Raw genomic sequence first — 144,179 nt, forward strand, 5'->3', positions numbered from 1 at the left:
CAAACTCCAATTTCAACCAACCAAATTTTATTTAATGAATTCTAACTATTGTTTTTTGGTGTGTAGGGCACTCACCATGGTAGATTGGAGAGAAAGGGAACACGAAGACGTTGATTTGGCCGCAATTGGTCATCAACCTTCTATTGATGCATTAAAAGCATGCGGTCTGTACAAATACTGGGCCATACCTGGCATGAGGGGCCAGGTGCCATTCCTTGAGTGGCTGGTTGAAAGGTGGAACATTCAGGATCAATGCTTCTACATCGGAGAGAACCACCTCGAGATAGAGCCCTCCGACATATATTTTCTCTCTGGCTTGCCTAATAGGGGCGAGAAATTGACTCTGTCCGGGACTAGGCCGGGTGGCCAATCCCTTGCTAGCCTCCGGCTAGAGTGGTGCAACAATCAAAACCAGGAGAAAGGGATAGAAATCAAGTACATATCCCTGCCCGAACTTATGGTGATAGCCTTTACTGTTACCAGACTCTGCGGCGCAGCCGCCTTGCACATTGCCACCGGGTCCCAAATGCGGATGGCGATAGATTGCTACCGAGGCACCATTTTCAACTGGTGCGATGCTGTGTTGGCCAATATGAAGGGCCAACTAACCAGGGCAAAGAACGGACAACTGAAGACCTTTGGATATGGGCCTTTAGTTGTGAGCTTTGCCTTAGAGAGAGTTCCAATGCTGATCCCCCAGCATCTTACTGTTCCAGTTGGGGCTCCTCGGGAGCCTAAGTTGACGAGATGGGTTGCGGTAATGGCCCGGCATCCTGATGAGGGCGCGACAGTTGTTCGATTTCCTGATGGTTACTTTCACTGGCTAGAGGGCCAGGTCTTTGCTATTCAGGATTTTCCCTATGCCGGAATGGATTTTCGGAATGATCCGGACATGGTTCTTCCACAGGGAGAACAGTGGGATGACAGAGGTATTCCATTTTTCACAAGTTTTTAAATTATGTATTTTTTTTTGTTTTTATATATCGCCTCAAAACTGACAGCACAAATTTTCAAAATGCAGATGTAGGTCCACGGCGTCCGGCCAACCTCCGGGCTTTTGAGAGGAAAGTACCAGCTGTACCAGCACCAGCCCCACAAGATGCGGCCGCAGAGACCTTAGCCGAGCTGGAACAGGATCTAGAGCGTCTGACGGCGGGTATACCAGAGACCACCATAGATGACATTCCTATTCGACTTCAGCGCTATGTGGTCGCAGTCCCAGGACCTTTTAGGAGGTTCCTGTGTAGGGTAGCACGGGCAGTGGTCTCATATAGAGAGCAACACCAGTGATTGGCTGGTCACTTTTGTAGACACATATGACATTTTTGGTTTTTTGTACTTATCATTTTTGCCGATCATAAGGTGTTTTTCAACCTATGATCGAAGACGATGTATATTTTTGACACACTCCTATCTATATATATATATCATTATTACCGGCTTATCTTGTTTTAACATATGTGATGAAATGTTTTTAAATTTACTTGCATGATTATCGCAAATGTCTGTCCAACATTCGAGAAGCAATTGCATCTGCTAATGTATTTAAAGACCTTGGAATATGCTGATATTCAATGTAATCAAATTCATGTTCCAAGAGGCGCACTCTCAAAAACAACCTTAATAACACAGGATTTCTAATGGCATATACTCTATTAAGCTGTAATACAACGAGTTTCAGAATCTAACCTCACTATCAAACGTCGAATTCCAAATGAAATAGATTCAGACAATAATTCAACCACTGCACTGTATTCTGCAATGTTGTTCGTTGTTTGACCGAGGCTCACCCCATGCATAGAAACTAACTCGTCAGAGGGCGAATAGATAACCCAAGCTGCGGAAGAGATATTCCGTGTACTACGACAAGCACCATCGGCAAATCCAATGTACGTTTGGAGAGGCGTCGACATCTGCAATATCAAGAGTAAAACCAAGATAAGCCAGAATAACGACGAAAAAGACACTGTCTAAGCTAAGCACACTATCTAAACTAACAAACATACTAGCTAGAAAGAAAACCTAACCTAACTAAAAATTCTCCATACCCATCATTTAAGCATAATACCTCTTTAGGTAAAGTCCATTTCTGGGTTTACCCAAAGAGTCCCCATCAAAATCTACCAGCTCATAGGCCCCTTTTGCTAGCTTTCGCTTTACAATGTAGGGTCCATGCCACATAGGAACGAATTTTCCAGCACCTAGCTTATCGTTAGCTTGATCATATAATAGCACTAGGTCTCCCTCCGAAAAACTTCGAGGGGTCACATTTCTATCATACTGAGCTTTCATTCGCTTCGCGTGAGTCTCGATTGCCAATGCAGCATCACGTCGAGTCTCATCTAATTGAGCTAAGTATAATAAACATTTCTCCTCTTCAGAAGTAGCTGGGAGTAATTCGACAGCCATTTGAAGTGATGGGATTTCGCATTCAATGGGTAACACAGCTTCCAAGCCATAAACTAGCTGGAAAGGAGTGAACCCTGTTGAAGTTTTCACTGAAGTTAGGTATGCCCATAGCGCTGAAAATAACATGTTGTGCCAATTCGACCGATGAATACCAATGATTCGGCAGATCATGATAACCAGAACTTTGTTGATAGACTCAACCAAACCGTTGGCTTGTGCATAATAAGGAGTAGAGCTATCGTGGCGTAAACCAAGCTGGCTTGTAAGCTCAGTCATCATGATGTTTCGAAAATGGCTCCCATGGTCAGTGATGATTGCTTGCGGAACACCAAACCTAGTTATAATGTGATTGAATACGAAAACTGCAGCTGTTTTTCCGCTTGCGTCGAATGTAGGCATCGCCTCGGCCCATTTAGTAAAATAATCAACCGCGAGGATGATATACGCATGCCGCCCGGCCGACTGAGGGTTACAAGTAATAAAATCGATATCCCATTTGGCGAAAGGACCAACGGCAATTATAGGATGGAGAGGAGCAGGTGGTGCGCGCATCTTGCGATCAAACACTTGACAGTTGTGGCATTTTCGGACCGCAATGATACAATCTTTAAACATGGACGGCCAGAAATAGCCAGCACGCAACACCTTCTGAGCTGTGGCATACCCAGACATATGACCGCCACACGCTCCAAAGTGACAATCATTCAAAACCCTCTCAGCCTCTTCGTGAGTTAAACAACGTCGAAAAACTAAGTCTGCCCCCGGCGATAAAGTGTATCTCCAATAATTCTGTATTGTTGGGATTGAAACCGAATTTTTCGACGTTCCGACTTTGAAGCTTCATGCCGAAAGGTTTGGGTTTGGAGATAGATGATTATATCCCCATACTACGGATCTAAAGTACTGATAAGAAACAAAGATTCGTCCGCAATGGACTCCTCTGCCACAGTTTTTGTGTCAGAATGCGGGAAATCACACATCAATTCCGCAAAAACTAAGGATTTCTTAGACTTGGACTTCTCGAACTCCAAGTCAAACTCTTGCAGGATAACAATCCATTTAGAGTACTTGCCCCCTAGCAGTTGTTTAGTCAAAATGTAAATCATAGGGTTGCAATCCGAAATAACTGTAGTTTTACGGAGAAGAATGTAGTGACGAAAACGCTGGACAGCTTGAACGGCTGCCAGGGCCAATTTCTCCACATGTGAATATTTTAGCTCAGTGGGGTTTAACGTCCTACTAAGATAATATATCACATGTTCCGTTCCGAATTCATCTTCTTGGACTAACACCATTCCAATAGTGGAATGCGAAGCTGCGAGGTATAAGAAGTAGTCCTGGTTGTAGTTGGAAGGATGCAACAACGGTGCATGGGTCAACGCGTGCTTAAGTGCATCAAAAGATTGTTGGGCAATCTCGTCCCAAAAGAATTGAGCGTTCTGTTTCAACAACCGTGTAAAACCCTTAGTGACCTCGGCGTAGTTTGGAATGAATCGGCGTAAAAAGTTTGCTTTCCCTTGCAAACTTTGGAGTTGGCGCAAACTCGAAGGAGGAGGCAATTTGATGATAGCTTCGAATTTCGAGGGATCGACGCGAATTCTGGCTTTTGAAACAACAAATCCCAGCAATCGACCCGCTTCTATACAGAATACACACTTGTGGGGATTCAACCGAATACGATAATGCCTACACCTCATAAAGATTGCTCGTAAGTGGACAAGGTGATCAGCTCGATGTAAAGAATGAGCAGGCAAATCATCGAGGTACGGTTGCACAATGTGCTTGATGTCATGAAATGCATAAGACATCGCCCGTTGAAAAGTGGCTCCGCATTCTTAAGCCCAAAAGGTAATTTGCAGTAAGCAAATGTCCCCCATGGACAAATGAATGTCGTTTTTGGTTGATCGGCAGGTAGAATATTGATTTGATTATAGCTCGAAAAACCATCCATAAAGGAAAACATTTCACTTCCGGCACAATCATCAATGATTTGATCGATATAAGGCGTAGGATAGTTGTCTTTTGGACAAGCTTGATTTATATCCCTATAGTCGATACATATTCTTATTGTTCCTTGTTTCTTGTTAACCGGAACAATATTCGATACCCAATCCGTTAACGGGATTGGATAAATGAAACCTGCTTTCAACAGCTTCTTGACTTCTGCTTTAATCGCAGCCGCTTTTCGAGGGTGAATCTGACGCAACCGTTGCCGGACGGGTTTAGCATCCGGGTAGGTCTTTATTTCATGAACAACAATGGCAGGATCGATTCCTGGCATTTCCTCGTAAGACCAGGCGAACACATCGCGGAATTCTTGGAATAGGGCCTTGTAAGTTTGAATTTCATCTTCTGTACATGAGGCACCTATATGAATGTTTTCTTCTGAAATGTCAATGGGAACAGTGCGAGAAGTATTCCCTAAATTCAACTCTGAATCAGAATGTTTCGTTGGATTCTGAGCGTCTTTGACATATTCAGTGGTAAAAATAGATGAAAAATCGTTTTCAAAAGCATCATCCTCAGGTAAAAACGAAGATCTATGATGGAGATCTTCCCATGGTAGATCGTCTACACTTAGGATTTCGCAAAGTCGCTCGTCAGATGACACGACTTCGGGAAACGCTATCCGTTCTGAGGTTGATGTGAAAAGTGATTCCTCACTGACCACATTCATTTGGTCGATTTGGGTTGAATGCGAGTCGGTAAAAGACACGCCGGCTTCATAAGAAATTTCATATGGACTCAAAGGCATAGCATCACCGAATGAGTCTATCTCAGATTCAGATGGGACAATCCAAGGATCGTCGTAAATAATGGTGTCTAATGTAATCATATGAATTGATGCAAATGAAGGGTCTGCGTTGATTGGAGGGAAAGGAAAAGTTCCCAGTAAACCGGAATCTTTAACTAAACCTACGCCAACGTCCCTATAAGGGATTGTCGTCTTACTGACATGCTGGATACTCTTTGAAGAGGCTGGGTTGGATGAAAAGTATGTCAGCTGATCAATTGTCACGATCTTGCCGTTATGTGGAAACTTTATTACTCTGAAGACCGATGAAACAACCGCTGTCATAGCATATGACCAACTTCGACCCAAAAGAAGGTTGTAGTCTAGAGGGGCATCAACCACCTCCACATCCAGACTAACGGTTTTACCTTCTACCCCTATAGGCAATTCCTGTAGAATACCAAACGGACGGAACCCACAGCCATCAAAGGCCTTAAGGATGGTCGGGGATTGGTTCAGCGAAGGAGAACCAAGCGATCTCCAACACTAAATCGACATAATACACGTGGAAGCTCCCTCATCAATTATAGTCCGATGAATAGGCATGTTTTTTACTATCACTGGAATCTGGAAAGCCATTTGATGGGGTAGGCGTGGTGTACTATTTTCTAGATCGAAGATTATCAGATTCGGGTCCTGAACATCAACAGCTCCGATAGCCGACAAAAGTAATTTTCGTTGTGCTGGGCATGATTGCAGCACTTCTAAAGCCGACATTGCTGAGGGTGAAACAGCTAAGTCCTCAACAATGTTGTAATTCTGGGTCGCTCTCGCATGTGGATTGAAAGCAGACCTTCGAAGAACACCCTTGGCGGGCGGTTTGATTACTAAGTCCGGGTTAGGTTTTTCAATCTGTAGTGGATCGGAACCAGGAGCTGAGGTTGATGGATTAGAATGAGAAGATTCTGCTTCCTTACCATCAACAGGATTCTTACTACCATAATCTTGCGACCGAGTCACAATCCTCACATGAGACATCATCAAAATGGGTTCTTCACTGGCAGTCGAGGAAGAACCTATCATCTTACTCTCTTGCTTTGGAAATGGATCTTTCAACACAGCGGGAGTGGGAGAACCTTTGACTATTTTCACAACCTCGGCCCGATGAGGGCAATCTCTTGTAAAATGATCCTCTTCACAAATAAGACAAGGATATCAGGGTTTGCGCTTTTCGTCGTTGGTTTCCGACTTTTCTGTTTTCTCCTTCGGAGCCTTGTCTGCTTTAGCCTTCTTCTTTCCTTTCTTCTTTCCACCGTTTTTTGATTTGGCCGTAGATGACTCTACAGCGTGAATATCGGCGGAAAGTTCAGGAGAAGACTCTCCTGTCGGGGAATCAGGCAAGGTGATTATAGGAGTAGTAGAATTCTTGGAAGACTTCTTCTTACTCTTTGTGTTCACCGTACCAATCATACCATCAGCGCCATGAGATCCCGAAGGAGCAGCAACGATTTGATTCGATTTTGGAAGATCTGGGATCTTCTCGTGTAACGTACCCGACTGAGTATAAACTAAGTCAAGATACTGCGCCTGAGCAATGACTTGCTCCTCAGTAACTACTCCGGCCTTAGCTACATCTTCAGTAATCTTCGGTAATAATGATTTAACAAACCATTCAGCTAAGATTTGGTCCAGAATAAAAACTTTCACTAACCTTCTTCGACGTCTCCACTCATGAATGTGGTCAGAAATATACGTGGACGTCGATTGTTTTAGTGAAGTTAATAACTCCGTGCCGTTATTGTATCTGAATGGCAACTGAAAGTGAGTTAAGAACGAGGTAGCTAACTGGCTAAAATTGTAAAAAGAGGCCCGTGGTAACTCAATGTACCACTTGGCCGCGAGACCAATGAGTGTACGCTGGAAAAGACGTAAGCGGATCGAATCATCCGAGATAGAATTTGAAGCACACCAGAGGTGGTAAGTCATCACGTGATTGGACGGATCCTCTCCAGACTTACCTTCGAACTTGGGTATATCACTGGGCAACTTATTTGGCATTGGTGGCCAGAACGGAAGATATTGAATTGGATCGTTCGTTAGGCGCGTCAAGTCTGGTAAATCCAAAGTTGCGATAAACGGTAATTGTCGGTTAGGATCTCTAAAACTCTGGGTCACAAGACCAGTCCCAGGAGGAGGATATCCAGGATAACTAGGAACAGGAATCGCATTAGGGATATTATATCCTCCTGGAAAACCAGGATTAACCGGACCGTACTGGGGTTGTTGAGGTTGTTGATAAGTGTACCCAGGATACGGTTGATACTGGTAAACCGGCTGCTGGACAGCTTGCCCATATTGGTACTGTCCCTGGTACAGTTGATGAACAAATTGAGGTTGAGTAGTGACAACCGTACTTATACCAGGCTGACCTACAGGCATCTGAACCGTAGTTTGAATCGTAGATCCAGATAAGGGTAAAGATGTCTGAGGAGTAGTTACAGAGACAGTAGAAACAGGAGTTGTCGATACTCCAGAAGTAAGTGCGGCAGATGTTGCGGTAGTTGCAGCAGCCATTTGAGATGGAGTACTAGGTGCAATTGGCGGCTGAGTAACTACTGAAGTTACAGAAGTTTGAACATTTGACTGGACAGGTTGCGGTTGCTGGGGTGAACCAGAAACTACGGGTTGTCCGGTTTGAGGTAACAACTGTATACTTGGCTGCAACACCTGTTGACCTTGTGATGGATCCCACACTATCATTCCAGGGTATTGACCCGTAACAGGTTGAGGATACTGGGATCCATAACCGGATTGAGGATAGGATTGATAACTGAAAGGTACAGTTCCCGTACCTTGAACATATGACTGACCTTGAGGTGGTTGATAACCTTGACTCGAGTATTGACCTTGAGGTTGATAACCTTGGGGTAAATACTGATACTGGGGTTGACCTTGACCTTGAGGTTGATACCCTTGAGGTTGTTACCCTTGAGGTAAATATTGATACTGAGGTTGACCCTGGGGTACATATTGAGGCTGGGGTTGACCTTGAGGCATGTATTGTACCATAGGTACATACTGACCTTGAGGCTGCCCCCCAGACACAATTTGTGTACCTTGAGGTTGCCCCCCAGGCGTTAATTGAGGCTACCCCCCAGGCGGTAATTGACCACCTTGAGGTTGAGAAATGGGAACTGAACCTGACATCATGTAAATGTCCCCTACACCCAATGGTTTATTACCATTGTTTCTAGCTAATAACCCATGATCAACGAGTTGAGGAGATGCCCCCGAAAAGATACCAGAAAGTGACTGATACCCGGTGGGAACAGAAGGTCCGCCGTGTAAGAAAGATTCAGAAGATTGAGTGAACATGGACGACTGACTAGACATATTTACAGGAGTATAAATACCTCCAGGTGGAAAAGGAGTACGAGGTGGAGAAAAACTTAATCCTGAGTTGTCTAAATAGTTAGTTAACGAAAGGTACCAAGTAGTACTTCTAGGAGGACTGTAAAAGATAGATTCACGCTCCCTTAGATCAATAGTAGGTCGATCTTCAAGGTTAGAGACGCTTATTTCTTCCTCTGGAGCAATTTCTTCAATAGCAATCAAACCAGTAGGAAGATTTTCGGTGATAACTCGTTCTAGTCTTGGTGAATCTGGAACACTAGAAGTTGGAGTAACAGGCTTAGATATTTCAGGTTCCTCACCTAAATCACTAGTAGATGAAAAGCTACCAGCAAGCTCGGAAACTGTAACAGCTTCGGGATTATAACCTGTCTCTAGACTTTGGTAATCTGGATGGACTACCAAGGAAGACTCTCCTTCTTCAGGTGAACCTACTCTACTGCCACTAGGAGGAGTTACAAGGACCTTCAATCCTTCGTACTGACCCGGGACGTCTTCAGGAGGTCCACCCCGCGATCTACGGAGTTTCCTCAACAAATCAGTTCTGGTAACAATCTCAGGTGACTTGCCCCGAAGTCTACGGGACTGTCTCGGTAATTCCGCCACAGCTAAAAACTTTTAACTACTACACACGAAAACAAAGTAAAATCTCAAATCAAACCACCTAAAGTCTCTAAAGAACCAAACAAATTTGAATCATACGCCTAAAGAATCTAGGGCGTCAAACCAAACACAAACAGTAGCCTTCCAGACCGAAAACGCTAGTTGGAGATGAAACCCAACATCGCTGGATTCAGTACAGAAGTGGCGGGTAGAACAGTTACCCCAGCAACCTGCTTAATGAATAGACCGGCACAAGTTCCTCCACTTTAACCGTCTCGAGTGAAGTGAACCCCCCGGAAAATCCAAGTGAGTCTAGCCGACGTCTGCTCCAGGTACAGTGGGATCTTCCCTCCACCGTCACCTCGGTAGAATCCTAAAGATAATGGTCACTAAGGTTACCAACCGCAACAAATGCACCTGGGGGAACAGTCTACACTCCGACAGCACGCAAGGGCAGAGTATCAAGCTCAATCCCCTTACCGGTTCCTTGACAATAATCCAAGGTTTACCGATAAGTGACCCCTGGCTCCTCGACAATGGTTAATCCGAGGTTTACCGTTTGTAATACGTGCGTGTCTGGCGTCGTTCCCAACGAGGGAGGATTGATCCCCTCACTGGTTCGGACACGAGCTCGTGCTTCTCCTTTAAGAGGAGCTTTCCCAGAGTACAAATGAGACAATTGGATTTATTCTATCACAAGATAAGCTACTTGTTTGGTTTTGTTGTCTTGGAGAGTTAATTACTCTCCTACTCCAAGACACTAGCCTGATCTAAATTGGTGTTTCAGGGCCCTAGTAAATAAAAGTTACTAAGTTGATTTTACTTTAAGCGTTAATTTTATGGTTTTTCTTAAAGACAAAAGGTAGCGAAAATGAAACCAATGGTGTGTAGACTCGACTTGCAACCACTACAAAGATGCACCTAAGATGATTTACGCTACTTTTCTTTTTCAATGAAATTCTTAGCTAAGAAAGTTTAGAGAATGCAAATTTATATAAAAACAACTCTCTTGGCAACGAAAATCAAAGAAATAAAACTCTTTATCTTTCCAAGCATACAAACATGACCACTCATTACGTGCACGAAAAATTCTTTTTCTTTCAAAATATTCCAAAAGCTACTTGAAACAAAACTTTTCAAAGGAGATGTTTTTTGTATTTTTTTTTTATTTAATAAAGCATATAAATCTATTTTAACGAAAATCAATCTCAAAATCTATAAAATCTATGAAAAAATGACTCACAAGCAAATCAAAAGGAAATTTACTCTAAAGCAAACCTAACGAGACAAAAGCCTACAAGGATGATTCTAGGTTGTTTTACTTGACCACAATCAAGCCAAGGACCAGCTAATGCAGAATCAAAAAACCAGTCAAAACAAAACTCAAATCTTTTTGTTCTTTTTGTAAAATGGAATTCAATACTAAATCAACAAGCACTTCGAAATTCGCCAAAGAGACAACTCAAAGGTAAGTTGCTCTCACAGGTAGACTTTATGACAGGTCTGACTCCTAAGAAGGCTGACAAAACCAGAGAGATCTAAGGCTTGACAACTTCTACCACCAAAGTCACTACAGGACCTACTCAAAAATCAAACCCTAGGGCTTAAACTTATATGAAATCCACTAAAACACTCAATGCTATCGAAACAAGTTCAGGTGAAGATCTTTGACAGGAGACTAATGGATCTGGGCAGTAAAAACTAAGAAAGAGAAAAATCTAAGAGGAAAAATGTAAAAAATGGAAATTTCTTAATTTTTAGCAGGGTACGCAGGCAACCTGTTAAGACAGGTGCGGGCCCGCTCTGTGCACACAGCAACAGTGCGTACAGGTACGCACTGTGCAATACTCAGAGGGTGCGTACTACTGGAAAAACCAAGAAAAACTAAATCTAATTTAACCCTAAGCTAGCCCACCCAAATACAAAGTCACACAGCCAAAAACCAGAAAATAAATGACTTTTCTCAGATCAAAGTTGCTTACAAAGGAAAAAACTTTCACATCAATGGAATCCCCATTGGAGTCGCCATTTTGTCAGGCGAAAAGAGTCGATAGTGCGGACACAACCAACCTCCCTAGGAGCCTAAGACTCTCTAGTGACAAACAAGACAAACAAGAGCAATCCTTCTCTAAACATGCATTTACCATACGAGAAATCAAGTGTTTAGATCCTACCTGTAGTCCAACGCTGTTGTAGTAGTCCATCCTCGCCGATCCGGATGAGCTCCTCCTTCACTTCGAAACCTGCATTCACTAACAATCAAACGATTAAATAGCACTTGATAATCTCATAAAATAAAACATATTTAACATATAGACCAAGGAGTACATGAAACAACTCATAAATAACAAGTTATTGAGAAGAATGGACTCATTTGCATTAATAGGAAACAAAAGGAACAATTACAACCTGAGCCTTGGTGTTGTGCAAGTCCCTCCCAGGGTCCATCAAGAGTTCTCCTTTACTTTGACAAAGCTCACCCACTTCCAAATGAAACAAGAAAGGATGGGAATCTCTCCTCACAAGCTTCTAAATGGGAGTCCTAATTCCAGCAGCATCTACCCTTAGAAATGTTTAGCTTTCAACCTCCCCTCCTTCTGGCCCAATTCCTGTATTTATAGTGCTCAAGAGGAAGTTAATCAGGTCCACCATCAATGGGATAATCCCCTCTTTGGATGGGATAGCTCCTCTCTTGATGGGATAAATTCCTCTTTCATAGGGGTACATGAACCATCTGGAGGTGATCAATACACGTCGAACAACCTTCTAGAATGCTCTAGAAATGACCACAAGTAACTTTTTAAAGATGAAACTCGCGCCTTTTGACCTTTACAGGGGTACGCACCTGCCCCTTTACATACAGAGCGTACAAGTACGCAGTTTTTGTGAACATTAGGTGCGTACACGCAGGTAAGGCCGAGAGAATCTGCGTACCTAGAGATAAACACATTTACTAAGACTTTCTCTCTTTTTGGAGTTTGACATGGAGAGCAGAGGCATAAGACTTGCCCAGGAGGATAGCATGACTGTTGATAGAGCCATACTAACTGTAAATAGCCATGGTGACATTTTTTAGTGTAACACCTGATGGCTTTTAATAAAAGAGCTTTCAAGGTTTCTTCATCTAAATCATTCATCTTTGCTCTTTACAAATTATAGTTGAACCTTTCAATCAAATCTTCTAAGTTTTCATCCTCTCTTTGCATCATTTTGAACACTTCATCTTTGTGATCGGTAGGCATGCAATAATCCAAGTACCTATCCAAAAATGTTTTTTTCATGTCATTCCATGTTCTAATGGATTGAGTAACTAACCCCATGAACCATTTCAAAGAAGCTCATTTTAGTGTTGAAGGAAACAATTTGAGTTTTTGAGAGTCTTCTAGATATTCATAGGCTCTGCATAAGACTTCAAATTCAAATAACAATGTTTCAGGATCCTCACTTTTCAACCCATGGAAGTTTGGGAGGGCAAAGGGTGAGATATTTTTCATTGTGGCATTTGTTTCCTCATCCACTATAGGGAATCCAAAAGAATTATCTATTTCCCTATTTCATCTGCCTCCTCCATTATTTCCTCTACCTTCTCCATTATTTCCTCTACCTCCTCCATTATTTCCTCTACCTCTCCCTCTACCCCCTTCTCCAAACAGTGAGAATTCTCCATCTTTTTCTTCTCCTGCCATTATAATTTCTTCAGAGTCAGTGTAGGGCTCAACCTACTGTTGTGCTGTACAACAACCCCCCATTTCATAAAATTTTTATTTAAAAATCATAAAATGAAATGGGTCCCTTTTAAACATAGATGTGTGAATAAATTGGTATTAACTTATTATTAGAAAAAACCCTCATCAAAAGGTCCGACTAAAATATGATATCCCTTTTAAAAAATGATAAAATAGGTCTTTTAAACAAATCATAAAGCTTTTTATTATTATGATAAAGCGATCGCAAGATCGCATATCGCAATAATAAGAGAAACATAAATAAAGGCCCATTGAATTACTCCGATCCGAAAAGGGAAATCGCCATCGGATATTAGGAAAAGGCAAAGCGCATCATATATAAGGCACCCCCCATTCCTCCGATGTGAGAAAAGGTATCGCTATCGGCAATTGGCTGTGGTAATCAATTCATTAACTGTGACACCTTCAAATCCCCTGATGCGATAAGGCGTATCACCATTGGCGATCGGCGATTTCGCAATAGTGTAAGTAAAGTGACCCGAGCCCTGTCCCGATTGCGATACATTAAATCAAGGCGCGTGTTTCTAAGCATATTAAAGATTGGCATGCATTATATCACCTTTGGTGATTGAACGATATTTTGGACTATTATTAAAACCCTCCCTTTCACGTCGCCAATCATCAAATGCGATTAGCCGCCAAAAATATAAGCCACGCTTGAATCAATTATTCACCATATAGACGTTATGATGGATATTTAAAAGCTTCCTTATCATGATTGACAGGTGAAGCGGCCAATTAATGAAGCAGTTATGCCGAGATTTTCCACTTAGATTCTATCTGCGGCAATTTCACTATGATCTTTGTTTACTCGCTAAAAGATATAACTCTTTCATATTGGCTCATGTTATCTATTTCTCTGTATCACGCTGGTTTCCTTCCTTGTGCAGAATTTCGTCGAAGTATCAAGTTTTAAACAAATGGGAAAGAAATCCAAGAGATCCGCTGCAGCAATGGCCCCTGCAGTAACAGTCCAGCCCACTAGTGACCTAGGACCAAGCAAAAAGGGCCTAATTTCAGAAACTACATGTCTCGGCCTTGGAAATACAAGCTGGCAAAGCATCTATAATTTAATTGAGGTAGAAGAACCAGAGGAAGTGTCGGAAGAAGCTACTGCAGGCTCAACTAATAAATCAGACGCCTCCCTGAAAGATTTGGTCGACTCATTTTTACACATGATAGCAGCTCGGGAGAAAATTCTTCCTTACACTAATGTGCTTAGATGGGTGGTCGAACAAATTCCTGTTTCTAATAGGACATTTTGCACAGTTGATGGAAGAGTTTTCGGTTCATTTCAACTTGATGACTTGAGGAAAATGTATCATTTTCCCGAACCTGAAAAGAAATACAACAAAGCCTTTCTGTAGAAATTCGCAGAGGAGAATGAGACAGAATCAACCCCGATTAGACAATGGAGACAGAATCCTGCAAAGCACAAACATGAATCATGGGGTAAGTACTCCGTGGATTCCTTGGCATCTCCTTACTGTTACGCTGGGGCAATGATGTGTAGGATATGGGGAATGCATGATTCAGCAAAATTTACTATCGAAATGGTTCCTTTAATGGAAGCGGCTGTTAGTAGTTATGTCATGGATTAGGCGAATATATTGTCTGATAAATTAGCCTCTGCAATTCTTGATTTTAGATTTAATTCACGCAAAACCACCAGGATTATTCCCCCCTTCTATTACAGTGCTTATGTCATGGATATGCTTTGCTTTAATTCCGAATACTCAATACTTGGGTGGAGGTGGATGCCACAGGACCCTAATTCAATCCACATCTATCATCAGATGTTATGGAAGGCACATTATAAAGACCACTTGTATCATATCTGTAATGGTTTCATGTTGCCTATCTATTATGCCATTTTTGATAAGCCTGCCCCAAGGATTTCTGAGGAGGCAGAAGTTGACTTGACTGCTGTGGGAAATTGGTTCGGGGAAGATAAGTTCACATATATAAGGGTGTTTGCTAGCGCCATAAGACCCCATGTCCTCCCATTATATGTGTTATCACTTAGAACTTTTAAAAAAAATTATGCATATAGTTGTTTGTCCTAGTCCAATTACAAAGGTCTGTGTCAAGTTGATTTCGTTTTATATGTCTTACTTAGGATTCGGAGTTTTAAAGTTTTTGATTTAAACTATACTCAAATTCTATTGGTTCTCCTCTACCATCATTGTTCCATAGTCATGTCTTGTCTCATCCGAGTCACCGAGTCTTTTAGGGATTTCGCAGCGTAATCCTATTGGCCAGTTTCGCAGCGCAATCATGGTTTAGTAATTTCGCAGCGCGTTATGATTAGGCCGTTTCGTAGCACATCATTAGAATTTAAAACTAACAGCGCCGCGAAATCATGGATTTAGGCATTTCGCAGCAAACCCTTCCCGAAATGTCAAGTCCGTAGCTGAGTCATCAGTTGTGTCCACTCATGTCAGTTTATGTGCCTCTCCTATCACGTTTGAGCGCTCATTTGCCACTACCCCACTAATAGATCTGTTGATATGCACAGAAATATCATTCCCAATAGATTCTACCGTGCATAGACCTTTATGATAGTCGTAAATGCTGCATGAGTGACCTGTCTGTTTGATTATGTATGGAAGTGTTTCAATAAAAAATTTGAATTTCAAGCGAGCCTGATTACAAGCGAGGCTGAATTAAAAAGAACTGAATTACCATTGAAACTGAAGTTGTTAGACTCTGTGTGTGTGAAGATTTTGAAAGGAAAATGGAGAGAAAAGAACACAGATCCGGTAAATGCCAGAGGACTGAACCTGAGGGCTTGGATATAGCGTTGAGGGATGAAGGTGTGAAGAAAGCGTTCAAAGATGCCGGCTGCTGGAACTTTTGCAAGAAGCTACAAGGAGGACATGCGCAGGTAACCAAAGAATTTGCACTAAACTTCACTGGTTTAAATTCAAAGATTGCTATGCTAGAAGTCCAAGTTTCTCCAGAAGCCATAGCTGTTGTGACAGAGATCCCAAGAGGACGGGAAGAATGGTTTAAAAATTTTAAATTTGATATGAACCCTTGTAAAGAGTTTTTAAAGGAGGCATATGTAAATGAAGACTTAACAAAAGCAGTGCCCAGAAATTATGTCAAGGAACATTATGCTCATCTTCTCACCTGCATTCAAAAATACTTGACCTATGAAGGAAGGTACAATAAGGTCTATTCTTACCATTTCAAATTTCTTTTACATTTCACTGGGAAAGTTTCCATAGACATTCCTTTTTACCTATTTCGCAGTTTGAGTAAGATGTGTGACAAGGTGCAGTTAAGGAAAGAGGACTGTGAAACCTCTTTATTTCATCATGGTTTGATTAAGTTGTTAGTTTTAGATGGCCTCCAAAAGATAGGTAGAGACTGGAATTCGTTTATTTTCATGGCTGGATTCCAAAGCAAGACTGGCCTTACTCCACAACCAGTCAGAGAACTCACAATAGCTGAACTTCAAAAAGAAGCAAGAGCCAAAAAGCAAAACAAGTCACAGCCAAGAAAACCAGTGAAGCCACTAATCATTCAAGAACAACCTCAGAAATCAACAAAGGAAAAAACTCAGGATAAGAAGACTGCACCTGAAACAAGCAGATCTGAAGCAGTCTCAAGGGTAAGGACAAGAGGTCAAATAAAAAAGGAAAAGGGTAAAGCCATAGCTGTTGAAGAGAGCCCAACATCCAAGGCAAGCTTGAATGATTTATTACAGGCCATTGAATTCGAGCAGTTTGAACCAGTTCATATTGATTTGACACAGTCATCACCAGAAACTGCCAAGAAGTCTAAAGCCTCAAAAAAGCTCAAGTTCGATGAGCTAGGTGAAGAATTCATTTTAAAACCCAGAAGACCTATTACAAGGAAGCAAGTAAAAGAAGCACTGTCAAAAATAGAGGCAATCGAGAAAGTTAGGCAAAATAATGCAAGCAGAACAATCATCACATCTCAAGAAGATAATATAGCAGTCATGAAGAGCCAATTAGAAGCAACCCAATATGAGATTGCCAAACTGAAGCAGGCAGTTAGAAAGCATGCAGATGTGTATACAAAATATCGTAAAGCTCTGTGCGGTGGAACTGAAACCTTTCAAAACCAGTTGAATTCAGTAGTTGATGGCCATGCACAATTTCACACATGGACAGTACCAGCCATCAAAGAGGCCCAGTTCATTAGAAAAATAAATATGCAATTAAGAGCTGAGAATAAAGCTCTGAAGAAGAAGATTGAAGACCTGAAGGTACAGCTAAGCCAGTTAGCTGCCAAATGAATTTTCTTTTTCAAAGGGAGGTTTTGTTCCAAGTTTTTGTCAAATTTGCTTAGTCTCACTGTTTTTGAAGACATGTAAATCCCTGCTACTATATGAAAAGTCAAAGGGAGTTTTTGGCAATCAAATGTTTCGGTGATAAAGGTCTCAGTTAAAGGCAAGATGTTTCAAATAATTCAGCAGTTTCGTAGCGCGCTACGAAACTGCTGTAGGTGATGATTTTAACGCAGACATGCAGTTTGGTATTATGAGCGGAAATTTTGAAAGGGAGACACCTAAAGGATATGCAAGGTATCAGATGAAGCTACAACAGCCGTTCAGATCAAGACAGGTGTACATAAAGAAAAGTGGAATATTTTAACCTAAGTTAAGATTCTGTTATAAAGCCACTTTATCACCGTTCAAAGGGTAAAGAACTTTTCCCTGCACCCATATCTATCGATGCAGCCTCCAACACATCAGGAACGTGGCAATGTTCCATATTTTGGGTTATTAAAAGCTAGAAGACATGCTGCTGTACAGTTGAGAAATTTGAGGAAAACTGGTACCGAGAAGCAAGGCACATCTCCCAGCACTACTAAACAATTAAAGGATTTAGAGTTCAAGCTCGATATGGAGTATTAAACATCCAGCTCAGCCACATCAAAGAGGAGACCAGGTGTCAAAGAACAAGGAGAATCCGTATGCATGGAAAATGGAGTTAGAGTCATAGTTAATTTAGAATTCTTTAAAAAACTCCAGTCAGCACTTTAGTTGTATTTATTAGTTAGTTCAATAGCTGATAGGTGTCAGTAGAGGTAGTTATCGACTCCCCTCATGCTGGAGGAGGAAGTTCGAATTAGTTAGAATAAGGATTCTATATATAGCTGAGACAGCGATGTAATGAGGGTTGGATATTTTATAAAACAGAGTACTGTTTTGGCTTATGTAAAGACAGAATTCAGTAATATCAGTTGGCTGTTTTTCTTCTCAGGATTCATGAGGGATTTTCAAGTTTAGAATGTGTGTTTTATTCTTTCCTTAATGTCTTTTACAGTTGCATATATGTGTAATCACTCAGAATTCATTGATCATGCTCTGACTTCCTGTATGCATGTATGAACTGTGGTCTTATATAATTTGTGTTCTGAACATCTAAATGCTAAATGCCCTACCTTCTATGTAAAGGCAGTCTCATTATTTACTGAAGTATGATTGACTCCATAGGCCCAATGGAAATTAGTTTAATGTTTGTCCAGCCTTCATATTTGTTAATGTTATTCCACAAGAGTTAGCCATCTTATTAATAGTCAAAATCAATAACCCTTTGAGAGAGCCCTCTCAGGCTAAGGAGGCTAAGCCTTAGTCAAAATATTGGTTTGAAACAGTTACTTGAAGTCTTCCTGGTTTGCAGCCTTCCAGGGCTTGATTTTGAGATAACAATATGTACCTGATAAACTATTGGCACGAGAATTAGCTTACCAAATAACAACCGCTGGAACATCCAAAACTCTTAGGACTTCCAAAAAACAGTTATGGCCCATATTCCCTTTGAGATGCAGTGTTTATAACATACTTGATTACAAACATGCTGAGAAGGAGACATGAAAAATAAATATGCTCAATATTGCGACCATCCCTAACAGGCAATTCGATCCCCTGGAAGGTTGCCTATAATGTGCTTGAACATGCCAAACTTACTAAGTTTGACCATGAAAAAGATGAATTTGATTATCTATTTTCTTCAGCAGAATCATTGTCTCAGGTTAAAACATTGGCCAAGATGAAATATAATGATGAAGGACTGGTAGAATTCAATAGGCTCAGAGAACAGAGGTTTCAAACTCTGCCTCTGGACTTGTTGGCTACTACACCAACAACTAAGTCAAGCGAGCCTGAACAGAAGAGTATTGACGAGCCTCCTGCTACAGAGAAAATTCTCGAAAAGGGAAAAGAGCTAGAGAAAGGAAAAGAGAAGGAAACAGAGCAGGATAAAGAAAAGAAGCAGGAGAGTGAAGTTATTGATTTAGAGACTCAAATTGATCCCAAACTCCTCAAAGAGTGGCAACAATTTGACTCTATTATAAACAATCCTAAGACTTCACAAGGATTCAGCACACCCCAAGTGACAGTCAGTGAAGAAACAACCACGACTACAATTCCAAGTGAAGGGACCAGCGGCCTACCCAGTAGCAAAGATGCGGAAATAATACCCAAAGATCCATCCGATCAGATTGTTTTACATATAGAAGACATACCACCATTAGATGTCTTTTACAGTCCTAAACACAGGGCTGTGGTGAAAAGACAGAGGAAAAGGAGGAGACTTGATCAATCTTCCCTTTTGCCAGATCAAACAGAGATGGCTAATGTGGTGTGGAAGGAGGAATTGAACCCTTCCGATGACCTTACGAAACTCTCCCAGTACGCCGAATCATATTCGGTAGCCACCATGGATAAAGCCTCGGAAGTAAGAAGTCTCCTTAAGGAAAAAGATCAAATGATTGGTTCATTGCAGTCGCAGGTGTCTGAAGCACAGCAAAAAATAGAACAATTATAACAACAACTATCAATACAGCGGCAGACAAACAGCCAATTAAATGAGCAATTGCTCAAAGAGAAACAGAGGATAGATTTGAGCGTGGTACAGAAACAGAAGGAATTGTCCGAAGCATTGGCCAAATTAAAGGTGACGAATGAACAAATGAGCAAGACTAAGGATGAGCGAATTGCTCAACTGTCACAAGAAGTAGAAAAGTTCAGGAGCCTTCCTCAAGTAGCAGAGTTCAGAACAAAAGCTCTACAAATCAATAAGGCATTGATTACACAGCTAAAACTGCTATGTCATAACATTTCTCTGGCTGAACCTCTTTGTGAGATTACTACATCAATAGTTGATAAATCAGTTGAAGCTAGGCAAGATTTAGAATAGGCCGATGAGACCTTAACCAGCTTTCTTGCTTGGCAAGACTCCAGTGAAGGACAGGCTTCGGATCTGCCCAAAATTCTAGAGTCACACAAAGACATCCTATTCCTAGAATGGCAGTCGCAACTAATGAAGGCAGAAAGAGAAACCTCAAGATGTCGGTTATCTACTAGCAATTTAATTTAATTTGTCAATGACACTCTTTATCTGTCTAATATGATTTCATAGTGTAATCCAGGTAAATTGACATCGGCCAAAGCCTTGGAACAAACATGCAAGCAGGAATTGGAAAAGAATGGAAGACTAATCGCTGGCATCCAAAGTTTAACTTGGGATACCTTTTGGTTTTTCTTAATCAAGCCATACAGTCAAAGGGCCGCACTCAAATGTTTAACTGATACCATCAGTTGTATGATCCCCAAGATCCAAGATGCCACATATTCAGCTCAACTGAATTCTCGCCTAAGTCGCCCTCCAGAGTTGCAACCGATGCTAGATATCTGCCAGCTCAAGCTGAAGGGAGATCATCCGAAACAATGAATCATGCTGTCGATTGAGGACAAGCCGATTTTGAGGAGATATTCATAATATAGGTGTTCCAATTAAATAGCACTTTTATTTTGTAATTAGTTAGCTTAATTAGTATTTATAGGCCCTTTCTTGCATTTGGAAAGGGTCCTCAGTTTTTGTATAAACTCAAATCAGTAAGTCACACTATTGTGCTTCTGATCTATTTTTTATGAAGATTGGGCCAGTATTCTGAATTTTGACAAAGAAAGCTTTGATGACATGTGCACTATTGCCTTTTTTGGAAGTGTTTCTAAGTTAAAAGAAGGAATTTGAATGCGGTTGATATCAGGAGTGATTCAAATAACATATGGTACTATTATCTATGCTCTTGTGTCATTTTTTATGTGAATCGGCATTCGTTTAAATTTTGCTATCATTGAATATATGTATGTGTTTTAATAGCAATCCTTGTACTTTCACTATTGAATGTCTAAGGACTGTTCTTCTTTCAATCATATCCATGTCTATGATATATATGAGGAATAGTGTAATCATGTTTGCTTGATTGCTTTGTTCAACTATTTGGGCTTAGTAATTATCATATGAATAAATATCTTCGTTTACCAACAAGAGTCATCTATATGCCTGTTTGTGGATGAAGACCATCAAAAGTTACGCTAAAAGCAGCAATTACCCGGGATAGGATAGTTGTTTATAATTTTACTTTTAGATTAAATCATTCATTCATTATCATTAGATATTAGAGAATCAATCATTTATCCATCCTATTTACCAATCATTGGGAAACTGGTCTCGTTATATCCAGTCGAAGCCACCACACCAAACAGAAAAGGAGCTGCCTTTAAGGTCCGGACCAGGTGGTTATCCCCGATGTTGATGCAGTGATTTTCAAAGCATCAACATTTTTGGCACTAGAAGGAGGGCATGAACTGTGAATGGCAAGAAAACCTAAACCTATAATCCATTCTGAGAGTAAATCTCCCTCCACCTCACCTCGTACCTCCAGTTTGCATGTTGGAACTCCAGTATTCAAGCGAGAAGAAGAGGAATCAACTACCACTGATCAAACCCACCATACTTCAGAATGATTAAGTCTAGAGTCCCCTGAAGTTCAGTCTCTCATCCATAAACTTCAAGGCTTTTCAATATCACCATAGAAATCTGAGGTATCTCAAGGCAGTGAGACTTTGCAATTCAATCTACCTCACCGTCTCACCAAACTTCAAAGCGGAAAGCTTGGCATCAAACCTACTGAGTTGCCTTTACCTAAAAGGAACTTCAACATCCCAACCCATTCAATCCTCAATATCAACTCCTTCCCAAACATCTGGAATTTCATCAGCAATATCATCCACTACTGGTTTTTCAATGGCTCAGAATCCATGGAATAGTCCTGGTGCGGTCACCATGCCTGCACCATTACACCCATTGCCTGATTTTCCTGAAAAATGGTTACCCAAGTTTAATCCAGATGCTGAAACACAATCCGAAGAAGATATTAATAATTTCATGTTATCAGTTAATTTGAAAGGAGTGACCAAGGAAGATGTTGTTGTTAGGCTTTTCCCTTATACTTTGCAAGGATCAGCTGGGTCTTGGTATTTCTCCCTGCCCTCTGGATCCATTACTAGTTGGAACATTTTCCAAGAATAGTTTCTTACTAAGTACGACAATGATAGATCTTTAGCCACATTAATCAATGATCTCTCCAATCTTAGGATAGAACCCAAAGAACCTATTAAGGAATTCAACTCACGATTTAATAAACTCTTTAATAAGATTCCAACCGCCTCTAAACCAAGTGAGCAAATCAGAAGCAAATGGTATATAAATTCCCTACCCTCAAATATAGTTATTTTTGTAGACAAGGCTGCAAAACCAACTTTAGCTGAAAACATGAAAGAGGCGCTTGCTGTAGAGAAACGTATTATTGCTTTAGAAAAGAAAGCTGCTCTTGAAGATAGAAAATCTAAAAAAGTTTCTTTCAAGGATGATTCAAAGAAGAAAACCCCTAAAAATCCATATGATATGGAAGGTTTACAAAAAGTCCTCAAGACTATGTCAAATGAAATGGTCGAAATCAAGAAACAAGTAGCTGAAACCTCAACAAAAAGGCCATTTAGAAATTTTAAGAAACCTGAATCAAAACCACCAAATGTTATATCCAACGCAAATTCAGATCTTAAAGAAGAAGAAGATGATGAAACAGTCTTGCCATCCGAGGAACCCGAAGAAGAGGAGACTGTCGAATGTCATGGGATGTGAGATTTTATTTTACCCACCTCCGATACATAAAATGAACAAGAAGCTTTCCCTGTGACTACCAAGAGTAAAGGTACTCCTGAACCTGTCCAGACAACTTCAAAGAAAAGGAATGCAGGTTCCAATACTACCAAAGAAAAGATTCCTACAAAGAAAGCTTCAGCGATACCATCCAAAAATCAACCATCATCTTCAAATCTACCTTCAACATCTAAGACATTGGTATTATCAGATTCTATGGACTACAATATTATTGAAGTTATGAAGAAGACTAAGGCGAATATTACGATGTTTGAACTTAGCAAACTCAAACATCAGCAGAAATTACTTCTTGAGTTAAATGTCGTTCCTTCTTCACCTCTTCCTAATGTTGTATTGTCCAAAGCTGCTAATGATTCAGGCCAACCACCTTCTGGTAGAGTGGAAGCTACTGATGCAGTCTTAATTGGGGATAGATCAAATTCTCATACTCCTCCTTTGCTCTTAACCTATGATATCTATAATAGAAATCTACACAACCGTTTGATTGACTTAGGGGCTTCCTCTAATATAATGCCAGCTTTAGTTTTTTCGAAACTGAACATCGAACCCCAAAAGTCTGCAATTCATATTGTACAGTTGGATAGAACTAAGGTCAAAGTTTTAGGGGAAATCAACTCAATAACTATCAGGTTATCAGCTGATTCTAGAGTGGTTCAAAGAATTGATATTTTGATCGCGGATATACCTGAGTTCTATGGATTGATTTTAAGTAGAGATTGGTCTGAAAAACACCATGGTTATATTTCCACCGATTGGTCTCATATGTGGTTACCTTATAAAGGAAAACCAAATCAGATCAAGATTGATCGGGAGAAACGCATGACCCATACAGTTACCGAGTTTGAACAAGAAAACCAACCAATAGCATTCAATAAAAATATTTTGGGGAATTATTCATCTGAATCATTCTTTCGCAATTTCACTACCCAACCATCTCCTTTCCCAGTTAATAATTTCACATCTTAGATCGAAATTTTTCACAAACAGATAGCTCAAGATGTGTTAATGTTGCTGAGGAAACTGTAAATAAAATTGTTAATAATTGTTTATTTTGGTCACTATATTTTGACGAGTCTAAATCTAGTGAAGGTTCAGGAGCAAGATCTATTTTAGTTAGTCCTCAGGGAGAAAAAACTATGTTATCATGCAGATTGGAATTTGAATGCACAAACAACACAGCTGAATATGAGGCCCTAGTTCAAGGACTCTACAAAGCAATTGGCCTCAAGGTTCAATATTTGAAAGTGTTTGGTGATTCAGAGATTGTTATTAAACAAGTTAGAAATTCAACTCATTGCCTTTCTGGTCATCTCAAACACTATCAATCTCTGGTACAGGAACTCATCTCTCAATTTTTAGCATTCAATATTTCTCCCATCCCTAGGTCCCAGAATGCAGCAGCAGACCTGCTAGTTAATGTTGCTTCCAGACTCCTACCATCCGAAGATTACAACCCGGATAGATTTTCAGGAGAGTTAATTTTTAGACCATCAATTCCCGATAATGTCACCAATTGGAGAGTGTTCAATCATGATGAAGTCATTTTAAACTTCTTGACTTCTGACAAGTCCTACGATGACCAAATCATTGATGAAAATGATCACGACCTTCAGATGAAAGAAAAGAAAGAGGAAAACTCAATACCAAAACCAATGGTCAAGCTTGAAGATCTTTATGATATTAAAGACAGGTTTAAACGGGTGACCAATTCAAAACTCCAAAGTTCCACTTTAAGATTTGAATTGATAAACCTAGGTACTGAGGAAAACCCTCAAAACATCAATTTGGGACTAGGACTTTCTTTAGAAGAAAGAACAACATTCATTAGGATGTTAACAAAAAACAAATATGTCTTCGCTTGGAAATATGATGATTTGAAAACATACAATGCATCAATCATTCAAAATACTATTCCAATGTTTTCTCAACAAAAACCAGTGCAACAGAAGTTAAGAAAGATTCATCCTAACCTAGAGAGTCAAATAAAGGCTGAATTAAATAAACTCTTGAAGGCTAAGATAATTTTTCCTGTGAGACATTCAAACTGGGTTTCCAACATGGTGCCTGTTAGAAAGAAAAATGGCGATATTAGGATTTGCATTGATTTCAGAAATCTTAATAAGTCAAGCCAAAAGGATAACTTCCCTTTACCTATTATGGAGCGAACATTACATTCAGTAGCTGGTTCAGAACTAATGTCCTTTTTAGACGATTTTTCAGGATATAACCAAATTTGGGTTCATCCTGATGACAGGCTTAAAACTACCTTTAGAACTAAGTGGGGAACTTATGCCTACCAAAAAATGCCTTTTGGACTCATCAATGCAGGAGCTACATTTCAGAGAGCCATGGACATAGCATTCAAAGGATTGCTCAATAAATCAGTAGTTGTCTATTTAGATGATATTACTGTATTTTCTAAGAAAAGGTCTAATCATTTACATGATTTAAAACAAATCTTTGAACGTTGTAGAAGGTATGGTATCTCTCTTAATCCAAAGAAGTCCTTTTTTTCCCTTAATCAAGGAAAACTTTTAGGCTTCATTGTTTCAAAAGATGGTATCTTTATTGATCCAGACAGAATTAAAGAGATTTCTGAAATTCCATTCCCTCATAATACAAAATCAATGCAGTCATTTTTGGGTCAAATTAACTTTGTTAAACGTTTTGTTCCAGATTTTTCCCAGATTATTTTACCATTGCAAAGGATGATTAAGAAAAATTCGGTGTTTAAATGGGGATCTGTAGAAAAAGAGGCATTTGATTCCATTAAACAATCAATAATTAATGCCCCTGCTTTAAGCACTCCAAATTTTTCTAATCATTTCATACTATATGCCCTTGCATCCGCTTCATCATATGCAGCAGTGTTGACTCAAATTAATGATCAAAACTTGGAAGCACCAATTTCGTTTTACAGCTCAAATCTTCAAGGTGCTAAACTAAATTATTCAGAAGTTGAAAAACAAGCCTTTGTTGTGTACAAAGCCATAAAACACTACAGGCCCTTCCTCTTAAAAGCTCAAACAAAAGTTATAGTTCCTTTTTCAGCAGTAAGACAATTACTAGTTCAAAGGGAATTAGGAGAAAAGAGAGCGAATTGGGTCACAACATTACAAGAATATGACTTGGAATTCAAGCCAGCATAGATTGTCAAAGGCCAAGGTTTTTGCATGTTGTTAGCAGGAGCATCTAACATTCAAGAACCCGAAAGTACAAAGGATACTGAAGAAATCAATCATATAAGTACCCCAGGTCCTGAATCACAATATACAGATCTGATTTTCTATTTAAAAAATGGGTACACTCCTTCCAATCTCTCCTATAAAAACAAACGTGCCATTAGATTGAAAGCAAAAAACTTCAAAATTATAGATGATGTATTGTTTAGGCAAAATTATGATTCAATTTTATTAAGATGCTTAGAAAAACTTGAAGCACAAAAAGTTTTGCAGGAACTTCATGAGGAACTTCATGATGGACCAGCAGGAGGACATTTTGGAGCTGGCACCACAGCTCACAAAATCATTCATGCTGGGTATTATTGGCCCACCTTATTCAGAGATACTCATGAATATGTAAGGAAATTCCAAAGTTGTCAAACATCCAGTGGAAGACAAAGAAAGCCAGCTTTCCCTTTGCAACCAGTCAACATTGAGCAACCTCTTGAGCAATGGGGATTGGACATCATTGGAGAAATCACTCCACATTCATCCAAACAGCATAAGTATATCCTTACTACCACTGATTACTTTACTAAGTGGGTTGAAGCAAATCCTTTAAAGACAACAAACTCTGAGGCAAATGGAATCCATAGACCAATTCATTATTACCAGGTTTTGTGTCCCAAACGCTCTTGTTTTTGATAATGCATCTTATTTCTCTGGAAATTCTATGTTTGAGTTCACTATCAAAAGAGGATTTAAATTGAGGTATTCTGCAAATTACTACCCTCAGGGCAATGGTTTGGCAGAATCCACCAATAAAAACCTTATTAGAATTATTAAGCGAACTATTGAACAGAATCATAAAAACTGGCATAAATCTTTGATATTTGCACTATGGGCTGATAGAATAACTCAAAAAGCCTCTATAAGAACTTCTCCATTCAATCTAGTGTATGGAAAGGAAGCTGTCATACCATCTAACTTAGTGCTTCCATCCTTAGCTTTAGTGCAATTTATTGAAGAAAGTCCCTCATCTTCTATTCAATTAAGACACGATCAAATTTTGAAACTAGAAGAAGAAAGGGAAAAAGCCAAAATTATACATGCAAAACATCAGCAAATTATCAAGTCATCTTTTGATACAACTTCAACTAGTTCAAAACAATTACAAGTTGGTGATCTAGTTTTGAAATGGGACAAAGCCCATGAGGATAAAGGAAAACACACAAAGTTCTAGAAAATGTGGCTTGGACCATTTCAAATCAATGAGAAGATAGGCCCTTCTACTTTCATACTACAAGATCTATCAAGTAAGAGAGATTATCTTCCTGTTAACGGCTTTATCTTGGAAAAATTATTCAATTGAGAAGGTAACCCCTTCTCCCTTTGTAAATATTCAATTTTCAGCTAAATTTTTGTACATAGCTTAGATTTTTGGGATTGTAGAAAAATAAAGTTAGCCTTCCATTAGTCTTTACTATATTGAAAAAGTTTCTCAAAAGAAACAGTTATGATATTTGCTTTTAAAATGGAAGCCTTAAATGAAAGGAAGATTTCTAGGAAATTAGGTATATTTAGATTCTGAAACCCCATTTTATTTTTGTAAACTCTTCTCAAAGATTAGAAGTACTGTAAACCATTTTAATGTTTTTAAGCAGCCTGAAAACGGTTATCAATACAAAACAAATACTGATTCAATCTTAGCATCTTCAACTCTTATCCTGTCATCCATCTTCTCTTAAGGAGAAAATTGTTCATCCCATTCATCAAGGGTTATAATTATTCAAAGTGTAATTTTAAAATATATTTGAGGTAAAAGATAAGGGGTCTTATTACAAGCCTACTTACCATGATCATAGGGAAATAATTCAACTGACATTACCAATACTGCATATCAAAATAGGGTAATGGCTTATAATTATAAGACAAGGGGTCTCATCACGAGCCAGCTTGTTCAGTTAAATTACAACCAGTGAATGGCATTGTCAAATAGCTGGCTACCAAACCAGGACAATGGCTTTTTATCTTACAAAATGAAGAAAAAGAAAAAATGATACAAAAATATGAAAACATATTTATGGATTCATTCTTTTTAATTATACTCTGAAACGGATGGGATAATGAACGATCAAATGGTTAAAAGGTATCCCTATTGAGACTATAGACGTTTGTTGGCAGCAGAGGCTCTACCTATGACAAAGGAGTCATTATAAAGCTAAGTTGGAAAAGTTTTTGTTTTATCATTAGCAACCAATTAAGGCTAATTTAAAACATAGAATGTATTTAATTCTAACATGAGAAGAGAATAGCAGAAATAGTTATCATTACATTCAGAATTTATGTTTGCCTAGTTATATTAGAATTTTTCGCTCGGATAAGATTTTCAGATTTAAAAAGTTTAAGTATTTTAACTTTTCCCAGAGATAACTGTTTCTCCCAGTGAATCGCCAATTGTTGTGCTGTACAACAACCCCCCATTTCATAAAAAATTTCTTTAAAAATCATAATATGAAATGGGTCCCTTTTAAACATAGATGTGTGAATAAATTGGTATTAACTTATTATTAGAAAAAACCCTCATCAAAAGGTCCGACTGAAATATGATATCCCTTTTAAACAATGATAAAATAGGTCTTTTAAACAAATCATAAAGCTTTTTATTATTACGATAAAGCGATCGCAAGATCGCATATCGCAATAATAAGAGAAACATAAATAAAGGCCCATTGAATTACTCCGATCCAAAAAGGGAAATCGCTATCGGATATCGGGAAAAGGCAAAGCGCATCATATATAAGGCACCCCCCATTCCTCCGATGCGATAAAAGGTATCGCTATCGGCAATCGGCTGTGGTAATCAATTCATTAACTGTGACACCTTCAAATCCCCTGATGCAATAAGGCGTACCGCCATCGACGATCGGCGATTTCGCAATAGTGTAAGTAAAGTGACCTGAGCCCTGTCCCGATTGCGATACATTAAATCAAGGCATGTGTTTCTAAGCATATTAAAGATTGACATGCATTATATCACCTTTGGTGATTGAACGATATTTTGGACTATTATTAAAACCCTCCCTTTCACGTCGCCAATCATCAAATGCGATTAGCCGCCAAAAATCGAAGCCACGCTTGAATCAATTATTCACCATATAGACGTTATGATGGATATTTAAAAGCTCCCTTATCATGATTGACAGGTGAAGCGGCCAATTAATGAAGCAGTTATGCTGAGATTTTCCACTTAGATTCTATCTACGGCAATTTCACTATGATCTTTGTTTACTCGCTAAAATATATAACTCTTTCATATTGGCTCATGTTATCTATTTCTCTGTATCACGCTGGTTTCCTTCCTTGTGCAGAATTTCGTCAAAGTATCAAGTTTTAAACAAATCGGAAAGAAATCCAAAAGATCCGCTGCAGCAGCGGCCCCTGCAGTAACAGTCCAGCCCACAAGTGACCCAGGACCAAGCAAAAAGGGCCTAATTTCAAACACTACATGTCTCGGCCTTGGAAATAAAAGTTGGCAAAGCATCTATAATTTAATTGAGGCAGAAGAACTGAAGGAAGTGTCGGAAGAAGCTACTACAGGCTCAACTAATAAATCAGACGCCTCCCTAAAAGATTTGGCCGACTCATTTTTACACAGGATAGCAGCTCGGGAGAAAATTCTTCCTTACACTGATGTGGTCAGATGGGTGGTCGAACAAATTCCTGTTTCTAATAGGACGTTTTCAACAGTTGATGGAAGATTTTTCGGTTCATTTCAGCCCAATGACTTGAGGAAAATGTATCATTTGCCTAACTTGAAAAGAAATACAACAAAGCCTTTCTAGAGAAATTCGCAGAGGAAAATGAGACGGAATCAACCCCGATTAGACAATGGAGACAGAATCCCACAAAGCACAAACATGAATCATCGGGTAAGTACTCCATGGATTCCTTCGCATCTCCTTACTGTTACGCTGGGGCAATGGTGTGTAGGATATGGGGAATGCATGATTCAACAAAATTTAATATCGAAATGGTTCCTTTAATGGAAGCGGCTATTAGTAGTTATGTCATGGATTGGGCGAATATATTATCTGATAAATTAGCCTCTGCAATTCTTGATTTTAGATTTAATTCATGCAAAACCACCAAGACTATTCCCCCCTTCTATTACAGTGCTTATGTTATGGATATGCTTTGCTTTAATTCCAAATATCCAATACTTGGGTGGAGGTGGACACCACAGGACCCTAAGCCAATCCACATCTATCATCAGATGTTATGAAAGGCACATTATAAAGACCACTTGTATCAAATCTGTAATGGTTTCATGTTGACTATCTATTATGCCATTTTGATAAGCCTGCCCCAAGGATTTCCGTGGAGGCAGAAGTTGACTTGACTGCTGTGGGAAATTGGTTTGGGGAAGATAAGTTCACATATCTAAGGGTGTTTGGTAGCACCACAAGACCCCATGTCCTCCCATTATATGTACCTGATAAACTGTTGGCACGAGAATTAGCTTACCAAATAACAACCACTGGAACATCCAAAACTCTTAGGACTTCCAAAAAGCAGTTATGGCCCATATTCCCTTTGAGATGCGGTGTTTATACCATACTTGATTACAAACATGCTGAGAAGGAGACAGGAAAAATAAATATGCTCAATCTTGCGACCATCCCTAACAGGCAATTCGATCCCCGGAAGGTTGCCTATAATGTGCTTGAACAGGCCAAACTTACTAAGTTTGACCATGAAAAAGATGAATTTGATGATCTATTTTCTTCAGCAGAATCATTGTCTCAGGTTAAAACATTGGCCAAGATGAAATATAATGATGAAGGACTGGTAGAATTCAATAGGCTCAGAGAACAGAGGTTGCAAACTCTGCCTCTGGACTTGTTGGCTACTACACCAACAACTAAGTCAAGCGAGCCTGAACAGAAGAGTATTGACGAGCCTCCTGCTACAGAGAAAATTCCCGAAAAGGGAAAAGAGCTAGAGAAAGGAAAAGAGAAGGAAACAGAGCAGGAGAAAGAAAAGAAGCAGGATAGTGAAGTTATTGATTTAGAGACTCAAATTGATCCCAAACTCCTCAAAGAGTGGCAACAATTTGACTCTATTATAAACAATCCCGAGACTTCACAAGGATTCGGCACACCCCAAGTGACAGTCAGTCAAGAAACAACCACGACTACGGTTCCAAGTGAAGGGACCAGCGGCCTACCCAGTAGCAAAGATGCAGAAATAATTCCCAAAGATCCATCCGATCAGATTGTTTTACAGATAGAAGACATACCACCATTAGATGTCTTTTACAGTCCTAAACACAGGGCTGTGGTGAAAAGACAGAGGAAAAGGAGGAGACTTGATAAATATTCCCTTTTGCCAGATCAAACAGAGATGGCTAATGTGGTGTGGAAGGAGGAATTGAACCCTTCCGATGACCTTACGAAACTCTCCCAGTATGTCGGAGCATATTCGGCAGCCACCATGGATAAAGCCTCGGAAGTAAGCAGTCTCCTTAAGGAAAAAGATCAAATGATTGGTTCATTGCAGTTGCAGGTGTCTGAAGCACAACAAAAAATAGAACAATTAGAACAACAACTATCAATACAGCGGCAGACAAACAGCCAATTAAATGAGCAATTGCTCAAAGAGAAACAGAGGATAGATTTGAGCGCGGTACAGAAACAGAAGGAATTGTCTGAAGCATTGGCCAGATTAAAGGCGATGAATGAACAAATGAGCAAGACTAAGGATGAGCGAATTGCTCAACTGTCACAAGAAGTAGAAAAGTTCAGGAGCCTTCCTCAAGTAGCAGAGTTCAGAACAGAAGCTCTACAAATCAATAAGGCATTGATTACACAGCTAAAACTGCTATGTCATAACATTTCTCTGGCTGAACCTCTTTGTGAGATTACTACATCAATAGTTGATAAATCAGTTGAAGCTAGGCAGGATTTAGAACAGGCCGATGAGACCTTAACCAGCTTTCTTGCTTGGCAAGACTCCAGTGAAGGACAGGCTTCGGATCTGCCCAAAATTCTAGAGTCACACAAAGACATCCTGTTCCTAGAATGGCAATCACAACTAATGAAGGCAGAAAGAGAAACCTCAAGATGTCGGTTATCTACTAGCAATTTAATTGAATTTGTCAATGACACTCTTTATCTGTCTAATATGATTTCACAGTGTAATCCAGGTAAATTGACATCGACCAAAGCCTTGGAACAAACATGCAAGTAGGAATTGGAAAACAATGGAAGACTAATCGCTGGCATCCAAAGTTTAACTTGGGATGCCTTTTAGTTTTTCTTAATCAAGCCATACAGTCAGAGGGCCGCACTCAAATGTTTAACTGATGCCATCAGTTGCATGATCCCCAAGATCCAAGATGCCACATATTTAGCTCAACTGAATTCTCGCCTAAGTCGCCCTCCAGAGTTGCAACCGATGCTATATATCTGCCAGCTCAAGCTGAAGGGAGATCATCTGAAACACTGAATCATGCTGCCGACTGAGGACAAGCCGATTTTGAGGAGATATTCATAATATAGTTGTACCAATTAAATAGCACTTTTATTTTGTAATTAGTTAGCTTAATTAGTATTTATAGGCCCTTTCATGCATTTGGAAAGGGTCCTTAGTTTTTGTATAAACTCAAATCAGTAAGTCACACTATTGTGCTTCTGATTTATATTTTATGAAGAATGGGCCAGTATTCTGAATTTTGACGAAGAAAGCTTTGATGACATGTGCACTATTGCCTTTTGTGGAAGTGTTTCTAAGTTAAAAGAAGGAATTTGAATGCGGTTGATATCAGGAGTGATTCAAATAACATATGGTACTATTATCTATGCTCTTGTGTCATTTTTTATGTGAATCAGCATTCGTTTAAATTTTGCTATCATTGAATATATGTATGTGTTTTAACAGCAATCCTTGCACTTTTCACTATTGAATGTCTAAGGACTGTTATTCTTTCAATCATATCTATGTCTATGATATATATGAGGAATAGTGTAATAATGTTTGCTTGATTTCTTTGTTCAACTATTTGGGCTTAGTAATTATCATATGAATAAATATCTTCGTTTACCAACAAGAGTCATCTATATGCCTGTTTGTGGATGAAGACCATCAAAAGTTACGCTAAAAGCTGCAATTACCCAAGATAGGATAGTTGTTTATAATTTTACTTTTAGATTAAATCATTCATTCATTATCATTAGATTTTAGAGAATCAATCATTTATCCATCCTATTTACCAATCATTGGGAAACTGGTCCCGTTATATCTAGTCGAAGCCACCACACCAAACGGAAAAGGAGCTGCCTTTAAGGTCCGGACCGGGTGGTTATCCCCGATGCTGATGCAGTGATTTTCGAAGCATCAACACCTACAAGGTTACTTCCTCCTCCTCTGGTTCCTCTATTAATGGAATATGGGAGAGAGGTTCTACTTCTTCTTCCTCACCAGGTATTCCTAATTCCTCAATTACAATGTGTTCCCTTGTGGAGGTGAAGAAGGCTATTCCTGTTGTTGGAGATTCAAAAATTTTCTCCCTTAGGACTGACTTGGTAGATGAAGTAGGAGATTCTTTTGATTGGATTTCTACCCCTGGAATTCTAGGAGTCCTATGGTTGGGAGTATGAGTTTGGGATGGAGATGTGTCTTTTCTTGTCCGTGGTGGAGTAGGTGGTGTTATAGGAATTGAACTTCTACCCCTAGCTATAAATCTACCCCTAGAGTCTCTTTCTCTATGCATGTCATTTTCTTTTTTGAATGTAAGAGATAAGGTTACCTAGTTACACTTCCCTAGCAACGGCGCCAAAATGTTTGGACAATTTAGTGTCCTAAATTACTCTACATAAATTATCAATCCAGGTATCGTAAACTGATGAAGTGTAGTGCACTGTTTGTGCTAGATAACCCTTCTTACTTCGTTGTTTTTGTGTTTTATGTTGTTTTGGGGGGCTTTTTGGTCTTTTAACACCTAATGATTTACAATGTAATTATCAAAAACTTGAGTCTAACTTTTGCAAGGACTACTCAAAATCTAAAAATGAAAACAAAACTTTTAAGGAAGAAATGAAAATAGAGCTAAGATAGACTTGGAAGCAAAGCTTAAGAAAGAAATGAAAACAAAGTTTCTATTCCTACTTTACCATTATTTCCAAATCATGATTTAAGAACTGAAAGTGAAATTTGTAACTGGTGCCTAACTAATTACAGAAATAAAACTAAATGAAATACTTAGTTACTCTACCCCTCAATTTTGGGAGAAAGTCTTCTTGGGATGACATTTGAGGAATTATGTACTTCATTAATCTAATAGAAAGTAAATACAGAGATGCAGCAAAGAATCATTGCATAAATGAAATGCTCAGCCACTTAGTTTAGGATGAATTATCAACTTGAAAAGTTTTTAGAGACATTCATTAAAACCATGAGTTAGCATACTTAAAAATGGCAAAGACAGTAAATGGCACTGATCAGTTTAATTAAGAATTTAAAGACTAGTAAAATAGTGAATGAAGAAAACTAGATTACATTACTGAACTTCATCTTCTAACTACTGATAAAAACTAGAAAGAGATTAAGCAAATGGAAGCTACTCTAAATTATGAACACTGTTAATAAGAAAATGGTGAAAATTGCATTATAAACATGGTTAGCAAGAAAATGGTTATAAACATTGTGAAAGGAAATGATCAATTTATAGTTAGCAGGAAGAAGAAAAATAAAATGAAATGAAACCTTTTTCAGTGGAGGGGCCTTCTGTAACTGATTAGGCTACGCTTGCTCAATCAACTTCAAGGAAAATATTTCAAATTCTCATAAAACATGTGGTCTTCATATTAAAAACAAGGACACAAAATGCCCAGAAATTACAGAGTTCAGAACTTGATTTCACAATTAAAACTATCACTATCACTACTCACTTCCTCGGTTCTTTACACGGGTATTTATAAGAAAACCATACAAGTGTTTGTGGAGAAAAATACGCTACAGTCAAAACACGTAGAAGACAGGTACGTGGAATTTCTTCCTCAGCTACTGGAGACATAAATCCAATATGGTGGTTGTTGGATTTGGTTGCACAGGTGGTTGTTGGAGTCCGTAGGTTCAGGTAGTTGTTTCAAATAACGTTTCCCATCACTGTGAAATGTGTTAGTTAACCATGAAACAGAGTCATGTAACCTTCGGTCTCTGATTTTGACTTCTCCATTAATCGTAGTCTTATACCAACTTCGTTGTCGACCTGGGCTAGGTGAATAGGATAGGGTCCATGTCACGATAATTTCCAAGCTGCCCATGTAGTTAGTTTCTCCTTTTGACACCTGGAACCTATTAAAGCATGAAGGTAGCTGCGGAATAGCCAATTAGCTGCAGAATAGTCTGTGTTCTGTAGCTAATATACAAAAAAAAAATCAAACAGAAAAACATAAAAGCATAATATGTAAATCACTAAATGTCCTCCTTAAGACGGTATATACTGATCATTGGTGATGAGAATGCATATTTCTCACAGAAAAACAAAGAAAAGGAATGAGAAGAATTGCTAGGGAGAAATTAATTTTGAGACTCAACAATAATCCCTTTATTGTTGAGAGGGAGTGTTGAAAAATGCTACAATAAATTCTCAATTTGATTTTTCCTTCATTAAATTAAGAAAATTTGAATTTCCACATCAGCAGACAACTTGGATGATGTTAAATTATGTGACATGGCTTGTGTCACCATTTTATTCAGTAAATTCCAATTGGAGGAGTTAGAGTTCAGTTCTGCATATGTGATTGCTAATTTGTAGAAATCAAGGTCAGTTATCTCAAGTTGTTTTTAGTTAAACTAGTTCCAACTTTTGGAGGAACTAGTGGAAGTTCAATTAAGCAGTGGGACTTCAGTCAAACTCAGTGATAATTTATTTAAATGATCAATCAACCCAAAATAGCTTGTGCATGTAGAGAATTCAAGTTAACCCATTTGAGGTGGATATTCCAAGGCAATATAACATTTATTGTATACTAGTCTTGAGTCTACAAGTGTTTCATGCAGTCAGATTATCAGCCTAAAGGAATTGCGCAATTCAATTGAGAAAATTTCCTAAATAATAGGGGCTAATTACTTAAGTAAATAGGAGCTCAAGACAAGGAAAATTTTGACTAAGTCTAGGTTAGAGGCCTTCAATGAGCAGAGAGATAGGTTGTGCACTTGCAGGGTGAGCTCAGTTGAGCAAATCAATTGTAATGCATCTCTATTTAATTTTATTAATGAAAGAATCATTGAGGTTTTTATCATATTTCTTTCTCCAGATAAAAATACATGTTGCATGTGTGTTATTCCTTCTTGCATGTTTGAAATTTTTGTTCTAGATTGTGAATTAATGTCTGCAAAGAAGTAGTGTAGATCTATGTCTTATGATTTTGATTAAAACTTCATGAGTAGCTGCAAATATACAACCTAATTTATATAGATAGCATGAAGCAACTATTCTTTGTCAACCAGAAGAGGCCACAAAATCTTAGGTAGTACTAGCAAGGTATGAAATTCCCCTCTCCTTTCAATGATAATTACAATTCTCATTATCAACCTTAGTGTCATATTAACCCTTCGCCTTGGCCTATTCCCACTCCTTGTCCATATCCTCCTCAAAATGTTACTCCTCTCTTTTATGCATACCCTACTCAACCTCCTCAATGAGGTAATCCATCATTAGGATGGAGGCCTTAGGTGTCCCAACCACCTTCCCTAATGCATCCTCCTTAAGAATCTCAAGCACCCTAAAACATTCTTCCAAATAAACCTTAAATACCTACCCACCCAAATTTGACTCCCAACAATAAGCAAGCTCAACCAATATACAGTGGAGAAACTACTGACCACACTTGTGTTGTAGAAATCTAGGGAATCAACCTTAGGTATGGGAAGGTACTTCTAGATGTTCATCCACCTCCTCCAATAGAGAATCTCAAAGAAGAGAAGGAATAACTTGTTCCTCAAGTCACCTAACTAAAAACTTCCTATCCTTAAAGGTTGAAAACTCACAAGGTGCACACCCCAGAAGAAGCTAAACTTCTAAGAGAACTGAAAAATCTATGTCAAGATACCTCTCCTTCAAGCCATTAAAGATGTTCATATATACAACAAGTTCATTGAGGAGGAACGTTTTATAAACCCTAGGAGAAAGAAGAAGGATTCCCCTACTATTAATGGCATATGGAAGAAATATGATCTTATGCTTGGGAAATTAATCATCCCCAATTACTTAGATCTTGGCAGCCTAGTAGTATATGTGCACATCAATGACATTAGAGTACCAACCACTCTCATTGATATGGGAGATGAAATTAATGTCATGTCCAAGGAAAACATGCTCAAAATTAACCTCCAAGGATATCTAAGCTAGACAACTATTATGCTACAACTTGGTTATAGATCCATGGTATCACCTCAAGGTATCATAGAAGATGTAATGGCCTCTATTGATTCTTATAATTATCCCTCTAATTTCCTTGTCCTTTATCTAAAGACCAAGTTTAATGGCTACCCACTCATCTTGGGAAGACCCTAGTTAGCCAATACTGATGTATACATCAACTGTAGGGCTAGGAACATGACCATCACCAATGGGAAATCAAGAAAATGGCTTGTATTATACCCACCAACTTAGCCTTTTGTTGAGGATTAATTTTTGACATGGGTAGGGGAAGAAGAAGAAGAAGAATAGGACTCTTGCCTCTCATCATCCTAACATGTCTATACATTAGAAGCCAGCATTAGCTGCAAGAAAATTGATGAAGATAATCTAATCGATAAATTTCTACAAAACCAATACCCTGATTCTGTGAATATTCATAGCTTGAAAGAAGATTCATTGATAGGAAACCTAGTTGTTCTCAAGAAAATTCATGGGGATATTTTTTAACTATTGGTTCTTATCAAAATAATCTAAAAACCGTAGAAATCATCCCCTCTAAAACCTTGAAAATAATCCCCTTTCTTTCAACTGATGAAGAAAACAAACTACTCACAATGACCCTCAATAACACTGAAGAGGTTCATTTTTATTTCCAAAAGACATAATTCTAAGATTTTGCCATCATTTTAGTCACACTTGGCATTGATTCAATTACTTAATTGTTGAAATTTACCAATCATTATATTTTTGTGTCATGGGAATACATTAAAAAAGGAATAATCAGTAAAAACATTCTCTCAGTTTTCTTTCTTATGGACACGTTAAATAGTATGCTTATGGAGAGACATGTTGTTTATTTCAAATGTAATTGAATAAATGTGCATTTTTACAGAAAACAGAGCCCCCAATTGCCACTACAAACTTTAATTCATGTAGCAACATAGGTATAGTATTTTCCCCTACCTAGAAACCTATCCCAACATATATTAGCCTCGTACATATCTTGGAATACACCATGGGGAGTGGATTCAACAGAAAGAACCAACTAATACCACTAGGATTCATTGGAATCCTAGAGTTATGGCCATCCTAAAAAACTGCCACTGGTTGGACTTCTTTGAGAAGCTCACAGGGTATCATGATGAAGTTGCTTTAGAATTCGCCAAGAACTTACAACTCCTTGAAGGCCAAGAAGTAATCACTGTAATAAAATCATTGGCCATATATGTTGATGAAAATTCAATCAGTAGGGTAACCACTCTCCCAAAGGGGCTACATTGAAGTAAGAAGAAAGACTAGAATCTATTAATTCCAAGAGAGGATTATTCCTCCCTAATGAATAGTCATATTTGGAAAAGAATGGGATCACAAATGAAATCATGCCTGACCCCTAGCATGATATAGCCTACCATGTTCTCAAATACATTTCTTGTGAGGGAAGGATAAGCATAGTGTATGCTTACCAATTCAAAATCCTCTACTAGTTCATATTTCATGTTGACCTACCAACTCATGAGTGATTAAGAATCCCATACTTCCCCCTCCAATTCCACAAGGATATGAGCACCAAGGTCAAGGAGGGTAAGAAGACATTACAAAAATTTTGAGGTCAAAAATGCGCCTAAAAAAAAAATGTACAAAAAAAATCAACTTTAGAAGAACCAATAGGTTTTAATATTATGATTTCAACCATGGGGGATGATTCACATTTTTTGGAGTAAAAAGATAAAAGGAAAAAAAATTTAAAAATTTAAAAAAACTACCTTTTTGAACTCATATTTTCAACTTATGTCCCTATGATTTTACTCAAATTTCGAGTGGGAGCACTTGTTAGATTGGGAATTTAATTTTACATCCAAGGAGTACTCATGTTGCATACTTTCGATGGCACCTACGACATGAAAAATGTGAATACATGAAGAAATATGTTACGTGAAAAAATGTGATTGCAATCATGTTTATTCATGTGTTTCACATTTTTTGTGTAGTAGGGTCCATCGAAAGTATGCAACATGGGTTCTACTTGGATGGAAAATTAATTATGCATCCAATGAGTTCTCCCACTTGAAATTTGAGTAAAATCGTGGGGAGATAAGTTGAAAAAGTAGTTTATTCCTTTTTCCCTCCAAAAATTGATGAGGTAATTTAATCTTATTTTATTATTTCGACTATTATTTTATAATATTTCTTAAGAGGCCCATTTTAAACCTCAAAATTTCTCTAATGATTACTTGGCCCATCACGGCCTGATTCAATTAGTAGTCACAAATACATTAGGAAATCTTCAACATCCTATTCCCTGGATGGACTTTGTGGATATGGACAGATAGACCTTCTTAGAGGCCTAAGAAGAGTTTGAAAAACCCTAGGAAAAGTTTGAAAACACAAAAAAGAGTACATTTTAGAAGAGGAAAGAGAAGTAAGAGGCCATTCTTGTAGAACTAAGAGAAGGAGAAGAACTCATAGAGGAAGAAGAGAAGTAAATTATAGTCATATTAGCAACACTTAACACTCCCAAAAAGCTAAACACAACTAGACCTATTGAACATGTTGTTTACACCAAGAGTAAAAGCACTAGGATAAGTTATAGTGACAAGTAAAATCCTCCTTCTCCTACCCCTATCACTATTGAGGAGACCCCCAATCCAGAAAAACAAGGGCTATAGGATGTAAGGGAATAGAAACTACATGCACCAAAAGTACAAATGAAATAAATGAAACCACCTCTTAAGGAAATAAGGCAATAAATACAATCACAAGGGTAGGCTACCCATATACAAGAACAAGTTTCCCACCTACATAACAAGCTTCCTTTCTATAGGAATAGCCTACAGAATTTCAAAGCTAAAAAATTAGCCAAGCAACGAAGAAAGCTCCATTCCTATTTCTTGACCATTAATAATTGATCCTCCCCCTATAGGAACATCAAGAAGAATGCCTCCTTATAACCTAGTGCCCCAAATACTACTTAGGGAGGATAGAGAAACATTTGAATCTCACTAGTGGATATGAATATCCCATTATAAAGGAGTGGTGAATGCTTCTAGAATGGGGATAAGATGAATGAAATGAGAAAACAAATGGCCTTCCTAAGGTTGGATGAAGCAAACAGGATGAAACAACTTGAGAAATAAAACAAGAAGCTAAAAATATAATTACAATAGACACAAGGATTGTTACAAGAAAGGGACACTAAGGTTGCATGCTTGGAAACAACTCTAGGCACCATGGCTTGCCTCTCATTAGAGAAATTAATCATAGACAACCTTCAAAATCTTCATCATTATTCGTGAAAGAGAAATGGCGTAGATTTCAGATAAACATGATTGCATAGAATATAACCGCCTCTTTATAGGAGAACAAGGACTTCATTGGCTTCTTCCTATAATGTGGTATAAAAGACAAAGACAAGGCTACTTAATTTTACCTTCACAACCTTACGCTCACATATTTGGCCATATGGGATGTAAACACATACCTAGGAGATGCAAAAATAATGGCCCTAGTATCTTGCTAAGTCATGAGGAGATCAGGGCTGAAAAAGTAAAAAGGAACATGGATGGAGAGCTCAAAGAGCCACTGTGGATTAGACCTAAAAACCCAAATCCATGTATTCTTACCTCCACTCAAGTAATCTTGGCAGAAGATACTAACGTAGAGGAGTTCAAAAGAAGAGGCAAGTGGATGCCATCCTCCACTTTGATGACACTTTCATATTGTTGGTAGAACAAATCTCACAAGCTTACCAAAGGAGATGCAAGCACTACTCCACAATATGTAATTTATATAACACCATTCTCGAGATAGATTACAAGTTTCATTTTCCAATACTCATTTGTATAATAGGATTATTCAAAGGCTTCGAGTACAACGGATTATGGTTAAATTGAATCCACCCCTACTGCTAGGGATCCAAGAACATCAGAGTTAGGAAGAGGAGTCTAGGGAATGGTAGTACATTGAAGAGAATGTAGGCTTCCAACCAACAAATATAACCACCTCTAGTTTAGCATAGAATTCCAAGTAGTTTGTCAAACAAATGAATAAGGAAGAATTTGGGGGGGGGGGGGGGGGGTTAAGTTTCTTTAAGGGTGACCAATAGTTTTTGTAGGGGGGGTATGATAGGCCTCTGAAATAGGTAAAACATAAGGCCCACCTAACCACTCCTATGCACATAAATTCTATCTTGAACCTTCCTTTTTTCACTTAATAGAATTTTCATAGCTTAATGAGTTCGTAGAAGGGTCAAGGATATTTTTCATGCTTTATGTTCCTAACATGACTATTGCACGAGACATTAAGGGGATTTGGCATATATTTCAAGGATATTCTTCCATATATATTGGTGGGGACTACTCCTTACTATATAAGAGTTCCATCTTGGTTGGTTGAGGATCATAAATACTCCTTACTGCTACTGTGTGGTGACCTAGGAAACATGATCCATCCCTTGAGGGATTTGGGAGAGAAAGAAGTCCTCTAATAAAGGAGGCTAACCCTACCCATTTTTTATAAATTGAGGGCTTGAGTATCCTAGTAAAATAAGTAGAATTAGGATAATAACAACATAGAGCATTAGGAGAAGTTTAGACTTCAAGTTTTGCAAATTTTTCCATGTACAAGAGATTCTTTAGTTAATGGAAGTAGTCTTTGATTTTAGTTCTTAGTATAGGATTTTCTTAAGGGTTATGAGCTTCCTTTAGTTAGGGCCCACCCCAAGTTCTCAAGGTCCCTCTTGAACCATTATTTTTCATGTATTTTATTATCTCCAAAACTTGTTTCTAAACATTGCTTTTATGCATGGTTATTTAGATCGTTTACGAGTAATCTTTCCTTACAAAGTATCTAAGCATTAGATGATAATATTGGTAGTGGTTAAATTGTTAAAAATAGAATTATTCTTTATGAATTTAGTTCACTTTATTTTTTTTTTGTTTATTTGTTGTCCATCATTCGCTATTTATTGTCTCTATAGAGTCCCCTATTTTGCAACAACAAGAAACCCTACAACCTTGTACGTTGTTGGATCAACCCTTCCATAGCTATTGTGATGATCTGGACATGTGTTCCTTATCATTTTACTACCCCTCCTTAGCTTATTTTCCTTCTAACCTTACATTTATCATGTTTTCATATTTATAAGATTGTCTCTTGTAGCAAAACAAAAAATCTTATACGTGTTTGCAATTCACTCTAATACTCGCTCATATTTGCACCCAACTCATGATTTACCTTTTTTGATGTATTTTCACACTCTTGGTGTTGGAAATGATACTGAGAGGAAGGGGTGAATCAGTGTTAGCAAGTCAATAATATTTCATTTCCATATTCTGATTCATATACGCTACTTCAGTTAATGAAACTTGTGTGTATACGTAATTGTATATAAGGCAATTAGAGTATACCCTATAAACTTATAATTTAGTTAATTCTTCATATGTTGATCTTTAATCTATGCATCAGAACCATATAAACAGTAACCAGGAGCAGTAAAAACAAAATAGACAGTCACACACATGAACACAAGATATAAGGTGGAAACCCAATGTGGGTGAAAACCACCTGCTACAATCGTCTCTATCTTTATTTTAATAAGAAACTTCTTTTTACAATATTTTTTACTGGTGTAGTATTATACCAGTACGTAGGCTTCTACTTGCAGAAGGCTACAACCTTCTCTCATTATCCAGCTTCTCCTTGAAGGGAGCTACAACCCCCTAGCTCTTGTACTAGCTAATGTACTAGTACGTAGGTGCTGACCTGTAGAAGGCTACAACCTTCTCTTTTCTTCCAGGGACCACGTTTCATAAATTTTCAGACTGGATCCATCAATAACATCAATCAAACGTCAAATATATCTGCATCAACCAATCTCCTTTGCACCAAACAAAACTGAATCAAACAATCACTTCTTTGAATGTTATAACCAGAATACAGTAACAATAACCAGAACCCAAGCTAGAACCCAGAACACTGCAACAACAATCAAAAGTAGCTAAAGCATACTTTATGAGGTGTACATTACTTCAATGTGATGAACCTGCGTGCATACACACTTGTATCAAGGCAAACCTATGTATACACACTTTTGAAATGCCGAACCAGCATGTATACGCACCTTTGCTATAATGAACCTGCGTACAAATCTGTAAATGATGATTTTAACCTTTACAATTATTCAAACATCAGTTATACCCTGATCATCATATTTACAGATTACGACATGTGCCAATTATTCAGATAAAATATCAAAACCACAAAAAGATACTTCTCTTCAAGCCTTAAGATCTTGACCCATCAATAGAACTTATCCTTCATCAAGTGCTTAGGTTCATCCTTGATTCAGATCCAGCTGTGCACCATAACCCAATCACCTATATTCTAGATCTTTCTCTTCATTAGATATTCAATTCATAAGTGCCTTTGCCTAATGATCTTCTCCTCCTTTTATAGTATTAGGCCTTACTCAATACCATGGTCCAAAACCACTTAGAATCAATACCTTGGACCAAATACCTGGGGTCAACACGTCAGACAAGATACCTTGGACCAATACCATGGATCACAATACCATGGACCAAATACCACAGACCAAAACCAAGTTTTCCAACATGTACGCGCCTTTCCTTTTGTAAAAGTGCGTGTGTGCGCCATACACGCCTTTTGGTCTACGAACCCACGTGTACACGCAGCTTGGTCAATGGGAACCTGTGTATACCTCTCTTTCTTCATTCTATGAGCCTAAACTATGATCTGTCATCTGTGAGAGTTGCCATCAAGGACAACATCTATGTCATAGTGCCAAATTTGTGTCACAATGCCAACAATCTCCCCCTTTGGACTTGATGGCAACCCCAAGTCAAGTCACTCTCCCCCTTTGTAATTAAGGGCAAAGGGTTATTCTCTCCCTGAGTACATGCTGAATTCTCTGATATGCTGGAGTGTGTTGTCCATGCTCCCCCTAACTGCAAGCAAGGTCTGCAAAAAGATGTTCTACAAGAAGAACATGACTTTATACATCATAAATGACCTTCCTATCACCAAAGACTCATACATACATCCATCTCCCAACCAAGTGGGGATATACCAATATTAATTCATCCACCCAACCAAGTGGGGATATACCAAATGTTTATACATGACAAAACAAGAACATTACATCATCCATCCAATGCATAGTGGGGAAACAAAATAGGTCATTTCATGACCTTGATAATAAAAGATATACATGACATAGAGACAAAATATCTAAAACAAGACTATGATAGTTATCAGCAACTGTCATCAGCAGCATCTGTCAATCACCATCTAGATCAGTAACCATGATCTCCCTATGCACCAGTTCCACCTGAATCTGTGACTTTGTACCAAGATATTCTAAGATAATGCCAACAATACATTATTAGAAGTATATGCTCCCATGAACATGTGCCAGATGATCACTGTCAGACCCATATCAGACCCTTTTCATCCTAAGTCTGGCCCACTATTTTTCTTCAAACCAACATATACGCGACTATATCCACAGCAACCGGCGTATGTACACAGATACGCTTCATGAAACTCACGTACAACCACTTTTCTCTAAAATAGATAAGTTTCAACAGCAAGATGATGCATCAACTACTCCCAGCTTCTGTCTGAGATATTCAAATGTCTCTCTGGGCAGTGGTTTGGTGAGTATCTCAGTAACCTATTCTTTGGAGGGAATGTACTCCAATTTGACCTTTTGTTCCAGCACTTGTTCATGGAGAAAATGATATTTGATAGGTATGTGCTTGGTCTTGGAATGCATGACTGGATTCTTTGGAATACTGATTGCACTTGTATTATCACATATAACGGAGATGGGTGGAGTACATGTAATCTGAATGTCTTACAATGTTTACATCATCCAAAGGAGTTGTGTGCAGCAAGATGCAGCAGCCACATATTTTTCTTGAGCTGTAGATAATGCATTTGAACTTGTTTCTTGCTAAACCAAGATACTAATCTGGAACCCATATAAAATGCACCACCACTAGTGCTTTTTCTGTCATCCATGCTTCCTGCCCAATCTGCGTCTATATATGCATGAAGTGTAAAATCTGTATCCCTAGGATACCATAAAACAAAGTTTTGTGTTCCTTGAAGATATTTGAAAATCCTTTTGACTGCCTGAAGGTGTGATTCCTTTGGATTTTCTTAAAATCTTCCAACTATTCCCACTGCATGCATGATGTTTGGTCGGGTACCTATTAGATAAAGTAGACTACCAATCATGGATTTGTAGGTTGGTTGATGTACTACTGCTGATTCATCATTTGAACTGAGACTGCATCCTGTTACCATAGGGGTACATACTGGTTTAGAATCTTCCATGCCATATTTTTTCAAGATCTACTTGAGATACTTGGTTTGTGATAGAAAAATACCATCTTTATTTTGTTGAACTTGTAAACCAAGAAAATATGTGAGTTCACCAAGCAGGGACATTTCAAATTCTTTCTGCATTACCAAAGCAAAGTTTTGACTCATGGCTTCTTCATTGCTACCAAAAATGATATCATCAACATACACAACAAGTATTAGCAATTTATCATTGTCAATCTTTGTATATAGATTGCTATCAACTGATCCTTTTGAAAAACCTTGTTGATGGAGATATTTGTGAAGATGGTAATACCGGGCTCTTGGAGCATGTTTTAGACCATAGAGAGCTCTTCTGAGTCTGCATACAAGTTTTGGATCATTTCCAAGGATGAATCCATCTACTTTCTCAATATATACTTCTTCTTCTAAGTCTCCATTAAGAAAGGTAGATTTTACATCCATTTGGTATACTTTGAAGTTCTGAAAGCTAGAAAGAACAAGGAACATTCTTATGGCTTCCAATATAGCAACAGGTGCAAAAGTTTCTTTAAAATCTATACCTTCTTGTTGAGCATATCCTTTACAAACAAGTCTAGCCTTGTTTCTAATAACTTCTCCATTTTCATTCAGCTTGTTTTTCAATATCCATTTGGTTCCAATGATATTCTTATCATTAGGTCTAGGAACTAATTCCCAAGTATTATTATTTTCAATTTGCTCAAGCTCTTCATTCATGGCCTTGACCCAACATTCATCTTTGCTTGCTTCATGTACATTTTGAGGTTCAATGGTGGAAAGCAATTGTAGATAGCTTGAAGCTTCTGTAATAGTTCTTCTTGTCTGCACCCCTACCTCTTTCTATCCCAAAATTTGAGTCTGAACATACCTGGATGGAGTCTTTTCTTCTACCATTATCTATTCTTCTGGTGCTTCATTGGTTTCTTCTTCAGAATTAGTCTGATTTGATGTGGAAGGATAAACCTCATCTTCTTCATGACCTTCGGTTTTTACCTGCTTTGGATTTTGGCCTGCTTCATCAACCACAACATCAATACTTTCAACGATTTTCCCTAGTCTTTTATTATAACACTTATATCCTTTACTTCGGGAAGAGTAACCAAGGAGAATGCCTTCATCTGCTCTAGGTTCAAACTTGCCAAGTTTTTCATCAATCCTTTTGATGTAACATTTGCTTCCAAAAACTTTGAAGTATTTTACAGTAGGAGTCTTACCATACCAAAGTTCGTGTGGAGTTTGAGTGTTGTTTACCCAAACGTTTGTTTTGTTGAGAATAGTAATGGCAGCAAATGCAGCTTCACCCCAGAAGGTTGCAGGAGTTCCAGATTCATCTATCATGGCACGAGCCATTTGTTGAATAGTTCTTTTCATCCTTTCTACCACTCCATTTTGTTGAGGAGTCCTTGTGGTAGAGAATTCCCTTTTTATTCCATGTTCTTCACAAAAGTCGAAGAATTCATCTGAGGTAAATTCCCCTCCTCGATTAGACCTGAGGCATTTAATTTTGAGATCTGATTCATTTTCAACCAACACTTTGAAGGCTTTGAACTTTTCAAATGCTTCATCTTTATGCTTTAGAAGTCCTATCCAACACATTATGGAAAAGTCATCAATGAACAATATAAAGTTTTCTTCTCCACGAGGTGACTTTTTCCTTGATGGACCACATAAATCAGTATGAACAATTTCAAGAGGCTTACTAGCTGGTCCTTCCTTCTGAAGGAAATAAGCTCTGGTTTGCTTACCAAATTTACATGATTTTCATATTGTATTTCTGGAATGCTGATGTCAGGAAGATCACGAACAACCTGGAATCTGCATGCTTTTCTTATTTGAGAGAAGCTTAGATGCCCCAATCTTCTGTGCCATAACCAATGTTCATCATTTTTGCTTAGGTAGCACTGTTGTTGTCCTCCCTTGAGTATTTATAGGTTGTTTGGAGTTCTTATACATTTGATCATTGTTTCTCTTGTATCAAGCTCATGAACAACGCATCGATTTGATCGAAATACTACTTCATTTCCTTAATCGCACATTTGACTGACACTCAAGATTATGCTTTAGACCATCAACATACATAACATTCCCAGCTTTAACCTTTTCTTTTAAGAGAATAGAACCTTTACCTTTTATGATAGCAGGAGTGTCATTTCCAAATGAGACCTTCTTTTCCTTTTCTAAGGCATTATATGACTGAAGTTTTTCCTTATCACCTATCATGTGTTTCGAGCATCCACTGTCGATGTATCACTAATTTTCTTGTCCTTCTGCATACAAGGCTATACCACATCTTTGTGTTTGCGGTTATTTCTTTTTCCAAGTTTTGGGACCCAATGAAGTTTGCTCCTTCTGCGATGTTTGCCGAAATTTTCTCCTGCATTCAAAATCTTCATGACCGAAGTTGTTACAGATAGAGCATTCTATTTCATTTTCAAGAAGTGAAAAGTTATTGTAGGTCCTTTTCATGATCCCTGTCACATTCTTTTGATTTTGTGCTTCTCTAGTCATGATGGTCTTGTAAGCAACACATTGAGCAGCTTTGTGTCCAAAGTTATGACATGAAAAACATTGGCCATTAAAGAAATTCTTGCAATTATCGAACCTATTGACCTGGTGATTGTAGTTTCCATTGACATTCATTCTTGAAGCAAACTGAGTATGATTTACCTGAGGTTGGTTGTAGCTTCTGTTCATCCTTGAAGTAGATTGACCCTGATTTACTTGGTGATCTACTTTATGCCTTTGCTGACGATTGTCAAACTGTTCACTGCTCTTTACTGCATCAAGATAGCTTTTAGTGGAGGTGGATGGTTTCTATGCTTCTTCAGTATATCCAAGACCTGTCTTTATTAGAGGAGAATGTTGTACTTTGATAATTTCATTTAGGGTCTCTGATCCTTTAGAAAATCTAAGATTGAGAGCTTTTGTTTTCTCAATATCCTTTCTTAGACCCACAATTTCACATTCTAATTTTTCATTGTGTTTTTCCTTTTTAGCAAGTTGGAATGTCAGAGTGTCTATAATCATATTCTTTTCTTCTAAATAAATTTTAAGTTTAGAGATTTCTTCATAAAGACCATCTTCATCTAAAGCATCCAAGAAATCATCATCTTCAAAAGCCATCAGAAGTCTATAATCATTACTATTTTCATCTTCATCACTATTTGATAAACCATCGCTATCTTCATGCGTATAGTATCTCTTCTTACTTACACTTTGTTTTCTATTCCATTTTGTTGATTCCTTACCTTTATCAAGCTTATCCTTGTGAGGACATTTGGCAGCATAATGACCGACTCTTCCACAAGCAAAACATTTGAAAGGTAGTTTACCTTTGAATCTTCCAAAACCCCATTGAAGGTTCTTGACAAAGTTTTCTTCTTCCTCTCCTCCTAAAATGTGTCCTGATTCATTGAGCTCTTCTCTTCTTGAAGCCTTGAATGCAACTTCTCTCATATTTGATGGACCACATTTTCTCATTTCGATAGCAGTTAGGATTACGTGCAGTTGTGTCATAGTAATACTCTGAAGATCCTACTTTTCTTCTATGGCAGAAACTTTTGATTCAAACTTAGAAGATAATGATCTTAAAATCTTTTCAACTAAAGTAACTTCTTTTATCTCTTCACCCAAGTTTTTCATGCGATTAACAATCTCATCTATACGTAGGAAGTAATGAGCTATACTTTCATCATTTTACATTTTGAGAGTTTCATATTGAATTCTGAGAGATTGTAGTTTTGCACGTTTTACCTGATTGTCTCCTTCATAGCTTAGAACGATCTTGTCCCATATTTCTTTGGCAGTTTTGAGCTGCATAACCTTGACAAATTCTGATTGTGACAGACTCCCCAATAATGTATTGATGGCCTTGGCATTGGTTTCATATTGCTTTTTAGCTGCCGTATCTGTAGGAATTGCTAATGGAAATGTATATCCTCCTTCCACGATTTCCAAACATCTGTTCCAAGAGATTGAAGATATGTTATGGTTCTTACCTTCCAATAAACGAAGTTGCTCCCATCAAAGATTGGAGGTCTAATGGATCCCTCTCTTTCGTACTTACTTATGATGATAGATCTTCCTTCAAGCGATCAAGATTCTTCTAAAGGACCTGCTCGGATTCCAATTGTTGGAAATAATATTGAGAGGTGGGGTGAATCATTATTAGCAAGTCAATAATATTTCATTTCTATATTCTGATTCATATATGCTACTTCAATTAATGAAACTTGCGTGTATACGCAACTGTATATAAGGCAACTAGCATATACCCTGTAAACTTATAATTTAGTTAATTCTTCATATGCTGATCTTTAATCTATGCATCAAAACTATATAAACAGTAACCAAGAGTAGTAAAAACAAAACAGACAGTCACACACATGAACACAATATATAAGGTGGAAACCCAATGTGGGTGAAAACCACCTGCTATAATCGTCTCTATCTTTCTTTTAATAAGAAACTTCTTTTTACAATATTTTGTACTGATGCAGTCTTATACCAGTACGCGGGCTTCTACCTGCAGAAGGCTACAATATTCTCTCTTTCTCCAACTTCTCCTGGAAGGGAGGTACAACCCCCTAGCTCTTGTACTCGCTGATGTACTAGTAGGTAGGTGCTGACCTACAAAAGGCTACAACCTTCTCTTTTCTTCCAGGGACCACGTTTCATAAATTTTTAGACTGGATCCATCAATAACATCAATCAAACATCAAATATATATGCATCAACCAATCTCCTTTGCACCAACCAAAAATGAATCAAACAATCACTTCTCTGAATGTTGTAACCAGAATACAATGACAGTAACCAGAACCCAAGCCAGAACCTAGAACACTGCAACAACAATCAGAAGTAGCTAAAGCATATTTTATGAGGTGTGCGTTACTTCAATGTGACGAACTTTCATGCATACGCACTTGTATCAAGGCAAACCTGTGTATATGCACTTTTGAAATGTCGAACCAACTTGTATACATGCCTTTACTATAATGAACCTGCGTATAGATCTGTAAATGATGATTTTAACCTTTACAACTATTCAGACATTAGTTATACCCAAGTCAACATATTTATATTACGACATGCGCTAATTATTCAGATAAAAGATTTAAACCACACAAAGATACTTCTCTTCAAGCCTTAAGATCTTGACCCATCAATAGAACTTATCCTTCATCAAGCACTCAGGTTCATCCTTGATTCAGATCTAGCTATGCACCATAACCCAATCACCTATATTCTAGATCTTGCTCTTCATTAGATATTCAATTCATAAGTGCTTTTGCTTAATGATCTTCTCCTCCTTTTATAGTCTTAGGCCTTACTCAATACCATGGTCCAAAACCACTTAGAATCAATACCTTGAACCAAATACCTGGGGTCAACACATCGGACAAGATACCTTAGACCAACACCATGGACCACCATACCATGTACCAAAACCAAGTTTTCCAACATGTACATGCCTTTCCTTTCATGAAAGTGCGTGTGTATGCCATACGTGCCTTTTGGTCTGCGAACTCGCGTGTACACATGACTTGGTCAATGGGAACTTGTGTATACCTCTCTTTCTTCATTCTATGAGCCTGAACTGTGATCTGTCATCTGTGAGAGTTTCCATCAAGGACAACATCTATGTCATAGTGCCAAATCTGTGTCATAATGCCAACACTTGGAACCTTGAGAATGGAATTTATAGGTAGAGAGACTATGTAGATTCCTTTATTTGAATTTTTGTAGAAATTGCATCTTTCCTGCAGAATTAGGGTTTACTATTTGCAAGATTTTATTCTAGCAAAGTATTTTTTTCCTTGTAAGATAGAATAGGTATGTTTTTACTTCTTTTCATTTAGAATAGATTTCCTTCCTTTCTTGCAATTAGATTAATTTTACTTGTTTTCTTTCATTTCCTACAATCTCAGTATTTCTTGTTGGGTAGAACAATTAGATTGATAACTGTACAACCATATTTCATCTCAATACTTTTCCCTACATAAAATTCAGCAAAGGGGAAAATATGGTGCTTATTGCACATACAATGTCAACCCCTCTTATGTTTGTACAAAATCTAGGTTGAAAATTAAAGTTGAGACCCTTGGGAGTTGCAACATTTTTGTTGCAATACTGAGGGCCATCAACATGGACAATATTTTTCTCACGCACATGGATCACCTCATAATTGAAGCACCCCTTACATTACTAGCATCCATGCTATGCCATCCTCTTTTCCAAGGGTATTTTTTCTTTACTTGAAAACAAAATTCATGATTATTTCTCATCATACTACTAACCTACTTGTTGATGGTGTTGGATTCTGCCAACATACTAGGGGTCTCCTTGATGTGAAGTTCCAATTACACCTCACACCATTTGTAATAGGACCCCCATCCAGATATTATGTTTAGTCACCATTACAAGATATCTTAGAGATATGCCTTGGTTGACAAACACACATAAGAGATCATACACATAACTTTGAGGAAACAAGTATGTAAGATTTTTGAAACACCAATTGTAAAGTGTAAAAGGAGCTTCCATGAAAGGGAGATAAGAAATGAACCTCTAATAGAAAAGTATTAGTACTATTCTAAGAGAGACATGTGAGAGCCATAGAAAAGAGTCATTAATTAACCTACAAAATAGTTCACAAGATAACAACAATCATGAAACACATAACAACACACATTCAACAAGATTCATATCTAAAGTTAATGAAATAGTTCATTATCTTTAGTATGCATAACATAAACATACATCACAAACATATAAAGAATAGTCTTACAAAATTCACAATACATGCATGAAAGAGTTGGCTCAAACAACTTCTGATAGTTAAATGAAAGATCCAATACATTGTTACATTGATGAAACACTAGCCCAAATAGTGTAACATGAAGCTACCAATTTCTTCTCAAAATAATTATATTTTATCCTACGCACAACTAGAGAACCCAAGGCCAATTCTCCAAAAGTCCAAGCCTTTTGTTTGAGTTATGATGACTTATTTATAATAAAATGAAATTGACCCTTGAGCTTCCTCATGACTCTTTGACTTCTAAAACCTATGGACTTCTATGTGACTCTTCATATTCCGCCTGTGTCTCTTGGACTTATTTTATATTAAATTTTACTATTTTCATAAAAGAAAAATTACATTCAAAATGGTGGCTAGATAGGACAAAATTACATTAAGACAAAACTCTTCACATAGGAGGAAAATACAAATCAATGGATTGAGAGTGGAAATCATTAGTAATGTAGGAGTGTCATGATTTAAACTCTATTGCGATAACTTTGACTCTCGTTGGAAGATATGCATTATACTCCATCTTCACCTCCAATGCATCTACAACATGAATAACTTCATGTGAGCTTTGGCTGGCTCAATTGCATATTGTAGAATAGTACTCTTAGTCACCTCCAAGATCTCTTGATTCGTTGCTTGCCTGATTTGTTCAATAAATTCTTTCAACCCCTGCATGATGACATCATTTCCCCTTAGTTCTCCAAGTGTTCCCACATAAGGTATTTTATGCTTCCATGTCAAGGACTTTGAATTGTTGTGCATATGAACATAAGTAGTTATAGTGTTGGTCATTTGTTTGCTAAGATGGTTATAGTTTTGAATGTGTAATATAATATCTACTTTATCCACCTCAACCACTAATATGTACTTCTTGATTAACTTCTCAGGAATATTAAGATACTTGATGCCCCATTCCTGCATCAAATCCACAGTTGTGCCTGAAATATGCAGAACCTTCAAGATTTCATGAGATAATTTTTGAATTTTAACTAGGGGCGCCATCACCTCATGTAAAAGGATCATCTCACTGTAAAAAAAATTCATAATGTCTTCCATTGGCTTCAATTCTTCAAGTATGGTCGATTGTAGCTCCGTTGTCTTGATAGTTGTAGGAGACAACCTTTGATTTTAAGTAACAAAATGATCAAACTACTACTTTATGGTAGTCATCTCCTTTAGTATTTTCTCATTTTGACTCATTAGATACTTTGTATTATATTTTTTTGTTGTTGAAAAGGCCACATTTGATGCAATTAATAATCGATGATTCCTCCTAGTGTTAGGTGTTATAACCTTCTCTCTGACTATGGAGACAATATGAATAGGGTCATTGGGAAAATACCTTCACCTCTCATGTACAATTCTCTTCTTCAGTTGGTTCAATGTAAAGTTAGATATATCTATAACCCTATCATTAGGTGGAGGAGAAATTCCCATCTCACTGAATGGGAGATGGCCACTAGTTAGAGGAGGTCTTGATTGAATACTGGGTTCATCTACAATTGGTTCAGTGGCTTCCTCCTCTTCTAACTCTGCTTCTAAGTCACAAACCATTTGTTCTTCCTCCATTTCCTTTGCAGCTTCTTCTTTATGTTTACTCTTTATCTCCTCTTCCTGTGATCGCTTTTGTTGTTCCTCTTCCTCTACTCTTTTCCTCTCCTCCTCTGTTTTCTTCTTCTTTAAGATTTCCTCTTGTTATTTCTTTTGTATCTCCTCCACTTTTCTCTTCTTCAGTTCCTATTTCTTCTTTAGAAAATCATTTTTCTTCTTCTTCTCGCATTCCTCTTTTAGTTTGCACTCCTCCTCTCTTTGCGCTTTTCTTCTTACTGCTTTTCTTCTCTTCCTCCCTTTTCTTATTTTGTTCCTCCACCTCTATTGTAGCTTTGCAAAGAGGATTTGTCTTGAACTTTATACTACTAGATCATGCTTTGGCCTCTTCCTTATTGATACAATGTCAACTTGGGAAATCGATTCATGTTGAATCTATATTAGGGGAATTTTGAGGTATAAAATGGGCCTCCTAAGGAAATTATAAAATAATAGTGGAAATAATAAAATAAGATTAGATTACATCATCAAATTTTAGAGGGAAAAAAGAAAAAACTACTTTTTCAACTCGTATTTTCAACTTATCTACCTATGGGTTTACTCAAATTTCGAGTGGGAAAACTCATTGGATGCATAATTTGATTCCTCGTCTAAGGATTACCCATGTTTATTACTTTCAATGGACCTTACTACATGAAAAATGAGAAATACACGAAAAATGTGATTGCAATCACGTTTTTTCATGTATTTCTCATTTTTTGCGTAGCAAGGTCCATCAGAAGTATGCAACGTGGGTACTCCTTGGATGAGGAATTAAATTATGCATCTAACGAGTAACCCTACTCGAAATTTGAGTAAAACCTTAGCGAGATAAGTTGAAAATATAGGTTGAAAAATTAGTTTTAATATTTTATTATTTTTTAATATTTTTACTTTTTTACCACAAAAATGGTGAATCATTCCCCATGGTTGACATCATAATATTGAATTCTATTAGTTCTTATAAATTTTATTTTGGTTGTACATTTTTCTTAGGAGGCCCATTTTAGACCTCAAAAGTTCTCTAATGCTCCATCTGTGTAGTTGGAACCTATGGAAAATGGGAGGGTCTTACATCATCTCCTAGCCTATGCTTCCTCAAAGCATTGTACTAGTTCTTGATCTTCTCATCTTTGGGAATTGTCATAGGTACATACGGTCAGGTGTAATGTATCTTGTCACAATGTTGTCCACAAACATTCCTATAATTGTATCTATGAAAACTCATTACTCAAAAATGAAGGCACCTAGTTTCTTTGATCTCAGCTTCAGTCACCTTAAGGCTCTTAAGCTAATACAATCCAATCTGTAAATGATCCGAAAATGGAGTAGGTGTCTTTTTATTTTTCTCCATAATCAAACAAAATAAAAATAGGGCCATTTTGATGCTTTGCAAGGTAAAATGGGTCTTGTCACAAAACAGGTTTTTTCAATGTCTCTTCAAGTTATGATTTAGTCTTCACATGTAGACTTATCATAAGCAACATAATAGCACATAACTCATACAAGAATAATGAAGAGAATAACAAAAGATTTGTTAATGGAGTTCACCCCTCTTGGGCTACATCTCCGGGCCTACCAACATAGCTAGACCACTCATATATTTAGTAGAAAAATCAAGTACATAATGTTTTTCCAATTGAAACATGTGGCTATTACCCCTACAAGGTAATGTTCTCTTACAAATAGCTCTCACATACAGAAGAAACACAAAGCATATCCTACAAGTTTTCCATACTCCAACTGAAATGAGCTAAAATGAGCATGTGAGCACTTCAATTCCACATTGAAGCACATAAACAAAAATTCCCTCAACATAACATAATGAGAAAAGTAAAAATGAGCTTAACCCTACAAGTAAGATCTACTACATTAAACTTCTAAAGGTGATAGAAACTCTATAAGGCCTTCTCCATGCCCAAACACCTTCTAGAACTACTTCTAAACCCTGATTGATACATACACCCTTAGTCTCAAACCTGCAAAAACTACTACTTAGATGCACTGCTCAAATCAGAAATTAGAGGTCACCAATGGATTTAGAACCTCCAAAAACCCCTAATTTGACTCTTTTTGATCTCAATCTGGGCAAAAACTCCAAAGATATGGCTCTCCAAGCTCTGCTTGAGTTTTACTTTTAATTGTCCTACAAATCAGACCAACAATCTAACTGTCCTGCAAATCCTCCTTGTTTTTTGCTAACTAAACGACAAATTCTCCCTCCACTGATACAATTTGTTAGAAATTAAATTTCTCCAATAACCCTTAAGTCTAAAAAATGTGGTCACATAGGCCACATAAGGCCATGGGTTGGGCCTTAACGCCCACCCCCATCGGCCTAGTGCCTAAATCTCTGGCGTGTGATCACATATGGTGCCACAGGTCCAAGGGCTGGGCTAACTGCCCTCCCTTCGCGTCAAGCCCCTTAAACATTGGCGCATGGTCATGTTGGGATCCAAAGGACCTGGGCCTAGCCCCCACTTTGTAGCACCTTCACCTTCCAATCGGAGCTACGATCTTGTGGCAAAGCCATGACTAAGGGCTAGGGTTCTGCTAAGCCCCCAAACCTTTAGCACTTAAACCTAGAGCCTATGGTCTTATGGGTACGCATGGGACCAAGGCTTAGGGCTTATCCCTATACCCCCTTCCATAGTGCTTAAACCATTGGCCTGTGGTCCAGTGCCATAACCTGTGACCTTGGGCTGGGTTGAACTCTGAGCCCTCTCTATTATTGTGTGGTGGGAACATGGCTAGGAATATGACCAGGTTCCAAGGGCCAATCCCGAGCCTCTCTCCTTCCAAAGTGGTGAGGGTCTTATTGTTTAACGTGACCAAGTGTTAGGGCTAGTAGCCCGAACCTTTCCTCCATTGAGCGCTAATGTAAATTTCAAATACAGGTTCTATTCTATGCATATTAAGAACCACTGCTCGGGCTTGATGGTGAGTTGATCCACTATTAGATTGGAGGTCAGGGGCTTGAATCCCTTGGGCCTCACTTGAACCCATAAAAAAATTTTCCTCCAGTGTTGGGGTGCCATGTGGTAGCCCATGACTAGGCCATGTGGCACCATATTACTGGTCCACCTCAAATTACCACAAACCAATCAAATGCGCCCAAATTTGAACGAACTAGAGGATGACACTTGGGAGCCTCTCATTGGCTCGTACCCTGCACAGTCACCCTGCTGACTCAGCAGTACGGTCAACCCATTCAATAGACCTGCTCAAAATTTAGTTGTTGGGCCATATGGTTAGCACGTGATAACTTGAGCATACGGTGTCAGATTGAAGTGAAATTAACGTCATTGGATTCAAACTGACGAGAAATTTGACTTCACACTAGTTTCAAGACTTTTTGGGCACTTTCATTTTTTAGCTAAAAAATTGATCACTTGATCACACCTCCCCAGTAGGAACTTTTGGACTCCAAAATTTTACTTCCCTAGTCAATATAATGAGATTGAATCTCAAAAACACCCAAAAACTCAATCCAAAATTCTTACTTTTCAATTGGTATCCTTCAAGCCCAATTAAGTCACTTCACCTATCTTCTTCATGAAGACCTACTCACATGTTAAGAATTGAGCCAACATTATTATTGTTGATGCAAGAACAAAATACTGATGAGTGGAATATGAACATTCTCTTTAATCTCATCTTTTCATGGTTCAAAAACACTTCATCTTGAAGTTAAACTATTGAAGAAAAACTTGACTCCATCTTGGAATTCAAAAGCAACATAAACTTGCTTTAACGTCTTCAAACTGAGCTTGTACATAAAAAATACACTGCTACAAAATTTTCAATGATATAATTGTCGTTGCCTGCAAAACATAATCATATTGTAAAATCTTGAAAATAAATGTTCTATTCACACAAGTTTCATATCGAATACTTTCATCAGTGAACACATGACAAACTTGTAGACAACTTTGAACAACAATCTTGTACATTCACAAAAATTCCTTGAACATGTGGACTTATAAACTAGCCAATACATACATCAATGAAAAACACATACTTGTTGAACATAGTGACAATTATTGTTCACTTTACAAAAGTACCTAAATAGGTAAACAACAACAATTAATTACAAATTTTACAAAGCAACTTTACAATAAGTCTACCCAAACTTTGCCTCTCCTAGGCTTATGGGTTCTCTTTTTGCATCATCTTTTCCTTGAAGGTTTCTTAGGATTGTTGTGAGTCCTCTTTGCCACCTCTTGCTTCCCTTGCATTATGTTTCACAATCTCTTTTCCTTTCTTTGAACGGAGCTCTAGATGTAACTTCCAACATCATTCAGTGCCATGCCCATGCATCTTGCAATGGGTACAGAAGAACTTTCTCTTGTTTGCTGACATAAAAGTTCTCTCATGCAAAGGAGAATCATTATTCTTGATGCCTAGAATATGATCCATTATTTTAACCATTATCATGTGTTTCTCACATACAACCATGAAATGGTCAAATGCATCACAGAAAGTATAAGGGTACTTATTCCACAAATAGTCAAAATTAACATGTAATGGAAAACACCCATGAGAATTATACATGTCTCTAGGGCTACAACTTTGATGGAGTGGAGCAGACAATGCCATGCAAGGTGCCTTCAAGCATTCATCTCGTTTGGGAGTTGAATGAACATTGTCATAAGGTGGTGACATCTCATCCTCAGATGGTTGATGTGCCTCAAGTCGTTTAGATCATTCTCCAAATTCCCTTCGACCATATCCCAATCCCTGATACTTCAGTCTCTCCTCAACCACGATTGGATTGGTAATACCTTGGTCATTTATGTCGAGGCATCCACCTTCATAACCCATCTTGGAAAGCATATTCATAACTATTCCTTTGGTATGTTTCTCAAACAATGAAAAAGAGGTATTATGCACATAAGCATAAGGAATTTGACTTGAAATGCTAATTACCTCCTTAAACTTTCCATTCATATTTTCAGTGTCAGATGATGATGAAAATGATATTGCAGATGACTCTAGCCACCCATTCTTATCAACTAGCATATGGTGTGCTTCTTGAATATGCTTTCAAAATTCTCATGCATCATCTTCCTCATATCGTCCATAAACATTGTTTGAACCATGACCACATACTGGTTTCATTCTGGAGGTTTCTCTTGCTGGCATAGGAGTAGAACTTTCAGCAACTTGTTCTTCTAACACATTTTGCAACTGAAATCACATGTGCCTCTTCTTCTCTTCATCCATTTCTAGCATCCTTCTCAACTCTATGTTCTCCATACGAAGAGCCAAATTATGGTCCTCTAGCTCTTGGAGACTATTTTTGCTGCCCATTCTTGAAACTTAGTCAAATGGTGCTTTGATACCAACCTGATCTGAAAATGAAGTAGGTGTATTTTTCCTTTTCTCCACAAACAAACAAAATAAAAATAGCTATGTTTTGATGCTTTGCAAGGTAAAATGGGTCTTATCACAAAACAGGTTTTTCCAATGTGTATTCAAGTTATGAGTTAGTCTTCACATGTAAACTAATCATAAGAAACATAATAGCACATAACTCATACAAGCATAATGAAGAGCATAACAAAATATTTGTTGACGGATTTCACCCCTCCTGGACTACATCTCCGGGTTTGCCAACATGGCTAGACCACTCATATATTCAGTAGAAAAAGGAAGTACATAAATGTTTGCTTATGGAAACATGTGGCTATTACCCCTATAAGGTAATGTTCTCCTGCAAAGAACTCTCACATACAACAACAACACAAAGCATCTCCTACAAAGATTTCATACTCTAACTAAAATGATCTAAAATAAGCATGTGAGCACTTCAATTTCACATTGAATCACATAAACAAAACTTCCCTCAACATAAAATAATGAGAAAAGTAAACCTAATTTGAACCCTGCAAGTAACAGCTGCTACAGTAGACTTATGAAGGTGAGAAAACCCCCACAAGGCCTCCTCCATGCTCAAACACCTTCTAGAATTGCTTCCAAAGCCTGATTGATCCATCCACCCTTAGTCTTAAACCTACAAAAATACTACTTAGATGTGCTCACATCAGAAATTATAGGTCACCAATGGATTCAAAGCTTCCAAAAACCCCTAAGTGGACTCTTTTTTATCTCAATTTTGCCAAAAAATGTAAAAGATATGGCTCTCCAAGCTCTCCCTTGAGTTTTACTATTAATTGTCCTACAAATTGCACCAACAGTCTAACTGTCCTACAAACTCTCTCTATTTTTCTCTAACCAAGCAACAAATTTTCCCTCTGCTATTACAATTTGTTGGAATTTTAATTTCACCAATAACCCTTAAGTCCAAAAAATGTGGTCACATAGGCCACATAAGGCCATGGGTTGGGCCTTAACGCCTGCCCCCATCAACCTAGCGCCTCAATCTCTGATGTGTATTCACATATGGTACCACGAGTCCAAGGGCTAGGATAACCACCCTCCCTTCTCGCTGGAACCCTTAAATGTTGGTGCATGGTCACGTTGGGGTCCAAAGGACCTGGGGCTAGCCCCCACTTCATAGCACCTCCGCCTTCCGCTCGGAGCCACGGTGTTGTGGCAAAGTCATGACCAAGGACAAGGCTTCCACTAAGCCCCCACACCTTCAACACTTAAACATCAAACCTATGGTCTTGTGGCAGTGGATGGGACCAAGTCTTAGTGACTATCCCTATCCCTCCCCTCCATAGTGCTTAAACCTTTGGCCTATGATTTGGTGTCATAACTTGTGACCTTAGGCTAGGCCAAACCCCGATCCCTCTTTATTGTTGCACCATGGGCATATTGCTAGGAATATGATTGGGTACCAATGGTTAATCCTAAGCCCCTATCCTTACAACACGCTAAGGGTCATATGGTTTAACATGACTAAGGGTCGAGGTTGGCAGCGCGGCCCCTTCCTCCATTTAGTGCCAATGTAAAGTTCAAATACAGGTTCAGTTCTATACATATTAAGAACCACTGCTCAGACCTATTGGTAAGAAGGCCTCACCCAAACCCACAACAAAAATTTTCTCCATTATTTGGGTGTCACGTGGTAGCCCATTACTGGGCCACATGGCACCATATTAATGGTCCACCTCAAATGACCATAAACCAATCAAATGCGCCCAAATTAGAAGGAACCAGAGGATGACACTTGGCTTCCTCTCATTAGCTCATACCCTGCACAGTTTTTGAGTATTTTGGGCTCATTGGAGAAGGTTGCAGAAGCATTTCAGCATTGTAAACACACCTTTTTACACTATTGAGCATAATAGAGAGGCCCAAGCCATTGGAAGTTGGACCAAGGAGACGTAGCCCAAGAGGGGTGAACTCCTTTAACATGTTCCTGTTGTAATGTGTTTTTTTTTATCTTCTGTACATGTTTATGATGTTGTTCAGTCTCTTATTTATGTTAAAAGTCTCATAAAATTAACATAAAAACTCATCATTTCACTTGCAAAAATTCATGAATCCTTCAGCACAATGAAATCATTTTGTTTCTAATATGAGAAGGATCTTAGCACAACAATCTAATATTCTAAATTAGATCATTTTGGTATCAGTTCTCTAGGTTTTCTTTGTGAAAGAAGGATTTAACTATTTGCAAGTTTATCTCATACTTACAAGGTTAAAACTCAAAAGAGGGGAAGGGAAGCTAGTTGGAAGCCCTGAAGTTGGGTCAAGGGGAAGGCGAGCAAGGTTGCCACAATCTCTAACACCATTTCAGCCACAAGTTGCATTTGATACTCCAAAGATCATGTCTCATGAAGGAGAACCTACAAATATGACATAAGATGAGAAGACCTTTAGAACGACTTTATTTGATATGACAAAGATGGTGAAGGTCCTCTATGAAGAGAGGAATAACAAGTTGCAAGGGGAAAGTTCCAAACCTCCCAAAGGAGAAGGTTCTTTAGGAGGAGGTAATGGAAATGGAGACAAACCTCCACCCTCTCCACCATCTTCTTCATCTTCTTCCTCACAAGCATCTTCACCCTCTTCCACTAACACAACCTTTACTCATACTCATCATCATACTTCAAAAGGAACTGGTAAATCATCTTTTTAAAACTTGATGATAAATTTGAGCTGCCCATGTATAATGGCGAAGTGAATGCAGAGAATCTTTATAATTGGATTCATCAGTTGGAGGTCTATTGCAGGATTCAAAACCTTCAAGAGGATGACATAAATATTCAATTATCTTCCCTGAGAATGGAGGGTGTAACACTAGTATGGTGGGAATCAAAGACCCAAGAGGAGATTAAAAAACACGGTAAGATCTCAATTTCTTGGAATGATTTCATTGATGCAATAAAAAGACAATTCTACACTCTAGATTATATGCAGAAAGGCATCATGAATTGGCAGAACTTTAGACAGCTTAAAGGTCAAAATGTGCAAGATTACACCCAAGAATTCAGAAAAAGGTCTTTGATGTTAGGTGTAGATTTGAAATCACAGGACACATTGCTGAAGTACATAAGGGGTTTACGCAGTTACCTTAGGCATGCTATCTTAATGTTTAATCCCAATAATCTAGATGATGTGTGCGTGCAAGCCACCCATCTTGAGGCAAGAGGGAAAAACACTCCAGAAGAAGGTAGTAAAAATCCATTTAAGGGTAAAGAGAGAGAAAAGGGTTTCAAGGGAAAGAAAAATGCATCCATTAAAAAGGAAGAAGAGAAAATTGTTCCAGAGGGGGTCATGATGAAGCTCATTATTGGAAGCTTCATCCGGAAATGAAACCAAAGAAATTTAACAACAAAGGAAAAGAAAAGACAGTTGTCATCATTCAAGAGGATTTGGGATCCGATTTGGGTGATGAAACTAAAATTACAGCCATGGGTATAAAATGAAAAGAAATCATTTCTAGCACTAATATATCAAATTGTCACACTAGCACTCCAAATGAAGAAACAAGGATTGAATTATTTCACATGAGGGTAATCTCAAAACATACAAAATGGGATACACTTTTTGAAAGTGGGTCTCAAGAAACTAAACCTTGAAACCATTTTACATCCCAAGCCATATCCATTGGGTTGGATATGCAAGGACACAAACTTACACATTACAAGAAAATGTATTCTTCAGTTTACAATCACAGCAAACTTCATTGACGAAGTTGAATTAGATGTTGTACCACTTGATATATTAGGAATTGTTTTGGGTAGTCCTTACCTCTATGATAGAAAAGAAATCTTCTACTGTCATGAAAACATGCACCACTTGTTCAAGGATGGTGTGGAGTATATTGTGAGAGCTCATCGCAAGAAACTAAATCTTTCATTAGTTAATGCAAGGCAAATGAAAAGACTAGTGAATTCAAGTAAGAATTTAGTGCTTCTTAAGATCAAACCCAATGCTAATATTGATTATGAAGCATTTGATGGTTGTAATTCAAACTTGAAAACTAATTTGGTTGATTAGTTAACCATGATGATGAGGTGTTTCAGAAATAAAAAGGATTTCCTTCCAAGAGGAGAATCCAACATGAAATACCATTGCAGGAAAAGTGTCTTCTTCCTAAAAATGACATGCATAGGATGTTAAGAAGGAAAAGTGCAAAAATAAAAAAACAAATCCAAGGATTGTTGAACAAAATTATCATATGACCTTCTCCTTTACCATGTGGTGCACCTCTTGTTTTGGCACCCAAGAAGTATGGTAAGCATTTCATTGAATGGGATTCAAGAAGTGGTTTTCATCAAAGTAGAGTTGTTGGAGGAGACATATGGAAGATGGCATTCAAAACCAAGCAAGGTTTGTTTGAATGGCTTGTTATGATTTTTGGTCTTTTCCATGCTCCTACTATTTTCATGCATATGAAGCAAGATGTATTGCAGCCATTTCTAGAGATGATAGTCTACTTGTATAACATTTTCATTTTCAGAAAATTTCATTATGAACATATCATATATGAGAAAGAAATACTTGATGTCTTATGTAAATAACATTGTTTATTGAAGATGTCAAAGTATATGTTGGATAAAACTTCTTTGATGTACTTGGGCCATGATATTGGAGAATATGAGCTGAAGTTAGAATTCTCTAAGATTGATGCCATTATGGATTGGTCAATGCTCAAGATAGTCATTTGGATAAGAGGTTTTTTGGGAGCATCCCAATGTTGGAGGAAAGATTTTGTTAATTTTTCTTCTATTGTAGCTCATTTTCATTCTTTGGAAGTTGTGCAAAAGGTCTTCCAGCGGGGAGGGAAACAACAAGAGGCATTTGATGCCTTAAGACAAAAGATCAGTTTAGCCTTTATAATTTCTCTTCTAAACTTGAAAAATCATTTAAATTTCAATTTGATATATGTGACTATGCCATGGGAGTAGTCTTTATGCAATATGGTAAGCCCATTTCATTTCATTCAGAATTTTTCAATGGTGTAATGTTTAAGTTGCAACGACAAAGGCACTTCCATTGGATGGGTTTCCTTCTACTATTACACTCAGTCAAAAGGTATAAGAAAGGTACAAGTGACAAGTTTGTTGATGTACTTTCTAGGCCTATAGTTTGTATAACTACTTTCCTCAAGCATCATGTTGTTTTACATGAAAGTTATGTTCAGAAAAATACATACTTTCAAGATGTATATTCAAGCTTGAGTCAAAGGAATCAAGTAGAGGAATTTGTTTACCAGTTGCAACATAATGTGTTGTATCATCTTGGTAAGAACGATGTTGCTACTGATAGTAACATAGAAAAAGCCAAAGATTTCATTGAATGACTCCAAATGGTACATCAAACAGTGCAAGATCGGCTTGAAAAGGGAAAAGGAAACTACAAAGCAACGCACGGAAAGCATCGTGTAGATCACAAATTCCAAGTCAGTGATAAATGGATCAAAATTGGAAAGGTGAGGGAACTATACCCCCACCTACTGGACAACTGAAAATGATCTTTTGGGGTCCAAAAGGCTTCCAGTGAGGAGGAGTGATCAATCAGGTGCTCAAAAATAAAATTCATTAGAATGGTGTGGAACCTGAATGACCACGTAGTGCTCATCATCCTGAATTAGTTACAACTCGTTTCCCGTGAAACAAACATCGTATGCTCCCAGAAACGCAATCTATTTTTTTCCCAAATAGACAAATTTGGTGCAGGAGCTGACAAGGATGCTAACTGGGCATCCGTCCCAATAAGAAAAAAGAATATTACATGGAATATCCTTAGAATATTCCTTGCAGGTAGTGAATCAAAAGGTGACAAGTGTCAGAATTTCATTGGTCCATGTTTTTTGGGTTTGGACCAATAAGGAGGTGACATGTGGCTAAACCAGGGGCCGCCACGTGTCCTCCTAATGGCCGATCATAATTTTGTTGGAAAGACAGTTCAGAGGCCAGGCTTGACCCTGCAACCTCCCACACAACAGGCCTAAGGACTAACCACTCCACCTACACATTGTTTCTTAACTAACATATCACAGGCGGGTCGGTGATTAAAGAATCGATCCCCAGCGTACCGGGTTGTGATGCGATGTTGCAATCGTAGATCATAGCGTACCAGGTTGTGACGCGATATCGCAATTGCAAATCGCACATTGCAAAGTCCCATATATATATATATATATATATATATATATATATATATATATATATATATATATATATATATATATATATATATATATATATATATATATATTACCTCTAACTCGGCCAATTGCGATATATTTTGGATGCGAAATAGTTATATTGTAGTTGATAGTTATGTCGAGTCCGTCGCTTATTGCAATCACACATTGGCCATGACTGCATTCACAAACCATAAGATCCGTTGGTTCCCGCTGATTATGATTTGCGATGGGACTGTCAGTGTCATTAGCTTATGGCCATAGCGCAGTGAAATTTTCACTTAATTAGCACTTTTGGAGCAAAATTGTAGGGTCATGCGAGAAATGGTGCAATTTGTGGAGAGAATATTGGGAAAACTATGAGAGCTCATAACTTCTTCAATTTTCCACCAAATTGGATAAAAAAAGAGGCTAGGTAACCATTTTTTAGTATTATGGACTCATTGGAGTAGGTTTCAAAAGCATTTGAGCATTGTAAACACATATTTTTACACTTTTGAGCATAATAGAGAGGCCCAAGCCATTGGAAGTTGGACCAAGGAGACACCCAAGAGGGGTGAAATCCTTTATCATGTTCTTGTTGTAATGTGTTTTTGATGATGTTCTGTACATGTTTGTGTTGTTATTCAATCTCTTATTTATGTTAAATTTCTCATAAAATTAACATAAAAACTCATCATTTCACTTGCAAAAATTCATGAATCCTTAAGTACAATGAAAGCATTTTTTTTTTCTAATCTGAGGACGATCTTAGCATAGCAATCTAATATTCTAAATCAGATCACCATGGTTGACCATCATTAATCATGGTTGACCATGGTTGATTTAAATATTGACAAACTTTGTCACAATGCGACGTTTGACCATGGTTGACCATGGTTGTGATAATGTGACGTTGGACCATGAGACAATCTTTATCACAGTGTGACCATGGCTATTGATGATCATTAACCATGATTGATCATGGTTGACCATGATTGACCATGACTGATTTTCATTTTGTGACAATATTTGTCACAATGCGACATTTGACCATGGTTGACCATGGTTGATATTCATATTGAGTCAATCTTTGTAACAATGTGATATTGGACTCTAGTTGACCATGAATGATGATAGTTGACAATGGTTGAACATGGTTGATTTTCATATTGAGACAATCTTTGTCACAATGTGACATCGGACCATGGTTGACCATGATTATAAACCTAAGGGATTTATATTAAACCTAGGATTAATTTTATAAACCATATGAATAATATTATACCTTAGGAACATGAACCCTCAAATTAATAAACCCAGGGCATTGATATTATAAACCAAAGGGACTAATAAATGCAAGGGATTAACACTAAAAACCCAAGGGATTATAAACGCAAGGGAATAATATTAAACCCAAGGGTTTAATATTATAAACCCAAGGTATATAAACCCTCAAATAAACATGGTTTATCATCATCTACCATGATTGATTTTCATATTGACACAATCTTTGTCACAATGCGATGTTGGACCATGGTTAACCATGAGTGATATTGAGACAATCTTTGTCACAATGTGATTTTGGACTATGGCTGACCATGGTTGATTATCGTAGCGAGACAATCTTTATCACAATGCAAAGTTGGACCATGGTTGACTATAAATGACCATCGCTTTCATTATGTGATGTTGGACGAAGAGACAATCTTTGCCGCAATGTGACCATGATTATTGACCATGGTTGACCATCGTTGACCATAGACGATGATGGATGACCATGGTTGACCATAATTGACAATGATTGAACATAGCTGATTTTCATATTGGGAAAATCTTTGTCACAATGCAACATCTGGCAAAGGTGGACCACGATAATTTAATGTTATTAATATTAATAATTATTGTTTAAATTAATATCTATAAATATTAATAATAATAATAATACTAAAATAATGTTAATAAATAATATTAAAACTAATTAATACTTAAGTTTATTAATGTTAATGATATTAATATTAATATTAGAATATATTAAAGAACTAGAAGAAAAAGTTAATAGTCACCTCACCCTAAATAGTGTGGCAGGTAAATTAGATATCAAACCAATTAAGGATGAAATGAAAAAATTGATAGAATTAGACCATGAGCGTAACAAAAGGGATTTGAACCTTATACTCTTCAGTTTGAAAGAGAAGGTGGAGAAGGATACTTTAGCCATAACCCAGACATAATTACATAATAGATTACAAATTGAAACAACGTGTCTCACAGAAGCAACAAGGTTGGGGAAATTAACTGAGAATAAAGGAAGGCTGATCCGAATAAAGGTGAGCTCTACTGACCATAAGTATGACATACTTAGTAAAACCTCAAGTCTAAAAGGAATGAGAATATTTATAAATGAAGATCTCATTCCAGAAGATCAAGCAGAATTAAGAAAGGAGGTTCAAAAGGTAAAAGAAGCTAGGAAGGAAGGAAAATGGGCAATAATCAGAAATAGAAAAGTCGTTATTCAAGATAGAAACCAAAAAGATAGTAATAAATAGAAATTCAACATGCTTCGGATTCTTTCTTGGAACTGTCGGGGCTTTCCATGGAACAAAGGCCCCAACCTAAGTTGGATCTCAAATGATGTTGATATTATATTGCTTGTTGAAACTTGGGAGCATGAAGAATCTAAGGTCCCTAACATATATGTCTTTGCACTATGGTCTACCTAGAACAAGCGATCCTCACGTAGAGGCATTAGGGGTATAGTTTGTTACATTAAGAAGAACATCTCCCCCCATGCTAGGATTTATAAAAATGACCCTTACAACCAATATAATTGGATAGAGATTACTGACATTAATGATAAAAATACCTACATAGCAATCTATTATTTTTCCCCCATCAATTCTAACTTCTATAATAAAAAGAATCTAGATAAAAATAGTCCTTACAATGGTTTAGAGAATGATATTTCTAGCCTAAGGAATGAAGGTAATATCCTTTTAATGGGTGACTTTAATGCTCAAACTTCAAGAAACCAAACTATTCTTCTAAGCAATCATTCCAACCCTAATCCTCTTTGGTTAGACGAAGACCTTACTCTAGCTAGCCGATACAAAAGGAGCTCTGAAGACCTCAGGGAGAATTTGTTTGGGTCGGAGCTAGTCAAGCTCTGTAGTGCTCGGGATCTCATAATTTGCAACGATCTAAAGAAGTGGCCCAATTCTAGCTAGATGACCTGCATTCATGGGCTTGTTAGCAGCATGGTAGACTATGTTATTTCTAATCTCCCTTTATACAACAAAATAATAAATTTTGACATCTTAAACGACCACGAGCCTGAATCTGATCATAGGCCTTTACTTATAACTCTCAATTTTGTCATGCATAGAGATCCCATAGAAGATAATCCTTATAGCCAAAAGAACTTAATCTTTGATAGAAATAAAAACGATCTCTTTCTAAAAAAATTAAAAACTAATTTGCCCTTTATCTAGTATAGACAACATAGAAGACCTCTATCATTATTTTACTACAACCTCTCATATTCTATTAGCATGTTCTCAATTGAAGTTTCATGTAATAAAAGAAATAACAAAACCAACCCATGGTATGACAAAGATTGTAAAAGTGTGAGGAGAGCAATTAAGGAAGTTGTTGATGAATCTCTTAAAATTGGTAAGATAAAAATATAAAAAGCCCTAACTAAAAGGAAAAAAAGGTAGTATATTCGTAAAAGACAAGAGAATCTCTTACACCTCTCTAAGGTAGCTCCTAAGAAATTCTAGAGGCAAATTCTAACTAGGAAAACTAAAGATAATAATAAAATTGCTTTACATGACTGGAATTCCTATCTTAAAAAGCTTTATGAATCTCCAAATGTCATGGATAAATTTGAAAACCTACTCACAACGAAAGAAGTTTTATCATTAGAAGACATTGATTTTAGGGTTAAACGCCTGGCAAATGGGAAAGCTAAGGACAGTGAAGGTTACCAGGTGGAAATATTAGAAATTGGAGGTCTTGTCCTCATCCCCCACATCCACAAGCTTTTCAATCAAGAAGTCAAGCAAGGGTTCCCTAAACCATGGACTCAGAGCCTCATTATCCCTATTTTTAAAAGTGGGGATACAAATAACCCCTCTAATTATTGGACAATTATGATTAGCCCTCTCTTAGCCAAGTTATATGGTATTATTTTGGAAAAGAAGTTGAGCATATGGCTTGAAAGTGAAGGTAAGCGGGCTAAAGGCCGAGTGAGTTTTAGAAGGCATCACTCAACAACGGACCACCTCGTTATGCTTAGTATCATTATGGAGGAATGTCGCAATGATAAATCCAATCTCTTTTGTTGCTTTGTGGAATTTATAAAAGCTTTCGCTACGGTTCCTAGAAACAACCTATGGAATAGATTAGAAGAGCTAAAGGTTCCTTTCGAGTTGAGAGATGTCGCTATAAGGTTATACGAGAATGTAATTGCCAAGTTAAAGAGCAATGAGGATTGGTCGAAATATATTAAGTGTACTACCAGAGTTAAACAAGGTTTCCCCCTCTCCCCTACCCTATTTGGCATTTACATTGATAATCTAGAAGATTGTTTAGAGGATCAGGCTGTGTTGGCACGACCTTAGCTGGAATAGTCATCATCCTTCTTCTCTATGCTGACGATATTGTTCTTCTCGCAAGGTGCCCATCTGATCTTGATAAAAAACTTAGACTTCTTAAGGATTTCTACTCTACCATGGGTATGACTATTAACACTAACAAAACAAAAGTTATGATTATCAAATCCAAGAATGACACTTACACTAATGTTATGTATGAAAATAGTAACTTGGAGGAAGTGTCTTCTTACAAGTACCTAGGAATTGATATTCATCACAAGCTCAACTGGAAGTATAGCATTAAGAAAAGGATTAATGTGGGGTGGAAAGCTTATTTTGGTCTTCAAAATAATTGTAAAACGGAAAACCTTGTAATGTGGGATAGAAAGAAGTTCCTCTTTGAAACTTTAGTCACTCTTGTTATCTTATATGGATGTGAGGTTGGGGTTGCAGCATCTCTACAAAATCCTAGAGAAAGATTGAGCAAATCCAAAAGCGTTTTATAACGTATAACCTCAAAATTAAAAGCAATACACCACATCATATTCTCCTTATAGAAGTGGGTCTTTCCCCTATCAAGAGCCTAGCTATGACTAGGCTTCTGTTGTACAAGCACAAACTCAATAACATAGGAGACCATAGACTTCCTAAGCTAGCTTTAAATTCCAGCCAAAACCACTTAAGGCTCAAACGAGGATGGTATAAAGACACCAGGGCCTAGTTAAACCATTGGGAGATCAATGAGAATGTTCCATTGCAAAACATTAATAACATAAAAATATTGTTACTTCTAAGTTCAAAGAAAAAATGTGGTGTGAGAAAGATTTAGCAACTAAAAGAAAATTAAGATATTATAAGGAGGTCATCAACCCCACCCTAGAAGATAAAAAGAATCTCTTTGTTTTAACTAGCTCAAAGAAGAAAATTAATATAGCCAAGATTAGAATGAACTATCATGAGCTCCATAGTGAAACGGGTCATTGGGCAGTTCCTAACACACCATGGATGGAAAGGATCTGCCATCTCTATGAGAATATGAACTTTGAGGATGAAAATCACTTCCTCTTAGAGTGCCCCACATACAACCACATTAGGTCTCAGTTTCATAATCTTTGTTGCAACACTATCCTTCCTAGCCTTTTACGATGTCAAAATTACAGTGAGCTTGGGAGGTTTCTCTCCAAGCTTTTTGAGCATAGGAATAAAATCTTAAATCAAACTAAGTAATTCGTTAAGCATAGGAATAAAATATTAAATCAAACTAAATAATTCATTTCTTTAGGTCCGATAGACCAAAGTTTGGTCTCAGTGGACATTAACCATCATCCTCATCATCCTCATCATCAATATTAACAAATTAAATACTTTTATTATTATTGTTAATGCTAATTGTTCTTAGTATTATTTATCAATGTTAATATTATTTTATAGTAATAATGTTATTAATATTGTTATTAATATTAGTAAATAATATTAAAATTAAAATTATTTTTTATAAATATCAATAATATTAAAAATAATTTTAATATTCCTAATCACATTATTTAATATTAATAATTAATATTCAAATAAAATTTAATATTAAAATTCAAATTAATATTAATAATGATATTAAAATTAATATTGATAAATAATAATATTAAAATTAATATTGATAAATTTTAATATTAATATTAAAATTTATTAATTGATATTAATAGTAATAGTAATGATATTAATAAGTTAAAATAATCATATTAATTAATAGTAATATTAATAAGGAGTTTAGACTTCTGTGATCCATAACATTGTTTAGAAAATCTTCGGCAAAATCACATAATCAATCTTTTGTCGACGCGTTTCGAACCAACCAGTGTGGTTCATCGTCAGGACAAGTTTTCCTGACGATGAACCACACTGGTTGGTTCGAAACGCGTCGACAAAAGATTGATTATGTGATTTTGCCGAAGATTTTCTAAACAGTAATATTAATAATTAATATTCAAATAAATATTAATTTTAAAAATAATATTAAAATTCAAATTAATATTAATAATGATGTTAAAATTAATATTGATAAATAATATTAATATTAATATTAATATTAATATTTATTAATTGATATTAATATTAATATTAGTATTAATTGATATTAATATTAATATTAATAGGTTAAAATAATAATAATAATAAATCATACTGATAAATTAAATTTTATTAATATTAAGAATTAAAATTAGAATTAATATTAGTAAATAATATGAAAGTGTTATTGATGTTAATAAAATAAATATTAAAATTTATTAAGAAATATTAATATTAATAATATTAATAAATTAAAAATTCCTTTTTCATTTAAGAAATCTGAATCTCAAGATTTGGAGTTTTCGATTCCAGAAAATGGGATTTCTGATCCTTATTACTAGATTTCTGCAAACACAAAATATTTAAGCAATTAACAACTGGCCAAATATAGTTATCTTTTTTTTTGCGCGCTGCCTGTTACGCTCTGCTAGGTTTCCAGAGTGTGTGACGGTGGCCTCGGCCCTCTGGGCGTCTGGGTGTGCTTTGCTACCCCCTTCCCGTGATCAGATCTCTTCATTGCTGCGCTGCGCCTCCCTGGCTGGGCGAAAAGAGTTCATCTGCGCTACGTTTTGGCCTTGGGATTTGGTTTCTTGGATTTGCAGGGGTGCTGTGGGAATGGATTGAGTTTCTCCCTTGCTTCGTTCCATTGCTGCAGCCATGGGTGAACTCGGGGGTGGGGAAACCTCTCCCACCCCTCCGCTTTCGTCTGAAGAAGCCTTCCGTCGCTTATTATCACAGAAAGGGAGGAAACTTCCTACCCCTGAGGTTCCAAAATTCATTAAAAAACTTGAGGAAGTTCCTGAGATAGCCCTGCAAGAAGGTCAGCTGATCAAAATTGCCCTTGCCCTAGCTGACAGAGGACTGGTCGAGCAATTTATGGGGCGTTGGCCATCTACAAAAACCACGGATGATTGGAGTCAACACAACTGGAGGCCTCAGCTGAAAAACAGTGTGATCTATTATGCGGTTGGTAGAGGTTTCTTCATTTTCGAGTTCACCACCAAAGAAGACCGAGATCTGGTTTTCAGAAATGGACCGTATTTCATGGGAAATCAGGGTCTGTATCTCAATAAATGGACCCCGGACTTCGATCCCTCAGTGGATGTTCCTAAGGAAGTACCAGTCTGGGTTCAGCTCCCTAACCTTCCGATCCACTGCTGGAGCTATCAATCATTGCAAAGGATTGGGAACGGTCTGGGCAGATTCATCGACAAAGCAAACAATAAAGGCCAATACTCTTGTGCAAGAATCTGTGTGGAAGTTGACTTAGAGGCTGGTATCCCCGAAGCGATTAAACTTACAATGGGAGAATGGCATCACTATCGAAAGCTGGACTACGAGCAACTACCTTTCAAATGTAGAACGTGTCATGAACACGGACACTTCCAATGGAATTGCCCCAAATCCCCGGCCGGGACCAAGGAGGACGAGGAAGGATGGAAAGAAATCAAAAGAGGCAAGGCTATCCCTAGACCAATAGAGAAGAAAAATTCTGGAACAGTGGGGAAGCCTCAGACCAATCCAAAGGCCAATGAAGACCCAAAAGTTGGATCCTCCTCAGGTGGGAACGCAGAAACCATCGGGGCTCAAGAAGAACCTGAAGACTTGATGAAGGAAGTAAAAGAAACTGGTACTGAAATAATCACCCCCCCAGCCTCAGGAGGCAATGAAGGAAATATAGATAAATAAGAACATATAAGCCTGGCCTCCGAATCTGATGAAGGCTCAGAAGGAAGAACCTATGAATCAGACAGCTCACAAGTCACCACTATCAAATCAGCCAGGGGTCGAAAATCCAAGAAGAAACAGAGAGAGGAGAAAACCTATCTGGATGTTCTCCAAGGCTCTCAAAAAACTCTCAAGGGAATGATGAATACTAGGTCAGGGCGCAAGCATGGCTCGGCTCCAAAAGGAGCCACAATCTCCCAAGCCAATAAATAATGAAGTACGTCTCCTGGAATTGCAGAGGATTAGGCAGCAAGCTAAAAGAATATGCCTTGAAAGATATAGTGAGAATGTATTCGCCTGAAATCCTCCTCATCTAGGAGATAAAGTTGGAGGAAACTTCCCTCCTCCATGCTAGCAAAACCTTCTGGCGTAAAGGTATTGGATGTGCTGTCAGTGCAAGAGGCACCTCCGGTGGAATCGCTACCTTCTGGGATAGCTCTATCTATGACCTGATTCAAAAAGATAGCTCCTCCCATTGGCTTCTCACGAAGCTCCTCCATAAAGACTCCGGCCAACAAGTAAGTATGTTCAATATATATGCTCATGTTCTTCCTTCTGAGAAAAAATACTGTTGGGACTCGATTTTGTCCTATCTTTTGCTGCACAATCCTGAAAACATTATCATAGCTGGTGATATGAATGTCACTCTTGTTGTAAATGAGAAAAAGGGAGGCTCCCCGGTCAGGGATCCAGCTAGAGAATGGGTTGAATACCTCATGTTGGGATGGGAGTTGGAGGATATCAAGCCCACATCTGGGAAGTTCACCTGGTCTAACAAAAGGGTGGGCCCAAATCATATTGCAACTCGATTGGACAGATTTCTGGTCCAATCCTCTTTCCTAACTTGCGGTCTAATGGCCTCGTCCAAAATTCTGCCAAACAGCACCTCTGATCACAAACCCATTATCCTTGAGCTTTCCACGGATGAAAATCTTGGCCCTATCCCCTTCAGATTCAGTTCATTATGGCTTCAGCATGAGGAGTTCCAAGAGATGGTTTTAGATGCGTAGAACAGACCTGTTCAAGGTTCCCCTTTCTACGTATGGGAAGAAAAATTGAGGGGGCTCAAAAGAAGGCTTAAGGAGTGGGCTAGAACGCTGAAAACTCCCTCCTCCAAAAGGAAGGTGGCCTGGACAGTCTTGCTGCCCATCAATTATCTTTGGAAAATTCTGTTGTTACCCAAGACCTTCTTTAGAGAGAAGTTGACCTGCAAAATGATTTCCACAAAGTAAGTAGGGATGAAGAAGAACTCTGGAGGCAGAAATCCAGAGCTCTCTGGTTACAAGCTGGGGACAAAAATACTAGCTTCTTCCACAAACAAGCTGAAGCTCGCAAGCAATTCAAAACTGTTAAAGAAATTCATCACCAAAATGCAGTGGTTAAGGATTTCGAAGACATTAAGCAGGCAACACACTCTCACTTCAAAGATCTTTACTCTGCCCCAGATGATCCACCAATGGATCCCCATGTCTATCCGATGAATTTGATCCCCCAATGTGTTCAAGATCCTGACAATTCTATGCTGACTGCTCTAATCAGCATGAATGAGCTTAAAAATGCACTAGACAGTATGGAACCGGACAAAGCTCCTGGTCTGGATGGGTTTCCTGTTAGATTCTATCTTTCCTGTTGGGCCATAATCAAAAATGACCTTCTGAGAATGGTCAGGAAATCTCAATCTTGTGCAAAGATCGGAGGCGGCATCAATTCAGCGTTTCTGGCCTTGATTCCAAAAGAGAAAGGTGCAGCTGATTTCAGCAGATTCAGGCCAATCTCGTTGTGTAACTCTAGTTACAAGCTGATCACAAAAATTATAGCCAATCGCCTCAAGAAAATATTACCGGCCATTATCCCTGAAAACCAAGGAGGATTCATCAAAGGGAGAAAGATTCTTGACAACATAGTGCTGGTGCAAGAAGCTGTTCATTCAAGCTATCACCGAAAGGAGAAAGGTATGGTGATTAAGCTTGACTTGGCAAATGCTTTTGACAGGGTAAAGCATGAATTCCTGTTTATGGTTATGAAGAAAATGGGCTTCTCTTCAGCCATCATTAACTGGATAAAAGCCTGCATTGCCTCTCCTTGGATAGCGCCTTTGGTAAATGGGCGACCTTCAGATTTTTTCCAAGCCTCTAGGGGCCTAAGACAAGGTTGCCCATTGTCCCCGCTTCTTTATGCCATTCAAGCCTCAGTTCTCAGCTTTCAACTGGACCATAATCAACAGACTCAAATCCTTCCTGGCCTTCGCATGGTTCACCATGTCAAAGACATAAATCATGCCCAATTTGCTGACGATACGTTATTGCTGGGTGGGGCAAGCATAAACTCTGCTAAATCCTTCAAGAAGGAGCTGGACATTTATAGAGAAGTCTCAGGCAGCAAGATCAACTTTCTAAAAAGCACAATCTATAGCTGGAACTGCTCGGTTAAGGAATTATCAGATATTGCAAGGATTCTTGATATGGAAGGGTCCTGGGCCTGGGACTCCTTTAAATACCTTGGGATAACAATCTTCAAGACCACTCATAAAGTTTCCCATTGGATGCCCCTGCTGGACAAGATTAAAAGCAGAATCCATGCCTGGGGAGCTTCATGGCTGAATAATGCGAGGAAGATCATTCTGATGAAAGCTGTCCTCTCAAGTCTTCCGTTATATTAGCACTCCATCCTCCTTGCCCCAAAAACCTTCATCAACAAAATGGAAGCTCTTCTAAGGCATTTTCTGTGGGAAGGGGGAAAAAACAACGAAAGAAGGCTGCATCTTGTTAAATGGGATACTATTAAAAAGCCATTTATGGAAGGAGGACTACAAATTCGCGATCTGGCCGCTCAAAATCTGGCTTTGGGAACCAAGCTGCTTTGGGACATTGTCTCTGGAAAATTAAGTTGGAGCAAGAAAGTCCTGTGGAGAAAATATTTTCATGGGAAGCGCCTTAGATGCTTGGGCCAGCTTCCTCGAACCTCCAAAGGTTCTCCTGTTTTAAACTCTGCACCAAAGGATTGGAACATTTCAGTCATAAGCTGTATTGGATTTCAGGTAATGGGAAAAAAATAAGAATCTGGGATGATCCTATTCTGGGTGATCAACCTTTGAGTCAAATGGAAGAACTTACCAATATCAAAGACTAGCTCCAGGCTCACAATCTGAACACCATCTGGGACATCTCCACTTGGACGGAGGATAGTCTTTGGGACAGCTGGAAACTGGGGGAGGTTCCTCAGTGGCTGGATGGTGAAGCCTCAGTTCTTTTGGATAAACTTCAAGGGAAAGCTCCCTTAAAAGCTTCAACAGAGAACAAACGAGGGTGGGGATCTGTCTCAGGTTCGTATTCAGCATCTAAAGGCTACAAAAGTATTATGGCCACTCCGAATGTTCCTCCAAATCCTGCTCAATGGAAATTTATTTGGGATTCCCCCTCTCTTCCCAAAATTGATTTCTTCTGCTGGACGTTAGCTCACAACAGTATACTCACTCGTGATAATCTCCGCAGGTGTGGTATGGAAGGACCATCCTGGTGCAATCTTTGCATGTCGGAGGAAGAAACAGCTGATCATTTGTTCTTATCTTGCCCTTTTGCACTAGAAGTCTGGAAGGGGATCCTTATGCTAAATTCTAATAAATTCGAGCTCCCTAGGAACATCCCAAATCTTTTCCAAACCTGGAGCAAATTATCTCCGTTTGGTCTTTCCAAAAATCACCTTCTCAAAAATTACTGGTTGTGGATCCCCAAGATCGTTTGCTGGAAGTTGTGGCTGGAAAGGAACAACAGATTATTCAGAAACGAAAGCTGCAATTCGTCCAGAGTCATCACCAAAGTCAAAGCTCTATTGGGAGAAACTCTTGAAGCCAACTCTGCCAAAAAGCCTGGAAAAGCTCTGAACAGAGAGGAGGATCTCTGGTTGAAAGGACTGGTCCCTAACCATAAGGACTGTGCCACCCTTTCTGCTAGTGTCCACACCAACTGGGAAATTAGGTTGGAGGAGCAAGAGTTCATTAAGTGGAGGTCGGCTCTGAATGAACATTGTCTTTTTTTTTACGGGGCCTCCAAAGGCAACCCTGGTATCGCAGGAGGCGGTGGGGTTCTCTTGGGTCCTGGTGGTTCTGATGTGATCCGGTTTGCTTGGGGTCTGGGCAGGGAATCTAACAACAGAGCGGAGGCTCTTCCTCTGTGGCAGGGTCTATTTCAAGCAATCAAAGGTAACTTCCTATCCATTTTAGTCTTCGGGGACTCCAGGATCATTATCCAGGTGTTGAATACCAATAAGAATCCTTCTCAGCTCCATTTATCAGCCATCCTCAGGAAAATCAGACTAATTTTGCCCAAATTCCACAAGATCTCTTTCTATCATATACCCAGGCAGATATGGAAGCCAATCTCGGCGTTCTGCGGAGTAAAGGATCTGTGTCCGTTAACTATGTCGACTCCTTATGCAATATCCCTTAAGTCCTGTGTTCTCTGGGCCTTTTTTCTGCTGGGTATTCCTCTGATCCCTAGGCCCTTCCATCCTCCCTGCTGTCTGAACCGCAACAATTTTAATGATCATCTGAAAAAAATCTTGGTTCAATCCCTAATGAAGCAGTCTGACCTTTTCTCCCAGCTTCACACCCTGTGTTTTGTCCCAGTTTTCTCTATTGTAAGCATCCGGATGAAGGAAGGTTGGGTGATCAACTTCTGCATTTTTGGCAGAAGCAAAAACGCTCTGTTCTCTATCCATAGTGAATCCAAAGGAAATAGAAAGAAGGGTTCCTTCTATGATATCCTGGAAAGCCTAATGAAGAACCTGATCGCTGAACCGGAGGGACCTCACGCCACCGGCTCCACTCATCTTCCAGCGTTCATCTGTGGACCTGTCGACAATCTCAGCGCTTCTTATTTCGATGCCTTCTCCAACGCTCCAATCAATCATGACAGCATGGAGTTTAGAATTCTGCAATGGGGTATATTCAATCTCTGCTACATTGTTTATTGTCTCAGGAGGAAAATTACGCTCTGCGCTTTTAGCCAGAGCAGTACTGTAATTGCACAATGCCACTGCATTGGCGCCCTATAATAAAATTTAACCGCTTCTGTCTAAAAAAAATATTAATAAATTAAAATAATAATAGTCATATTAATAAATTAAAATTTATTATTATTATTTTTTATAATAAATGTTGTTAATATTAATGTTAATATTATTTATAGTAATAATGAATGTCATTAATATTAATAATATTAATATTATTAATTAAATATTAAACAAAGTCTTTCGGTAGAAATCATATGAGAGAATTTTTTGACCAATGCATTTCGAACCAATAAGTGTGGTTCATCATCAAGACCAGATGAAGAGGCAAACCATGGCAAAGGCTTAAATAGAGAGCAATATAGATACATAATTTCAAGTAACGACTATATTTGAACAATAGTGTTTAAACTATAATATTAATTTATTAATATATTAAAAATAATTATTATTAAGTAACCGCTATATTAAACGGCTAGATTTTGAAAAGAATATTTAAATAACGATATTATTTCATTAATTTATTAATTTATTAAAAATATTACTAGGTAATGGCTATATTAAATGGCTAGTTTTTGAAAAATAATATTTAAATTAATTTATTAAAACCAAATATTACTAATTCTTGAAAAATAATATTTAAATAATGTTATTAATTTATTAATTTATTAAAATATTAATATGTAAGGGCTAGTTTTTGAAAAAAATATTTAAATAATGATATTATTTCATTAGTTTATTAAAAATATTAATAGGTAATGGCTATATTAAACGACTAGTTTTTGAAAAATAATATTTAAATTAATTTATTAAAACCAAATATTATTCGTTCTGAAAAATAATATTTAAATAATGATATTAATTTATTAAAATATTAATATGTTACCGCTACATTAAACGACTAATTTTTGAAAAATAATATTTAAATTAATTTATTAAAACCAAATATTACTAGTTTTTAGCTCAAGTGGCAATGGCCGTGGAAATGAAGTCTCACCGAACCGGAGATCTTGGGTTCGATTCTTGTGCTACCCTCCCTGGAAATGGGGTGAATAACGGACATGTAAAAACTCGAAAATGAGAAGGTCCCACCTAAGCTTACAAAAAAAAGAAAAATAATATTTAAACTTTGATATTAGTTTATTAATTTATTAAAAACAAATATTAATAATAATTAAAAACAAATATTTTAATAATTAAATATTTTTAAATTTAATTTTGAAATTCAAATGGTATTAATAATATTAATGTTATTAAGATAACAATTTCGAGGGGGGAGGAGAACGATGGTGGGAGGGCACGAGATTCGACCGCGGTTCTGGATAGAGCCAGGGCCTGACTGAGCAGTGTATGGGCCACCGTCGGGCGCGAGGACTGGAGGAGTAAACAAAGCGCACAGGTGTTAGCAGTAGTCAGACAAGGCGGACAGGCAAATGTAGGTAACCTTCTTGGTTTCGGGCGGTCAGCAATGAACAAGGGTTAAAACCCTTTTGTCAATCGTGCTGGCGTCAACACCCTTCCGTTTTCCTCACTGTAATCCGCCATAATAACCATGGTAAATCCCAAGGATCTCGTGGACTTGGAACCGGCTGTGGAAGACATTTTGTCTGTTTGGGGCAAAGACCCGACCGCAAAAAACATTGAGCGGTATTTCGGTGAGTCGGGGTCATGCAGAACGGGTGCCCTATCGCCAGAATCTCATAGGATTCAACAAACATTCTACCAACTGACCTCGGGGTTTTCTGAGAACGAGTTTTTTCAGCAAGGGCTCTTCGAGGCTTCGCTTTCATCCTGTCCGGGCGAAGGCACTCTACATGCTAATATCAGCCATCTGAGCCATGGTAGCAAAGATATCTCGACCCTCGAAGAGCAAGTCCTTTCGGGGGGTCTCGAAGACATTGTCAACTTCATCACCAGTGCAGAGCGGTCGGGTGCGAAAAAGACTGGTAGGCCTTCGGCAATAACTAGGGCATCAATTGGGAAAGAAGCTGCTACATCAATAAGGAATGCTGGAAGGCCGGAAAAAGCGAGAGCAGGTCCCTCAGTGCCTTTCGAGGGAACCCATTCAGAGACTCCGGATGTCCAGGTATCTATACCCCCTTCTGAATTTGCTTTTCATGAGTCTGAGTTCCCTCTGCTCTCACAAGCAAATCTCCCTTCAAACCCTAGTTCACAAAGGGTAGAAGCTGAAAGAGAGGCCCGGGAGGAAGTATTAGGTGGGAGAAATAGGGGCGAAAAGCGTAAGAAAAACAGGCCTATTGGTGAACAGGAGTTGGAAGGAAACTTGGTATTAGGAATGGAGGTGAGTATCAAAGCATCCCTGGAGGTGGCGGACTGCACAGTCGTGGGAAGAGCTAGAGGGGAGAAATACACCTCTAACTTTCTGCAAGAGTGGGGAGAGAAGAACTGGTCGGTAGGAGAAAAAAGGACTTTCAAAGCATCAACACTAGCAAAAGGATGGTTTCTATTCAGGTTTGAAAGCAAAGCCGCGGCGGACTGGGTTATGGCCAGAAACTGGGTGATTGGGAATATCCCAATCCTTCTAAAGAAATGGACACCATTATTTGACGCAAGAAGTGAAAGAACAGATGTTTACCCTGTGTGGGTAAGGGCTCCAGGCTTGCCTTTTTTCCTATGGACGGAAGCGGTGTTCAGAGCCATAGGGGACAGATTGGGAACATATCTGGAAGCTGATATGTCTTTTCTTCAAACTGGGGACCAAGCCATGGCTCGAATCCTCGTCAGCTTAAACCCCGGCAACGGTCTTGCAAAGAGAATCAACCTGCAATATAAAGACATGGTTTTCGAGCAGTTATTAGATTACGAATATCTGCCCTTTAGATGCCATAGATGTCATGAATACGGGCATCTGGCAAAGGATTGTCCCCTCGGAAGACGAAGGCGAAGATATCCAAAGGAGCCGGCACAGTGGGAGAATTTCTATAACCCTTATCATCGCTTTCAAGGACAGAACCCCTCAGCGGAGAATAATGGAGCAGATGCGGAGATAAAAGACCAAATGGAAACGCAGACGACGGAGCATAACCAGATGGACAAACAGGCCTCCCCGCTGGATAAAGATATAGCCCCGGAGAAAGAACCTGTAACGGAACAGCCAGCTGAAGGGCCTCTGCAATCTTCTGAAGGTGCTTTGGGTACGTGTTCTGATTCTTGTTTTCCTACGCTTCATAATTCCGAACCTATGGATATACATAATTCTGAACCTATGGAAGTCTGTATGGATATCTCCCCTCCGCATAATCATATTTCTTTAAATATAAAGGAAAATCAATCAAATTGTAAAGAATTAATAGAAGGTCTTGGTATAGATGATATCTCGGCCGCCCTTCCCTCTCTGGATCTGAACAGTGAAGGTGTTTCCCTTGATCCTGGGCTCTCGGAACCCCCACCCTCCTGTCCATATAATCTTCGTTCCCATGATCCAAAGCCATCCACCCCTGTTTCTGTTGGTGGTATTGGCTCTCTCCCTTCCCAAAGCCTTTCCAGGAAAAAAAGAGGTAGGAAATCAAATTTTTCCATGGCACAGATTAAAGCAAAATTTGATGTAGCAGATTGGAAACAGCAATCTATCCCAGGGGCACTTAGAGCAGTGCAACCCCCAGAAGAGGTTATCAAATGATCTTGTCTTCATGGAACTGTAGGGGGTTAGCCAGTAAGCCCAAAAAACTGGTCCTTAAGGAAATGTTCCTAAACTCAAAATCTGACATTCTTTTCCTACAAGAGACTTTAGGCAGAGGGATAGAGGTGGAAGCTGCCCTAAATGCCCTGATGCCTGGATGGAGGTTCATAGCTCTTGATTCAGAAGGTCACTCTGGAGGATTGGCTATTGGCTACAAGGAAGGAAGGATAAAGGTCAGAAATATGTGGGGAATGAAACAGGCCATGGGAATGGAAATTCAATCCACTGAGTTTTCCTTTCCTCTCACCATTTGTAACGTTTATGGGCCTTGCCAGGAAAGGGTAGTTTTCTGGAATGACCTGATGTCAAAATCCTTTTTAAAAGACACAAATCTGGTGCTGGGAGGGGATTTAAATTTCTCTATAGGGAGAGCGGAGGCTTGGGGTCCCTCAGCCAGAGAAGATCCCCTGTCTGACTTCTTTCTAAACATGTTCTCTTGCAACAACCTCCTGGACATAAATTTACTCAAGTTAAAGCCCACTTGGAGGAATAGGAGAACTGGGGAGGCCAGAGTGGCAAAAAGGCTTGACCGGTTTCTCATTAATGAGGAGCTGTCTACTAAAATCCCTATGTTCAGACAATGGATTGAAGAAGGAGGGCTATCTGATCACTTTCCCATTTTCTTGGATCTCTCCTCCCCTCCTCAAAAGCCCCCTGCCCCTTTTAAGTTCAACTCTTCTTGGCTTAAAGAGGAGTCTTACTCAAATCTTTTCAAGCAAACATGGAAGCACCAGGAAGCCAACGCACCAGAGGACAAAGGGTACTGGTTCATGGAAAATCTCAAAAGATTGAAGAAAGCTACAATAAGCTGGGCAAAGGATAGAAAGGAAGCCCAGAAAGCAGAACTAACGAAGATCAGTGAAGAACTTAAAAGGCTGGAAAGTATAGAGGGGAGGGCTACTTGACTCAGGCTTCAAAAGAAAAAATCCTTCACCTTGAGAAGCTTAAATCTAAGCTACTCCTGGATATTGAAGAAGAATGGCGCTTAAAGAGTAGGGCTCTTTGGCTAAAAGCAGGTGATGAAAATACCAGGTTCTTCCATAATTACGCCAAAGGGAGAAAATCTGCAAACACTATATGGGGCCTAAAAGATGAAGAAGGTAGGGAAGTGCAGACTTTTCGTGCTCTGTCTGTTTTAGGCCAGAGACATTTCCAAAACCTCTTTGCAGATCCAGGAGAAACCACTATTGCAGAGGTTATAAGGACAGCTCAATGTTTCCCAAGATTCTTGGAGGAGGAAGCGGAGGATCTCATGAGTGAGGTTACCAAGGAGGAAGTGGAAGCCACTATCAAGTCTATGGCAAAGGAGAAAAGCCCTGGACCAGATGGTTGGTCCATCGAACTGTTCTTACACTTTTTTGAAACTATAGGCTCAGATATTACAGAAGTGGTGGAGGAGGCTAGGAAAAAAGGTGAAATCTATAGCCCTTTCAACGCCATGTTTATAGCCCTTATCCCAAAGAAGGAAGTCCTGAAAAGTTTTGAAGACTTCAGGCCCATATCACTATGTAATAGTATATACAAAATCATTGCAAAAGTGATAGCAAACAGAATCAAACCTGTCTTATCAAGGCAAATTTCCCTGGAACAGTTTGGGTTCTTATCGGGAAGACAAATTCATGAAGCCATCGGTGTAGCTCAGGAGGTTATGCACAGTGTGAAGCAGAAGAAAAAGAAAGGTGTTGTTATAAAAATTGATTTATCAAAAGCATATGACAGGATAAATTGGTTATACCTCAGGATGCTGCTAACCCACCTTGGGTTCAAACCTGATTTTATCAATTGGATAATGGGCTGTATTTCAAATGTAAGCTATGCAATTCTTGTAAATGGAGCAGCCACCCCTTTCTTTAAAGGGCAAAGGGGGCTGAGGCAGGGGTGCCCTTTGTCCCCATTGCTCTTTCTCTTAGTTACAGAAGGTCTCAGCCAGTTGATCCACAAGGCCAGAAGAGAGGGGAAGGTAAAAGGTATTGAGGTAGCCACAAATCTTTTTATCTCTCATCTCCTTTTTGTTGATGATATTCTGATTTTCACTAATACTGAGCTCCCTGAAATAAAGGAACTAAATTCCATTCTAGAGCTGTTTATGAAAGCAACAGGCATGCAGATAAATCACAGGAAATCCCAGCTAATAATGACAGGCTTGGAAATTCAGGAGAGAGGTAGGATTCAAGTGGTCCTGCCTTTCCAGCCCAGTTCCTTGGACCTCCCTTTCAAATATCTTGGTTTTTGGCTAAAGCCAAATGCATATAAGAAGGAGGATTGGAACTGGCTGATTGCTAAAATAGAATCCAGAATCTCCCATTGGAGCTTCAAATGGCTCTCTAGAGCTGGCCGCCTGACTTTGATCAAATCTGTGCTTTTGGCAATCCCGGTGTATTGGGCTGCCCTAACTTGGGTCCCCAAAGGGATTTTGGAAAAGATTAGAAGACTTTGCAGTAGATTTTTATGGGATGGATCCAAGGAAAACCATGTGCTCCCATGGGTGGGATGGGACAAAGTGGCCAGGTCCAAAGAATGGGGAGGCTGGGGGATTAAAAATCTCCCAGACTTCAGCCTTTCTCTGGCAGCAAAGTCGGGCTGGAGGCTGATAAAAATGGAAAATTTATGGACTAAAGTGATAAGGAGGAAATACATAGACCCAATGCCTCTGGAGGATTGGATAAGGAACCCTATCAAGAATCTGCAGAATGCATCAGTGATCTGGAAGGCTACAGTAACATCTTTCAAGGTTATTGAACAAGGTCTGGCATGGAAGATTGGGAATGGCAGAAATCTGAAGATTGGGAGAGACCCGTGGATCGGCTGCAATGAAAATTTTGCCCTTTCACCTGACCTAATCAGACACTTAGAAGATAAAAACATTATCGCATTGGATCAGGTGGAAAAGGTGGGACAGTCGAGCATCTGGAACCAGGCATGGAAAGACGGTGAGGACCTACAGCTTGATCAGAGATGGTGGGTTGACTGGTCTACTTTCACTCAAGAACTTGTTCGCTCAAATGTGAGAATATCAGATTCCCCAGACAGTCTGATCTGGGCTCACGGAGAAACAGGAGATTACTCCCCCAAAGAAGGATACAAGTTTATCCAATCTAGGAAAGGTTGGGACAATCCAGAGTGGTGGGTCATTCATATTTGGAAGCTCAAATGCCCTGCTAAGGCTAGACTCTTTCTATGGTGTCTCTTTAAAAGGAAAGTTCCTACCTAGGACATCCTTCAGGCTAGATACATGCATGGTCCGGGAAGGTGTTCCCTCTGTAAAGCTGCAGAGGATTCTATAACCCATATGTTCTTACATTGTCCGGAAACTGTCAAAATCTGGAGGGAGGCCGAAAAGCTAATGAATAAAAAGTTTCAATGGGGAAATGGGAATCTGGATGAGGCCTGGTCAAGCTGGTGGCAGCACTATCCGGATGGGAACCTAAGGAATCTCCCACCTCTCATTTGCTGGGGAGTCTGGCTGGCTAGAAACAGGTCCATTTTTCAAGACAAGGATACCCAGGCCTCCAACATAGCCATCCAAGTTGTATCCATTTACGATTCAATTCCATAACCTGAAGAAAAAAGACCACAAAACCATGACAAAACTGTCCAAATCAAAGCTGGTATCCCTTGGGCGTTTTTTGATGGTGCCTCACAAAATAACTCAGCAGGTGCAGGAATTGTTATTCACATCAATGTTGATCATTCCCTCAAAGCTTCAATTGGTCTGGGGTCTGGCACAAACAACTTTGCCGAACTATCAGCCTTAAGGCTTCTCCTTTGTTGGCTCATTCAAAGGAACACCTTCACTATTCAGATCTTTGGAGACTCTCTCAACATTATTAACTGGGTCAATGGAAAAAGTACTTGCAGAAATCTTTTATTGAAACCCATGCTTCAGGAAATACAGGTTTTAAAATCATCTTTTAACTCTTTCTCCATATGTCATATCTACAGGGACAGCAACGATGACGCGGACAAACTTTCTAAGGAAGGTTTGCAGCAAGTTCTGGGAGGGTGGAAAATAGTTGAATTTTGTCAAGGACAGACAGTTATCTCAGATGTTCCACCATATATTTAACTTCTTCGGCTGTTGTTTTTTGCTTTCTGTTCTATAGACTATACTTATATTTTGCACAGACTTCTTATTACACAGACTTATTTCGGTTCCAAAACTCGTGGTTATATTTTTTTGTGGGTTGTTTTCCTCTATGTTGAGGAGGCTCAAAGGTTGTTTTAGATCTTTTGCATACTTTGTTGGTTTGTTCATGACGCTCGGTCGTGCTCTCCTTGGGTCTTAGCTGCTTGCAACAGCTGACTGTTACTGCTTTTCTGCTCTGTTTTCTGTGTTTCATCAACAGAAAGGAGTCTTTTGTGGTTTTGTATGCTTGGTTCTGCAAGCAGCTACTTATGGAAATGCTCAGCATCTGCAATGTAACTTTTTATTCCCTTAATAAAAAGTTCGCTTTTTCTCCGGAAAAAAAAAAGATAACAATTTCAAAAATTTATGGTAATTAATAATATTATTAATATTATTATTTTTTTTAAAGCCCATGGTATTAGTATTATAAATTTCTGTCATTACCCAATAATATAATTAATATGACTAATATTATAATTAATGTTATTAAACATTTCAATGTTTCAATTAATCTTATGAATATTAATGGTTTGATTAATTAATGTTAATTAATAGTTTAATTAATTAATGTTATATTAACTAAAGATTATTTTGAGTGAACAAGGTTGATTATTGTTGTAAATATAAGGTTGCCTAAGTCTTAATGTGCTCATATTTGGCTATGTTTAACTAATGTAATTGACTATAATAATTATGTCCTAAATAATTTTTCTTTTAATTATGTACTAATGCTTTAATTAATATATCAATGTTAATAAATTACTTGTATTATTAATTAATATTCATATATTTATTTAAAGATTTTAATTAATGTTATTAAATATTTTAATTAATGTTTTAAGTAATTTTTTTAATGTTTTAAATCATTTTTAAATGTTTTAATTAATTCAAACATTAATTAAAATATTAATATTAATTGAAATATCTAGTATAATGTGTTAACATTGAAATTTAATTAATTATTAACACTATATTGAATAAATTAATTAATACTCATAAATTTATTATTAATAAATTTATTAATGTTGATATTTTAAATAATGTTTTAAGTAATTTTTTAATGTTTCAATTAATTTTTTTAATTAATTAATTGATGTTATAGTGATTGAAAAGAGCTTTGAGTGAATTAAGGTTGGCTATTGTAAAATAAGATAAACATAGGTTGACCAAATGTGAATGTACTCATATTTCACTCTATTCTACTAATGTGATTGACTATACTTATTAAGTATTTTTTAATTATGTATTGTTACTTTAATTAATATACCAATATATAAATGCTAATAAATAATAATAATAATAATACTATTATTTTGTGAATGTCATTGATAATATTAATATGTTGTTAAATTTAATATTGGAATTTAAATCTTATTAATAATATTAATGTTATTAAGATAACAATTTCGAAATTTTATTGTGATTAATAATATTACTAATATTATTTTTCTAAAAGAAGCCCATGGTATTAGTATTATAAATTTCTGGGATTACCCAATAATATGATTAATATTATAATTAATGTTATTAAACATTTTAATGTTTCAATTAATCTTATCAATGTTAATGTTTTGATTAATTAATATTAATTAATGTTTTAATTAATATTTTAATTAATGTTATATTAACTAAGGACTATTTTGAGTGAACAAGGTTGATTATTGTGGTAAATATAAGGTTGACTAAGTCTTAATGTGGTCATATTTGGCTATGTTTGACTAATGTAATTGACTATAATAATTATGTCCTAAGTAATTTTTCTTTTAATTATGTATTAATGCTTTAATTAATATATCAATGTTAATAAATTAATAGTATTATTAATTAATATTAATATATTTATTTAAAGGTTTTAATTAATGTTATTAAATATTTTAATTAATGTTTAAAGTAATTTTTTAATGTTTTAAATCATTTTTTAATGTTTTAATTAATTCAAACATTAATTAAAATATCAGTGTTAATTACAATATCAAGTATAATGTGTTAACATTGAAATTTAATTAATTATTAGTGTTAATTAATTATTAATACTGATATTTAATAAATTAATTAACACTCATAAATTAATTATTAATAAATTTATTAATAATGATATTTTAAATAATGTTTTAAGTAATCTTTTAATGTTTTAATTAATTAATTGATGTTATAGTTATTGAAGAGGACTTTGAGTGAATTAAGGTTGGCTATTGTCAAACAAGATAAACATAAGTTTACCAAATGTGAATGTACTCATATTTGATGCCCATATCCATGTCGTTAATTTAACCTCACACCCAAGTTATGAAACACCACACAATATATTATAATTTAACACTACTATTTAATACTTATTTATATTATTTAAATAATAATGAAACCCTACTTATTATTGATTAATCATCATACATTTGTTTGTTAAGGGGATACTTTAGAGAAGAGAGTCAAAAATTGGTTGGATGCAGCAACAAGTGTGCTTTTTTTTAGCAATAACAATTCAACCCACACAACATGGATAATTTAATAAATTCATATTCTATCCACTATAGCTATCTCTCAAGTGGGCATACCTTCGAATGTCATGCATAAGCAACCACTTAGGTAATGGAGTGGATAAAAACAACAAAACTCTTGACAAGTGGTTGAACAGACATATATTTGTTCAAGCAACCACTCAAGTAATGGAGTGGATAAAAACAATAAAACACTTATATCTTCGAATGGCATGCATAAGCAACCACTTAGGTAATGGAGTGGATAAAAACAACAAAACTCTTGAAAAGTGGTTGCACAGACATATATTTGTTCAAGCAACTACTCAGGTAATGGAGTGAATAAAAACAATAAACCACTTGACAACTAGTTGAACATACATACATTTGAGAATGTGAACAGTTAAAAGTTTCAAAATCAATCCACGTTGCATTGCATGTTTTATAAGATTTTTTTTAATTCATTTTTCACTAATTAGCATACGTGGTTATCAACAACAAGTACAACGAATTTTTAATCATGTTTTGTAAAAAATTAATTTAAGTATGGTTTAAACATGTGATTTAGATCTAATAGGAAGTTATTGCTTTTCATTCCATGATGGATTGGAAACAACGAAAATATACTAGCATCTTTCAATTTAGACCATCTAATCAAATAAATTAGTTAGGAAAATTATTAACGTAGCCAATTCCAATAGGGGATGCCTATTGGCATAACAAAGTTTGTCTTATTGTCAATTAATTTAAACTAATTATATTTATATTTATTTATTTAATTATTTTATAGATTTAAATATAAATGTTATCTAAATATAAATAAAATATATATTTTTAGCAATGTATAATTTTGTATTTTCTAAATTTCTTTAGAATTTTTTATTATTTATTTTAGTTATTTTCTATATGCACCCTTCTTTCTTTTGCATTGGATGTAAATTTATAATATCTATTTATTATATGTCTGTTAGCACTTTGTCGACACTTTGTCAACTTATTTTTATTTTAATAGTTTGTCTTTTGATTATAGTTATGTAATTTTTGTTTCAAATAAGATAATAAATATGCTATTCTATTTCATATTAAAACTGGATTTGTGTGATTAGAATTTAAATTAGTTGAAAGAATTGTTTTCATTTTATGCAAGGATATAAGATTTAGGTTTGCTTTAAAAGATTTTAATATTAGAGGATAAGGAAGAAAGTTTAGGTTTAGGTTAGGGATCTAGACATAGGATTGAGGCTTATAGATTTATAATTGAGGTTAGACTAAGAGAGGGTAAACCATTTTATGTATGTTAGTTTATATTACTCTGTCTAGGTTAGTGAAGAGTAGGTTAGGGTAGAGTAGGTTAGCAAAGGTTAGTCTTGGGTAAGTTAGAGGAGAGGATGGTCAGCTAGGATAGGGTAAGATAGGTTAGAGTAAGGATATGGTAGATAAGGTTTTATTTTAGGTTATGTTAGGCTAGGTTATGACTTGGCTAGGGCAGATTAGGCTAAGATATGTTAGGCTAGACTAGTTTAGTGTAGGCTAGTTTAGGCTAGGATAGGCAAGTTTAGGTTAAGAGTTAAGTTAGGCTAAGGTAGGGTAGGGTTTAATTAGGGTAATCTAGGTTAGGGTAGCCTAGAGTCTAGAGTATGGCAGATTAAGTTAAGGTATACTTGGCTAAGGTAGAGTAGGGTTAGCTAGATTGAGTTGGGCTAGGATAGGGTGGGTGCTAGGATATTTTAGGATATACTTAATATAGTTTGTGATATTCTAGGATATGTTAGGCTTGACATAGACTAATGCAAGGTAGGGTAGTGTAGGGTATGGTATAAGAAGATAAGTTAGGATAGGCTAGGCCAAGCTTTTTTATTATGAATGATAATTCGATTGGGCTATGTTAGGTTAGGTTATATTAGGCTAGCCCAGGTTATGTTAGGTTAGGATAGGATAAGGTATGCTATGGTAGAGTAGGTTAAGGTAAGCTAGGTTAGGGTAGGTTAAGCTAGGCTAAGACGAGCTAAGGTAGGTTAGGTGATAGTACAACCAATGTACGTAATACTAGGTTATGGCAGGTTAGGATAGAATAGACTAGTGTAGGCTAGATTAGAATAGGTTATGCTTGGATATGTTAGGAGATGATATGGTAGGGAAGGTTATGTTAAATAACTGTTAGTTTAAAGAAAGGTATACTAGGTTAGCTTAGGTTATTTTAGGCTAGGTTAGACAAGTTTTTCGTAAGTTATGTTCAAGTTGATTAGTTCAGGGTATAATGACATAGGCTACACTAGTGTATGCTAAGGTAGGGTAGCTTAAAATAAGAACATTTAGGGAACATTTATCTAAACTATAATACACTAACATAGGGATGGACTTAGGGTAGTTGGGTCAAGATTGGAAGGGCTAGGTTGGGGTGGGTTGGGCTAGGTTATGCAAGTTTAGGCTATATTATGTTAGGGTATGCTACAATATGTTAAGTTAGGTAATTATAGGCTATTATTAGGGTAAGTTGTGCTAGAATAACATAGGCCTGGTAGTTTATCCTAGATTAAGTAGGTTAGGATAAGCTAGGTTAAGCTACGTTTTGTGAGGTCAAGTTAATCTAGGCTAAGATCAAGTTAGAATAGACTAAGCTATACTATTGTTAGGCTATGAGAGACTAAGTTAGGCTAGACTTAGGTTAGGTTAGATTATGTTATGTTAGACTATGCTAGGATAGGTTCTAATTAGCTAAGTTAAGCTCTACTATGTTGGGTTAAGCAAGGATATGTTAGGATATGGTGGGTTAGCTTAGGTTTTATTAGGGTACATTTGGCTAGGATAGGCTATGATAATTTAAGGTAGGGTTAGGTTAAGTTAGGATATGATTAGGTGGGGTAGGCTAATTTATGATTGGGAAGGTTAGGGTTAGTTTAAGTTAGGCTAGACTTAATTTGAGTAGCTTAAGAAAATCTACGTTAAGATAGTTTGGGGTATTATAGAGTTATGTCAAGTTAGGCTAGGCTTTATTAAAGTAGCCTAAGAAAATATATGGTAAGTTAGCTTAGCATTCAGTAGGGTTAAGTTGGGCTAAGAAGGGCTAGGTTTGTGATAATGTAGGGTTCAATTCAGTCAAGTTAGGCTGGACTCTATTAGATGATCCTAAGAAAATCAAGGGTATTCTAGTTGATGGGTAGGGTAAAGGTATGTCAGGTTAAACTAGGCTTCATTCAAGTAGCTTAAGAAAATCTAGGCTATGTTAGTTTAGGGTAAGATAGAGTTAGCTAGGATTAAGAAGGGCTAAGTTTATGATATGGTAAGGTTAAGTTAAGTTAGGTTGGAGTCAATTTTATTATCCTAAAAAAATCCAAGATAAGGTACTTTAGGGTAGGGTAGAGTTATATTAAGTTAGGCTAGGCTCTATTCAAGTACCCTAAGCAAATCTAAGCTAAGTTACTTTAGGGTATGGTAAGGTTAGGAAGCGATAGTTTAGGCTTGGATAGGGAGCATAGGATTAGATATGTTAGGATTGGGTTAGGTTTTCTAGGATAGGCTTTGATATTATAGTCTATTGTAGGTTAAATTAGAGTAGGATAATATAAGCTAAGATAAACTAGGATAACTTAGGATAGGTTAGGTTAGGCTAGGATGGGCTAGATAGATTATGTCATCTTATATTATGTTAGGCTAGAATAGGCTAGGGTATATTAAGCTAAGCTAACCTAGGGGAGAGTAGGGTAAGGTTGGTCAAGTTAAGTTATGGTAGGTTAGGTTAAGTTAAGCTTAGAAATTTAGGCTAGGCATGTTTGTTAGGTTAGTTTAGGATAAGTAGGTTAAGATAAGTGGGTCTGGGTTGGGATAGGTAAAGATGAGATAAGATAAGTTAAGGTAGACTAGGTTAAGCTATGGTAGATTAATATAATCTAAGATAAACAAGCTTAGGATGGGGTGAGATAAATTAGGGCAAGCTAGGATAGGCTAGTTTAGGCTAGATTAGGATCACATCTGCTTGGCTTGGTTAGGCTAGCTTAAGCTAGATTGGGTTTGATTCAAATAAAAAAAAAATTATCAACTAGGTTAGGACACATTGGGATAATTTAGGCTAGGTTAGACTAAGTTGAGTTAGGATAATTTAGGTTCATTTAGGGTAGGTTTAAATTAAGTGAGGTAGGTTTTGCTAGATTAGGCTTATGATAATGTTAGGTTAAGCTTATCTAGGTTGGGATAAGCCTAGGTAAGGTAGGATAAACTATGATTATATGTGCTATGCCACATTCAAACATGGTAAGATAGGTTAGGTTAGGATTACATAGGAAAAGATAAGATAGTTTAGGCTAGGCCCAATCATCCTAGACTACAATACCATAGTGTAAGATAGGAAAGCATATTGTAGGGTAAACTAGCTAAAGTAGGGTAAGTATTATAGAATAATTTGTGAAACTTATCTTTAAATGTGCGTGGTGGTTAGGGAAGCATTCCATTTTCCCTATGTAGACTAGAATTTATCTTAAAAAAAGTAATTTTCAAATTCTATACATGATTTTCCCACATGTAAGACATTTATATAAGTTGGACCCCTGAAAGAAACCCATATTTCCTTAAAATATATTAAAAATATATAAATATGATTTTTTAGGTTGGGTTTATCAATTATAGTAGAAGCCACCTATTATGGCCCATGCAATAACCATCCAAACCAATTTCTATTGTTATTTATACACACATTGGGCGGTGCACCGATACATGATTTTCCTTTACATTAAAACTCTAGAAAAATTATCCTCGATCAAGTATATTATTCCCATGCTCTTTTAAAAGAACTCTCCCTACTTCAAGAAACCCTAGTTTCAATGGTCTAGTGTTGATAGGTTAGGTTAGGCTTACATAGGACAAGATAATATAGTTTAGGCTAGGCCTAATCATCCTATACTACACTACCATATTGTAATATAGGCAAGCATAATGTAGGGTAAACTGGCTAAAGTATGGTAAGTATTCTAGAATCATTTGCCACACTTATATTTAAATGCACATGTTGGCTAGGGAAGCATTCCATTTTCCCTATAGAGATAAGAATTTATCTTTAAAAAGTATATTTCAAATTCTATACATGAGTTTCCCACATGTAAGACATAAGTTGGACCCCTAAAAGAAACCCATGTTTCCTTAAAATATATTAAAAATATATAAAATATGATTTTTAGGTGGGGTTTATCAATTATACTAAAAGCCACCTATTATAGCACATTTCATAACCATCCAAACCAATTTCTAGTGGTATCTATACACACATAGGGTGGTGCACCTATGATTATCCTTGATCAAGCCTATTATTCCCATGCTCTTTTAAAAGCACCCTCCCTACTTCAAGAAACCATAATTGCAATGGTCTAGTGTTGATCCCATTGAACTCTCACTCTTATCATTTTTTTTTGGAGGAGGAGACCTTTACTAGCCCAGTAAGGAAGGATCTCGATGAAGGCTATATTTAGTGCTCACAATAACGATCAAGTAACAATGTAACTATTGAAAATATTGACACATTTAATGATATCAAGTATCATTGATGTTAAAGGGAATGTCTGAGATAACATTAGTGTTTTTCATGGGTCAAAGGAAGAAGTATGATAGTTAGATGTTTTGCATACCCTAATCCAATGAATTCAAAGGAAGTTTGAAATTTTCTAAGTTTTTTCCAAGGTTATGATGCCATGATGATCCTATAAAAAACATGGTTAGATAGGCCTCATCAACAAATTTCCAACAGTATATCCCACTATGAAAAATCCTCCTAGATGAGCAATTATGGCCATTTCTAACATAGGAGTTTGATGGATTCACAGTGGTCATCAAATGGAGTGCATTAAATGGGTCCTTGAACTAAAAATAACCATGGGGAACTACACATGGATGGATGACCTCTGTGTGGTGGACATACCAAAATACCAATGTGGTACATGGTGTTTAGTAGCTTTACTCCAACAGGAGATACACTATTTATTAGAGGAGGATGGAGATGGAGTTCATAGATCATGACAGTTGGAAGGTATTTTTGTGGGCCATGCATCAATATCCACTCAAGATAGTATCATGTCATAGTATATAGGCAGTGTTTAGCATAGAGACATAGAGTCGGAAGTAGAGTGCTACATTTTCTGATAAAACATAGCCAAGATTATCCTCAATAGTGTCCATATGGAATTCAAGTATCACTTTGCAAACATTAAAAAATAAAATTGACATTCCTCTAGGTACGCCTCTAGATAGAGGATTTGAGCATGTGATGGAGCTGGAAGAGCGGGTGAAAGCTATTATAACTAGCCCTTATTATCATCCCAAGGTCTACAAGGATGAAATTGAGAATGATATCAAGGAGATGTTGAGATTGGGCCATGTTCATCCTAGTACTAATCCCTTTTTTCTTCGATGGTGATGTCTAGGAAGAAGGATGGAACCCTGAGGATGTGCATTTATTATCAGGCACTTAATAAAACAACAAGAAAAAGTTGGTACCCCATTCCAAGGATTGATGAGTTGATGGATGAACTGATGGGGGGGAAGTGATAGATCTTCGCTCAAGCTACCATCAGATCTAAGTTTAGGAGTAAGATATCTTGAAGACTAATTTTAGGTGCCACTATGTTCATTATGAGTTTATGGTTATGCCTTTTCAGCTAACCAATGCACCCACAACATTTCAATCTTGCATGAACCATGTGTTCTACAAATAGCTGCAGAAGTATTTGTTGATTTTCTTTGATGGCATTCTCATCTATAAAAAAAAAAAACTTAGGAGGATCACCTTAGGCATTTGGATGAAGCATTGGGAATTTTGGAGGAACATGATTTCTATTCAAAAGAGTCCAAGTGTGAGCTCAATATGATGTAGATGCTCTATTTGGGGCATGTAATTGAGGAGAAGAGGTTCTGGTACACCAAAAGAATATCAGGGCAATCATTAAGTGGCCTACCCCAAAGAATGTGATTGAACTAAAGAGTTTCTTAGGCCTTTGCACATATTATAGGAAGTTTGTTAAGGGGTTATCATAGCTAATAGAACCTCTTACAAACCCCACAAAGGTGATCATCATCTCCCAACCATTAACTTTCCTATATCAAATAACAATGTGAAATATAACACACTAGTTAATCAAAACCACAACTTTGGAAATATATTGAACCAAATGTATTAAAGAACTCTAATTGTTTTTTGGGGAAATATAGTCAATACTAACAACCACACATATAGGAAGAAGAATGTTGCAACTTAATATACAACAATTCAATAACAATGTAAATAGCACAACCATATAAGTTAATGTTGATAGGCATCAAATCATAATAAACATCAAAACACTCATCCCCAATTTATCATGGAGATTCTTAATATGTAAATAGGCTACAATACCATGGGTCAATACCATGGCTTATCAATACTACATGCCCAAAAAAAACATAACTCACTTCATATGACACTTTTTCATATGTGATTTTACTTTTTATTAATCAAATAAATTTAATTAAAGGGGAAAAAAGGCATAACTACTTTGAAGATAAATATCAATCTTTGATTTGTGTATAGTACTATGAATATTCTAGAATATTTCGTCGAGGTTAAATCCCCACCATCCACCTAATAATTATTAATAATTAAATTAAAATTATAGAAGTCTTATTTAACTAGACGTACATATCATAGAAGTATAAATACAAAGTATAAAATGTCAACAATCTTAATCTAAATTTATTAAAAAACTTAATGGATCAAATTCCTTTAAAAAAATCACAACCACATTAATAAATGTGGTTGATATACATAGATAGGTGTATATCAATCACATGCACAACTACATTAGTAAATATGGTTGATATAAGTCGATAGAGGTACATCAACCACATTAATAATTAAAACATGTATGATAGGAATTTAATGTCAATATTACTATTAATATTAATTAATATAAAATAATTATTATTATAATTATAATAAATATATTATTATTATTATTATTATTATTAGGATTTAATCCTGATATTAATATCGCTCTGCTAGACACTCGTGCCACCCTCAACTATAAAGCTAGGCCAATTTTATTTTAATCTAATCTATTGGTTGGTATATCTTCCTTATATACTAGATCAATTCTATTGGAGGGCTTTTCTTTCTGGGGCTGGTAAAGAAAGGAATCCAACCAAGCGAGATCAACTCCGACAAATATTAGTAACATTATAAACATTAAGATTATAAACTCTACTATATTATTATATGTATTAGAGTTTATAATCTTAATCTTAATATAAGAATAATATAAATCCTTAAGATTTAATATTATTATATTATAATTATAATTATAATAATTAATATTCTTATTTTATAATAATAATATATTAATATTATAACAGTTATATTAATTAATATATAATTATAAAATATATAATATAATATAAGTATGAGGTTTAAGCATTTGATATAAACTCAATATTATAAACCATAAAATTAATATATTATTTTATATACTTAGATTTATAATCTTAATCTTAATATAAAAATAATATAGACCCATTAGTATTTAGTGTAATTATATTGTAATTATAATAAAAAATATTATTATATTTTGATTATAGTATATTATTATTATATTAATATTTTAATTTTTATATTAGTTAATATATAACTACAATATTATAGCATTCCAATTTCACAATATTAATTCCAATATTAAATCAAATAGTATAAACCCTAATATTATAAAACCCTATATAGTAAACAATAATATTAATATTATAAACCCTAAGTTTAATATATGAAACCTTACATTTAATTATTAAAACCTAGGATTATAAACCTTAAGACTAATATTATAAACTCTAAGATTAATGTTAAACTCTAAGTTTAATATATTAAACCCTAAAATTAATATTATAATAAACCCTAAGATTAATAATAAACCTTAGGATTAATATTTTAAAACTGAAGATTAATATTATAAACCATAATATTAACCATCCTAGATCTATCTTAACTCCAGATGATTATTAATTTTATTTTATTTATTTTATTTTTACCTAATCAAAATGTTAAAGATTACAATATCTATACCATACTAGGATCAAATGTCTACATAGGAGTTAAGTTTACTCAAGAACCTCAGATATAAAGAAATTTTTTAATAAAAAGTGAATTGGGTAAGGGGAAATATTGGATAAAATATAATATTACAATATTTATTACCACTCCTTCCCAATAAAAAGTGGTCATGGGTGGAGAGAAATACTAATTAAAATGTAATTTTATTACATGTTACCTAATATTTCCCCTCACACCTATTAATTTTATAGTTGAGTTTATTTACTTTCGAACTTAAAATATAAAGAAAAATTACAATAAGAAGTGGACCAATTAAGGGGAAATATTAGGTAAAATATAATATTATAATATTATATTTTACCCAATATAACTTGGTAAAAAGTGGATGGAGGTAGGCAAAAATATTAGATAAAATGTAATATTTACATTTTTTCTAATATTTCCCCAGCTCTGAACATATTTAGACAAATTCCCAATGTGAACATATCAATAAACAAAGTTTACCTTTACATGCCACATGGATTCAATGCCATCATTTTCTACAACTAATTATGTATCTAAATATAGAATCAAACTAAGCTAGTTTAATTTCCTCCCAAAATATGTAATATTCCACATAAATACCATGGGTCAATACCATGGATTCTTAAAACCATGGGTTGATACCATGGGTCATTTTTTTTATTATTATTTAATTTTTATAGGGTTATTTTATTTTATTTTCACTGAATTAAAATTTTTACAGTACATTACGTTACACATTTCTAGCATACTATAGGCATTAGGTCTCGACCCAATGAAGGAATTACATATATCCTCATACTAAAAAGTAATTTTAATTTTAATTTTAATTTATCTCACTATATAAAGTGTGAGGTAAAATAAAGGTGAAAATTGAAGTATTTTATTTATGGTCGACAATGATTTTTAAATTAATGTTATTATTATTACATTTAAAGTAATGGTACACACAACATCTCTTGCAGAGACATATATTAACCGACACACACACACATATATCTATCTTAATGTAAATCTCTCTCATATTGGGTTGTAGAGCGCCTCTTGGCGCAATAATAAGCCCTGAGATTAAAAACCCTAAGTTTGATATATTAAACCCTAGGATTAGCATTAATATTAAACCCTAATATTATACACTAGTGCTTCATTGGGGGAGAAATACCATACCACATGTGTTCATATTGGGGGACATATATTGAGTAAAAATCGACATAATATATTGAACATATAATAGGGGGGTAAAGGGTTTTTATATTGACATGTATAAAAAAATGGAGCTCAAAGTTGATGAAAAATATAAAGGGGTATAAAAATATTAATGAAAAATGGATACCTACAATACCTAGTGAAAGTAGGGGACTCTTAAATTGGGAAGGTGTATTGGGTTCGTATTAGTAAGGGGTTAAATAATGTGATTTTTAGAGGTACTTTCCAATATGTAGTCAAACTGAGGCTATTGTTTACTAGGCTATGAATGCACGTGATATGTCAGAGGTTCATTAAGTGAAACCCATGTGATATTATAAGCCATAAGATTAATATTATAAACCTTAGGATTAATATTATATACCCTAATATGAATATCATAAACCCTTGGATTAATGTTAAACCTGAGATTAATATTATAACCCTACGATTAATATTATAAACCCAAATATTAAACTCTATCATTATAAACCCCATATTAAAACCTAATACTATAAACCCAATATTAAAACCTAATATTAAACCCCAAATTTCTAATGTCACAATGTGTTGTTGAATAAATTGCAATATAATGTAACATTATGAAAATGATTCTCAAATTGTTTGTCGCATTGAGAAAATGTTTATCACAATGCGACGTTCGATATGTTTCTATATCATTCCAACATAAAAATATGAAACCCTAATACTAAACCAAATATTATAAACCTAACATTATAAAACCCAATATTATAAACCCTAAGATTAATATTATAAACCATATGATTAATTTATTAAACTCAAGTTTAATATATTAAACCCTAGGACTATAAACCCAAAGATCAATATTATAAACCATAGGATTAGTATTAAATCCTAAGATTATAAATCCTAGGTTTAATATATTAAACCCTGATATTAATATTAAAATAAACTCTAAAATTAATAATAAACCTTGGGATTAATTTTATAGAACCTAAGGTTAATATTATAAGCCCTAATATTAATATTGAACCCTAAGATTAAAAACCTTAAGATTGATATATTAAACCCTAAGATTAATAATATACCCTAAAATTTTAAACATTGGGATTAATATTAATATTAAACCCCAATATTAATATTATAAACCCCAAGAGCAATACTATATACCCTAAGATTAATATTATAAACCCTTGGATTAATATTAAACCTAAGATTACCCCAATCAGGGTGAGAGCCAGTGGGTGGAAAATAAAATAGAGGTTTAATGGAGGGTATCTCTGAGTATTGTACCACCACCCCCCACATGCTTCAGGGAATGGTGTGGTGGCCCTTTGCATGATTGCATCCACGGAAGCTGGGAAAGGTGACAGGGAGGGTTATGGTTGTGAAGACATAAATAGGAGAAAATGGAAACAATTTGGTGTTGTAGTTTGGTTTGATCATGAATGGGGAGACTGGTGCACTAGAAGGGTTCTACAACGCCATCCAAAACACCAAGCAAATCATCTGATTGCAAGAGTTCATGGGTATGCACTCTGGTATCTCTCATCCCTCGCAATGTTGACCTGTTTTGGTTTTCGCTGGAGGCAGAGAGGGAGAATTAAGGGTTAAAACTATGAAATTGAGAAGCGATGGAGGAATTGTGGGTGGAGAGTGGTGGTTTTTGCATGGTCTTGCATCTATATCCTGCATCCACTTAGTATTGTTTCCATTTCTCTTTGTTTCAAAATTTTGTTGTCTCGCATGGGAACCATGGGAATTCTTGGCAAAGGGCCGAGAGGGGATAATTGTAAAGGTCTTGCAGGTATAGGTAGAGAGACAGGCTTGGGGGGGAGAGTTTGTCAATCCACTTGCAACTTAGGAGAAGGTTCTTGTTGTAGTTGCAAGTATAGTTGTTGGGTGGAATATAGAAACCACAATAGAGAGGGAAAGGATGAGAACTATGGGTGGGAAGTCTGGAAAGGGAACGGTAATGGCTACAATAGGTGGATAGGTGATGGCAGTGTCATGGGGCTCAGGGATGAGGGGATGACTGGGTTGGGTTCTTTGATTGCATCCAGGGTAGAGGGAAAAGGGCATTCATACCATGGTTGGTTGAATGAAGGCATGTGGCAATGCTCACCAATTGGTAATTGGGGAGTGGCAACTAACCTGCTGGAGGCTGAGATGAGGTGGTTGTGGCGATGGGATACCACTGAGGATGGTAGTGGGTCGGCCCCCTCTAGGGAATTGACCTACGACCATGAAGGCCCTAACAATTTAATGGATGGGGAGGGGAGGAATAAGGCGGGGTGGGAACTTGTAATAATACCACTCCGGAGGTGAGACTATTGTTATATCCTATTTAATTGTTTATGGCTAATAGAAAGGCTAAAACTCTTTTGTTATCAGATGGCATATAATGCGGATAGGTGGCGAACAAACTTGGTTTCCCATTGGGAAATTTGAGGCTACCTAGCCAATCTATGTGGTGTAAATTTGCTTTATAAATGAATGAAAAAGGAGGACCTACCAAGCTTAACTATATATATATATATATATATATATATATATATATATATATATATATATATATATATATATATATATATATATATATATATATATATATATATATATATATATATATATATATATATATATATATATATATATATATATAGATATATAACCTAAGATTAATATTTTTTTAACAGAACGGGTAATTGGTTGGTAGGAGGTATTGAGATCTTCTTGTCGATCATATAAAGAGGAGAGTCGGATCATTTCCCTGTTGATATCATCATTTATCCTCCAAAGGATTTGGGGCCAATACCATTTCGATTCAACCCCAGATGGCTATAAAATGAGGAGCTAAAAGAAATAATTCAGTAAGCTCAGTCACTTCTGGTGACTGGATCACTAGCTTTCATTTGGGAATCCAAATTGAAAAGAGTTAAGTAGTCTTTATGATCTTGGGAGAAACTTAAATTTAAATCCCCATATCAATAAAAAATGGATCTTATTCGATAGCTTGGAATTCATCAAGCCCAAATGGAAGCTAAAAAAGGTTTAAGCAAGTAAATATTAATTATAAGTGAAAAACAAGAAGAGTATTGGCATCTTAAATCAAGAAGCGTGTGGCTGAAGGTAGGGGATTGGAACACTACCTTATTTCACAAGAAACCTAAAGCGAGAGAGATAATAAATTGTGTTAATGAAATTATCCCAAAAGGTTGCCCAAAGTTGTCCTCCTTTGAGGAAATAACACAAAAGCCTTTTCATTTCTTTAGAAGCTTATATTCAGAGGAAAAGGAAGATGCTCCAAGTGAGTTTCATTCCTTTATTATTACCTTTTATCATTAGTTTCAAAATCAAATAATATTCATCTAATTAATATGATAGAAGAAGAAGAGGTCATTAAGGCAATTTGTTCTCTTGATGTAGACAAGGCCCATGGACCAAATGATTTTCCCATTGGATTTTTTAGGTTATTTTGGGCTTAAATAAAAAAATATGTTATGTGAATTTTGAATTCATCTAGATTGAAGGGGAGAATAGGAGGAAACATAAACTCTTATTCCATAACCCTAATCCCAAAAGAGGCTAAACATGTCTCAATTTCCTGGTTCAAACCAATATTCCTTTGTAACTTAGCATTTAAAATCTTATCGAAAGTAATTTCCAACAAACTTAGAAATATACTTCCTGCAATTATCTTTGAAAACCAAGGGGGTTTTAAGAAGCATAGGAAGATCCTTGATAATCTCATTTTGGTCTAAGAGGCTATACATTCTAGTAATAAATGTGGAGAAATATACATCGTAATAAAACAAGATTTGACAAATTATTTCAATAGAGTTCCACATTGCTTTCTATTATTTGTAATGAAGAAATTGGCGTTTAGTGAAGAATTCATTAAGTGAATAACAACATGCATAGGAAATCCATGGATAGCCCCTATGATTAACGGTTGGTCGTGCAAGTTTTTTCAAGCCTATACGGGTTTATGGCAAGGATGCCCCCTTTCTCCTCTTTTATATATTCTTGTAGCAAAAACCCTCAGTAGAAATATGGAGTTGGTCAGGGTCGAAGGGAAACTAAAAGGTCCAAGTATTGCTCAAAATATAAAGGATTTCAATCATTATGAGTTTGATGATGGCAACCTTATTTTTGTTTGTCCATTAAGGAAAATAGCAATGAGATTCAAACAAATTATGAATAAATATTTGAACCTTTTTGGAGGTCTCGTCAACAAGCGGAAGAGACAAATATTTGGTTGGAATATCCCTTTTTCAGCTCTTCAGGAGATCTCTAAGGTTCTTGAATTTCCTATTGCTACTAATTAGAAATTATTCAAATATCTTGGCATTCCAATTTCAATAGTTTCATTGAAATATGATAGTTGGACTGATATCCTAAGAAAATTCATGAAGAAAATCCAGACCTAGGGTGAAAATTGGTTAAATACAGTTGGTCATGCGACTCTAGTAAAGTTTGTCTTATCCTCACTTTCATTATATCATTTTTCAGGCTTGCTTACCCCTAAATTTATTATTTCTCAAATGAGTATCATGATAAGAAAGTTCTTATGGAAAGGGGGAAAGAAAAATGAAAAGAAATTCCACTTTGTTTAGTGGAATATAGTCTGCTTGCGGAAATAAAATGGTGGCTTAGCTTTGAAATACCCTTTGTTCATGAATCTATCTGTGGGAGCCAAAATAATTTGGAGGTTGATATCTTACACAAAGGAATGGTGGAAGACACCTTTTGTGTGAAAATATTTCAATAAAAATCAACTTTTAAGAGTTGAGATGGTGCAATGGACTAGACCTAGCTCCCAATTATGGAAACTTTGCAAAGAGTTTATTCCCCTTATAGTTGGAAACCTTAGTTGGTGCGTAGGGAATGGTGTGCATATCAACCTCTGGAAAGACAACTTCACCATATTTGTCTCATTGGGATCTCATGAGGATTACAAATATTTAGCAAATTGGATGCAAGAGAAAGGAATGACAAAGCTAAGAGATATTTCGCTATGGGACAATCTCGGTCATTGGAAGGATTTGTCCATGCCTAATCTTCCTAACATCCTCATACTGCAATGGTATAAATTGTGAGGATTATTAAAAGGTATGGCTCCAATCTTTACCTCTCTGAATGATAATTGCTTTTGGATTTTAAGTCCTTATCTCTCATGCTCTGTCAAGATTGGTTACTCCCACTTAGTTAAACGGCTCCCTCATCCTCCTCCTTGTATATTTTGGTTTAAAGTCTGAAATAATGATTGCATCCTAAAAATAAATACATTTTTTTGATCCCTTATTTAACATAAAATACTCACCGCCAAAAAATTAAGAAAAAGAAATACCCTTGGCCCCTCAAGATGTGTTTGTTGGCTTTTTTCTGAGGAGTTTATCCCCCATCTCTTCCAACATTGTCCCTTTTCTCTTGAGGCATGGAGGTCTACACTCTCTATTATTTCCTTCATCAACTCCATTATGGAATCATTGGAAGATATGTTTGAAAAGTGTAGCAATAATTATCCATGGAGTAAAAAAGCTTCCTCCTTACCAAGTTGTTGTGGTTTGGTCTTTCCTAAATTTTATATCCCTAGATGGTGGCAACAAAATATTTCTCCCTACTATTTGAGGCAATTTTTGCTTGAGGATATAGTGATAAAGACTTCAAGGATTTGAATGAAGCAAAACGTGCTTGGATTATGATAGAAAATAAATTTTCTTATGCATAAAATTTCATGTGCAAGCCTAATACGAGTCATGTTCCTTATATTAGGCTTAGTCATGAGGAATTCATAGAGTGGAGAATGGAAAAATCTTAGTTTTCTATATTCTTTGATGAGGCTTCTAGAGGCAATATTAGGGAGGCAGGAGTGGGAGGGGTCATCTGACGCCATCTCATTCCTATCACTCCTTTGTTCAGATAATCTATGGTTTAAAGATGAATATCTTCAGATGATGCTTAGCTCATGTTTTAGTAAGGACCTCATTTGTATAATGAGTCTTTCATTTCCTCACAGTACAAATGAAATCTTGGTTCATTTTTTTTTTGTGGGCTCCTCCTTCAACCGTGAACAATATATTTGTGTTCTTAGCTCTGGTATCATAATGGAAAATTCCCTCATCACTCCAAACAACAATGAGGCCAGTCTGGTGTTAGATATATTGTTGGATGCTTCATATGCACTGCTTGTCTCCATATCGAAGCTTGATGATATGGTTGAGAGGCAGTGCATGCCATTCTAGCTTTCTTTGGAAGTGAAGCTTCTTTGCCATCAAGCTAATAAGGACCAGATGGTCGACAATCATAGGGAGTAAATTCGAGAGGTTGGTGACCAGTTGGTAGGTTTAGAAATTACTGGAACTGGTAATCCGCTGAAGACTATGGGAGAGGAAGGCTCCAATTTTGTTTTCAGAGGGAAAAGAGCTCGTCCATTCAGAGGCGACGGTACTAATGTGAACAGTGAATGTTAAATTTGAAGCTTTAAAACATTTTTTCATGTCTTGTGTCTACATTTTATTATGATACTATGTAAATTTTGTTATATTCTGGGTAGTTTTGTAGAATATAAAGTGTTAATGTATTTAGAATAATATGGAACAACAATCCCACAATCTGCAAACTACCTCAACAATCTCTACTTATCATAAATTTTGTACTAGAAAAGCTATGTAAGGGTTTTGGTCCCTAACCTGGATTTATTAATACAAAACCTAGGATTATTCTTATAAACCCTATGAGTATTATTATAAACCCTGATATAAAACCCATTATTAAACCTTAATATTATAAACCCAATATTATAAAACCTAATATAATAAACCCTAATATTAAACCCCAATTTTGTAATGATTCAATGTGATGTCGGATAAATTGCAAAATACTATAACATTCTGACAATCATTATCAAATTGATTGTCGCATTAAGATAATGTTTATCACAATGCGATGTTCACTACATTTTTGCACCATTCTAACATCACAATATTAAACCAAATATTATAAACCTTAACATTAATATTATAATCCCTAATATTATTGCATTAAACCCTAACATTATAAGCACTAAGATTAATATTATAAACTCTTTGATTAACATTATAAAACCTGGGATTATTAACCCAAAGATTAATATCATAAACCCTAATATTAAAATCTAAGTTTAATATATATTAAACCATAGTATTATGCCATAGGATTAATATATTAAAGCCTATTATTAATGTGAAACCCTAGGATTAATATATCAAGATTAATATTAAACGATATGATTAATATAGTAAACCCTAAGATTAATATTAAGCCCCATGATTAATTTATTAAACCCTAGGATTATAAATCTTAATTTAATATGTTAAACCTTAGAATTAATATTATAAACCCTAATGTTAATATTATAAACCCTAAGATTAATATATTAAACCCTAGGATTATAAACCCGAAGATTAATATTATAATAAACCCTAATATTAATAATAAACCATAGGATCAATATTATAAACCCTAATATTATAAATATTGAAATTAATATTATAAACACTAGGATTAATATTAAACCCGAGGATTAATATTATAAACCACATATTAAACCTTAGTATTATAAACCCAATATTACAAACCCAATTTTATAAACCTTAATATTAAATCACGATTTTGTAATGTCACAATGTGATGTTGAATAAATTGAAATCTAATGCAACATTTTGACAATAATTGTGAGATTAATTGTTACAGTGAGACACCAAAATAGCATTCATCACATCTCCAATGACCAATATCAACTCTATGAACCACTAGTATTTTTTGTCAATTTAGTCACAAAGAGCTTTTGTTTGTCACAATGCAACGTTGGATAGATTTTTGTACCATTCCAATGTGATAATATTATACCCTAATATTAAATCAAATATTACAAACCTTAACCTTATAAACCCAATATTATAAATCCTAAGATTAAAAACCCTAATATTGAACCTAATATTATAAACTCAATATTGTAAACCCTAAAATGTGATACATTTTTTTACCATTCAACCGTAATATTAGAAACCCTAAGATTAATATTATAAGCCCTAATATTATAAATACAATATTAAATCGTAATATTATAAACCAAATATTTTGAACCCTAATATTAAACCCCAATTTTTTAATGTTGCAATATGATGTTGAAGAAATTGCATTGTAATGTAATATTGTAACAATGATTGTGAGATTGATTGTTGCATTAAGACAATGTTTGTCACAATGCAATGTTGGATACTTTTTTGTATCATTTCAATGTCATAATATTAAACCAAATATTATAAACCCTAACATTATAAAACTCAATATTATAAATTCTAAGATTATAAACCCTTATTTAAACCTAATATTATAATCCATTATTAAACCCAATATTGTAAACCATAAAATGTGATAGATTTCTCTATCATTCCAATTTTATAAGCCCTAAGATTAATGTATTAAACCATGAATTTTATATATTAAACCCTAGGATTATAAACATTAATATTAATATTCTAAACCCTAAAATTAATATTATAAATGCTAGGATTATAAATCCTAGGATTAATATTATAAAATCGAAGATTAATATTATAAATGCTAAGATTAATATATTAAACTCTAAGTTTAATATATTAAAGCCTAGGATTAATATTATAAACCCTAGTTATAATATATTAAACCCTAGGATTAATATATTAAACCCTAACATTATAAATCTTAAGATTAATATATTAAACCCTAGGATTATAAACCGTAAGATTAATATATTAATATTATAAAACTCTAACATTATAAATCTCAATATTATAAACCCTGAGATAAACACTATGATAAACCCTAAGATTAATAATAAACCCTGATATTAAAGGTATAAACCCCAATATTAATATTATAAGCCTTGATATTAATAATAAACCCTAAGATTTTGAACCCTAATTTTAATATATTAAACCCTAAGATTAATAATAAACAACATAACCTTGTGACAATGATTATTAGATTAATTGTCAAATTGAGACAATATTTGTCATAATGCAACCTTAGATAGATTTCTATATGATCCCAATGTTACAATATTAAACCTAATATTATAAATCCAAATTATAAAATATACTATTATAAACCTTATAGATTAAACGTTATGTTATACCCTAACATTAATATATTAAACCTAAGATTGATATTATAAACATTAAAATTAGTATTAAACCATCAAATTAATATATAAAATCCTAAGATTAACAATATAAACCTTAAGTGGGGAGGTTGGAGGGGGAGGGGTAATTTTTGGCCCTGATGAACAATTGGTTGTGGAATATGTGTGGGAACTTGGCAAAGCTACAAATAATCATGTTGAAATTATTTCTGTGTGGATAGGCTTGGAGCTTGCCTCAAATTGAGAAATCATGTAGATAACTATCTTGGGAGATTCCTTATTGGTTATTAGGAAATTCAATAAAGTGAAGAAAACTATCAATACCTTATCCTCCCCTTTGATTCTTAGGATACAAGAAGCATTGACCAAATTTGATAGAGTAAATTTCTTTCACATATATAAAAAATTGAACTCAAGCATTGATGAATTAGAAAAAAGAGGGTCCATTTTGTCTCATGGGATCATTCAAATTAACACAAAATTACTCTCATTCCCTGTTCCATAAATGAAAGGCAACCATTGTTTATTATGGTATGAAGGAGGGTAATTTATGGCCTTCGCTCCTCAATCCTTTTCCTTTTCAGATCAATGAAAGGTTCCTGAAGGTTCAGTCAAACCCATCCCTTTAAGATATACTTGTACAAGCAGAATTATCCAGCAAATAGATGGACCTCAATGTTCACTCTCTGTTGTCATATCATTTTAAATCCATCTTGAGCTGAGTTATTTTTTATCTATGTCGACTACGGTGATATCTTCACCTCACAATTAAGGAGAATTTAAATTTATTGTTAAGCCCCATGGGGGTAGGCGAGTTGGTAATCACAATGCGGTGAAGTTCATTAGAAAGGCGGGCTCCATACTGAAGGTCACGAGTTCAATTCCCCCGGACTAACCTAGAGCTATGGAGAGGGGCAAGCATAGTTTCCCAGGGGTTATAGTGGTAGAGGTCAGAATCAACCCCGTGTAATGCGAGTTGCAAGGCTACTTTAGTTTTTGATTCCTTTGTTAACAATATATATATATATCTTGTCTGACATGAACTCTAGGTCTTTTCACCCCTAATCTGGTGTGATTCTCATTGTGATGGGATCTTTGGTTATAGTAGAGATCGTCTTTCAAATACAGTTTGAATTACATATGGTTTAATGGAAGATATTTGATCTCAATTTATGAATGAATGAAATTAAATACAGATATAAACAAAACACAAAGATACATCAAAAACAAAACTTCAATTCATTAATAACAAGTACTAAAAACGGTTTACATGCAGAATGGAAATAAACTACCTCAGGCGACGGTATAAACTTATCTCGGAGAATAGATGTGGCGGCCACATGCCTTCTGATTTGTATTATAATGAGGCTCGAATGCCTATTTATTATTGAGAAACAATGGAAAACCATAAACATCCAAAATCCTAACCCCAGGAGATGAAGTGCCAAAAGTTTGTGAGCCCCATTGGGATAAATTGGTACATCAACTTCCCAAGGTCTTAACTTTGGCATATGATATTTTTTTGACGCGTACGATACCTCGCTAGATATATCTATATGAGGACTACAAATTTTGACAACAAATTCATATTTTTACTTTTGATTTTGCATGTTTTCCAAAAAAAATGTTGTTTAGGGCCTCAAAACAACTCTAGAAGTTCACAACCCGAAAATATGCCAAAAATAGTAAGTTGTGCTACAATTAAGGAACTGAAAGGAATAATGGTGGGGGTCCAAGTAGAATAGGAAGGTGGCCACCAATATCCATCTGGATTAGTCCTACCCCCTTAGGAAGCATTGGTCCCCATTGCATTGAGTGCCTCCATAAGATGGGGAAACTTTTGTTGAACTTGGTCCCTCGTAAGCCACTTGCCTTGGTGCATGAGTTGGACAGCTTTGAAAACTCGATAGAGTTGGATCTTCTGTTGGTGAGTGTTCTTGGTTTGTGTGTCCATGATCTGATTAGTTTTGGTAAGTTCCATGCAATATAAGTTTAGATTTATTGGTGTTATTTGTTATGCCATGTCTGATTTTTCCAACAATGGTGGAAAGTATGGCCAAAGTCAATTCACATTGAACATTGGGTGTAGGCCCAGGAATGGAGGAATAATGAGCTCAAAAGAATTGTCTCCTCCTGCCAACTCTTTAGACTTAATCCCCAAATCCCCAAAGTCGCGGTTTGAAGCTCTGTAAATAGCTTTTCGAAATTTGACTTCCATTCTCTGATTGCTCTAATGTGTTCCGCTCGCTGGTGTGGTTTGTTCTGGGCACAATTTTGCATTTATGTTGAGCTCACAATATTCTGTCGAGACCCATCTGACTTAACAGAATTTTGTTGTTGTTCGAGGGGTTCTACACTGGCCCCTCAACCTATGTCAGCTTCCATCTTCTCCTACGATAGAAATCTCGGCTCGATCTGCAGGCCATTACCTGACAAGTGCTTATTTTCCTTCAAATTGTCATAAACACATGTGTTTTTGTTCTCTAGATAAGAGTTGTTAAATATATTTTTTTTCTCTATTTCTTTCTACAAATGGTAATTGAATTCATGTTTTTGGACTGCAGGGGTATTGTTTCACCTACACGCGGGTTCTGGCAGTCAGAAGGCTCAGGATTTCACCAAAATTTTTGGTTGTTCGGCTCTCGGGTTGATTCCAACTCAATATATCGATTCTTACCAATAGTTTCTTCCTTCAACTAGTATGGATACCCATAATTCTAATTGGGTTCGCTCTTCATTGGATAACCTGAAATTCTCTAATGGCTTTTGCTCGCTGTTGTGGTTTGTTCTGTGCGCAGTTTGTTCTTGGCAATTCTTTTGACGATCTCGAAAGAAAGGAAGTGAATTTGAACCCTCCGGTACTGCATGTTGGTCCGTTGCTTCACTTTGGTTTTTTGAACGGTGAACATTCCAAGGACATGAGAGTTGGAACGAGCATTTGGACAGAATGTGACTGTTTCGAGTGGCTGGATGCAAAGCCTAATTGACTAAAGCTCAGCTGGAGGAAATAACGATGGTTTTGAAGGACAGCGAGCAGTTGTTCCTCTGGGCTCTTCGTGCATACATAGTCTCTTCAACAGTCTCAGACAGCTTACCCCACGATTTTCTGGATGAGATAAAAGGGTAGGGGCTCGTTGTTCCATGGTGCAATCAGCTGCAAGTGTTATCCCATCCGTCCGTTGCGGGATTCGTTACTCATTGCGGATGGAACTCAATGCTTGAAAGCATATCTGGTGGAGTTCCCAAGGTAGGGCTTCCATTTTGGGCGGATCAATTCACCAACAGCAAGCTCATGGTCGATGAACGGAAAATTGGATACAGATTGAGTGGTGGGAAAGGACTGATACTAAAGAAAGAGATATCCAGAACTATCAGAAAATTGTTCAGTGACGAAGGGACGGAGGTAAAGAAAAATGTCGAGGCTCTAAGAGACAATGCGAGGACTACGGTGCAAAGAGGAGGATCTTCGGATATAAACATTGAGAGCCTCCTAGAAGGTTTGAAGGGGAACCGTATCGGTAAATAAGTGCATGATGGTGAACCTTCTCACACATGTTTATCACTCGTATGACGCATGATGTTTGAGCTGAGTTTATAAATGTTTTAGTTGAATTTATACAAAATTATTCATATAAATTGGAAGTTATTTAAATTCGGAAGGGAAAAAAATTGAAATTGAGCGCTATTTGATCCTGTCTTTATATCTAAAATGTGTGGTTTCAAAACAATAAAACGACTTTAATTTAATTTCGTGGTATTCTAATATGTGCTTCGTTCCCTTTCTATTTAAGTAGAGGATGATTTAATCGATTACGCTGAATTTTACCAGTGAATCATTATAACTATTTTCGTTTATCATAAGCGTAAAGTTTTATATAATTTTTGTTTTTTTTTTTTAATAATGATGGCGGTTATTCACATCATTAAAACATTTATTTATTTTACAATTTTAGTTTTGTATTTACAAAATTTAATAGAAGTGTTTTAAAGAAGTATATTTTGTTATGAGTTAAAAAGTTAAATAAAGACGTTAAGAGAAAATGTTTTCCCAAAAACTCTGTGGGTCCCCTTAACAGTTGGATTTAGCAACCATTACTCCTCCATTGAGGTTTAGCCAAAAAGGACATCAAAAAATATATGGAAATTGTTTAATTATGTAGCCATTGACAATTACTTGCATTGATGCTTGGTGGGAATTCTAACCAAACAAAGTTCATATATAGAATTCTAAGACATATGGATCGTGATACAACATAAGAGAACTAAACATAGCAGATACAAAAGTGAGTGACCAAGTGACATAATAGACTATTAGTCTAATATTATGACTTGAAAATGAGCATTGGAGTTGCCTTGGTTTCGAGTTGACGGTGCAAAGCCATTGAATAGAAAAATTGAAGTCTTCATTTGCGAAACTTCCTAGGCTCAGGAGTCCACCTGAAGATGTTTCCAATGATTTCAATATCAAAGAAATATGGTCTGCCACCAAATTCCCTTGTTCCCTGTTGAAGGATATTGTTCCTCACTTTAGGTGGAATAGATTCAAAATGGTAAGTGGCAGAGTTCTAGCCAAATAAACACCGACATCAAGAAGTGGATGCTCTTGTCACACCACCCCGACAACTACCTTGACGCGGCCTCAGAGCCATGAAAGGACTTATAATAACCAAAGATGACCAAACTAGGGTATGACTAGACATAATTGGTGTTACCCAAAATGGAACATGTGGTTTATAATAATGGTGAGGTGAAAATATAGGTAGATAGGGATTGGAATTTGAGTGAATAGGCCATGTTAGAAAGGCGTCGTCAACCACTAAAAGGATGATTGGCCTTAGATATTGTTGTAGGTATTCTTCTTGTAGACACTGGTGTTGCTGGTGGGGAAGGCATATAGAGATGTGCAAAATATTGTTAGGAAGATTAGGCACGTGATTTTTTTAGAACCAAATGGAAAATGTGCCTCGGTACTAGACACCACATAGTTCATGCTTTTGAAATTTTACTCAGAGAAAAGAAAAGATGGATTTGGTATTGCACATGAATGAGATGTATTCTTCGTATATGCTTGGCCATCTATAGAGGTTTCTTGATTTTGGGTAATTAACTTACTCTAAAATGAAATAAGACATTCAATGTGTTCTTTGTAATATAGATATAAACAAAACATCTAAAGAAAAGTAATTGCACAATGATCTAGTCCAAGAAAACAAGGTTTTCCACAAACCAATTAACTCTTCTAGAAAAATTCAACAATTCCAATTTAATAATCCTATCGGCCTCTCTTTGTACCTTTTGGGACAATTGCTAGTTTATTTTTCTAACATTTCCTCCCTCCCTATTTATTGCCCGCCATGTTGTGGGGTTCATTGTGGCGTCTATGTATTAATTAATTTAATGCACTATGCATGAGTTGATTGAAATTATATGGATATTTAGGGAACATTTTGAAATATGAATTCCAACATATTTTTGGAGTTTATCATCCCCATAAAAATGACCATATCAGTTTAAACTTTTTTTCCTCAATTTGGCTAACTCGATGCTTCGCATTGAGAATATAAAAAAGGCTTTTACATGCATTTCTTTTGAAGGGAGTTAAACGTCAAGGCAGATTTGTTGTCCAACAAAGGTTTGTCTGCTGCACCAGGGTGTTTTCACTACAACATTGGACACAATGGGGAAATTGAGAATGAAAGCGCACTCCCTATATGCTCATCTATTTCCTACTACTATGATGGGTAGTTTTTACTGAATATAACTTTGAACTTAAGGGATGAAATGATCTTTTATTTGAACATTAGCCTAATGGGTAGTTTTTACTGAATATAACTTTGAACTTAAGGGATGAAATGATCTTTTATTTGAACATTAAGCCAGCATAGTTAATACTTCACATTTATTTTTATTTTTTAGGGCTTGGGAACATTGGGTTTTTCCTTTTCTTTTTTTATGGCTCCCAGAATAAGGGGATAGGATAAGATAATTTTCTTTGTATTTTGTGTATTGGGCTTTTTCATATTAATATGATTTTCCAACATATATATATATATATATAAATAATTTTTAATATGATATTTTATAAATAATAATAAGGGTTATTATTTACCTTGGGCTTTTTTACTTTTCAAATATAAACGCAGAGGTGATAGTTTATGATGTTATTTTTTATGGTTTTGGAACAATGAGATATAATAACTTATTTTATATGTTAAATTTTTCATATTAATGTGATTTTCTATTTTATAAATATATATAAATAATTAATTTTCAATATGATATTTTATAAATAATAATACGTGTTTTTGTTTTTGTTATAGTTTTTATTTACCATTTTTATGATAAGTAAGTTTATGTTTAATGAATATAAATATTTTCATTTCTAATTATTTTTAAAAATATTTTTATTATAAAATTTGTTTTTCTTTTGAAAATAAAAAATTGTATTGTCTTATAATATAGAATTAGTTAATCATTATTTTCATTTCTAATGATGATGGTGATTGGCTGTTCTTATTAGTTTAATGTTATGATTTTTTTAATTTGTTAAATAATTTATCTCTTAAATTATTATTTAGTTATTAATATTTTAAATTTTTTATAAATATAACACAATGATATAGAAGTAGTGTATTCACATTTCTTATTTTATCTCTTAATTTATTTTATCATGTTAATTAAGTTGATAGGCATCCCCTTTATTGGAATTGGCTACTATAATGATTTTTTTAATTAAAATTTTTTGATCAGATGATCATATTCTCGTCATCACCACTATATCAATTGATAAAATTTACAGCACTAACTTCCTTGCATATCTATATCACATGTTTAAAGCATACTTAAATTAATTTTTTACAAAGCATGATTAAAAATTTGCTATGCCTCTTGCTCATAACCACTTATGATATTTAGTAATAAATAAATTAAAAAAATATATATATCGAAAATTGCAACGATTCTAAAATGTATGCCTATTCACATTCTTAAACATATGTCTCTTCCACCATTTGCCAAGGGTTTTGTCTACTTCATTACCTAACCAGAGTGGTTTCCTATGCGTTATAAATTCTTTGGCCATGTTTAGTGATAAATGAATTAGAAGAAAAAAAAACTTATAAAATCTATATTGAAACGTGCAATGATTCTAAAACATATGCTTATTCACATTCTTAAATGTATGTCTCTTCAACCATTTTCCAAATGTTTTGTCTACTTCATTACCTAACCAAAGTGGTTTCATGTGTGTTACTAATTCCCTCGTCATTTCATGGTTAGGTGGTTGCTATATAAGCCGAAGAAATTATAGTTTAGTTCATATTGTCAGCTCAGCTGCTACAAGAGTTATTCAACTAAGTAAATATTTATTCCAAGAGTTCCTTAAGTGTTTCAGGTTTTCTCATCACTGGATATTTACATTTTGAGAGCCCGCAAGTCACATGTTCGACAAAGGTTCTTTTAGGGATTTTAGATGGTGTTTTGGTAGGGTTTGTTTGGTGGTTTTACATTACTCAGTCATGATTTTTAACCTCCACAATGGACCTTGTAGTGAGTTTGAGAGAAAGATTGAAGGAGAACGTTTATAATGTCCTATTCCAAATACTCATATCAATTCCCTCCAGATTTTTACTTGCTTTTGAGAGTGAAACTTGAGCTCTTTCAGGTTTTGTTCTTTTCTACAAAATTAACAAGTAAAACTAGCTTGTTTTTACAATTTGATAATAAAGTAGAACTAAGGCATATTTTGGCTTTATTATTCTGTATATAAGAGTGAAATGACATTTTAGGTTTTTATTATAAAATAGAGCTAAGGCATAGTTTTCTGTTGTAGGATAGCCTCAAGGTAATCAACAAGGTTATCCACCGCAAGTATACCCTCAAGATTACCTCAATCTTATCCACCACAAGTGTCACCCTCTTAAGGATACGCCTATGTAGGCGCAACAGGCCTATGAGCAGGCACCCATCTAATCCACAACATCTCTTAATTGAGAAACAATATATAAATCCTCTTATCTTTTCTCTTTGAAATTCATTGCAACAATTTTTTATGGTTTTTATCACAGATTGTGTATTGATCAGGACTGGAAATTTTGGTTGTAGCCTATGGGATTTTAATCGACTCATGGATTCATGAATTACATGCACTCCGAGTCTGAACGATGTGCGATGGGTAACCAACATATTTTGATAAAAACCTTCAAAGCGTCAGTACCCTATTTTACATTAATGTATATTCTGATACTAGCATCTGTGATTAGATGGTTGATTATATTCTTTGTAAAAAAAAAACATTGTACATACATGTTTTGATCAATTATATTCATTGTCAAAAAAAAATCATCGTACATACATGTTTTGAGCTTTGCTTCTATCTTGTGCATAGAAACCTCTTCTGGATGGTGAAATAAAGAGTTAATTCCAAAGAGCAATGTAACTGTATCATTAGCGAAGCACACAACACCATGTCATTGCTCCCATTTGCATATATATGGTTAAAAGACACATATAAGCACATTGGGTTTTCTTGCAATATATTATTGTAAAGTCATTTCAGTTCCTAACATTTAGTGAATGAAATTTAGGATAAATTAACCCATTAAATTAATGTAAAGGGTTTTATAATTTCTTGTTTTCTATGTACCAAATAATTGCTTGGTTCCGTAATGAGTATCTTTGACTTGAATAATAGGTTAAATGAAAATTTTAATTAAGGTTTTAATGTATTTGATTAAAAAACACATAAGTGAACTTTTGGTCATTCAACTTGAACCTAAATAGTTTACAAGTGCTTCACCTAACCTTCATAAATTAATATGATAAGACCCATAAGATGATTTTTACTAATTCAAAATTATCTAATGATTTTATTATGACGCGTAAGATAAAAAATTGAATTGAAAAAAATAATAAATTATTTATAAATTTAATACTCTTAATTTATTCTCTTATATTAAAATAGCCCACCTAGTATCAAAGCAATATATTTTTGCTCAATTTTACATCTCACTTTACCAATCACAATACATAAATATATTTTTTATTAAATTCTACATCTTAGGTTACCATTCACAATAAACTTAATAAACTTATTTTTAGTAACGAAAATTTGGAAATAAGATATTATATGAAACCGATTTTTTAACATTTTTAATGTTTGAGAGAATTTATTATTAAATTTAATATGATGAGATCAAAATGTGTTTGAGCAACTAGAGCATATTTCGATGACAGATTTAAAATTATTCAAATCATATAATAATATATGAATCAAACAAATAACCTCTCATATATTTCACACTTAAAACATTCCATAATTTAGAATGTTTACAAATTTTATAATAACCTTAATCTAAATTATGCCTTTCTTTTCAAAACCTTATTCAATAAATGTGCACAAGAAACAACTTATTTACAAAATATGCCCTAAACCTAATATAACTATGGTGCTCTTCTTTTTAAGGTGCCAAGTATATGCATTATGTTGTTGTTATGGGAATATTAATATTCATTTAGCTTAATATTTCTTAACTTTTGGTTTTGTTTTTTATATTTTTGAATTATTTTTTAGAAATTATATATGAATTTGTTAAAATTATAAGTTTTAGTTATATAATTAAAATATGAAATTTTTTTAAGAAATTAAATTTATTTATATATTTAAAATTACAATATAAATAAATAAAAATTAAAATACTATAAAAAATTAAACAATAATTTGAATCAAACAAACAAAAATTAAAATGTAAAGAAATTAAAATGATACTTATTTTTAAAAGCTAATTCCAAAGGATCAGTGGTCAACATGGAAATTTGGGGTAAAATTGCAACTAGAGATCTCAAATCTTTCACGCTATACCATCAATTTTCCTATTAACACTAACTTGTTATGCTTTCAATATTTCATTGACTTATAGAAATCAAGTCTATAACAATGTGAAAATTTTCAATAATCCAAAATCTCCAAATACTCAAATGGTTTTCAATCACCAAATGTAATGTATGGCTCAAACCCTAATCAATCAAAATCCAAATTCTATTTTCTATTAAACATCAAGATATATTTTCCATGTGAGAAATTTGAAAATCTGCACACTCAGGTTTGTAGGGGTAAAAGGAGACAAATTATATGAAACCTTGAATTAAAATCTCATCAACCTATGATGATGAATACCTTTAATTTTTGTCCTAGATGTTGAAAGTGTCAACTTGTGTCAACTTGTGTGAAGAAAAACTATATATACAATGCAATGTAAAATGCTCGAATAAAAGCAAAATAACTAGTAATTTTTATAACTAATAATTTCTTTGTAATAAAGATGTACATATTGTGAAAAGTAATTTGAATCAATAGAGAGTATAAGAAAATGAATATAAGTAATAAATAGATATTTGAATCAAACATGAATATGAGAAGATGAATCATAAGTCAAATTTATTTTTTCCATTGGTGATACGATACAAGTCTCTCTCAATCGGCTCTTTTTGGGTTTTATAACGTCCAGGTATTTAAATGGTATATTATTTAGGTTTCTTAGGTTTTTATGAGTTTAAGTTTTTAAGTATTAAGAAAATAATATTTTAAAATATTAAATAACACGTTCATAAGTATTATCGCTTAAATTTTTATAATTTTAAGTTTTAGATTTTTGGGTTTTATAACTTTCAATTTTTTAGATGGTATATTATTTAGATTTCTTAATATTTGGTTTTTATAATTTAAGTTTTTTAGGTTTTTCTAATATTAATTTTTTATAATTTTATTTTGGTTTCGTTAATTTTAAGTTTTAATAAATATTAAAAATAAATAAATGATTTTAATAAATACTATAAAATTAAAAATTTATTATAAATAAATTTATAATCAATATGATGGTAGTTTATAAGTGGTTTTTTTTAGATTTTTAAATTAGTTTATAAATAGTTTATAATTAATATTTTATAATTTTATAATAGTCATTATCATAAATATATAATATTAAAAATATTATTATTAATATTATTAATAAAAAAATTAATAACATCTTTAATACGATACTAATCGTGTTTAAATTAATCATGTTTTAAATATGTTTAATACAATACTAATTTTAAGCATGGTTTAAACATGTTTTAATCATATTTAATACACTACTAATTTTTAAACATATTTAATCATGTTTAATATTTGTTTAATACATCTTTAATCATTTTAATCATGTTTTAATTTTTGTTTAATACATGTTTTAAACATGGTTAATACAATACTATTTTTTTAAATTATTAATATTTAATGTTATTAATATAATAATATTAAAATTATTATTATTAATTATGTTAGATCTTAGACTTTTGCAATCCATATTGTAAATGAGAATGTCTTTTGGATTAATCATATCATTAGGATTTGGTTGACGTTTTGAATCAACTAATGTGGTTCATCCTCACCTTTGTCCTTAGGATGAACAACATTAGTTGGTTTGAAATGTCGACCAAATCCTAATGATGTGATTAATCTGAAAGACATTCTCATTTATGTTTAATCATCTTTAATCATTTTAATCATGTTTTAATATTTTTTTAATACATGTTTTAATCAGTTTTAATATATGTTTTAAACATGTTTAATACCATACTAATTTATTATTATTATTATTATTTAATGTTATTAACATGATAACATTAAAATTATTAATATTATTTAAATTGTAACATTAATATTAATAATATTAGTAGTTAAAAACATATATATCTAATATTATAAATATTAAATATTAAATATTAAGAAAATGCATCTCTTATTTGAGTGATATTATAAATCTAAGGGATTAATATGAAAACCCAAAGATTTGATCTTTGGGTTTATAATGTTAATCCCTTAAATATATAACATTAATCCAAATATTTATAATGTTAATGTCTTGGATTTATAATAGTATTAATAGACTTCTAAAATAGTTTATAAATAATTTATAATAAATTTTATATTTTTTATAATAGTTATTATGATAAACAAATAATATCTTTTGAAAAAGATATAAATAAAAAATATTATTAATAATATCAATAACATTAAAATTAATAATAATAATTTTACTTAAAAAATATTGTTCATAACATTATTAATCATAATAGTTTTTAAACATTAATAACGTTTAATGTTTTTAACATATTAATATTAAAATTATTAATAACATTTAAATTATAAAATTAATATTAATATTATTGATAATTAAAAATATATAATATTATAAATATTAAATATTAGAAAAAAAATGTCTCCCTTCGTGGAGAGAAAACTATTAAAAAATGAAGTTGACTTCGTTCAACTATATTTGACTATGTTTGACAATCAACAATGTTTAACTTCAATCAAGCATAATTTCCTAACAATATTATTGATTAATATTAAGAATCTAACATGTAACATCAAACTGGTACAAAAATATATTCAAAGTTGCAATGCGACAAACATTGTCACAATGTTACATTACATTGCAATTTAACCAACGTCGCAATGTGACATTATAATGTTTACACATTGTGACAATGTTAACCATATGTGACAATGTTATATTCTCGTTGGAATTGTTGACTATAATTGATAGTCAACACTCTTCAACTTGAGATATACACAACTTCCTATTATTATTGTTAATTAAATTATTTGTGAAACACAGTCAGTCATATTAGTCAAAAAAATCAAATAAAGTCGGACCATTATAGTCATTGTTTAAATTATTGATGAAGATCAAAATTTGTCGCATTGTGACAATCATTGTCACAATGTTATATTATATTACAATTTATCCAACATTGCATGTCAACATTAAAAAATAAGGTTTAATATTAAGGTTTATAATATTTGGTTTAATATTAGGGTTTCATATTGAGTTTATGATATTGGATTTATAATATTTAGTTTATATTGGCTTTATCATATTTGGTTTATATCCTTGGGATTCATAACATTTGGGTTATAATGTTTGATCAACTTGAATCAAACATAATTTCCTAAATATATTATTGATTAATATTACGAATCTAACATGTAACATCAAAATGGTACAAAAATATATCCAACATCGCAATGTGACAAAAATTGTCACAATGTTACATTACATTGCAATTTAACCAATGTCACAATGTGACATTATAATGTTTACACACTATGACAATGTTTATCGCATATGACAATGGTATCCCCCTATTGGAATTGTTGACTAGGTTAATCCTTCAAGTTATATAGTATTCCTTTGCATTTATTAATCCTTTGAATTTATAATATTATAGTTAATAAATTTTTGGTTTTATGTTAAGATTTATGATATTAATCTTAGGTTTTATGTATTGGTCTTAGGATTTATAATATTAATCCTAGGGTTTATAATCTCTTAGCATTATAATATTTATCTTAGGGTTTAATGTCAATCTCTTAGATTTATAAAATTATTAATCCCTTGGTTTTATTATATTAATCCCTAATTAGTATAATAATATATTAAGGTTTATAATATTAATCTTGTGTTCGATATAATAATATTAGGGTTTATAAAATTAATCTTAGGGTTTAATATTAATCCCTTAAGTTTATAATCCCTCTGGTTTATAGTCTTAAGGTTTATAATTGTAGGGTTTATAATATTAATCCTAAGGTTTTTAATCCCTTGATTTTATAATATTAATGTTAGGGTTTATAATCCCCTCGGCATAAAATGTTAATATCTAATGTGTATAACAATATATTAGGGTTTATAATCTTAAGGTTTATAATATTAATCTTATGTTTAATATATTAATCTTAGGGTTTAATATTAATCTATTAGGTTTAAAATCTCTTGGGTTTATAATATTAATCCCTTGAGTTTATTGATCCTTTATTGATGCTTTAGGGTTTAATATTAATCCCTTAAGTTTATAATCCCTTGGGTTCATAGTATTAATCCTTTGGGTTTATTAATCTTAGGGTTCATATTCCTAGGGTAGAATATTATTCATAGGGTTTATAATATTAAGCCTAAGGTTTAATATAAATCCCTTCAGTTTATAATCATGGTCAATCATGTTCCACAAGGGTCCAATGTCACATTGTGACAAAGATTTTCGCAATATGAAAATCTACGATGTTCAACCATCGTCAACCATGGCCATTCATGATCAACCATGATCCAATGTCACATTGTAACAAACACTGTCACAATATGAAAATCAACCATGGTAAAAAATCTTCAAATGGTCAACCATAGTCAAATGTTGCATTCTGACAAAGATTGCCTCAAAATGAAAATCAATCGTGGTTAATTATGTTACATATGAAAATCGATCATGGATAGTCATAGTCAACCATGGTCCAACACCACATTGTGAAAAGCATTGTATCAATACGAAAATCAACCATGGTCAACCATCATCAACCATGTTCAACCATGGTTAATCATTACCAACCATGGTCCAACATCGCATTGTGACAAAGATTTTCTCAATATGAAAATAAACCATGGTCAATTATGGTCAATCATGGTCAATGATCGTTAATAGCCATGGTCACATTGTGACAAATATTGTCTCATGGTCCAATGTCACATTGTCACAACCATGGTCATCCATGATCATCCATGGTCAAGCATGGTCCAACGTCACATTGTGACAAATATTGTCAATATGAAAATCATCCATGGTCAACCATGGTCCAATGTCACATTATGACAAAGATTCTATCAATATGAAAATCAACCATGGTCCAACGTCATATCGTGACAAATGTTGTCTCAATAGGAAAATAAACCATGGTCAACCATGTTTTTCTTACAGCTTAAAACATTTATCTTAAGGTTTATATACCTTGGGTTTATAATATTAATCCTTTGGATTTTTTGGGTTTTTAGAATTAATCCCTTGTTTTTATTAGTGCCTTGGATTTATAATATCAATCCCTTGGGTTTATTAATCTAAGGGTTCATATTCCTAGGGTATAATATTATTTATAAGGTTTATAATATCAATCCTAGGGTTCAATATAAATCCCTTGGGTTTACAATCCATTGGGTTTTTAATATAAATTCCTTGGGTTCATAATATTAATTATAGGGTTTATATTCCTAGGGTTTAATATTAAGCCTAGTTTACAATATTAATCCCTTGGGTTTATTAATTTTAGGGTTTATATTCCTAGGGTTTAATATTCATCCTAGGATTTAATGTTATTCCCTTGGATTTTTAATATTAATCCCTTGGGTCTATTAATCCATTGGTTTTATAATATTAATCATAAGGTTCATGATAGGAATCTAAGGGTTTAATGTTTATTTTAGGGTTTATAATATTTATCATAGTGTGTATATCCCTTTGATTTATAATAGTAATCCCTTGGGTTTATTATATCGTTTGGGTTTATAATCCCTTGGGTTTTTAGTATTGGGTGTATTAGTCCCTTGGACTTATAATATCAAGGTTTTAATGCTATACCATTGGAATGGTAAAAAAACCTATCCAACATCGCATTATGACAAACAATGTCTCAATATGAAAATAAGTCTAACAATCATTGTCGCAATGTTACATTACATTGTAACTTATTCAATGTTGCATTGTTACACTAAAAAAATTGGATTTAATACAAGGTTTATAATATTAGGACCTTTTAATATTTGATTTATAATATTAAAGTTTAATATTGGGTTTATAATTTGTAGTATTAGGGTTTATAATATTAATTTTAGGGTTTACTATTAATCCATTGGGTTTATCAATCCCTTGGGTTTTTAATATTAATCCTTTGGGTTTACCAATCTCTTAGGTTTATAATATTAATCCCTTGGGTTTAAAATTATCCCCCTTAGTTTATAATTCATTGAGTTTATAATATTAATCCCTTAGGTTTATTAATTCCTTGGATTTATAGTATTAATCTCTTCGGTTTATAATATTAATCCTAAGGTTTATAATATTAATCTTAGGGTTTATATTCCTAGGGTTTAATATTAATCCTAGGGTATAATGTTATTCCCTTGGGTTTATAATCTCTCAGGTTTTTAATATTAATCTAATGGGTTTATTAATCCCTTGGTTTTATAATATTGATCCTAGAGTTTCTAATATTAATCGTAGGGTTTATATTCCTAGGTTTTAATATTACGCCTATGGTTTAATATTTATCTTAGGGTTTAATGTTTATTTTAGGGTTTATATCACTTCGATTTATAATATTAATTCCTTGTGTTTAATATTATTCCTATGGGTTTATAATCCCTTAGGTTTATCAGTGCCTTGCATTTATGATATCAATCCCTTAAGTTTATTAATTTAAGGGTTCATATTCCTAGGGTATAATATTATTCACAATGTTTATAATATTAATCCTAGGGTTTAATTTGAATCTCTTGGAATTATAATTCATTGAGTTTATAATCTTATGTTAATATGAAAATCAACCATGTTCAACGATGGTTAACCGTGTTTATTTTAGGGTTTATAATATTTATCTTAGGGTTTATATACATTGGGTTTATAATATTAGATCCTTGGGTTTAATATTATTCCCTTTGGGTTTATAATCCCTTTGGTTTTTAGTGTTAATCCATTGCGTTTATTAGTCCCTTTCGTTTATAATATCAATCTCTTGGGTTCATTAATCTAAGGGTTCATATTCATAGGGTGTAATATCATTCATAGGGTTTATAATATTAATCCTAGGATTTAATATAAATCCCTTCGATTTATAATCATGGTCAACCATGATCAACCAGGGTCCAATGTCACATTGTGATAAAGATTGTCTTAATATGAAAATAAACCATGTTCAACCATTTTCCACCATCATCAATCATGGTCATTCATGGTCAACCATGGTCCAACATCACATTGTAACAAAGATTGTCTCAATATGAAAATCAATCGTGGTCAACCATCTTCAATCATGGTCAACCATGGTCAAATTTCGCATTGTGACAAAGATTATCTCAAAATGAAAACCAATCATGTTCAATATGAAAATCAATCATTGTCAACCATGGTCAATGATGGTCCAATGTCACATTGTGACAAGTTTTGTCTCAATATGAAAATCAACCATGGTCAATTATTACCAACCATGGTCCAATGTCGCATTGTGATAAAGATTGTATCAATATGAAAATCAACCATGGTCAATAATCATCAATAGCCATGGTCACATTATGACAAAGATTGTCTCATGGTCCAACGTCACATTATCACAACCATGGTCCAACATCACATTGTGACAAAGATTATCAATATCGAAATCAACCATGTTCCACCAAGGTTAATCATGGTCAACCACATTCAACCATGGTCCAACGTCACATTATGAAAAGGATTCTCTCAATATGAAAACAAATCATGGTCAACCATGGTACAACACCGCATTGTGACAAATATTGTCTCAATATGAAAAACAAACATGGTCAACCATGTTTGTTTTAGGGTTTATAATATTTATCTTAGGGTTTATATACCTTGGGTTTACAATATTAATCCTTTTGATTTTTGGGTTTTTAGTATTAATCCTTTGTTTTTATTAGTGCCTTGGGTTTATAATATCAATCCCTTGTGTTTATTAATCTAAGGGTTCATATTCCTAGGGTATAATATTATTGATAGGGTTTATAATATTAATCCTATGGTTTAATATAAATCCCTTTGGTTTATAATCCAATGAGTTTATAATATAAATTCCTTGGGTTTATAATATTAATCATAGGGTTTATATTCCTAGGGTATAATATTAAACCTAGGGTTTACAGTAATAATCCCTTAGGTTTATTAATTTTAGGGTTTATATTCCTATGGTTTAATATTCATCCTGGGGTTTAATGTTATTCCCTTGGGTTTATAATCCCTTGGTTTTTAATATTAATCCCTTGGGTTTATAATCCCTTGGTTTTTAATATTAATCCCTTGGGTTTATTAATCCATTGAGTTTACCCCGGATGCTGGTGTTAGATAGGATGGGACGGGAGTGGGCGGCATGCCACATGCCGGCCATATGCCATCACATGGCAGACGTCGGAGGCACAGGCGTTGCAAGCGGCTGGTATAAGGTGATGCAGCAGAGCATAGTAAATGCCCTGCACGGCAATTCGGCTCAAGCGGAGGTTGCAGTTATGGCGGGCGCGCTCCAAGGTAAGGCAGCTGAGGTTATAAAAAATGTTGCTGCATATGGTCAGGGAATGTTGGTGGCTCTTCCTTCTGGCAGGTCTCTGCAATTCCGGTTGCCCTGCCTCTCCGTCTCCACCGGGATCTCCTCGCTGTCTGTTTGGGTTATTCCGCAGTCTATTCCGGAAGCTGGTTGTTTGGATTATTCTGTGGTCTGTTTGAATTTCCTCTCCTTGACCCCTGTAAGGATGGTGAGACCTCGACAGCGTCTGCTTAGCCATCGAGGCACTTCCAGAGGAGGAACCTCTCGCAGTCACGAGGCGGATAATTCTGTCCACTGCTGTCATTGCAATAACTTACGCTCCACTGGAGCTAATCCCCTTCACTCCAGTCAATTCATGGACGCTGGTGCATCGGGCTCGGCTGCCTTGCCTACCTTTGGCTCTGCTATCTTCAATTTTAGCAGTTCCATGAACAGCCCGCAGATTAGTGCGCATGTTTCGGTCCTGTTCATTGAAAATTCCCAGGAAGACAATGACTCCCTGGATGAACATGGGCAGAGGAAAGCTGACAACAAGATGCAAGAAGCAAAGGTTCCTGAAACTAACCCGGAGAAGGATGTTAAAGATCCTGCCTCAGACCTGGAAAATGTCTCGAAAAGCAGGCTAGATCAGAGGGAGAGGACCAGCGAAGCAGAAGACACTGCTCCCACTGCTGCTGAAAGGGAGGCTTACGATTGGTGCCGGGTAGAGGAGGTGCAAATGGACGAATAGCGATGCCCAAGCTCAAGGTTCACACGGCTCTTCTGTCTGGTCTTCTGGTCTCTTTTGATGTATGTTCTGGCTTAGTTTTGGCATCAGTGCTTTGTGTTTATGTCCTTGAAACTTCGTTAATGGGCTGGTTATTATTAGTCTCCCCTGCGTGGGATTTCTGGTCGGCGCCCCTGCGTGGGCTAGCTCTTTTGAATGGTTTAGCTTCTCTGTTTGGCGCCCCTGCGTGGGCTAGTTTTTTGATTAGCTTCAACTGCTCTTGGATGATATTTCTAGAGCCTGGTTCTCTCTATTTTGTCATGATGTAAATTTTTGCCTACTGTACATAATATATTAGCATAGTTTTTACCGAGAAAAAAAAAATCCATTGAGTTTATAATATTAATTGTAAGGTTCATGATATGAATCTTCAGGTTTAATTTTTATTTTAGGGTTTATAATATTTATCTTAGGGTCTATATCCCTTGGGTTTATAATCCCTTTGGTTTTTAGTATTAATCCCTTGGTTTTATAATATTAATCATATGGTTTATAAAAGGTTTATAATATTAATCATATGGTTTATATTCCTAGGGTTTAATGTTAATCCTATGGTCTAATATTATTCCCTTATGTTTATAATATTAATCCTAAGGTTTATATATTAATCATACGGTTTATATTCCTAGGGTTTAATATTAATCCTAGGGTCTAATGTTATTCCCTTGGGTTTATAATCCCTTGAGTTTTTAATATTAATCCAATGAGTTTATTGATCTCATGGGTTTATGATATTAATCTTAAGGTTTAATATTAAGCCTATGGTTTATAATATTAAACTTAGGGCTTAGGATTAATCCCTTAAGTTTATAACCATTTGGGTGTATAGTATTAATCCTTTGGGTTTATTAATCTTAGGGTTTATGTTCCTAGGATTTAATATTAATTCTAAGGTTTAATTTTTTTCCCATGGGTTTAAAATCCCTTAGGTTTCTTAATCGCATATGTTTATAATGTTAATCCTAAGGTTTATAATATTAATCTTAGAGTTTAATGTTTATTTTAGGGTTTATATCCCTTTAGTTTATAATATTAATTCCTTGTGTTTAATATTATTCCCATGGGTTTATAATCCCTTGGTTTATCAGTCCCTTGCATTTATGATATCAATCCCTTTGGTTTATTAATCTAAGGGTTCATATTCCTAGGGTATAATATTATTCACAAGATTTATAATAGTAATTCTAGGCTCTAATTTAAATCTCTTGGGTTTATAATACAAATTCCTTGGGTTTATTAATCTCTTGGTTTAGAATATTATGTTAATTATGTTATAGTTTGAAATATAACTATTAATATAATATTATATAAAAACATAGTATTATATTAATATATAGTATAATATTAATATAATAACCATATTATTATTTATATCATTATTAACAATTACAAATATTTAATTTTTAATAGCCATATTTACATTATACACCTAATAATTATTAATGTGTTTGATATAAGCTTATCGACATATATTAACCACATTTACTAATGTGGTTGTAAGTATACTTCATATACACTTATCGGAATATATCAACCACATTAGTAAATGTGGTTGTGCTATTTATATTAGAAAGAAAAAAGAGAAAAGATAAAATTGACTTAACAAAAAAATGAAATTGACTCCACTCATCTTCATTACTCATCCAAATGAAGTTAATTTTTTTAAATATAATGTTTTATGACAAGTAAGTGTTTATAACTACGAACTTGTTTTTTAAATATAATGTTTATTATAAAGAAGCTTTTTAAAATAATAATTTTGTTTTTTTTTTTTTCTGGTATATTATTTTGAGAACTTTATTTGAATACAACATTTTAGATGTAGGTTTCACTCATTTGTCTTAATCTCTGAATTTTATTTGTATCACACAACACATCATTTTGGATGCAAACCTTACGTATTAGCATTAACTTCTTATCATAGTCGATGTATAGAGTGCTTGAAAAAGAGTGGAGTTATAAAGAAAACTACCAAATTTATAATAAGTAAGAAAAAATAAAATAAAAAATACTTCCACTATTATTAAACACTTACTTTATTAGATTTTTTAATATTAATTTTTGTAAATATTGATGGTTTAAATATTTTTTTAATTTCAACAAAAATCAATTTTAAGACAATTTATCTTTTCTTTTTTAAATATTTTCTAAAGGTTGTTAGAGTAAACTTGACTCAATCAAAATCATTGTGGTTTTGGGCTCTAGGTTTATGGGCATCTATGGTTTTGCCCATGGCATTCATGTTTGATGTAGCCTATTTTCTTTTCAATTGAAGAAAGCATAGTCTTGCCCAGGATTGGACCATAAGACCTGTGGGGACTAAACCCCTCCACCTAACCATTGGACCACATTCTCAGGATTATAGGTCAAAAAACTCCATGATTATTAGTCTTTCTAGTTTCTTTAGCCTCTGTTATCTCTCTGGGTGCTTTGTGATCCTAACATCTAGTATCAGAGCCAAAATGGTCAAAGCCAGTGTTATAGCCTAGTGAATATCACAACCAGAGTGGTAAATATTGAAGTCTGGTGAATATCAAAGTGATTGATTTTCTAGTATAACTAACTAGAGCTTGAAAAAAAAGGCTTGCTAAATAGCTAGAGGTCATAGAGATGCTGCATGGAAAAAGTTGTGATGTTGAAAGGTCAAGATCAACCATGATATAGTGAAGGTATCAATCGTGTTAGATAAAGAAGTCGAGAGAGTGGTTGTATAGATGAAAAAAACAGATATGGATGAAAAGAACATAGATAGATTAAAGAGTGTTGAAGCTTAATGAAGGAGTCCGTGTGTAATGAGTGAACACCCTAATGGTTTTGGTCCAAGGAATTTCCCTAGGAAGTTGTAAGGCTTGATGTTTAGGCAGGCATGTTGTCCAAGAGCACACATAGTTGTAAGGCCTTAAGATCTTGTTCAGGAATACATGCAGTACAAGTGGTGCATGGAGTCATCAATCTATGGAATGGACCTCTTGGAAAGGTACCAGGGTGGTAGGTGTATTGGTATTATGGCTTCATGGGGGAATGTGAGAACTCAAATGAGATGGTTGATGAATAGGACCAGGTCAATATCTCGGAGTCATGTTTAAGGGAGGATGGTTGATGAATGGGAGAAAAATAGAATTCCACATAAGAGAGTAATTATTTTAATTAATTAAAATTATGATTTAACTCTGATTATTATTGAATAATCATTTTTATGTTATTGGATTATTTACTAGGATTTTAAAGCATACTTTCAACCTTACACAACCATTGATTATTTTATGAATAAATGTGAATTAGAAATAAAAAATAAAAAAAATCAAATTAAAACTTATTTACTATGATTTTAAAGCATATTTTCACTCTTAATCAACCATTAAAATTTTATGAATAAGCGTGACTTTATAAATAAATAAACTCAAATTATGGGAAGAATCTTTTTTTGGGATAAGTTATTGAACGCACTCAAAAGATTCGTTGTATAATCTCAGCCTCTAGTATAAGTTATTTAGCTCTGATTATTGAATAATCATATTTATCTTATTAGATTATTTACTATCATTTTAAAGCATACTATTAGTGTTACAAAATTATTAAATTTTTATTAATAAATGTGATTTTAGTAATAAATAAATTCAAATTAAAACTAAATTACAATGATTTTAAAGCATACTTTTAAATTTTTATGAATAAAATTGAGTTTAAAATAAATAAATTCATATTAACTCACAAGTATAATTTATAGTGCTCCTCCTCAGACCTCTCCTCTTGCTACAACTTTCCCATTAAACAACTTGGTAGCTTCATAGTACAACATGCATACATTAAATAAAATTCATGAATATCAATTCAAATCAAAATAAATGAATCCTTGAGAAAACAAAATTGTCTTACAGAAAATCTAAACTAGTTGAAAAGAATAACACTTACATATTTTACATCAAGTGGGAGTGGGTTGTCAAAACCTTGTGTTGAAAACCGTAAATATTAAATTATCAATTTTATTTTGTTATTTTATTTTATTTTATTGTACAGATTCAAAATGTTTACATAGCAGGACATTACAACATCTCTTCCACTTGAAGAGCCTCTTGGTGCAATAATTAGTCATGTAAAAAATCAAATATGGAAAAGTTATCATTAAAACTACTTGTTATTTTATAGGAAAAAAAAAAAATTGTTACTCTAAGGAAAAATCATATATATATATATATATATATATATATGTGATAATTTCCATTGAATATATATAGGTAAATTTTAAATATATTTGTTAAAGATGTTTTAAAAAATAAACTACGGCATTATTGATGTGCAAATTTTAAAAAAGCTAGTACATGAGGGTTAAAAAGGTAAAACAGAAGTAAATATCTATAAATAAATTTTAAATATTTTTGTTAAAAATGTTTTAACAAATTAATTGTATCATTAATGATGTGCAAATTTTTAAAAACCCAATAAATGAGATTAAAAAGGTGTAATAGAAGTAAATATCCATCAAATTTAACTATTAACTCTACTATGTCCATACTTTCTTCACTCTAATACCAACCAGCAAAGATTACACAAAATAAAAGAACAAGAAAATTAAAACATGATTAGATTTTAAAAGTAAATAACACTAATTAGAAATTAGCCCCAAAAATAAAAAGTAAGAGAAAAGGAGAATAAAAGTTTTAAAAACATGAACAAATACCCTAAATGTGCTTTTTTGAATTCAGATGGGCTAACTCATTAAATGTATAAGAGGAGCCATTTGCAATTTGTCTCATCTGTCATGGACGGGAGGCAGAGGGGGAAAAACTGTTAGAAAGGAATTAAGTGTCCTCCCTTTATCTATATGAAAAAAAATTACGTTTTCAACATTTCCTCCCTCCCTCCCTATCCATTCCATGGGCATGTTGTGGGATTAATAGTTCAAGTCTGAGTCACTTCTAAATCTTTGTCGGCCTCTGAATCCGTGATCTGCAAAAGGTACATGACAAAAAATGAAATATTAGATTTTTCAGATATTTGTGAGGATTATTTTCTATGTGCATAAATTTGTTATAGGAGAATGGTTGACTTAAATAGGAATTTAAACTTTAGAACGTGACCTTTTATTCTGTTTTGTTTAGATGAAAAAAAAATTTATTTGAAAAAAAATAAAACAATCATAAACAATTATGTGACACTAGGCAGGGGTAACCCTTAAGTTAGAAGTGCAGTGTGCTATTAAAAAAGTAATGGGTTGGGATGTATTTGTTTCAAAGATACAATTCTTAGAAACCTAAGGACTAACATTCAAGAGAAACTACTTAATGAAGAGGTATCTCCTGTGACAATAAGAAAATAGTTTTGTATTTTCTGCTCAATAAATGTATTCTTCCACTTTGAAGGCACTCTAAAACCACACTGAACAAAGCTCATTGATGGGATTGGAAGAAATGAAGAAAAGATAACAGGGGTTAAGTTCAATCTAAGTTGGACATCATAGCTCTTGAGCCTTGCAAAGGATGAAAAAGAGGTTGAGGTCCTTGTAAATGAAATATTCTTTGATGGGTTGCTTGCTTGCAATATATTTTTATGACCTACAACATTGTCGAGGTCTATTGGGCATCTGTCATTATGTGATATTGAATGGATTTGTACATTGTTTGATGAAGACTCATTGTATAACGACCCATACTTTTGAGTATCATCTAACTAATGAATAAAAAACCATAAAACGAACTTAGTATATCATACCATAACATATCATATCTTTTTTCTTCTCTACTACTCTTACCTATACTACCCCTTAAGATATTTCCTTTTTCTTCTCTACTACTCTTACCTATACTACCCCTTAAGATATTTCCTTTACAGCATAAGTGAAATTGATAATTATTTTTATTTTAAAACTAATAAACATTTCCCATACTAGTTATTTTATTTTAAAACTAATAAACATTTCGCACCGCTTAAATAATTCGCCTGAAACCTGGACTTATGGTAGACCATCAGTGTTCGTTATATAAGTCAGTCTAACATCCTTCATTTGCATTTTATTACCAATTCAAAGAAAGTCAAAATAATTAACAGACAATTGGATTATTATGTGCTCATGTTGTTGCAGTTACACAAGCTCTTCATATGAAATCCGAACAACCTTAATCCAGGAATAACCCATAAATCTAAGAAATGCGAATACGATAACTGCATTTGAATCAATGTTGCTATATAATAAGGCCACCTGGCACGATTTTTAATTAGAGACCTTGTGCGTGATTTTATATAAGAAGGTATCTGATGCAAAAGTTGAGTTCCACAACTTTTGTGATCTGATTTATGTGATAAGCACAATACCTTTATTATAAGTTAATTGGAGATTAGGTTTAAATTTTAAAGATTTCTATTAAATGTAACCGTCCTTTATTATAAGTTAACTGCAAATTAAGTTTAAATTTTAAAGATTTCTATTAAATGTAAGAGTCCTTTATTATAAGTTAGGTTTAAAGTTTAAAGATTTTTATTAAATGGTTGGTTTATTGAGTGTAACTTTGTTAGGAAGAAATGTGTAAAGTGTGAAATTTGAAGTTTAATGGTTAGTGAATTAAATCTAAAGCAATAATTATTTATTTATTAATTAAAATTTTACAATTATGAATTAAACAATTTTATTGATATTGCTGAAAATAAATGCATGAAACTAGTTAAAGGGATTTTGAAAATCCAAGAACTATCTGTGCACAACATACGCTCCATTAATAATTGGCGGAAACGATGGAGCTCTGCAGCCTTAGCTCAGCATCCGATGCTGACACTGGTTAACCTTCGCGGTAATCCGTAGCGGTCAACCCAGACAGCGTCCGGCGCCGATCCTAGCCTACACCTGTCATTTTCAGCAGTTAAACATGGAACGAATGGATCTCGATGCTGTCGATTATACGCCGGATCCATTCCCCGAACAGGTTATCTTCCATAAACTTTCTCAGAAGCCGGCCACCGTAACATCTGCCCCATCCAGATCACAAATGGCGTCGGCTGTCTCCCTGCCTGGGCATAACGACAACTCCCCCCGCATTGGATCCCTCTCCATCGACTCTCCTAGCCTCGACTGCCCACCCTTGTCACCCACTACCCTCAACCTCCTCGCCTCTTGCATGTCCCAGCTCTTTGACCCCACTCCTCTCACCGACCTCAGCTACGCACAAAACTCTAACCCTAGCTCTCGACCTACTCCAGATTCAGCCATACCCTCACAGCAAGCAGCGAATCTACAAGGAGCTAGTGGTACATCATAGGAACCTGCAATCCCTTTGGGATGTTTCGACACACCTGTTGTTAGGGTTAGAGCAACGGATCCACCCCAGGCGACAAGCAACCTAGCTGACCATTTGCAAGCCCACCCTACTGCGCCTCGGACAGGGAAAAAGAAATCCAAGTGTATCAAAGCATCAAGGAAAGATTACACTATCAAATTCAATGAAGGCCTCACCATGGGGGATATTGCAGACAGTGCCAGCAAAGTATTGGTGGGTAGGGTTTGAGGTTTAACCTACACTGCGGATCATTTAAGGCAATGGGTGAAGGAGATTTGGGGACAGATTTTCCTGCAACTGCCAAAGGTGCAAACCCTACCTCGTGGATGGTTTGCACTTCATTTTTCCCACGAAGAATACACTAATATGGCTCTGGCCTAATTTTGGCATATTGAAATGGCGCCAGTTTTACTCAAGCGATGGAGTCCTCTCTTCGACCCTGAGAGAGAGCAGATCGGAGCAGGGCCCCTATGGGTGAGGCTGCCAGGATTACCTTTGCAGTACTGGTCAGAAGAGGTGTTTATCAAATTTGGAAACACCCTTGGTACGTTCCTAGACTATGAAAAAACCATTGTCCAATCCAAAAATCGTTCATTAGCCTGTATATTGGTGCACCTAGACACCCGGTAGGGATTGGAAGAAAGGATCACTTTGAAGTGGAGAAATTTCCCCTGGGTATAGATCTTGGATTATGAAGGAGTGCCATTTAGATGTCGTAGATGCCAAAGGTTGGGAATCTATTCAAAGAATGCCCTCTGGTAGTAAAAGTCTAGAAGACAGCTGCTACGCAAGATACAGGCAATGATAAAGGAACTCCTATCATCAGAAGAAAGCACATAGAGTTTGGTCTAGAAACTCCTCACAAGGCGACTCTGTTCAAGCTAGTGCAGCATGAAGCTGGTACATCTTCTGGTCCACCATCCCCTCCACTGACTTGAGCACGGGCAGCAGCAGAAGCGGCTCGATCAGTGGGTACTTCTCTTCCCTCATCCCCTTCTCTTTCTTATGTTATTGCATCTAATGCTCTGCATAATCATTCTGCATCACATCCACACGTCAGCATCATCCCGGCATCCATTTCATGCTCCCCTCTCCCCCACCATCTAGTCGATTCTACCACCCCCCCACTCCACCCACCCTGTGATTTCCCCCTCTCCCCCCTCATCCCCCCTGGTTCCCCCTCACTCCTATAACCTCCGATCGAGAACACCAACTGGGGATCATCTTCCATCCACAGGCTTGGGTCTGAATCTACCTTCATCTATGGCTAGACCACCTAGAGGACACAAATCATACCTCACCCACACAATCCTCCGTGCTGGGGCTGAGGTACTCTTGGGTAGACAATCATCAATTGATCAGGTTCTTAGAGCAAAGCAAACCCTAGACATGGTTCCCCCATGAAATGCCTTTCCTTCAACTGTAGGGGCTTGGCTAGTTCACCCAAAAAACTAGCCCTCCATAGACTTTTCACTGCGGATTCAGTCGACTTAATCCTCCTTCAAGAAACCCTTGGCGAAGCACAGCATGTCTCCAAGACTTTATAGTCAATCTTCCCTGGATGGATTTTCACTGCACTTGATGCCACAAGACGTTTTGGAGGTCTGGCTATTGGATATAACCCCCGCTCCATTAAACCCTTGAAAATCTAGGGAGGCAAGGGTTATATGGGTATTGATTTCTTCTCAGCCGATTTGGGCATGGGTCTCAGGGTCATGAATGTGTATGGGCCATGCCATGGAAGAGAGGCTTTCTGGAATCACCTCCTTGACATATCCTTGTCCTTTGTTGATAACCTCATACTAGGAGGGGATCTAAACTTCTCTATTGGATTCAGCGAGTCTTGGGGCTCCGTGGCCCAGGTTGATTCTCTCTCAGAAGCTATGGAAACCCTTCTCAACCAGGCATAGCTCATTGATGTTCCTATGATAAAGCCTCTGCCTATCTGTAGGAATAGAAGAGTTGGGGAGGCCACCCTAGCCAGAAGACTTGACAGGTTTGTCATCAAGAACCAGTTGTTGCAGTGCTTAACCAATTATAAGCAATGGGTGGGGTTAGGAGGCATATCTAACCACTCTCCTATCTACATGGAAGTTATTGGTCCTTCTATCAAACCTCGGGCACCCTTCAAGTTCAACTCTATTTGGCTATAGGACCCCGAATATATTGAGTTGATCAAGAATCATTGGGCACAAAACCCACCCTCTCAGCATCATTCTAAGGCTGAAGGTTTTTGCCAAAATCTTCTACAACTCAAGAAGCTCACTATCAAGTGGGCCAAAGACAAACATCAAAAGGATAACCAGACTCTCTTCTCTGTGGAAGCTGACCTGGCTGACCTTACCGATGACAATAATAGGGGATTTATGAGTGCCGAGGACAAATCCCATTTTATTGATTTAGAAAACTAAAGAGCAAAGATTTTAAAGGAGCGGGAGGAAACCTGGAGGCTAAAGAGTTGGGCTATCTGTCTCAAATCAGGAGATGACAATACTAAGTACTTCCAAAACTTTTCCAAAGGAAGAAAAGCTGCTAACACCATCTGGCATCTGCCCACTCCGGATGGAGGCTCTGCTCACACTTTCCACCAACTCTCACAGTTGGCCATAGCACACTTCCAATAACTCTTCAAGGAACCTCCTGGTTGTAATCTGGTTGATATCATCCGTGTAGTTGGGCACTTTCCTTTATTTGTCGATTAAGATACAGCAGATGAGATCACTACCCCTATCTCTAGAGAAGAGCTAGAAGGAACTCTCAAGTGGTTCCAAAAGGACAAAATCCCTGGGCCGGATGGATGGCCTATCGAATTTTATCTTGCATTCTTTGACATCATTGGAAATGATCTCCTCAGTGTAGTAGAAGAGTGCAGAATGTTAGGGAGAATGTATGAGGCCATCAATACCACCTTCATAGCTCTTATCCCGAAAACGGACTCCCCAAACTCCTTCAATGATTTCCGACCTATCTCTCTCTGCAATACTCTCTACAAAATCATTGCCAAGATCATAGCTAATCGGCTTCGACCCATTCTATCCCATCATATCTCCCCTGAGAAGTTTGCTTTCCTCCATAATAGGCAAATTCATGAAGCTATTAGCACAGCCCAGGAAGCCATTCACTCTATAAAATCAAAAGCTCTGAAAAGCATTATACTCAAGATTGACCTCGCCAAGGCTTTTGATTGCATAAGCTGGCTCTTTATCGGGATGATTCTCATTCACTTAGGCTTCCCTATTGATTTCATCAATTGGATCATATGTTGTATCAATACAGTCACCTATAGCATTCTGATCAATGGCTCGGCATCTCACTTCTTTCATGCCGATTGAGGATTGAGGCAAGGCTGTCCCCTGTCTCCTCTTTTATTCCTTCTGGTGATGGAGGGCCTCAGCAGACTCATTGCCTCGGCAAAGAGGGAGGGCAGACTTAAAGGCCTTAAAATTTCTGATCTCTTCCACCTCACACACCTACTCTTTGTAGACGATGTCCTGATATTCTTAGATGGCAGTGTCAGGGACTCAGCCACCTTCCATGAGATCCTCAGCCTCTTTGAAAAAGCCACTGGAATGATAGCGAATCAAACCAAGTCCACCATCACTCTATCTCATACTACCCCTCAAGAAGCTAGAACTGCCAATCTACACTTTCAGTACTCTCCCCTCAATCTTTCGGATGGACTCAAATATTTGGGATTTCGGATAAAACCCAACAGCTATAGGATTGCTGACTGGATCTGGTTAGTGGTCAAGCTAGAGAAGAGGCTAAAAAGTTGGAATCACAGATTACTCTCTAGAGCAGGGAGACTTGTCCTGATCAAATCTGTTCTGGAAGCCACCCCAGTATACTGGATGTCCCTCGCCTGGATCCCTCGGGGAATCCTCTATCGTATACAACAAATATGTAGTTGCTACCTTTGGAATGGGCACAAGGAAGGTAAAATATTTGCTTGGGTTTGCTGGAAAAACATTTCCCTCCCAAAGAAATGGGGGGATGGGGGTTAAAAGATCTACCTTATTTTGCAAAAGCACTAGCAGCAAAGATGAGTTGATCTCTCCTTACTGCTAACAATCTCTAGACGACTGTGACATATCATAAATACATATGGCCACATCAGATCCTGGACTGGGTTCGTCAACATAACTGGCCTAGTGGAGGAATATCCATTGTTTGGAAAACAATCTTAGAGACTATGCCTTTCATTAGAGCAGACCTGGCATGGTGCATAAACAGTGGTTCTTCTGTGAGAACTGGTGTTGACCCATGGATGGGTGGGGGCAACCGATACATTCTTCCTCCAGAGCTCATTCAATACCTTAATCACAGGGAGGTCAAAATGATCGCCCATATTGCAGATCAAGACCACCGATCCTTTCTTAGACAACAATGGAGATCAGCTCATAATTTGAATATCCCTGCACAGTGGCAGCAATCTTGGGATACATACATTAGGGAACTACACAAAGCACACATTATTCTTAATAAAGATCCAGATGTCTTAGCTTGGACCCCTGCTGAGCACAGGAAATATAGCCCAAAGTTGGGATACTTGCATCTAATACAGGCCTGAAAGCCAAACCATACACATGATTGGTGGCAGCAGATTTGGAAGCTTAAAGCTCCCCCTCGAGCCCAACTATTCATGTGGTCTGTATTAAACAACAAAACCCCCATGAGAGAGGCGCTTATGCATAGATCCGTATATGGGCCGAGCTAGTGTGTCCTCTGCAAACAGGCATCCAAATCCAATGAACATTATTTTTTGTCCTGTTCACATGTCTCTCATTTCTGGCAAGCCATCACTCAGCAGCTCTCAATAAGAAATACTTGGCAGGGTCCTTCTATTCTACAAGCCTGGAATAACTGGATCACTACTCATCAAAGGAAAAAATACCAGTGCCTCCCTCTTATACTCTGTTGGTCCATCTGGCTAGGATGCAACCGCCACATTTTCAAGAATCAGCGCGTCAACTGGCATCTGCTTACCGCAAAGGCAGTGTCTGCTTACCATGACATCCCTGACGATGAGCCTCCCTACACCCGCACTAAATCTGGACCTGGTATTATCAAAAAATCTCGGCCATGGGCCTTCTTCGACGGGGCAGCACAACCTCAAGGCTATGGGGGGGGGGTGGGTGGGGTCGCCTATATATCTCAGATCAACACCATTACAAAGTCAAACTAGGACTGGGTGAAGGAAAAAACAACTTCGTTGAGCTTATTACTCTCAGACACTTGTTGCATTTCACTCTCGCACATAATTGCACTTCTGTTCAGATCTTTGGAGATTCTCAAATTATCATAAATTGGTTCAATGCAAAAAACCAATGTCATGCCATATCTCTTCAAAATATTTTGAATGATGTGCTTAATCTCAAATCTAGTTTTAATATGGTCTCTTGTCAACATATACACAGGGAATACAATGAGGATGCTGACAAGCTTTCCAAGGAGGGCTCGTTACTTCCCCAAGGCATGTGGTTAATCATTGAACAGTTGGGCACAGAGGTCTATCAATATCACCACAGGCCATATATAGACCAGGAGTACTTCAGGGTGGATCAGCCATAGACTACTTTGTAGCTACAGCCGATGTTTTTTTATTTATACATAGACTTTGAAATATGCATATATTATTATGACAAAAGAGACCGTATTATTTTTTGGAAATGGATGGCAAGGCCATGATTTTTGCTATCGCAAAATATGTACAAAGCAATAGACTAATTATACAGGTATCACATATGCCTCAGGCATCTACTACAAGTAATTTTTCTCTCATAATGAAAGATTACAATTTTTCTCTTCGGAAAAAATTAAACAAATTTATTATATTTTTAAAATTAGTTTTAACTCTTTAGTAAATAAGTTTAACATTATTTTTTATAAAATCCATATGGGTGTAACATTACTTTTTATAAAATTTATATGTTCAATCTGTTTATATATCATTTTTGTGTGATTATATGGTAAGAAACATTAAAAATGAATAAATTATCATATAATTACTTAAGGTGTAAAAGATATTATGATTAAAAAATATTAAAAGTTAACATATGTTTTTTAGTTTGGTTAATACAATTAATTAAAATTTAAAAGAAAAAAACAAAACATAACAAAACAAAAATCTATTAACTATGCAAAATAAATATATATCTACATTTGAAAATTAAATCTAATTTAACATAATTTTTTATTAAATGAGTTTAACATTACTTTTTATAAAATCCATATAAATGTAACATTATTTTTTATAAAATCTATATGTTCAGTTGGCTTATATATCATTTTTGTGTGATCATATGGGTAAGAAACATTAAAAATGAATAAATTATCATATAATTACTTCAACTGTAAAAGATATTATGATTAAGATCTAATATATGCTTAAATTATGAATAAATTATCTAATTAAGAAATATGCTAATAATGTTTAATTAAAATGAATAACTCATTAAAATTTGAAAAATAAAATAAAATCTATCAACAATGTAAAATAAATCTATATCTACATAAACGATACGATGCAATTTATGTTTAAAAATTAAATATAATTTAATGAAATAACATTACATGAAATATATTTTGAGAGATGGTGATAAGGGAAATGAAATTTTGTTTAAGGCAATAACTGAAATGAAAAGAGAAATGTACATTTAACTGCACCATGACCAATTGAAAGCGTTCTTGTTTACGTGCACCTAAGTGAGAAGAGAAGGCTTCCGCCACCAACTCTCCCCACCCACACACATTTAAGTTAAAATAAAGTGTTGAATCAAAATGTACATAGCATCACGCCAGTCACATAAAAATGCAATTGGATCTCCAATTTTTTATTAAACAAACACGTTAAGCAACGGAATACTATATAGTGATATACTCTATCCATCACATATCTATTGTTGCAATATTATGTTAAAACATGAACATCTGAAACGAACTATTTATGGAACGAGAAATTTGAAAGAGAAATTATTAGAACCTTACGCAGCAGCGGCCATCTGGTATTGTTTTACTGTTCTGACGCATTTCTTCTCACTCAAGAGTATTCTCTGAATTGCATGGAACGTGACGAGAAGATGGAGCATTTTCTTAGCTGACGGATTTTCACCCCCTCTTTGTTCTTCGACGTTCCTGATTTGCACCTGATGTTGAATGTAATCTTATGTTATCTTTCGAGCTAGGGTTTAGTTCACTCGCTCATTAGAGACCTAGAACATGCACTTGCGCCTACAAAAATTTCACATATTTAATCGCTTCCTCCAGCATTGTACCGGTGTCTAACTTGGATTGTAAGGGAATAAGTTTTTCCAGGGAATGAATTTGTTGCTGGATTTTCCTCCGACGACGACACGTTGCACTGCTCTGAGGCTCCACTGAAAGGTGATTACTGGGATAACGATATAACTGAAAATTATCTTGCTTCTTATCACCGAAATTTATTTTCAGCGAATATGATAGGGAGGACACAGAATGCTCGGGAGACGATAAGTTGAGATTAGATTGGAAGCCATTAGCCATACGAGAAATATTGTTCTGCAAGCTCTCCTTGCTACCGATCAGGGAAGATGATAGAGAGGAGACAAAACGCATGGAAGATGATAAGCTGAAATCCAATAGAAACAGGAGAAATAGTGTTCTGGATGTTCTCCTTTCTTCCCACCAGAGAAGATGATGATACGGAGGAGACAGAAAGCTTGGAATATGACAAGTTTAGATTAGACAGAAATCCATTAGCCACAGGAGAAATATTGTTCTGCACATTTTCATTTTTAGATCCATTTGCGACAGGGTTGTGCAGGGTAGCATTTCGTAACTGATTAATACAGATCAACTTAATCTGATGGCCCAAGTTATTTGTATCATTTAACACCCAAATCAATGGCATGGGAAGGGAGTTCTTTCCAGAAAAAAAAAAAAACACCTTACAACATAAATATAATATTTATTATCATAAATATAATATTTATCAGAAAAAACAAATTTTAAAACAATAATGAATGGTTTTTTTTTTTTACTTGTATATCATTCTGAATGTTTTTTTGGTTTTAATTTCATTTTACATTTGATTGAAGCTCTACTGGTATCACAAAACGCGATATTCTAAATGTAAGCCTCACATATTATTAAGATAATTTATTTACAATATATTATTTTACTCTTAAGACATTTTACAAATAAGTTTATTTTTTAATTAAATAATAATAATTAAATTAACATAAATATTATATTTTGCAAAGCCTTGCATTTTCTTTAAAACAAAAAATTATTCTACTAAATCTTTCTTTTTCATAGCTACAATTTTATTCTTGTAATACTCGATATTATTGTAAGTTACCTTTTAAAGAATGAATCAGAAAATTATTCTACTAAATCTTTCTTTTCGATCACTACCATTTTCTCCTTGTAATACTTAGTGATATTGTTGTAAGCTACCTGTTAAAGAATGAATGTGAAGGGCTACTCTTTATTAGTCCCTGCTGCTTGGGACAATGGACTATAGTAATTGAAATGAAGCATTAGTATTATTTCTCCTTATTAAGGAGGATAAAGAATTTTTAACCCTGTTTCATAAAATGAATATTGCTCAGCTCTTATGAAATTGAGGGAATGATTTCTAGGATCAACCACATATTTGACATATTTTATCATCTTATTTAACCTCTTCCCAAGGTAGAGAGGCTATATGCTTCATGTTTTGGCTTATTCAGCCTCTTCCTCTTTAACCTCTTTCCCAAGCATAGAGGCTATATGCTTCATGTTTCCTCATATAACTTTTTTTTACGTCATATATTTTTTTTTGGTATTTCCAAATGGTCCGAAATAGAAACTAATGTTAGCATTAGTTAGAAAGAATTAAATGTTTGGGGTAATATTTCGGATAATGTTTGGGGTATTTGCTAAAGTATATATAGGAAGACACGATTGTGTGCATGTAATGGTGTGATGTCAAGTTACAGGTAAAGGGTATCATCCAGCCTCCCATGTATCTCTGCTTTTCTCATTCACTTTGTCGACCTAAGCTTGTGAGCATTACTTGAGCTTGCATTACCTGAGCTTTACTCCATGGCATGAAAGTTCCTCCATT

At 35.7% G+C, this 144,179-nt stretch overlaps 1 protein-coding gene across 1 annotated transcript; it reads left to right on the top strand.

Moving 5' to 3' along the window:
* Nucleotides 1–111,937: 111,937 nt before the first annotated feature.
* LOC149158253 (UDP-glycosyltransferase 74E2-like) lies at nt 111,938–112,450 on the top strand. The gene is made up of 2 exons (XM_089433931.1): nt 111,938–112,047; nt 112,150–112,450. The coding sequence occupies exons 1-2, from the start codon at nt 111,938–111,940 to the stop codon at nt 112,448–112,450; spliced, it is 411 nt and encodes a 136-aa protein (XP_089290057.1).
* Nucleotides 112,451–144,179: the final 31,729 nt, after the last annotated feature.

The sequence above is a fragment of the Pinus tabuliformis genome, chromosome 5_2 (assembly GCF_031772625.1).
Source record: "Pinus tabuliformis cultivar Carrire ecotype Pingquan chromosome 5_2, CPIR1, whole genome shotgun sequence".
NCBI classification, from domain to species: Eukaryota; Viridiplantae; Streptophyta; class Pinopsida; order Pinales; family Pinaceae; genus Pinus; species Pinus tabuliformis.

What these genes read in the sequence shown, in the direction of transcription:
- LOC149158253 (XM_089433931.1), top strand. Translation starts at nt 111,938, where the DNA reads ATGGTTTTGAAGGACAGCGAGCAGTTGTTCCTCTGGGCTCTTCGTGCA. An exon ending in TTTCTGGATGAGATAAAAGG is followed by an intron (nt 112,048 to 112,149) that starts GTAGGGGCTCGT and finishes AATGCTTGAAAG; the next exon opens with CATATCTGGTGGAGTTCCCA.